The sequence below is a fragment of the Nothobranchius furzeri genome, chromosome 5 (assembly GCF_043380555.1).
Source record: "Nothobranchius furzeri strain GRZ-AD chromosome 5, NfurGRZ-RIMD1, whole genome shotgun sequence".
NCBI classification, from domain to species: domain Eukaryota; kingdom Metazoa; phylum Chordata; class Actinopteri; order Cyprinodontiformes; family Nothobranchiidae; genus Nothobranchius; species Nothobranchius furzeri.
This window is the reverse complement of record NC_091745.1, coordinates 71,826,693-71,946,843: the sequence shown is the minus strand read 5'-3', so window position 1 is coordinate 71,946,843 and position 120,151 is coordinate 71,826,693. Positions and strand designations below refer to the sequence as shown.

At 42.0% G+C, this 120,151-nt stretch overlaps 6 protein-coding genes across 11 annotated transcripts in view; all 6 read right to left on the bottom strand.

The window, feature by feature from the left end:
• Positions 1-2,795: 2,795 nt before the first annotated feature.
• yrdc (yrdC N(6)-threonylcarbamoyltransferase domain containing) lies at positions 2,796-14,983 on the bottom strand. The gene is made up of 6 exons (XM_015950093.3): positions 14,658-14,983; positions 12,693-12,888; positions 6,039-6,153; positions 5,846-5,965; positions 5,631-5,761; positions 2,796-3,096 (listed from the first exon to the last, which is right to left on the bottom strand). The coding sequence occupies exons 1-6, from the start codon at positions 14,938-14,940 to the stop codon at positions 3,027-3,029; spliced, it is 915 nt and encodes a 304-aa protein (XP_015805579.2). The 5' UTR covers positions 14,941-14,983; the 3' UTR covers positions 2,796-3,026.
• Positions 14,984-20,420: 5,437 nt separating this feature from the next.
• mtf1 (metal-regulatory transcription factor 1) lies at positions 20,421-35,898 on the bottom strand. Of its 2 annotated transcripts, none has more exons than XM_015950091.3 (11): positions 35,796-35,898; positions 34,147-34,679; positions 31,248-31,486; positions 26,446-26,577; positions 26,155-26,228; positions 25,916-26,049; positions 23,679-23,756; positions 23,443-23,545; positions 22,717-23,366; positions 22,472-22,541; positions 20,421-21,064 (listed from the first exon to the last, which is right to left on the bottom strand). In XM_015950091.3, exons 2-11 carry the CDS (start codon positions 34,615-34,617, stop codon positions 20,589-20,591), a joined length of 2,427 nt encoding a protein of 808 aa, XP_015805577.1. In that variant the 5' UTR covers positions 34,618-34,679; positions 35,796-35,898; the 3' UTR covers positions 20,421-20,588. The 2 variants fall into 2 exon arrangements, with proteins under 2 accessions (XP_015805577.1, XP_015805578.1); XM_015950092.3 differs by lacking the exon at positions 35,796-35,898 and adding an exon at positions 35,294-35,427.
• A 92-nt stretch (positions 35,899-35,990) lies between these two features.
• On the bottom strand, positions 35,991-70,465 carry inpp5b (inositol polyphosphate-5-phosphatase B). 3 transcript variants are annotated; one of them, XM_015950088.3, is made up of 23 exons: positions 70,216-70,465; positions 66,536-66,615; positions 66,229-66,326; positions 66,059-66,088; positions 65,857-65,967; positions 64,253-64,393; positions 57,800-57,872; positions 57,273-57,443; positions 52,452-52,553; positions 52,076-52,190; positions 50,823-50,939; positions 48,696-48,883; positions 43,628-43,739; positions 43,428-43,537; positions 42,967-43,102; positions 42,717-42,827; positions 41,213-41,378; positions 40,812-41,047; positions 40,599-40,706; positions 37,251-37,335; positions 36,915-37,042; positions 36,701-36,812; positions 35,991-36,404 (listed from the first exon to the last, which is right to left on the bottom strand). In XM_015950088.3, the coding sequence occupies exons 1-23, from the start codon at positions 70,270-70,272 to the stop codon at positions 36,295-36,297; spliced, it is 2,697 nt and encodes an 898-aa protein (XP_015805574.2). In that variant the 5' UTR covers positions 70,273-70,465; the 3' UTR covers positions 35,991-36,294. The 3 variants fall into 3 exon arrangements, with proteins under 3 accessions (XP_015805574.2, XP_015805575.2, XP_015805576.1); XM_015950089.3 differs by lacking the exon at positions 64,253-64,393; XM_015950090.3 differs by lacking the exons at positions 64,253-64,393; positions 65,857-65,967; positions 66,059-66,088; ... (1 more) ...; positions 66,536-66,615; positions 70,216-70,465 and adding an exon at positions 63,572-63,719.
• Positions 70,466-72,100: 1,635 nt separating this feature from the next.
• Positions 72,101-80,033, bottom strand: LOC107379366 (uncharacterized protein DDB_G0271670). 2 transcript variants are annotated; one of them, XM_015950086.3, is made up of 10 exons: positions 79,880-80,033; positions 78,681-78,747; positions 77,596-78,003; positions 76,426-76,473; positions 76,234-76,268; positions 75,385-75,483; positions 75,119-75,278; positions 74,706-74,779; positions 74,467-74,565; positions 72,101-73,383 (listed from the first exon to the last, which is right to left on the bottom strand). In XM_015950086.3, the coding sequence occupies exons 2-10, from the start codon at positions 78,709-78,711 to the stop codon at positions 73,135-73,137; spliced, it is 1,203 nt and encodes a 400-aa protein (XP_015805572.2). In that variant the 5' UTR covers positions 78,712-78,747; positions 79,880-80,033; the 3' UTR covers positions 72,101-73,134. The 2 variants fall into 2 exon arrangements, with proteins under 2 accessions (XP_015805572.2, XP_070407961.1); XM_070551860.1 differs by having other exon boundaries at positions 77,818-78,003; positions 79,880-80,032.
• A 13,937-nt stretch (positions 80,034-93,970) lies between these two features.
• Positions 93,971-96,077, bottom strand: LOC139070195 (tropomyosin-like). Its single transcript, XM_070551938.1, has 4 exons — positions 95,316-96,077; positions 94,707-94,809; positions 94,524-94,545; positions 93,971-94,052 (listed from the first exon to the last, which is right to left on the bottom strand). Exons 1-4 carry the CDS (start codon positions 96,075-96,077, stop codon positions 93,971-93,973), a joined length of 969 nt encoding a protein of 322 aa, XP_070408039.1.
• Positions 96,078-115,290: 19,213 nt separating this feature from the next.
• Positions 115,291-120,151, bottom strand: part of LOC107379365 (ribonuclease ZC3H12A) — an 8,807-nt gene continuing 3,946 nt past the window's right edge. For both annotated transcript variants that reach the window (XM_015950085.3, XM_054741010.1), the window contains exons 4-6: positions 117,161-117,395; positions 116,884-116,990; positions 115,291-116,773 (exon numbers count right to left, since the gene is read on the bottom strand). In XM_015950085.3, coding sequence (XP_015805571.1) covers positions 115,812-116,773; positions 116,884-116,990; positions 117,161-117,395 — 1,304 coding nt within the window. In that variant the 3' untranslated portion in view covers positions 115,291-115,811. The remainder of the gene's footprint in view (positions 116,774-116,883; positions 116,991-117,160; positions 117,396-120,151) is intronic.

Below are 120,151 nucleotides of genomic sequence, written 5' to 3'. Positions count from 1 at the left end.
TGATATGTTCTCTGCTGTTTCTTAGACGCTAAACCCAACGGCGTAAATTTAGCATGGACGGAGGTGACATGTCCCCACTATCATCCAGTGATGATCAAATAGTCTCCACCAATAATTTGACCGCCTCCCCTAAAAAACAACAAACCATTCAATGTCTCGTAACCCTAGAGGTGCAGAAAGGATCAAATGACGTTCTCTGACATCCTACTTCCGTAACGCATATAGCTAATGTGACTGGCTGCACGTGCGGTCACGGGAGATGGACGTCAGACAAACTACAGCACCAAAGCTCGAAGGAAAACGTTACAGTTGTATGCGAGACTCCTGTGTTTGAAATGCGACATGAGTGACACATGGGGCCAAAAGCGAGCGAGTGTAACCAAGTGTCCTGAGAGGATGGTAGACGTGCAAATCCCCACCAATGCCAAGAGCCAATCTACACCAATGCCAAGAGCCAATCTACACCAATGGCTAAGCAGACAACAGTCCTCCCCATCCAGAGTCAAGATGGGTGGGCCCATGAATGCTAACTTGACATTGTGACACGCTAATGACACATGCTTCTCTAATCTGAGCCCTTTTCCATCTATTTTCCATCAGCGGCTAAAGCAGGAAATAGGAGTAGAAGACTGTTGTCACATTCAGTGTTACGTCCCCGACAGGTGTAAAAATGTGAAGGATGGGGTAACATAAGAATGGACAGTGGATATTAAAAAGGGTTTTATTTTAACAAAAAGGTTTTACAAACGTGCAAACAGATGACGACAGTGCATTATAAAAATAATGCTAAACAAACAGAACTCTCTAAAACTCTGAAAAAGGTTAACATTACACAGCAAATTATCAACTATAAAACACCTGGTTAAAACTTGTATTAAAAGCTTAACCAAACAGAAGGTGTTTTAAAATCCTGAAGTTGATAAAAGTTCCAAAACAATCCACTGACTAAAAACACCTGGTAAAAACAGATTTTAACCCTTTGATGCATGAATTATGAAATCTTCAACCATGATTTTTTAAACAATTTTTTTCATTCATTTTTAGGTGCAAATGAAACAAATTTCAACAAATATCTTTTGTAATGTTCTGTTAATTTACAAATAATTTATTACATGTCCACCTCAGTGGACAGCGTGCATTCTGAACATGAAATATGTTGGCTTGGCTTACTGAAGTCCAGATGGAGGGACTCAAATGCAATAAAGTCTTCAACAGCTGTGCTTAATAGCAAAAATAAATAAATAACAATTTTGAATACCTGTCCACTGTAGTGACCATTATGCATCAAAAGGTTAAAAAGCTTTACCACAATGAAGGTGTTTAAAACCGAGGTCAGTAAAATTGCCACAAAGTTAACCTTAAAACCAAACTGCAAAAAAGATCCCACTGGATCATCCAAAACCTTCTTACTAAGAGTTAAAAACCACCCCAAAGTTTAAAACTCATCCACATGAATCTAAACGAAAGAGGTTGAAACCAAACCAAACCAAACCAAACCAAACCAAACCAAACCAAACCAAACCAAAAACCAGGAGGACAGCAGAACCCCTGCACTGCTGCCTCCCAGACTGAAGAAGGCACAGCCTTTTTATGCAGGTGTTGGCAATCAAGGAAGATGCAGCTCAGCTGTGCTCCTCAGCAGCCCGGGAGAGAGGAGGAGGAGGGGCGGTGTCAGGCTGTTTCACCAGAGCTGGGTGATCCTGGCTCCTGCTCTTCCCTGGCCAGACTGGCAACCGTAACATTCAGGCCCTGTCCACACGTAGCCGGGGATCTGCCAAAACGTAGGTATTTTTCTACGTTTTGGCCTGTCATCCACACGAAAACAGAGTTTTTTTCACACAAAAACGGATCTTTTTAACAACTCCGGCCAAAGTGAAGATCTGCGGTTTCTCCGTTTTGGGTGTCTGCGTGTGGACGGACAAAACCGGAGTTTTAAGGTCCGCAACGTCACTTTCCACGACAAAAAATGCTGACATCACGTGTGCGACCTGTGTTTACACTAGCCGACAGCATGGATGCCCTCAGAGCTGCGCTCGCTTTATCAATTGTCCAAGCGCTTTTTGCTTGTTTGTTTTTGCAAGCGGAATTACTGCTCCTTGCGGAAGACCACAGACGAAGGACGAGGTTAAGAACGGGGGAAGTACTGCCGCCTACAGGTCTGGCATGTCCTTAACAACGTATTTATCCAGGTACGTGTGGACAGTTTTTTTTTAAAACGAGGTGGTGTGGATGCAAGTTTTTGGAGGGGCGGATATTCGTTTTTAAAAAAAAACCCCGGCTACGTGTGGACTAGGCCTCAGTCTGCATGTGAAACTCAAAGTGATCGAGCAGATTTCAAATCCAACAAGGAAAACATGGTTTCTGTGTGAACTTGGTCTTTAAAAGCTAAAGACGTTTGTATAAAATGCTCCTAGGAAACTCATTAGTAAGTAAAATCCAATCCTGATTGAATAAAAACAAACATCTCAGACGGATTCATGCAGGATTGAGACAAAAACTTTTATTCCAACTAAATCAGAAACATTACAATCCATTAAACAAGCTGCATCACATGGTAGACAAACATGAGCATAAAAACAATCAAATCATTTAACTTTTAATATATCTGAAAAAAAGATCTGATTAGTCAGAAGATAAAAACAGAAATCTGACTTTTACTGTCTGGCATCAAATAAAACAACTTCTTGATTTGATTCATTACAGCTTGAATCCGTTAAAAAACCAAAAATAAACTCTTATAATTTATAAAACAATACAAGTATAGGCAAAAAAAACTCAAACAGTTCCTGGTACTTACATATATGAATAAATGGAGACACCGTTAAATAAACAACAACAAAATGACCTCTTAAAAAGCACCTGACCCGATGACAGCCACCATCTGTGGCGTCGGACCCGACTTCTTTCCGAGATTGCGCTTTTCCCGGGGTGGGTAGATTCACCGATTCTCGTTCTCCCATCGTGTTCCCGGGTCAAAGCCGGTTGTGCGTCTCAGCGTGTGTGTTAGAGTGTGGAGAGTTTAAAGGTCACTCCTCCCCCGGGTCCTCTGACAGTCCGAATTTACGCTCCAACAAGTCGAGCGTAGAAGCAAGAGCACTGAAACCAGAATTAGGGTCACTTGTTTGTTAAAGCTAGTCCTCTTCGGGTGGGGGGGGGGTAGTGGAGCTCAGAGTCAGAGACAAAAATAAACAATGTGACGGATGACTAGGGGACTGTAACGACCCCGAGCAGCCATTTGGGATAACTGTAATTAGAAATGCCCAGATTCATCACAGTAGGCGCTCCATACACCGATGCTGTCTCAGCAGAACAATAACACCGGCAGGTGTTTAATGCTGATGTGCAGCTGTGGTGGAATTAAAGCTACAGGCTCTAGATGACTTCATCTGAAGCTCGTGTGTTCGCTTCAAGAGCTAAACGTTTGATACGGATGGATTTAGGCCTCAGAGGTCACCTTCCAGAGGAAAGTAAGAAACAAACAATGCAGAGCATCACTTTTAATCCAAGGAGGAGGAAAAAACAAAACCTGATGAGGAAATTTGCAACTTCCTAACTAAGCTGACTGCACTGCGATGTCATGCTTTTGCTTCATGTACACACACACACACACACACACACACACACACACACACACACACACACACACACACACAAATGTTTCTCTTCTGCTCAGTCAGCGGCACAGAGAAGCCGGGGGCAGCACCCGTAAATTAGCCGCTAGCACAAGCTCCGTTGGTCTGACCGAGGCGGTGCAGAGCAGGAAAAAATGTCAGAGCGACTTCAGCTGAAACCACAGCTCAGACTGCATCTGACAAATACTTTATGTTTAACAATAAATATGCCTTAAATAGATTTAAGCCACTGGAGTGAATTTCTGTTAAAGTTACAATTAACAATTTTCCCATCCCGAAGGTGAACAGCCTCTGTTCAGAGAAACAGAGATTACAGGGCTGATGAGCTAACAGCTAGAATGAGTCCAGCTGATATTAAATGAGGCATGAAGTAAAAAGGTCCACACAGTAAAATATTATTATTTACAAGTAGGGCTGCACGATATTAGGAAAACCTGCGATGTTCGATAACAGTGATAAATATTGCGATGATGATATTACTTGCGATAAATAAAAACTTAACTCGGGAACAAAAATAATCAAAAACAAAGACATAAAAATGAGAAATGCAAAAGATGTGAGGAAAGGGAAAAAGAAAATGAACAAGAAAAGCAGAATCAGCAGAAAGAGCCAACGAAGCTAACTCAGGTGTTTGCTAACCATTAAAATTAGGTGCCGTCCGCCTATAGGGGGCGGGCATCTGACCTATGAGAACCCACCCAGTTGGCCAAATGGGTGAAGAGCTCTATTTGATTTGTTAAAAAAACATCATGCTTCCATTTGATTGACAGAATGTATTATATGTAGCAAACATTTGAGCTGACCATTCATTGCGACATTTATCTGTTCTTTTCGATATGCATATTGTGCATGCTGATATCGCGATAACGATATATTTACGATATATTGTACAACCCTACTTACAAGTCAGGGCTATCAAAATTATCGAAATTTCTGACTCTTATCGAGATAATTTTTCCCCATCAACTAATTTGATAATAAAAAAATGAAAAGATGTGTGTAGGTTGGCAACATTCATGTCCCTGTAAGAAGCTGTACCACCTTGAGTCACGTAAAATTGTGACAGCCCCCTCTAGTGGACAACTTTTGTTTCTGCACATACCTGTAGTTATCGTCCACTTATCGTTATCGAGGTAAAATCCTCAATATGTTGTGATATTGATTTGAGGCCATATCGCCCTGCCCTATTACAATTCCAGTAGCAACAAAGCCAGGTCACAATCAGTGTGTGATTTTGTAGCCTTCTTTAGCTCCCTGAAACCAGTGTAGGCCGCGTCCATGTTCACTCTGGTTTTAGCTCTTTGCTTTGCCTACAAATGACTTTTCTTTTTACTTCCCGACTCCACCATGACGCCAACAATAAGCAAAATCTTCCTGTTCTTTTTAATTAAAGTCGGCGAACTGAAAAAGCAAACTGCTGTTCTCTATTAGCTACCGGCACATTGCCATAAAGCAGGTAGAGACCTACTAGTTTCTGCTCAGCATTAGTTTGGAAGCAATAGTGATACGATTTTATATTTATATTTGAATTCATACAGACAGCCATCTTTGGAGTTCCAGCACCTTCCCGCTGCAGACTTTTTCTCCACGCTCCTAAAATCAGCTCTCGCTGACTTTTAGAAGACAAGAGCGGGACTTTGAGAGTTAGAGTGTTTCAGGAAAGAGCAGTGCATGATCTAAACCTGAAAATATAAATTAATGCTCTCAAATCAACAGAAGATGCTCTTGATTAGAATGCCGGATAGGGATGTTTTAAAGTTTGATACAAAAAAAGCTGCATGAATAATTGTTACATTTAGAAAACTGGAGTCATTTTAAGATGGCAGCCATCCACTTGGTCTAGCTCATCAGTCCTGTGGCATTGAATCTCAGTTTCTCTGAAATGAGGCTGTTCAGGAAACCGCCTAGAGCAGTTTTGACGCAATTATACCTCTTACACAGAAACTTACTTCAAAGTGGCCACACTATCCCTTTAATCGGTGCAGAAACAGGACTTACCAGCCGGGTCTGATGATGCGGTATTTTCCAAGGACCGACAAATCGATCACCGTTGATCCGAGGCGGCTCTGGTCCCCTATGGGTCCACCATCCACCACCACAGCCAACTTCGGCCAGAGCTCCTGGAACTCCTTCAGCAGGAAAACAGCTGGTCTGATATTCAGCAGATATCCACTCTACGGTACTCAGACGCGTTGCCTGGTTAGGACACTTACTTGGACTTCCACCGTGCTGGTTTGTGAGCTGATGTTGGCGCTGGTGAGTGCTAGCGGTTCCCCACACATCTGGCAAAGGCGCCTCATGAAGGCGTGATCGGGAATGCGAACACCTACGAGCTGAAGGGTCTTTAGATAAAATAATCCACTCGCTGGCTTTCATGAGAATGTTATTAGAAAGAGAGAGACTTACTGAAGTGAAGGGGTTAAGGTTTGTGTTCAGAGCTTCAGACCTCTCAAACACCAGCGTGACGGGACCGGGCAGCAAGTCATCCAACAGCTCCCCCTTCACCTTCACCTTACAGTACCTGTTCCCGCAAATAAGACCGCGTCAACGGAGAAATAGGAGGGCAGCGAGGTAAGCTGTTGACAGAAATGTGTTCGACTCGAGTAAAATCACAGATGACTGCATCAAAAACAAAGTGGTGTTTTGAATTTATTTTTGTATGTTTTGAAAAAGAAAAACTGAAATGGGTTATAGGCAACATGAGCTGTATGATTTGTTTAAGAATACTGTGCAAAACTCTTGATATTTGACACATTACACATTGATTGCACATGTAGTTTCTGTAAGTACTACCACACAAATCTCCAGTAATTTAGTTCTAACATGAAGGTTCAACAAGCCTCAAAAATTAGAGATGCACCGATACCGATATTCGATATCAACAACACTGTTCTGGCCGATAACCGATATACTGACATTAATGCTTCTAAAAGCATCAGATTTTGTATAGAAGTTGAATGTGCATTATTATGCACACACACACACCACACATATTTACTCTTCTGAGATGATTACAATCACTTTCACATGACTAAACCCAGCCCCCACAATGCGGGTGAGAAATTGAAGCCAACGCGGAAGTGACAAAAATTGCAGTTCCACCCTCATCCGCTGGGGGCTGGTATCAGAAGCGAGCAAATCCTCATTGACTCCCATGTTAAAAATACCATTTTCACAGCAGAAATAAACATGTTTACAGCCTGGTACCAAAACATGTTATTTGTTTAAATTATCTAATTTACACTCATGACAACTCTGAGGGGGGTGAATTTTTTTCTCACTCTTCTGTTTAAGTGTATTAAAAGCTTAAAATTCTGTATAATTAATGAGCATCAGACCCACGTGACCACAGAGCTAGCTCTGTGGAAAGGCCTCAGTAGAGCCTCGGTCTGGCTTGGAAACTGCTCCGGGATTTTGAGTCTCTGTGTTTGTATATTCTTTTTTGGATATTTTCTGTGCAATTGCTGTACAAAATGACTTGCTGTGGCATTAATTGCACTAATAGAGCATCCAATGAGTCTCCACTTCATTTTTTTTTGGTAAGTACAGGGAGTGCAGAATTATTAGGCAAATGAGTATTTTGTCCACATCATCCTCTTCATGCATGTTGTCTTACTCCAAGCTGTATAGGCTCGAAAGCCTACTACCAATTAAGCATATTAGGTGATGTAAATCTCTGTAATGAGAAGGGGTGTGGTCTAATGACATCAACACCCTATATCAGGTGTGCATAATTATTAGGCAACTTCCTTTCCTTTGGCAAAATGGGTCAAAAGAAGGACTTGACAGGCTCAGAAAGGTCAAAAATAGTGAGATATCTTGCAGAGGGATGCAGCAGTCTTAAAATTGCAAAGCTTCTGAAGCGTGATCATCGAACAATCAAGCGTTTCATTCAAAATAGTCAACAGGGTCGCAAGAAGCGTGTGGACAAACCAAGGCGCAAAATAACTGCCCATGAACCAAGAAACGTCGAGCATGCAGCTGCCAAGATCCCACTTGCCACCAGTTTGGCCATATTTCAGAGCTGCAACATCACTGGGGTGCCCAAAAGCACAAGGTGTGCAATATTCAGAGACATGGCAAAGGTAAGAAAGGTTGAAAGACGACCACCGCTGAACAAGACACACGAGCTGAAACGTCAAGACTGGGCCAAGAAATATCTCAAGGCTGATTTTTCTAAGGTTTTATGGACTGATGAAATGAGAGTGAGTCTTGATGGGCAAGATGGATGGGGCCATGGCTGGATTGGTAAAGGGCAGAGAGCTCTAGTCCGACTCAGACGCCAGCAAGGTGGAGGTGGAGTACTGGTTTGGGCTGGTATCATCAAAGATGAGCTTGTGGGGCCTTTTCGGGTTGAGGATGGAGTCAAGCTCAACTTCCAGTCCTACTGCCAGTTTCTGGAAGACACCCTCTTCAAGCAGTGGTACAGGAAGAAGTCTGCATCCTTCAAGAAAAACATGATGTTCATGCAGGACAATGCTCAATCACACGCGTCCAAGTACTCCACAGCGTGGCTGGCAAGAAAGGGTATAAAAGAGGAAAAACTAATGACATGGCCTCCTTGTTCACCTGATCTGAACCCCATTGAGAACCTGTGGTCCATCATCAAATGTGAGATTTACAAGGAGGGAAAACGGTACACCTCTCTGAACAGTGTCTGGGAGGCTGTGGTTGCTGCTGCACGCAATGTTGATGGTGAACAGATCAAAACACTGACAGAATCCATGGATGGCAGGCTTCTGAGTGTCCTTGCAAAGAAAAGCGGCTATAACGGCCACTGATTTGTTTTTGTATTGTTTTTGAATGTCAGAAATGTATATTTGGGAATGTGGAGATGTTATATTGGTTTCACTGGTAAAAATAAATAATTGAAATGGGTATACATTTGTTTTTTGTTAAGTTGCCTAATAATTATGCACAGTAATAGTCACCTGCACATACAGATATCCCCCTAAAATAGCTAAAACTAAAAACTACTTCCAAAAACATTCAGCTTTGATATTAGTGAGTTGTTTGGGTTCATTGAGAACATGGTTGTTGTTCAATAATAAAATTATTCCTCAAAAATACAACTTGCCTAATAATTCTGCACTCCCTGTAAAATTATATTTATGTATTTTAGGTCACTGCCGAGCTGAGCTTAGATTTTAACATGTACTGTTTAACCATGAAACTTAAATGTAATGGGGTAAAACCCAGTGCATTTAACATAATGCTGCACTTTAGAAAATGGGTTGAAATATAACATGTTGGTGGAGCTGGGTTCCGACTATCGGCTTGTGGAGCTCTCGGGAGACCGATGTTTTCCACCCGGTTCTCCCCTCCCCGCAGCTCGGTGCATCTCTGTCTGATCGCGGCTTCTGTCTGCTGCGCGGGCTGTCGGCTTGTGGAGCTCTGGGATGGAAACCTTTCCACCCGGTTCTCCCCAGCAGCAGCTCTGCGCATCTCAGATCGCAGCGGCGCTTGTCTGCTGTGCAGCTGCCGGCTTGTGGAGTTCTCGGGAGACCTCTGTGTTCCACCCGGTTTTACCCAGCGGTCAGCCCGTCGTATCTCTGACTCAGAAGCTCTGGTGTTGTGCACAGTTAACCCCGGTTGTAGCTAGCTAGGTTGCTACCTCCGTTAGCTTAGCTCCCACCCCATTGAGAACCTGAGATGATTACAATCACTGTCACATGACTAAACCAAGCCTCCACAATGCGGGTGAGAAATTGTTAGTAATAGCTAGTTCGACTGGGTGTCGTCAGTTTATCCCAGCCTTACAGCCCCACCTTCAGCTCCACCTCTCTTCCCTTTTGTGGAATTGACTGGGCTTGACGGAACCTGTGACACGGTCAAAATGGCGGTGGTGGCCACCTCCCATTTTTCTTCAAAAACATGTTATTGGAGTCTATGGAAACCCATTTTCCAATATATATATATATATATATATATATATATATATATATATATATATATATATATATATATATGTGTGTATATATATATATATATATATATATTTTTTTTTTATATATATATATATTTATATGTCAATGGACTAAACACACCACCCTTCCCTCTGAAACTGATAAACAAATAGAAACAAGATGGAAAAACTATCAGTTGTTAATATTGGCCCAGTTTTATTTATGGGACCAATATGCAAAAAAATGTCTAACATCTGCTGATACTGATGTTGATGCAGATATATTGTGCGTCCCTATCAAAAATCCAACCAAATTATTAAAGATCAAGGTTAGAAACAGGAATATTTGTCAATAAATGCCCTTCCTCCAACATGCCTCCATCTAAAAGGCTAGGTTATCCAGAGTTATCTCTGTAGTTATGCTGCTATAGGCTTAGACTGCTGGAGGACACACTGACCACTTATCCCCCCCCCACCCCCCGTGTCCTTCTGGCTGTGAAGCAAACAGAATTATACATACTGACCACTTTCCACACTCGGCTGCTTTCTTCTACAATCTGCTCTTTAACTGTATTATTTCCTGCAATTTCAGCTGTTAACTTTATTTTTTCTCTAAGTGTTTTTCTCCCCAGAAGAAGCTACAATGATGTTCTGCTGAGCTGTGGTGGCCTCATGGACGGGGCCATCGTCTAGCACACTGCTGCTGACCACTTAAACATTCTCCTTCTCCTGATAATAACACTTTACTTTCCTTGACGTTGAATGTGCTACTACTAGTTTACCCGTTTAATTAGATCCACTGGTATAAATACAATAGTTTTCCCTCACCAAATAAAATACTAAGAAATCACAATGTAACCATAGAAACACTGTGTATGTGTGTGTGTGTGTGTGTGTGTGTGTGTGTGTGCGTGCGTGCGTGTGTCTGCTCTGTCTTCTCAATCCCCAGTGAGTCGTGGCGGATGGCTGCTTATACTGCGCCAGGATCCTCCGGAGGTTTCTTCCTGTCAAAAGGGAGTTTTCCTCTCTACTGTCGCTGCATGCTTGCTTAGTATGAGGATTGCTGTAAAGTCACTGACTAGTGTCGATGCAATTTGATGGGTTCCTTATACAGGAAACTATTTTTCTGATTGGCTTAATGAACTGGGGTCTCATTTATCAAACACTGTGTAGAATCCTTACTAAAACCGTACTCAATAAACTGTCTGCTTGACCCTTACCAATCTGGGTTCAAAAAGGGCCACTCCACTGAAACTGCTCTGTTAGCAGTGACTGAATCCTTAAAGGAAACTAGAGCGACTGGCAAATCCTCAGTGCTTATCCTGCCCGACTTATCGGCAGCATTTGACACTGTCAACCATGGCTTCCTTTTGTCCACACTCTCTACCATGGGCATCACAGAGAAAGCACATGCCTGGTTTGAATCGTACCTCACAGGACGATCATTCAGTGTATCTTGGCTTGGACAATCCTCTACCGTGCACCATCTTGCCACAGGAGTCCCCCAGGGCTCAGTACTAGGACCTCTTCTCTTTGCCATATACACCACCTCACTGGGTGAGATCATTCGATCACATGGCTTCTCCTACCACTGCTGTGCAGACGACACCCAGCTCTATCTGTCATTTCCACCGGACGACCACATTGTCTCTGCACGAATATCAAAGTGTCTCTCTGATATATCAAAATGGATGAAATCCCACCATCTCCAACTCAACCTCTCTAAAACTGATCTACTTGTCATCCCAGCAAAACCATCCATACAGCACAATATCTCAATCCAAACTGACTTCCTATCTCTGGCTCCTTCAAAGGCAGTTCGAAATCTGGGTGTTGTGATTGATGAACACCTGACCTTTAAAGATCATGTTGCCTCTGCTGCTCGTTCATGCCGCTTTGTGCTGTATAACATACAAAAGATCAGACCATACCTAACACAACATGCCACCCAGCTCCTGGTGCAATCTACTGTCATCTTCCGCCTCGATTACTGCAATGCCCTTCTAACTGGTCTTCCAGCCTGTACTGTGAGACCTCTTCAAATGGTCCAGAACGCAGCGGCGCGGCTGGCCTTCAATCAGCCAAAAAGAGCACACGTCACCCCTCTGTTCATTGAGCTCCACTGGCTACCGCTAGCAGCACGCATCAAATTCAAATTGCTAACACTAGCATACAAAGTCCGAGATGGTATGGCTCCCATCTACCTGAATCCTCTTGCAGAGGCTTACGTCTCGGCCCGGCCGCTCTGGTCATCACAGGATTGTCGGCAAGCAGTGCCTACACCACGCTCAGGACAATCCAGACTCTTCTCATGTATCGTTCCACAAATGTGGGATGACCTTCCAAGCACTACCAGAACAGCAGCTTCCTTTTCAGTTTTCAAGAAACTCCTGAAGACCCTGCTCTTCAGAGAACATCTTCTTAACTGGCACCCTCCCTGCACCCGTCCCCCCTCTCTACTGTCCACTCCTTGTTCCCTACTCTCCATGACTGATGTCAAAGTTGTTGTTGTTGTTATTGTTGTTGTTAGCCTCAAGGGCAACATGCCGATTATCACTTGTAAGTCGCTTTGGACAAAAGCGTCTGCTAAATACATAAACATAAACATACTTAAGGTCAGCAAAAAAAAGTACTTATGCCAAGTAGGTTTGTGATCTATCAAACATGGAGTACGCACAGCTGCACGCAATCTCCGCTTCATAAATCAGAGACTAACGAGAATGTTTCTCAGCCGCATTTTGGTCACATCCCGCCCTCACCACGCCCACTTATTGCCATAAATAGTCTATGCAAAGCGCATTGTGGACCTCATGCATATACATAAGCCGGCTTGTTGTAGCATTTCGATTGCGAACGCAGGTCATGTTTTGTTTTAGCCTGTGCAGCACTTAAGGCAGCTCCCATGCTGCGTTTTAAACATGCTATATAAATAAACTATGGTATGGTATTCTGGCAACAAAGGTCAGTAGGGTCTGAGTGACATCTCATTAAACATATAAAAGGTGATTTTAGCTCATATTGGCTCAAGAAAATGATTTTAAAATATAAAAAAGTTGCATAATGTCCCTTTAAGTGAGCCTCTTCTTTTCGCCTTGAGTCTCTAGAGAATCCCGACATGCATCTAATTGAAAGAGAATAGAAAAACGAGAACTTACTTGTAGATTTCCTGGATTTCTCCAACACAAATAGCCAGCGGTTTCACTCCGTTTCTTTCTTTTAGATTGTAGATTTTCTGGACTGCTTCAGAATTCTGGGCCAGGCATGCCAGGCCGTAGATGGTGTCAGTTGGCACAGCAACAACATGACCATCCTTCAGAGCCTTCACTGTGCAAGACAAGATCTCAGCGCCATCTGCAGTTTAGGGAAGAAAAAAAAATCAAGGGGTCATAAAACGCAGAATATGTAAAATCAGAAGGTGAAGTGCAAATAAGAGATGACCAACACCACCAGGCTTTAAAATAAAGCGCTTATAATTCAGAGTTTCATTAATATAAATAGCTTTTCCTGCATGTGTGTTTGAAGGATTTTGAGAAGGAAAAAAAAAATAGAAGAAAAGCAAAGACGTCAAATGGGATCTTAAATGTTCGGCATCCTTCAGCACTTATACTTAATAAAGTCAGGCACATCCTCGGGCAGCCCGCTGCTGCTGCAGAATTTTATTTAAATGTAGTTTGCTAATAACATCTGCATGATAAACTCTAAAATAACTTTATTTAGGTGCCTGACATAACACTGTGCAGTGCACAAAGTTAAGACTTAACAGTTAAATTCTCAGTCTTCGTCTTCGTCTTCCTCCGCTTATCCGGGTCCGGGTCGCGGGGGCAGCATCCCAATTAGGGAGCTCCAGGCCGTCCTCTCCCCGGCCTTGTCCACCAGCTCCTCCGGCAGGACCCCAAGGCGTTCCCGGACCAGATTGGAGATGTAACCTCTCCAACGTGTCCTGGGTCGACCCGCGGGCCTTCTGCCGGCAGGACATGCCCGAAACACCTCCCCGGGGAGGCGTCCAGGAGGCATCCTGACCAGATGCCCAAACCACCTCAACTGGCTCCTTTCGATCCGGAGGAGCAGCGGTTCTACTCCGAGTCCCTCCCGAATGTCCGAGCTCCTCACCCTATCTCTAAGGCTGAGCCCAGCCACCCTACGGAGGAAACTCATTTCGGCCGCTTGTATTCGCGATCTCGTTCTTTCGGTCATTACCCAAAGCTCATGACCATAGGTGAGGATTGGGACGTAGATCGACCGGTAAATCGAGAGCCTGGCTTTCTGGCTCAGCTCCCTCTTCCCCACGACAGATCGGCTCAGCGTACGCATCACTGCAGACGCCGAACCAATCCGCCTGTCGATCTCCCGATCCCTCCTACCCTCACTCGTGAACAAGACCCCGAGATACTTAAACTCCTCCACTTGAGGTAGGACCTCTCCCCCGACCCGGAGGTGGCAAGCCACCCTTTTCCGGTCGAGACATTTTAGCATGAAAATAAGATTTAAAAAATGTCTAGAAATCCAGTGCTGTGCCCAAACGCATTCATTGAATGATCGTTGGTTTATCATGCAGCTGCCCAGGGATGTGCCTGACTTTATTAGTATAAGTGCTAAAGGATGCGGAACATTTAAGATCCCGTTTGAAGTCTTTGCTTTTCTTCTTCTTTTTTCCTTCTCAAAATCCTTCAATCCTTCACTTAGTTCAGAAAATGTTAATAATGAACTAAAAATTAACTAGTTTGTTTAAAATGTATGAACTGTTCTTTAAACTGGTTCGTTTTAAAACGAACTTCCCCAACACTGTAGAAATCAACCATGAAAATCGGCAGTTCATTTTGGCCATTGACTGACCGTGTCTCCAAGATATCGGAATTGTATCGGCAATAGAAAAAAAAATATCGGTCTTAATATACCGCATTTTCAGTCTTGAGCTCTTTAGTAAACACGTCATTAGACTTTTTTGGGGGGGGTGAAACTAAACTTGTTAAATTTGTGTCTATAGATATCAACATACGGTAGGTTTAAAACTGGCTCATCCTTTGGTGTCTTTAACTTTTCTCAGTTTAAATTTAAACATTTAGTTTTACGAAAAAGGGATATTTCTGGTTGTGAAATGACACGAGGAAACATAACTGTACCTGTTTGGAGCTCCTGGTGAGTCGTCGACCCGTTGGAGGTCGACGGCAACAAATGAAATAATTTGGTTTTGAGTTCTTTACACATTTTGGCTCCGAGTCGACAGACCACGGCAGAACCGTTAGCTCGTCTGAAACTCGTTGATTTAACAACGAAAAAGCGAGCAGGATTCATAAAACACAATTTACAGACAGAGAAACTGTTCCCCACAGAGCAGAAGCATGTTTTTGTTGGACGTAATGACAGAGTTCTTCCGGGTTTACGCTCACAAAAGTGACGCAACATTTCTTAAAGGGGCAGCAGCTCAAAAAGAGGGCAGACAACCTGCTCGTGAATAACTGGTACTTATTAGATTCGGGACAAAAAAAAAAAACATAATGTTTGGTCTTAATTTTAAATCAGGGGTGTCCAAACATTATGAGTTTCAAACATGCTAAAGTTAATTGTTATTCATTCATGGTATTTTTTTATTTGTTAGGCTAAACCATCAACATTAATATTAACCAATAATAAATGACCTGCACTTGTATAGCACTTTGCTGAGTCAGAGTTCTCCAAAGTGTCTTACACAACACTACTTGGGGCAGCAGTAGCTCAGGAGGTAGAGTGGGTTGTCCAGTAAGTGGAAGGTTGCTGGTTTGATCCTGCCTTGGACAGGATACTCAACCCTGGCTGCTGGTGGCGGTCGGAGGGACTGGTGGTGCCTGTGCCTGGAGGCCTCGCCTATGTTGGTGAGCCCCAGGGCAGCTATGGCTACATTGTAGCTCATGTGTTAGTGAATGGATGATTGATACACCGCAGTGTAAAGTGTTTTGGAGTCCTCTGAATAGCACTATACAAGTGTGGGTATATTTCACTCGTTCACACACACATTCACACACTGGTGGTGGTGATGAGCTACATCGTAACCACAGCCACCCTGGGGCACAGACAGACGCTAGGCTTCCGAACAGTGCCACCAGTCCCTCTGACCAGCACCATCAGGTAAGAAGGGAAAAGTGTCTTGCTCAATGACCCATCGGTTACGGGGCGGGCACTTAACTCTTCAGCCACCTTCGCCCAATCGACCTAAAATATTGGTAAAAATCTAACCATAAAAATGTTACAAAACCTACACCAGCTGTCAACTGAAGGAACAAAATTTCACCATTCTGTAAATGCAAGTGGGGGCCACACAAATTCACTCCATGGAACACACATTGGCCCCCTGCCCCCACATTGGACTTGTTTGAAAGAATATTCATGGAAAGATGATGTGGCTTGCAGTCTTTTGTTTAGCTTTAAGCATTTTCAGGTCCAAGCAACTAAAGAATAAGAAGATAGTCAATTAAAATGCAAAAAAAAAAAAAACAAAATAATAATAATAATAAATAAATAAATAACTGCTAAGTTTCATTAAAATAAATCAAAAAATTTTCAAAAGCGAGATATTTGCTTGACTTTTTAACATAAAAAGTACAATTGTCTACACTTAGCTATTAGCTAATTAATTCATGCTTTGGTTTCTTCTGTTGCAGCAGCCTAAATAGGAGCATGTCATTCCCCTGTGATCACTTCAAAATGAAAACTGGACACACATATCTTCATGTTTTAGATATTTCCTTCCTCAAACACATCTTACCTGTTAATCACCCCGATTCAAATCAGGTGTGCTGGAGGAGAAGAACATCTCAAACAAGCATAAAGGTCCTTGAGGAGCAAGACACAAGTGACCTACAGCTATGGCTTCTGAGACAGGTAAGAACCTAAATTATACTTTTATACAATCATTTTAGTTTATTGTGTCTTTGAAACAGCTACAGGTGAAACAGAGACACCGCAGACCCAAGAAGCCACATTTTCCTTGGAACAGGTGAGCTGACATAACAATGAGTCTAACAGAAGCTGTTTTGTTGGTAGTAACGTGACCCAACTCCATCAGAAGGTAGACCAAATCGAAGACCGACTTGTCACCCTTTCTCAGAACATAACTCTGTGCAAATCAGTCCTCAGTGACTTAGAAGCTCTGAGTGATGTTTTAGTGGTGAGTGCTCTTATCCACTAAATCCTTTTTATTGGAATATTTTCATTTCTCACTTTTTTTCCTGTTTTGCTCTGCAGAGAAAATCCATTCAAGATGTGTCCATAATGCCACAGGACCAAACTGAGGAGCCACCATCACAAACCCTACTGTGATTTATCCGAATAAACTGTATTATGGCAAATAATTCAATGTAAGAAGTCCAAATACTCAGGAAAGTTTAGTGACAATGTTTTATTGGTATTATATTGCTCTCAATTCATAAAGTTATTCATCACATTGTACAAAACAAGCATAAACATTTCACATTACACATTCTTTTAAAAAGATCCTCAACATTTTCTCACTTTTTAGATGTTTGACATTTCTTTGGAAGTATTTCTTTGCTTCCAAAGAAATGTTGCCATCTGTGATTTTACCATCGTTGCCATTTTCGGGTTCAACTTGGACCACGAGTTAAAGACCAATGATTAAATACTGGCAGCAGAGAGTTTCACTTCCATTGAAGACAGAAGTTGACAAATGATCCACAATTAAGCGATAGGCTGCAACGTTAATGTCAGTTGCGATTAAACACGCTTGCCTGCAAAGTCTAGAACGAGGAAAATCTGTGTACATTTGACCCAGAAAAAAAATCTTCGAACCATTAGCAAACTACTTCCTCACAACTTCAGTTTGTTACCTCAAACAAGACTACGTATGAAAAAGCTTCGGATTCTGGACTGGAAACTCATCGGAGCTCAGTGTGTGAGTCTGGATCAAAGGGAAAGGCGGGAATAACTGGTCTTGGGGTTGAACTTTAAATTGCATAGATGTATACAACATTACATATGAGTGTGTTGAGGATGCAGCTTACAGTAAATTCTGGAGTGTTTAAATAGTCCAATTTATTACTGATCAACATTTCTGCTTCGGCAGTGAAGGTTTTGAAACGTGGAGCCTTAAACTGCGCTAAAGTCTTAAGCCATCTATTTCTTCTGCTTTTAAGAACTAGTACCTTTTTAAAGGTGGTCTAAGTTCTTCAGGCTTTCTGGTGGTGGTTCATAGGAATTCTTCAGCTGCGGGTTACGTATTTTCTTGTACCTGGCCATTTTAAGAGAAATAATTGATCTATGGTGCATTCAAGAGCAGAAAAGGCACAAACACAAGGAATGATGCAGTGTTGTCTACGTGAGCGATTAGATCTACAGGCACTTGGTTACAAGTAAAATGTTGCAAAGAAAAAAGCTTAATAGCTGCCTCCATGAAATAAAATCAGTCAACGATTACTATTAAGTGCAGATTTTAATGAAAAATAAGTCAAAATGTAGGCATTGGGTGAATGTTTAACTTGGTGAAAACGTGAACAAATTTAATAAGCTTTATAAGGTCTTTAGCACTTGTAAGATGCCCACAGGTTTGCTTTTTAACTCCATGAAGATGTGTCAAGTGGTCAGGTCTGAACTGGAACTGATCTGGAAAACTCAAATCTTCAGAAAGCCTGAAGAACTCAATCTCAAAGCCACAAGAAAAACCATTTAAAGAGCAAGTCACTCCAAATCTACATTTTTTTGCTGATCAACTGTTGAGTGTCTGATCGTGCTGTTGGCAAATGTATTCAATAATTCAGCATTTTAGTTCTTCTTGGTTAAAATTTAAATATTCTGCCTAAAACTGTCAGTGTTGTGCCGTTGTCAAGTAAAAACTCTGCACAGCATTTGAATTTAGGTCTGCCATCGCTATTGGCCAAGAGGTACACTATGATGTTAGAGGGTACATTATGTCACAATGTCGTGTGTGTGTGTATTTGTTAGTGGCTCCGCCCTCTTGGTCTGCTAGGCAACAGCATTTGTTGCATTTTTCAAACAGGAAGTGGGAGTTGAGTAAGAATCTGGTAGGGGGTGACTTGCTCTTTAAAAAGGAGGCGTGGCTCCAGACTGCGTCGTACGCTCATCTTGATTCAAACGCCTCAACTGGACAACAAACCAAACCTGGCGAATCAGAAGGAAATTTAAGCCTTTCTGCCTCCGATTTATTTGTTGCTGGAGATGAGTGAAAATGCGAACGGACACGCTGATGTCTGAGGGAGAGACGGTCAAGGTGAAAGTCGTAAGGCCAAGAAGCTTCAGGAAATAATTTACTCTGTCATTGCATCGTGTCCCATGTGAAACAATACTGCTAAATTACACTGACCAGGAAGCGACGTGTTAAATAAACCTTCCTACAACTGGGACTGTACAGGAGCCCAGCTGCTTAGAAAACTGTAATAAAGCAATAGCGCTGACTCTTCTACACAAACATGACAGAAGGGAGAATACCAGGGGGAGATTTATCAACTCTAAACTCTGAGTTAGTAATTCAAAATTCTATACAAAAATACAAATCCTCAAATCTACAAGTTTACACTAAAATGTATTTACACCGTCTCCTGGACACCAGCTTTAAATGCTACTTTACAGCAGTCGTGTACAAAAGGCTTGCAGTGGCGCCCCACCTCAAACGGTCTGACGACTCTTTACAGGGTAAGTGTGCAAAAACTAGGGGAGAGTGCAGCAAAACGTAGGGCTACTGCAAATGAGGGCCTTCTGAGAGGGGGAATAAATGACTGGGATCAGTTTAGTGACTTGATGAATTCCTGAGTGGGTCATGACCCTAAAGGTTATGGGATGTTGGCGGTAGCCGTTTACTGCTCTTGTGGATCTTGCAAACAAATGATTTAAAAATAAAAACGCAGTAACCCCCCCAAAAAACAAAAAACTTTAAAATACAAGTGACTGGAATAAATTATTATATTACTTTTCTGCTATCCTAAAAGAATAACAATAAAATCAAACATTTAAATAAATGAACACTTAAGTTAGTTTAAATTAAAGGCAACACACACACACACACACACACACACACACACACACACACACACACACACACACACACACACACACACACACACACACACACACACACACACACACACACACACATGCACACGCACACACACAGGTTCTTTTCTCAATTCTCCGGTAGAAAACGTCACATTTTTGACTAAATCAGTCTTCCAGAAAAACCCCAAAATAAAGGTAAAGAAATAATTTCCTACTACAGAAGAGCCGAACGAGGGCTTGCGTGGCCAACCGTGTTACACTTCCTCTGGGAGCTAAAAGGGAATTTAGAGCAGATTTCTCCAACATACGCTGTGGTATTAGCGGCATGCACTATGAAACCAGTTAAAAGGCTCAGTTGGAGTAGAAAACAGGTTGTTAGCATCATGTAGGAGGCCGTTTTAACCAGGCTAGATCACCATGGTAACAAACACTCAACTTCTAACTCCGTCTAAACCACTTGATATACAAATAAACTGTTTTGTTCGCTGATTCTTTTGATGGATTGAAACCTGTCATTAAGATCAATGTTTGGATTAAAACAAAGTTTGTGCTGAGCCAACTTAAACCAATAATGTTTAACCAGCTTCATAGTACCCCCCCCCTTATCTACAGTACAACGATATACAGACATGTTTTTGTTTCTCCTGCTCTGGTGCCTAACCCCAAAGACAGGAAATCATACAATATCAGTGCTTGGACAACACACTCGCTTCACTCAGTTATTGAGAATGTATATGAATAGATTTAATATATACAGACTTGTTTTCCACTGCAGTCGTTTGCATTAAAGCTGCCAAATCTCATCACGATAACAAATCCTGTTTCTACAAACCGTTACTCTGATGAGACTCGACTCAAGAGTTACTGATCTTTCCGATGTGTGTGCCTTTATATATATATATATATATATATATACACATACATATATATGTGAATTTGACAGGATGCACTGCAGGAAGAGAGGGACCTGTGCACGTCGCGAGAAAAGGCATCGCTTTGGTGAGTGATGCATGGTGTGAGTGAAACATGAACAGAAGGTGGTTGCTATTACTTTAAGGATCGCCGTCGGACGCCATGTTGAAGTCGTCTGCAACCAGCAGCAGCGCCTCGATGTTGGCGGCTGTTTCGGGGCTCTGTATGGAGAGGAAGTCCGAGACGTCCATGCTGGCTAACCCGTCGGGCGTGGGCAGGTTGGAGGCGGAGCTGCTCACTATCGCAGAGAACGGCTGAGCTGCGGTGGAGGAGGAAGAAGGAGGGGGGGTTTCTGGCCTCACCTCACCCACCTTTGAGGAAGACTTAGGGAGGCAGCATGAGGAAGATGAAGGAGCAGCCGGATGTTGTGGGGGCTCGGACGAGGGTGCAGGAGGGGGCTCCGAAGGTAGCTGCTGTGTTGGGGCTGAAATAACGGAGGTACTCGTTGCTTTCTTGTCTTTAGCGGAGTCTCTGCAGGCACACTGGCACTGGCAGGATTCCTCCTGTTTGATGATGATGACGGGAAGGCTGAGGCCGATCTGCTGGACGGAGTTTCCTGAAACACAAACAACCCGATCTCAGCTCCGATACGTCGTTCATAGGACTAGAAGATGTTGGCAGTCCTAAATGTTGCAGTGCCGTGTATCAATTCACCAATTTACTATGGATTTGATCCCGTTAAAGCGATAAAAACTCCACTAAAATGGCTTATTAATGATTTATGTAAATCAGTTTTTAAATAAATACAAAGTATGAAGAACACAGTGTGCCATTTTGTTCTGTTTCTTTGCTAAAAATTAGCTTATTTTGTCTCTTAGGCAAAATAAAGTTTGTGTGGTTTGTTTTGTTTGCCTTTTGTTCGTTATTTTTCATTCTGTTCTTTTTCTGGTTTACTTTTGAGAAAACACAGACAGAGCGCTTGCACACCAACAAAAACTAATTATTAGAAACAAAATTCAAACTTTTACGTTCAGGTATTCATGACTCACTGTGCTCAAGTAACATTATCTCAAACTGCTTTTTACTATTAGATGTTTTTGTGTCAAAGCGTTCATGTCTGAACGCTGCTTAGCTGAGATGATTAGCTGAACCCCTTCGTTTACACCGCTTCTTCCTGGGTATCTACAGCTGACAAACATACAGATTGGATACATTTTATACCTTCTGTCCTGCTTAAAGTAACAGAATTGTGGAGCAGGTAGGTGCCCTATAGAGGGTGATCCAAAATCAAGTGAGAACCTTCATCAGCACCTGTAGGGGGCACTCTTAAACTGCTTTATGGCTGTTAGTTGTAATGCTAGCAGTTAGCATTTTCAGTTTTCCGATAGTAAAAAAACACAAGAAGAAGAAAAGGAAGTTTGCTTTTTTGTTGGCATCATGGCGGAGCCCGTAAGTAAAAGTAAGAGAGTGATGTCTTTGGAGGTGAAGCAAAGAGCTAAAACAAGGGTGAACATCATCGCGGCCTACACTAGTTTGAGGGAGCTAAAGGAGGCTACAAAATCATGGACTGATAGTGACCTGGCTTTGTTGCTACTGGACTTGTAAGTAATATATTTTTGTCCAACAGTGTGGATCTTTTTACTTTGTGGATAATTTTAGTATTAGTTGGCTCCTGTTATTGTTAGCGCTAGCTACAGCGGGTTTGTTTACGACAGTTGTAATTCTACTTCCAACCAGTAGTGCAGAGGAGCAGGAAACTGCTGTGTTACTTTGAAGAAACAATGGTGTTACGCTGGTTCTATTTGTTTCTAATGTGTGTAGTTTTTATTGTGAACTGAAAAAATGTTTTCTTTCTAGCTAGGGACATATTAAATCAGTTAAGTTACTTAAGTGAATCGGTTTAAAAGTAAATTACTACTAAGTGACAATATTCTATAATTTATTAGCTGTTTCTGGAAAGATTTTCACAGTTTGAAAAGAAATGCAAAAACTAAATAAAACTGGTTCCTAAACTCTGGCTTACCAGCATTCCCTCCAACTGGTATGGCTGTAGTAAAAAAAACCTTTTCTACTTTTGGAGCTCCTTGGTGCATCTGCCAACAAACAAGCAATAATCAGATGAATGACAACAACATTTCCACGACAATTCTAGAATTATATTTGCTAAACACACACATATTTTCATTTTTGCCTGATTTTACTAACGGACTAAAATTGTAACAAACGTAAAAATTCTTGTCAGAAACGGCGAATGTAGGCACGACTCACTGCTTGCTCGGAGTTCTGCTGGCCGTTTGCACTGCTCAGGATCCACTGGAGGTTCTGGTCGGACATTACCAAGCTAGGCTGCAGCACGTTTGGGGTCGATGCGATGGTGACGGTGGCAGGGGGTGTAGCCAGACCAGGGCCGGTGTTAGTGACAGGATTGTTGGCCAAAGGCACAGGCTGTGCCACTGCTGCTACACCATCAGTTGAGATGACTGCAGCAGGAGCAGCAGGGTTCGGTGCTGCGGGCGTCGGTGCAGGCGCCACTGATGGATGAACAGGGATGGGTGGTGGTAGAGGAGTGTTCTGTGTTGCACTTTCTGACTGCAGGAATGGGGGTGGTAGTGCCACATAGTGCTGCTGGCTGACATGGTTTGGTGCTTGGACAGGAGCCTGAGGCACATCTGAGATCTGCTGAGACCCACTTAGCGGTATGAAAGGGGGAGTCTGCGTGGAGCTGGCGGTAACGGTAACAGGAGCAGAAGTGGGAGCCTGTGAGGAAGAGTTCTCGCCGTGCTCGGCTGAAGGCTCCATGACAGCAGCGTTGTGGGAGGATGAGGAGGTAGGATTGACAGAGAAAGAGATGACAGGCGAGGCATCGGTCACTCCGGGCTGACTGGAGGTTTCCAAGTTGAAGGTTTCTGAAAGGCTCTCTGAGGGAAAAATAAACACATAAAAGCTCCATCGGGACAAAAACGTCCAGTAACAGCAAAAACGAGGTTTTCTCACGGTTAGGATGGGCATCGTCCTGGCTGATGCTATTTTCAGGACTCTGGAACATGAGTTCGAAGATTTTCACAGGGGTCACGTTGTTGAGGTCCAAGTTTTGAGTCTGTAATTAAGTCAAATTTAAGAACAAGGATTAGTTAAATGTGTCCCTGTTAAAGAACTAAAATGTACCATCATGCTTTTACCACTTTAATGCATAAGACATTAAATATTAATGAGTCAAAAACGATGCTAACGTTATGGATGTTCTCTCGTAGCTCTGAGTCGGTCGAGATGAGACTCAGGTCACTGAGGCACAGCGAGTGATTAGCATCCTGTAAATAAACAAATCACAGTCAAAACAACAACGCCAGATCAGTAGTTGAGCCAACTAAAGAGGGAAAAGATGTGTAATATAAGTTAATGCTACATTTTACTCAGTAAACTTTACAAGAATACTGCAGTAATAACAGATCAGAACCGTAGGATGTCTACTGAGAACAGAAAATCATAATTTTTATAAACATTGTGGTATCAAAGAGTCTTAGACACCATGTGCTTCAAATCAGAAATGTTATATTTCAGTGGTGCCTAGTCCTTGTCATGGAAGTGTGCTACCCAGCATGTTTGAGTTGTTTCCCTGCTACAAAACACCTGATTCAATGGTTGAATCATCTTTTCTGCAGCTCATAAAGCCCGTTAATCACCTGCTGATTAAAACCAGGTGTGTTGGAGCAGAAAAACCTCTAAAACATGCTGCACAGAGGTCCTCCAGGACCAGGATTGGGCAGAATTTAATTACTAGAACCCGTTTTCAAAGTTTAGCACTCTTATTTACAACTACAACAGATCACACGACAGGAAGAAGACAGAGTTAGAAGATGATACGATATGGAGCTTTATAGCATTGTATTAAAAAAATAATATAAAATAACTTGAACCATTTAATGATTGGAATCATAAATGGGGATTTTCCCCAAGAACAGGGGTCGGCAACCTGTTCCCATCAAACAGCCATTATTACCCGTTTCCCACAGTAAAGAAAACACTGGGAGCCACAGCAGCTGCGGCGTTGTGGGCGGGGCCTACCCTCAGACAGCAGAGAGCTGCTTTAACCAATCACAACAGGTGACAGCAGCCAGTACCGGTCGCTCGTGTACGTCAAAGTTATCTTTCATAAGACGATAATCAATAAAACGATTTATATAAAGATGATCCAGAAGTTGTAGCCCGTCTCTGCCTACAATATTTTGATATTTTTCACCCTGTTGGTGGTTTTACTGAGCAGGTGCCACTTTTGTCATACGTTTCTTTTTAAAACATGTTTAGACTGTTCAGAATACAAATCCAGGCTCTGTCACGTTTGATTGTTGGAATTAAACTTTGTAGGTGGGGAAGGTCAGAAAAGGATCCGATCATTTTGTTTTTCCCTCATTTACAGCGACGGATATAAAGGCGCAGTGCGCCTGGCTCTGGTGTTAACCAAGTTAAATTATATCTCTTTGCAACTATTTTCACAAGAAAACAGAACAGTTAAAAGCAGGGCTTGCGTTGACCGGATAGTTCCCGTATGTGACTATTTATTTTGACGGAGAAAGAATAGAAAGAATTACCCCGACGCAAGCAGACGAACTGACATTTTATTCTACGCACATCGCAGATGTAGCTAAATCACTCAAGAAAAGATTCCCATCTGAACATCTGAGCTGGACACTGCTCAGCGCAGCTCACTGTGAGCGCGTATGTACGGTGCACAGCGAGCTGAAGATGTGGAGAGGGGCTTGGAGCGCGTCGCAGAACCAGAGCGCATGCGGGAAGCTTCATCCGACTGAAGAGAGACTTGTCACTTAGAAAATGTTCCCTGATTATGAAACTTTGGCTGAATAGCGCTTGTTCCTGTCTCCAATGTGGTGACGCATCCATGAGCCTGTCTGAGGAGAGTCCCAGAATCTCACATCCTCTTCAGCTCAGAAAGCGCCTATATGATTACGCACAAGCGTGACCCGTCAACCCGGTCTCACAGTTAGACCGGGTTGGAACTGTTCAGGTTTACGCAGACAATCTTTACATATAGAATCGGCTTACAGATGTAAAATTAATGCAGTAAAATATAAAGCATTTTATTTAAATATCCATTCATTATTTTACAAGCACAGAGAGCCGCATCAGATGGATGGAAGAGCCGCAGGTTGCCGACCCCCGCCCAAGAAGAATAAGATGCACCTATATTTAGTAAAAACTATAAATACAATATCTGACTCTTAATATCGCGGCCGTTTCCACATAGGCCCAGATACGTTCCATCTAGTCGTAAAGCAGGATGCGTGTGTGTCAAACATAAACACACATTGTGTCTAAAAACCTGCAAGTGGATTAACTCAATAACAGCTGGTGGATAATAGGAAGAACACACTCTTGCTGCTTCGAAAACAATTAAACCATCTGTGGGAAGCAAATGTCCCACATTCTTAGACGCTGCTGCGCCATGACTCACTTCGGAGTGTGGATGGGTGAGGGTGATGGTGAAGGGCTGATCCTTGTCGTGGCCTCGGATGTGACTCTTCAGACTGTACTGGCTGCTGAACGTCTTCTCACAGCCGTCGCTGGGACAGTTGAACGGCTTCTCCCCTGAGAAGGAGAAGAACGTCACAGGAAAACAGCTAAATACCTCAAGTTCTATCCTCCGCGTTCTCGCTAACACTGATCTGAGCTAAACGGGCCAAAACGACATACCCGTGTGTGTCCGCACGTGCGTTTTGAGATGATGACTAGCAGCAAAGGCCTTCCCACAGCCATCGTGGTCACAACTGAAAGAAAAAGAAGAGTCAGAATAACTTAGCACGAACTCCATCCACACAGTGGGTTTGATCATTATTCTGGAGAAGGGTGAAGGATTTCACGACCACGTGTGCACACACTGGAGAACAGGCCGTTTCCACTGCCTTTGAGCATCTATTAGTATTCCATTCCTTTCTACTTTAGTCAGGAGGGCGTTAAAGCAGGTGTTATAATGGAAATGCTCACCGAAATGGCTTCTCCCCAGTGTGAGTGCGAATGTGCTTCCTCAAGTCGCTGAGTGTGGTAAAGTACTTTGTGCATCCCTCTGATTCGCAGTTGAATGTCTTGCCTGTGTGAAGTCTCTGGTGTGCCTTTAGCCTGCAGAGGCAATCAAGTGTGTTTCATTACCCTCGCCCCAAAGACTTGAAGGAAACAAAGTAAACGCAGCAAACGTGTTTAGTATTTTGTTTTTTTAAATGTTCATCACTCAGATAGAAAAAAAAACAGCCTCTAAAAATATGATAAACAGAAATAACAGCTGATCAGAGACTAACAACACAGTTAAGAGGTAGTGTGAGAGCACAATCGTTGCAACGATCCTCCACCCCAGCATGGCATTAGACGGCTACCTGGAGTTACAGAGCAGTGATGCTACTGGTGCAACGCCATTATACATGCGACATGTCGTGTCATAGCAACTAGACCAATACAGCGCTGGTCTGGTACGATTCCCGCCGAAACCTAAATGTGTTTTGGGTAAGGGGCTTGGGAACTCCATCAGAGCTGTCATGGTCGTAGTATTTAACTTTATTTATCACTGAACTCATCTTTGAGTAGACGAAGAAAAAAAATACAAGATACAACTCCCTGAAGTAATAACGTTCAACTCTTCCTTGACAAATCCTTTAAAAAAAACAAAGTGTTTGTGCTATTTTAATATTCAAAATGAAAGGTTCCTCTTTTTAATTATGCTGAGTGACTAAAATAACAGACTAGAATACTAGAAAAACTAATTACTAACTTAAGTCAGTGACAGGATTAAGAACTTACAAGCCAACATCAGAATATTCCCTCAAAATATAAAAGCAATTCTAGACACTTAATATTTCCTTAATTTAGGTTTCAGAATCATTTCCTTTAAATCTACAGAGGAAGATACAATGACATGAAGATGTTTTAGAATAAGAATGACGCCCAGTGTTCTCCTTTCTGATCACAGACCTCAAGTCCAGAACAAACCCCTCTACTAGAGCCCTGCACTGGAGCCCTAGGCCCTCGGGTCGGCCCGGCCCCGACGGCCCGAGGGCCGGGCTTCGGGCCAACGACTGTGTAATTACCTCGGACACGGGCAGGGCGCCTTTATTTTTAATCGAATTCATAAAAAATAACTGAAACACGAACGCAGCAGCACCTGCCTGCTTCTCACGCTCTGGCACCCGTTAGCTCAGTTGAGGTCTGTGTGGTTTATAAACGCGCCTATATAAACAAATTCTCTAACTGCTGATTGGAACATGTGCCCCTATTCTAATACGCCATTTTATGTCCACTTTGATGTGTCAGAAACATTCGTTTATTCTCATGAAAACGACAGCATTCTGTTTTTCTGAGAATAAATTTGCTCTGCAGTTAAAAAAAATGCAGCATTCACTGCTGTTTTTTTTTCTAACTGGAGAGCGCATTTTCAGAGCGGCAGGTTAAATATACAAACGCTATATTAATTGGGGGCGTTTATTTATTAATCTGCCGCTCTGAAAATGCGCTCTGCAGTTAGAAAATTAGAATGCTGCTTGTTTTTCTAATTACACAAGAGAGCATTTTCAGAGCAGATTAAATTTACAAACGCATCCAATTAATATGGTGCTCGTAAATTTCATCTGCCGCTCAGAAAAATATGCTCCGTTAGAAAAAAAAGCTGCATTGATGCCGTTTTTCTTTCTTTTTTTTTTTTTACCGCAGAACGCTTCCCACAGATAATTAGAATGCTGAGCATTCTATCACGCTAAAACATAATGAAAGGTTAAAAAAAAAAAGTCGTCTCGGGTCGGGCCAGAGAACCCCGAAAACCTTTTCGGACCGGGTCGGGCTGGGGCTCCACCCCCTCGGGCCAGGCCGGACACAGGCTCAGATTTTAGGCCCGTGCAGGGCTACACCCTCTACCTTTTTATTTTAACGCATGAACAAAGCTGCAGTTAAGAGCCAGAGAGATTATGCAGCAACTGGTAGGTCTAAACTCTAACCACATCTACCCAAACAACTTCAGATGAGTTCTGAAGTTCTGGATCACGACGGTCCTGGAGAGGCTGTTATTGGTCTACTTAAGTAGATAAGTGGGCACCTTTCGGGATCTGACAGAGCCCGAGTTAATGGTGCCATCATCTACAATTTTCAGAAAGCCCATTCTGAGGAGCACCAAGCAGGTAAGACGTGAAACGCTCCAGAAAATAAAGTGAATGCCTCCACTACTGATAGGATTGTTGCCCATCAACCAGACAGACAGACCAGTTACTGAAACTAAAAGGCATTGCATTACTTTGGGACTATAATATAAATAACAGGTAAAGCACAAGTACAAGAAAATAACATTGTAAGGACAAAGAATGGTCGTGTTTAGGAGCATACAGAATCTTGGTCTTCCATAGAAAAACACCCACTGTGACACGGGGACAGGGATTCTCTAGGAGACGTTAGAATCATACCTGTGCTCAGAAGAGAGGAAGAAAAGGGAAACAAAAAGAAATGGAGTACAGTTAAAGGCATGGCAGAGGATGTTTCTGAATTTCAGGAAAGAACCGCCCTCTCCACGTTTTGAAAAAACGCACAAGAGAGAGAACGCCCAGTTATCCTCGTGCACGCTGTTTACAAGTAGCTGCCAGCCTTGCAGACAACTTCTTCTAGCGGTAATCTGAAATTAATCCCTCCAAATAGCGTGCTGAACTTTAGCTTACACGTCGAGCAGAAAACCGGTGATGGGTGCGTTTGTGGGGAGCCCAACCTTCGCTTTGCGCAGGAAGTGAAAACTACCCAGCAACAAGCACGTACCACGATGGCCTTGCGTGAATGGTTCACCAGAATGATTGACAGTTATGTGGACTAATGGTACAGATGATCCACCCAAAAGAAAAAGATCCTTTGCTAAGTTCAAAAGAGCAAAACTAGCTAAACTTGCTAATTGTTTTCATCATCTGTAACGTCTGAAACCAGCTTAAAGCCACTCATGAATTTTCATCCAAAGTCAATTATGCTTAACTTTTTTTTTAAATCCAGATGGTTACACTCCAGACAGTCTAATCCTCTGGCTGAACAACAGCCGCTGCTGGATGGTTTAAAACGTTTGGACCAGTTTATCTTAACTCATCAGTCTGACAAACTTCTCTAAAATCTGGACGACTGAGGTCTCAGCTCCCATCCACCCATATCCACTAATAGTTTAGCTGAGACAACCCACCTTCTGGTAGAAGATATTCTTTACTTGTAATTCCTCCTTCAATTAATTTCAATTTGTCCCCAATTCTGAATTTAATTATTTTTAGTTAACACTAAAAATCTTAAATTCATCCTCTGTTCTCACGTCCAAAAACCTCTAATTCAGATCTCAGCAATTCTACCCGTTTAAAATCACAAGACAACATGGCGGTCATAACCACAACTGGGTGTTTTTTTAACAGATTACACTTTAATCCTGAGATTATTTACAAAAAGTGACAGAGCAAACTGGACATCCTGCAGGGTTTCCCTTACATAGGCGTAGCCGTGGCGGCCCGCCGCGGCTGAAATCTTACCGCCACGCCTACAAGATCCCAAGTTTTATTTTTTTTTTTTTTTGCGCTGTTTCCCGAAGAAGCAGCGGGAACTACTATGTTGTCGCTTGTGATCACAGCCGGCGGGCAGCAAGGAGGAGCAGGCAGAGCAAGGTGCAGTTACAGCATAAGTTACTGAGTTTAAAATTAGAAAGGTAGCAGTGGATATACATAATGCTTGTTGGTTTACTTGTTTCAATAGCATTAAGATAAACGAGTGTTGACGATCTTGACAAGGTTTCCTCCAGTGCTTATTAGGCCAGATTTTCCTCCCCCCACCAGGCTAAGCATCACTTATTCATGTAAAATTTATTTATTTTTTCATGTCTGACTTTAACCTCATCTAATACTGTATTACGGCGAGAGCGCAACTGCGACAACTTAAGATCGATGTGTGAGCAGCCTGAGAGGTCGGGTGTTTTTATCTGAACCCTTAAAACCTCCAGCAGGCTACGCTGCACTATTGACGTGTTAGCGCTCGGCGCTAACAACTTAGCGACGTGACATGTCTCGGAGAAAGCGTAAAAACACGTTGGACACTTCTTCTGAAGCGGGAAAATAACGCTTCTCTTAAGCAGAGCACAACGTTGCCCCGGCTCGTTCACGGCCGAGCGGGTACCGGACTGAGCTCGATAACATTAACCCAGCACAGCCACTGGGTCGTTGGAGCTGCCCCGTGACTGCCTGATGGAAAACCAGCGGGTTTCATCAGACTCGTAAAGTTTCTTGTTTTTGCTGGGGACCCCCTGTATTTTACCGCTCCCTCCTGCAGTCTTCCCCTATTACAATTTAAAATGATTCTGTAAACTCCGTGTATCAATAGAAAAAATCTCTGCCTCTGCCAGCTGCAGTAAATGTAGTCTCCAAATAATAAATAAGAGGTGCATTCATCCGTGTATCTCCTTTGATCCGCATTAGTGATATTTTCAGCACCAAAACAGTGAAGCAAAGAAAGATTCCTGAGTTTGTTAGTAATTTTATTAATTAGGTGCATCTGACCTGTTCTATTTTTCTCTGAAATGAGATCAAATCAGTGCTTCTATGGGTTGTCTCCAATCTGCACTGGAAATTTTTACTTTATTTAGAGACTTGTCATAATCCCCCCCCCCCCCGCCACAGCTGGAAAAATTCCTAGGGGAAACACTGTCCTGAGAAAGGGGGCTTCCAGAACAATGTTGAAAACCAGAACCACAGCTGCACCTGCCACATTACTGTTAAACAGAAACACTACGAGGGGATTAGAAAGCTCACCTGTATAGAGTGTTAAAGGCCTTTTCACAGCCTTGCACGTCGCACTCGAAAGGCTTCTCCTTGGTGTGAACCCGAACGTGGATTTTCAGACTATATGAGGTGAGAAAGGCCTTTCCGCAGCCTTGTTGATTACACACAAATGTGTACTCGCCACGGTGCGTCTTCTGGTGCGTACGCAGATTTCCTGCTGTGCTGTACGTCCTTGTGCAGCCTTCAAATGTGCACTGATAGCGCTTTACCTAAAGAAAAAACACAACAAAACAGAAAATAGGTCAAATTTAAAACAACCCCATCAAATAAAAATAAATCATGGGCTAAACAGGTTGTTGGTGGAGCTCAGAGGTAATCAGCCTTGATGTATGATGAGACAAAAGGCGTCAGTGCGACCTTTCGGAGGGGACTCGGTGACTCAGCCACATGTCAGCATTCGAAGTTGTTGAGCATAAACGACAGCAAAGATGACTACCCCCCCCCCCCCCACACACACACACACACACACAAACACACACTGCAATTCACTCTATTCAATTCTGTTTCACAGCACTGATGTCCGGCGCTCTGTGGCAGTTTCCCCGCTCGCCTCTCGCACAAACACCCCAGGGCAGTGAGAATAATGGCAGCCTATTCACCTCTTAGACAAAAGCTATCGCTCAGTGAAAACACAAAGCCAGGAGGAAGCTCGTGGATGGTCTTCTTCTCTTTCAGCTGACATGACCCTAACTTATTCTTCTTAATACTGTCTGAGCAGCCAAAACACAACACCACATGAAAGCAAGAAAAATGAGATTACAACACGCTTAATGAATCAGTGAAGAACATCCTACAATGCTAATGCAACCAGTGTTCTCACAAAATCCCCAAGAGCCTTCTGGTAGTGCATCGTAGCTCTTACACTGACATAATATCACAGCTGTTCAAGCTTTTATTCCTACAAACTCTGAGTGATGGGCAGTCGAAAGCCTTTTATTTTTGTTATTAGTATGTGGGAAGGGCATTTGTTAAGCAAATATCCTCGCGGGATGCCAGTTTAAGCGGGCAGCTCAGACTTGTTCTCATCTCCCACAAAATAGAGTCTTTTACACCATCAGTTTGATCAGCGTGACAGCGTTGCAAGCTCTTGCCTCCCACGTGCAAAAAGGATAACCATGCTGTTATGCAATAATTAGGTAAATCAGCATGACTGCATTAATAACACTGTGCTCAATGTTGAACTTTCAGAGAGGTGTCTGGTGTTTCTATCCTCTTTTGTACCTGTAGAAAAGGAGGCTGAACTTTTTTGTTAATTCGACAGGAGCCCTATTGACCCTTCGCACCGACGTCACCTAATCATGTGGGTCCACCATGGTGGACGGCAAAAGCATGTAAACAGTGAGCGACACGAGTACTAAACAGAGGAAAAAGTAGAGCCTGAAATTGTGTCTGCGATCAAAACAAAAACAAAACTCCTCCAGCGTTCCTTCAACTAGTTCATGCCCAGTTCAGTTATCAGAAAAAGTAGCTCATCTAGCGGGGGCGCACAGAGAGCGGTATGTTAACTAACTTACCAACGTTAGCTTACGTTCTCTCTGCAGCTGTTCACCGATGTAAACATGTTGCTGACTTTGCCTAAATTCACCCCTCTGGATTTATAACTTTATGTTATAAACAGCGTTTCACTTTACACCAAAGCTGATTTTTAAAAAGCCCGGATCCCTACCAGCTTCTGTTGCTGGTGGTGTTACCGGGTTCAGCTGCTGCTCTCACACCGCAATGAGAAGATCTCTGAGCGCCGACGCGCATATAAATAAATAACGTAATTTTAACACACGTAATCATACATCGGAGCTTTAATATTGTTAATAATTATCTCACTTTACACAACAGTGGACGGAGCGCAGCCTCCGTGGTGAAATACCCATCCATCAGGATTATCAATAACTTGTATAAACACATCACATCTATCCCTGTCCCCGTCTTCCTCGTGAAATAAATTAATGTTAATCTTACCCGATAAAAACACGTTCGCTGCAAATCTGAGGGCTGCTAGTCCGCTTGATTGATTGATCGCTGCAGTTCATCTCCGTCCTCAGTCTCCATCAAAGTTATTAATAAAACAAAACGAGTTGAGTTTGCATCCTTGTCTCTTAGTGCAGCCGACCACGCAGCAAGCTAAAACCATTTTACTGTCAAATCAACTAAATAAAAGCGATAAAAGGCTACAAACTGGCTTGTTTTGACTACCTTCACTGGAATTTCTATGGGTGTAAACTGTCTTTTTGCCATCCATCATGGCGAAGGGGGCGGGCACATGAGTGGCGTGACGTCACCTGCAAAGGGTCAATACAGCTTTATTTTTGTTCTGCTATTAAAAAAAATAGCAGCTTAATCTCCAAAGGTTTAAGGCAATGGTTGAGACTGCATTCAGAGTCTGATGGTCTGAAGCCAAGAGACTTAAAACTGATATGGTTTTGGGCCAAATATCAGGGCACCTGCTTAGCCCAATGTTACTAAGTAATTTGAGATCTATATGTGCAGGCTAATTGGACATTTGTACGTCTTTGACCCTTGCACAGTGACATCTGTGCATAGACCCGAGGGACGTGGACAAAACAGACAATCAATTGGCTTTTCTACTTAATGAGCAAACAAAACAATAAAGCACCTTATTCAACAAGTAGAAGGTAATTCTGTTGGAAACGCTTTTGCTACAATATGCATCACAACCTGTATGGAAATTTGAATTGTCAGGAAAATCTATAAAGTTTGCCCTTTTGTTGATCCATTAGCTTTAGTGACTGGGAGAGCTTGCACAAACCAACTACTGCTACATAGACTCACAACAATCCAGGACTCTGTAACCCAACAACCATATTATACGTTTCATCAGTACCTTTGAATTAAAGGATACGCACAAGCTTACCTCTCTCTGTTTGGTCTCTGGACACTCCGAGTGCAACGTGAGTGTAGCCCCCTCGATGTTACGTGGCATTGGCGTGGAGCCTGGATTTATCGTGAACTGGATCTGATCCGGAGAAATTGTATGGTGCACATAACCCTGCAACATCCCATCAGGATCAGCCATAAAGGCCAGAGGCCCCTCCTCCTCATCAGCATCCCCCTCCCCTTCTGTCAGAAAGGTGACTCCATCTTCATCCCCACCACAGTGACCCTCCTCTTCTCCTTCCTCATCCAGTCGAATGGGGTCACGCTCAATCAGCACCGTGGTGCGGTCGTACACTCGACCGGACGAGGAAGAAGGTTCAGCAATCAGATCTCCATCCTTGTCAAAGTGGTTCTTGTCATCTTCTTCTTCTTCGTCTTCTCGCTCCAGGTGATCCACCGCCACCTCAAAGTACATGGACGCCTCCGTTTGAGGGCCATTCTCACTCATGGTCCCCCGGTGCCTACCCTTCTTTTGCAAGGACTGCACACCCTCACTTTAAAAATCACAACCTGCAAAGTAAATTGGCCCAAGTTAGTTTTGGGAAGAGAGTTGGCTTAAATAACTTAAACTACGATTTAGAAACGCCAAAAGTTTAAATTCAACTGGACAAACACTGAAGTCAGACTTCGAACCTGTTCACCGCGACGATATTTGCTGATCTAATGAATGCCATTCACTCAGAACAAAAGTTATTTACATAAAATCCCTGCTCGAATACACAAAGTATGTTTGTCTATCCTTGCTTCCTAAAACGCACTTTTGACAGCCAAATATACCTGTAGGAAAACGAACTAAAATGAATTGTCAGTTTAATAATAAGAAGAAAATGCATACAGTGATCCCTTACTTTTAAAGGACAACGTAGCCTCGTTTAGAGAAACTAATGCAACTTTATCTGGAACTTTCCAAAGTCAATGAAGTAACGAATCAAGAAGGTTGGACTCAAACCCAATCTCAGACGCCTGATCCGACAACAAAACTCGTCCTGTTAGCTCTCACACGTCATTTGTGTCTGAATAAAAGATGCTACACTTTTGACAGTAATGTCACCCAACTTTTCCATTTAACCATCATCGACACACGGCTAGCATTTCACTATAGCTCAATAACACGAAGGTCTCACCAGAAAGTCAAGCGCTGCCAAGGCTTTAAGTCCAGGCTGGAAAGTTACTAAAGATTAATTGAAAATATAGAAACTTTTAACTAAATGTCACAGACTGTATACAGAGCACAAACACCGTATTAGTAGACTCTGACAGAAGCTAAAACTAATCTGATATTTCAGATTACTATAACGTCCCTCGGTTAACCGTTTAGCGTCTTTCGAATTATTTAGCCTTCTTGGCTATATTGAGAAACAAGTCATATTTTTGTGTTTAACTAGTTAGTTAAAATGACCAAAATAAACGTTAGCTTGTTAGAATTGCGCAACCTGCGAACTACCACACATTTCCCTACATGTTAGCAACAATTTCGCTCGTTGCTAAGCTAACTGCTAGCAGCGCTAATGTCGACAGTTGACATCCGCCGTGCAGCAGGACAGCAGTTTTCACGCTTAAAAATAATAAAAACACGCACGGAAACCAAAGTAAACAGGCTAAAAGAAAATGACATTAAATATTTACCTTTGTTTAAATGTATGTTTCCTAAGCTCTTGTAAGCAATTTCTTATCTCCTCCCAACAGTGGGATACCATACGTCACAGATTATAGCTATTCGTGATGAATTATGGGAAATTAAAAATACCAATATTTATAATAGGACTAAAACAATATTAAACACCAAAGGCATTACATTGTTAAAATTATTCATGAGACTGAGGGGTTTAAACGTTTAATATGAGTAAATTTATAAAAAAAATATTGACAAATCTTTTTCTGACAGATTTTCTATAAAAACATTCTAATAGAATTTATTCTTTAAATAAAATTCACAAACATTTAAATGTTCAGCTTCTACATGTGCTCAATAACATACAACACTCTGTGCATGATCAAGTAAATAAAAATGTTTGTGAACTAATATCAAATTATCTCACAATTAAGACATTACACAATTACATGGTTACAGTTCTCGTCAAATACTGGGCTTTGTGGATTTTAGTGTTCGTCTTCATTACTCCATCTACGAAGAGCCGTGGTTCAGGAAATGCTGAAAGAACTCTTGAGTCTTCCTCTTTTCTGCAAGATCCTGTTTCGAAGGTGACCTCAGAATCAAGGAGGCAAAAATGGTGGCTGTGCACGGACAGACATTTAATATTAATACTGTAGAGGTTTAGAAATGTGCCGAAATATTTGGCCAAATATGCATAACTTATATATTTTTATTTCTACTTTCATGTTTGTCAGTTTCACTACTCTTGCTCAACATGCTTAGCCTAGTGAACTAGATCAAATTCTTGCTTTGCAAAGTTTAAATAATACATTTATTTAGTCTGGCTTGCCAGGCTACAACATGCTGACACAAGTCTAAAACTGGGAAACGAACAGGAAATAAGCCAGAGCAACCTTTTTTTTTTCAATCATCTTACCCAGAATGCTGACATCTAATCGATTGCTAGCTGAATTCTTCAACAATTCACGAAGAAAGGCAGCTAAATAGTTGAACACGTTTTTATGGCACTGAGGTAGCATGGAAATAATCTGAAGAAAAAACACAACCATATTCACAAAACAGTTATTTGAAATGATAATTTCTTGTGTTGCAAAAAATTCCAGTAAATCCATCCAGGCTGATTTCCTTACTTTCTCACACTGGCTGGGGTTGGAGCAGCATTCGAGGCACTGCGGGTAAATGGAGAATGGAACCACGGGCTCGGGGAGGGCGTCGAGGAAGAGCAGCAAGGCTTCTGCTACTGAGTGGTTACTGCCCGCTGCAGGTTTGCACAAAGTCAAGGCAGACACAGTCTGGCGGTTTCAAAACATCAGCTGCTGCTCTGTTTTCATTCAAAGTTAAAACAGAAAAATTGGGAGTCTGAACAACAACTGAACAATGCAAGAACCAATTGTTGCAACTTCCTGAAATATTGCTAAGTGATCCGTTTTCATTGTTTGTTATAATGGAGAAGTGTTGAAGGATACGGAGGGAATCTGGCATCCCTGAATCAAGACAATTCCTTATTTCAGCAAATTCACTTCGAAGACCTGGCTGTTGAAATAAGTCTTCCTGTAAACACAAAACAAAAAATCACAACTTTTTATTCCTTAAAAGCAGCTTTCCGGACTTTTTCCTCTTTCAGAAATGATGCATCATGTCTTAGAAATCTGTAAAAGTGATAGTCTTACCCTGTACTGTGATAATGGAGGAAATATCTCACTTTTTTTTTTTGTTAAGCCCACCCCAGTCCCGTAGAGTCCCATACAATTTGAACTGAGCACCATTTAGCATTGGCCAATTGCGTTAGACATTCGAAAGTACCTAGACTGGTGCAGTTGGCGACATTTGTTGTGGACGAGTAAGTCTTCATAATATATATTTATAAGAATAAACAACATATATAATTGTAAAACAATGTGTTTTGGTTCTGTTGGCCGGCTAACCCCGGGTCCACGTTGGCAGCATGTTTTTCTTCATAGACGTGATCTCCTTTTTCTTCTTTTTGTTTTAATGGTGGATAAAGTCTCGAGGGATTTGGTGATTTTGTGAGTCCAGCGAGGATGTCAGAAATGCCGTGTGGAGTGAAGCGCCTTGAAAAACGTCCCGCTATCGTTCTACGCTGCTGATGCCCCCAGTGTGAACATGGGGTAAGAGTGTAAGCTCACATAAGAGACGTTGCCATAATCACGGAAGAAAAAAAGTGGCAAAAAGTGCAAAAAATCTTTCCACCTTTAGATGGTGCCATCTGAGTAAAAAAATCTTGATTTCTGCTTTAAAGAGAAAAGCCATAAGAAAATAATACAAGTGCAGCCTAGTGAACTACACCAAATTCTTGCTTTGCAAAGTTTGGTGTAGGAACGATCCACTGGAACCTCCGCAGCCCCTAGCAGCATTCTGGCTGGCCAATCACAGCTCTCTATAGTGATTTCAAACTGATACAGTGCTGTGACAGGTCAACAATGGTGGGCCAATCACAGTGCTCTATCGGCTTTGTGGGCCAATCAGGGCCTTCTATTCGTCTGGTGGGCGGGATGATGCGACAAAGTGAAACAATATGGCAACAGCTCGTTTGAAATGGCTTTTATATCAGTTTTGAACTATTGGACTTGGGCTTTGATAGAATCAAGAGCAGATAGCTGCATTTAAGTCCTTTATTTAGAAAAAGGATGTTTTTTCCCCTTCTTCAACAGCAGACTGCCTTGTTTACTGACATCCTTCGCAGTGAGCACGTCACGTTGTTCATTGTCCAGTAGCATGTGGACATCGTTTGAAAAACAATGGTAGAACACCCCCCCCCCCCCCCCAACAACGAGAACCGTCAATGAAGCGTTGCCAGACTAAATTACAGATCCTGCTAAAAAAATTAGCATATTGTGATAAAGTTAATTATTTCCTGTAATGTACTGATAAACATTAGACTTTCATATATATTAGATTCATTACACACAACTGAAGTAGTTCAAGCCTTTTATTGTTTCTAATATTGATGATTTTGGCATACAGCTCATGAAAACCCAAGATTCCTATCTCAAAAAATTAGCATATCATGAAAAGGTTCTCTAAACGAGTTATTAACCTAATCATCTGAATCAACTAATTAACGCTAAACACCTGCAAAAGATTCCTGAGGCTTTTAAAAACTCCCAGCCTGGTTCATTACTCAAAACCGCAATCATGGGTAGGACTGCCGACCTGACTGCTGTCCAGAAGGCCATCATTGACACCCTCAAGCAAGAGGGTAAGACACAGAAAGAAATTTCTTAATGAATAGGCTGTTCCCAAAGTGCTGTAGCAAGGCACCTCAGTGGGAAGTCTGTGGGAAGGAAAAAGTGTGGCAGAAAACGCTGCACAACGAGAAGAGGTGACCGGACTCTGAGGACGATTATGGAGAAGGACCGATTCCAGACCTTGGGCGACCTGCGGAAGCAGTGGACTGAGTCTGGAGCAGAAACATCCAGAGCCACCGTGTACAGGCGTGTGCAGGAAATGGGCTACAGGTGCCACATTCCCCAGGTCAAGCCACTTTTGAACCAGAAACAGCGGCAGAAGCGCCTGACCTGGGCTACAGAGAAGCAGCACTGGACTGTTGCTCAGTGGTCCAAAGTACTTTTTTCGGATGAAAGCAAATTTTGCATGTCATTCAGAAATCAAGGTGCCAGAGTCTGGAGGAAGACTTGGCAGAGGGGAATGCCAAAATGCCTGAAGTCCTGTGTCAATTACCCCACAGTCAGTGATGGTCTGGGGTGCCATGTCAGCTGCTGGTGTTGGTCTACCGTGTTTTATCAAGGGCAGGGTCAATGCAGCTAGCTATCATGAGATTTTGGAGCACTTCATGCTTCCATCTGCTGAAAAGCTTTATGGAGATGAAGATTTCATTTTTCAGCACGACCTGGCACCTGCTCACAGTGCCAAAACCACTGGTAAATGGTTTACTGACCATGGTATTACTGTGCTCAATTGGCCTGCCAACTCTCCTGACCTGAACCCCATAGAGAATCTGTGGGATACTGTGAAGAGAAAGTTGAGAGACGCAAGAACCAACACTCTGGAGGAGCTTAAGGCTGCTATCGAAGCATCCTGGGCCTCCATGACACCTCAGCACTGCCACAGGCTGATCGCCTCCATGCCACGCCGCACTGAAGCAGTCATTCCTGCAACAGGATTCCCGACCAAGTATTGAGTGCATAACTGAACATAATTATTTGAAGGTTGACTTCTTTTGTATTAAAAACACATTTCTTTTATTGGTCTGATGAAATATGCAAAATTTTTTTAGATAAGAAATTTGGGTTTTCATGAGCTGTACGCCAAAATCATCAATATTAGAAACAATAAAAGGCTTGAACTACTTCAGTTGTGTGTAATGGATCTAATATTATATGAAAGTCTAATGTTTATCAGTACATTACAAACAATAATGAACTTTATCATAATGTGCAAATTTTTTGAGAAGGACCTGTATATATATTTGTTTAGTCTGGCTTGCCAGGCTAATACAAGCAACGTTTTCAATAAAAAAAACATTTAATGCTCAAGCTGTTAAGTTTTTAAATAAAAATATCTAAATAAAGTAGAACAGTAACATTTAAATTTGGCAACTTTTTACATTAAAGTTTTATTTAAAAAAAATATTGTTATATATTTTAAAAGTATTTTTTTCCTCTGTTTCTTTATTATTCTAACATACAAAAAATATGCTCAACAATAAACGCCGTAATTCACTACAGCTTTGTATTGCCAGCAAATATTCAGTATTAATTCACTGAAATGGCAGAAGGACTGGTTTTATTGATCCGGAACCACTGATGGAGCATCATCACCACATTTCTTACTTGTTTGACTGCATTGCGAAACAAATGATCCACCATCATCCAAAGTTCTTTAGGAATGTCAAGAGGCTTTTCAGTAGATTCTGCAAAGTCAGCTGCAGACTTCTCAGCCTGATGTTGAGCACAAATATGGCAAAAAGAGACAGTTTAATTAAAACACACAACACTCAAAAAATGCTATTTGAGACGGCAACAAATGGAGAAAACCGCACTCACAAGCTGAAGTAGAGTTTCTTGTGGCATGTCTCGAATGGGTTCCCTCATGTGACACAAAGAATAAATAGAGGAACCGTAACAGCTTGGCAGATAGTTCCCAGTTACGGAGATGAAATAGTCTTTGCCCCGCTCTAGATGGAGCACCAGGATGTCTTCAATCACTTGCTTGCCACAGTTGAGATCTGGTGCTGTTGTGCGGTTTACAAAAACCTCCAGATCAATGTCGGCAGAACCACCTGGACAATTCAAACGCTCAGAATTAGGGGGTGATGGCTGTTTAAACTCACCGTCATGAAGCTGTTGGAACAAAATTTCTGTTTTTAAGACAAGAAAAGTCGAACTGAAATCTTGGTTAAACAATCACAGTCAGCTCAGAGCTGAGGACTGTTCACGTTTCTCACGCTGAGCGATGAAGCCTTTGGGGGGGTTGGCTGTGAGCCAAGGTTTGGAGTACGTGGCCTCATTTGGCTTCCGGATAAACTCGAATTGACACGGGACCTGCCCATCGTTAAACAGCTTTAACGTCTCTGCCTGGTGTTCCATGAACTTCACGTCCTTGAAATGGAACTGAGAGGAAACAGAATCAGGAAAAAGGATTAAAAGGTGATCTTATTGTATCCTCTAAATATCGGTATTATCAATACAACATTTGAGACAGTTTGAACAAATTATATTAAAAGGGCCCAATGGGAAGGTAGATAGCCGCGTTTCCACTATAAGAGTTCCAGGACATTTCTGGACGAGGGGAAGGTGACGGGAAAATATGAGAGCTCAGTCCTCTCGTCGTGCCTTCATACCAAATGGGCTCTTTCAGGACTTTGCTAAGACGTCAGTATATTGCGACTGTCTCGGCTGCGAGTGACGTCATAGATCAGGGCCAAAGGGCGTCCACAGACATTAAAGCCCAGACCGCACTGCGAGTTTGTCAGCTGTCGCAGAGGATTGCTCACATCACACTGTACGGTCGAAGATTTCAACGACCCAATCTGCACAATGTCTCGCTCCAGCAGGACACGTTACGTCACAAGTGCACCCCCCAGAAAGCATACGTCACTGAAAGCCAACAGCTAACCCAAACCACAATGCTGAAAACAGGAAAATGTGCTGCCGTTAACATTTTTTTTATTAGTCTCCAAACCTGACCTCCAAAAAAAAAAAAAAAAGAGTGGTTAGCTTGTTCTTGCGTGTAGCTTCCACTGGTGCTAATTCTACTCTCGTATTGTACTCCTGTCACTAGCGATTTGCGTCAATCCCTGGGTGTATTTCCATTGGTCGATTGCAGACGGGAGTTGTAGGTTTTCAAGCAGTGCTTGAAGACCGTTTGAGGCCGACTTTGGTCATGAGCGTGTTCAATAAGCTGTCGCAGAGCCGGTGACAATGGATGGCCAGAGACTTCATAATCATCCTCATAGTCAGTTGCTTTGTCACGATTCTGGTCACGATGAGGCATTTGTGTAGGACGGTAGAAAAACGCAGTGTGGTCCGAGTTTAAAAGAGTTCATTTTGGTCCAGGTACGCCGCAATTTAATCTATTGAGGAGACGGGGAGGGCGATTTAAAAAACAGCGTTCAATGACCAAAGAAAAGCAAGTGTTTACGACTCTCTGTAGATCACAAGTCACCAAACATTTGTGTTGTGGGAACTTTTCTGCCACATTTTTCTGCACTAGAGTGCAACAATTTTTAAGCCACATTAATGCTTCTTTTTTATTTTATTTCAATAAGTTGCTTCAACAGCAACTCTTCCAATTTTACAAATTCCAGATGTTTGGCGACCCCTGTACAACCAATCACCATGAGTCCCGCCCAGCGTCTCTGCTGAGCCTTCTCTAAGTACATGCCCCAGTGAAAACAGGCCTACACACGCTTCCTGTTACGCTCCAGACTACGAGATGGGGAACCATACCTCTCGCTTTGATAAGGTTACAGATGGAATACACTCATTTTCCATTTTGTCTATATTCCGAACAATCTCTTCAAAGGTCTTCTTATAGGTTACATTGTTTATCCTCTTGATCTGAAGCAACACAAACAAAAGACGTCAGCAGAAAGTAAACAGAAATCTGTTATGTGATGAGAAATAAATCATTTTCAGGTAAGAGAATCAACAAAAACGTAGTTAAACACGGAACAAGTGAAGAAAATAAAGGATTTACCCCAATGACGAGCAAAGAGCTGACAGGTTTGTGGTCACTGGTCCTCAGATCCATGTGACTCCGGTAATGTCGCTGCTTTATGTTCTTCCCTTTCCACAGGATGCGGTCGCACCACGCAGGGATGCGACATTTTTCACTAAACGCAGAAGAACCAATAAACAATCATCTCAAACGGTTTTTGTTACTGAATTCAAAGTTTGAATTGTTAATTTGTGACCGCTCAGCTGATACAGATTAGAGCCCGTCTGAGTAGAATGAAAAACCTTTGACTGAAAACTCGGATGAATATTTTATATAAGATGGAATGAAATGCTTTTAAAAGAGAAACATTTCTGGGGTGAATTTAATAGTCCCCCCCCCAAATGCCACTTTTATCCCTCAATCAAATAAACATTGATTTTAAACCCCACAACAAATATTTTTAGTAAAAATAAAATTGCTGCATTTGCAGGCGGCGTTACCTCGTGTCCCAGTCGTCAGAGTTGGTGTCGTATTTGTAGGTGGGCTGAAAATCAATCGCTCCTTCCTCAAAGCCGTTGAACACAGCCTCTTCATCGATCTGTCTCTTGAGCTGAGGATCACACGTGGCTCATGAACATCACCACTCACAAGGACAAATAAACACACACGACTATTAAACCAGAATGAAAAGGGAAACCACCTGATCATTTTTGTGCAACGTCTTAAAATCCTTTTTGATGATCAGCTCTTTCACGCTGTCCACCTCAAGGTCACTAATTCTGTAGTTCAGGTCCCCGATCCATAAAACCACACTGATCAAGGAAGTAGAAGTGAGAGCATAAACAGATTAAATAACGCCTCCGGTAACTAAACGAGTGTTGCAGCATCTCTGTAACACTTCATCTCAAACAGAAATCTCATAATATGAATAAATTATAACAGCCAACTGTTTTACAAGGAATACACAACAAAATCTTAGGCACGGGTAACAAATACAGTTTAAGTATTGCAACCTTTTTTAACAATTGAGTAGTGATGTAAAAAATATCAGTATACTGAAATTTAGATATATTTTGTTAAAATACTGAATCAATATTTAAAACATAATAATACACTTTCTATAGCGCCTTCAAACAAAGCTCTGAAAAACATTCATACCTAAAATGACAACACAAGGCAGGGGATAAGAATAAACATAAGCATGTAAAGAACAAATTAAAATCAACAACAGACATGAGTAAAAATACTAAGATGTATAACCTAGGCAAACATTTTACTGCATTTGTTTTTTGTGGTGCAATTCAAACTCCTACCACTAGGTGGCAGCAGGTTTACCGCCTTAATTCTGACGGAACTACGAAATCTCACAATAACACTGGATCTTGGTCTTGGAAGTGTTTTGTCTGAGTTTCCTATTCAATTAAGTTTTGAAAACCGCAAATATTGTCTGCAGTTTAGTATCTCGTATCGTCTCTCCTGTATTATATTTATCGTTCCACCAAATTCTTGCAAGTACACATGCCTACTGTTGAGTTTGAATCTTTACTGCCACGTTTGACCCATGTGTATCTAATTTACTGGGAGTTTAGCTTCCCAGACGCTCTTCTTCTGATGACCTCCTACAGTGGACGGCACTGGAACGATGCCGGAAGTAAATAAGCCGATGGGTCACACGTAAGCTTCTTATAGTTGAAATTGCATCGCTGCAGTACTTTTACTTTGAAAATTACTGGTGATTTTACACTGAAACAGTGTGTGACTTCCTGTCTAGCCCTGTGTTAACTGCGGAAATTGACACATCCCAGAAGCGGCTCGCGGCAAAATAGTACCCGATCCTATTTTTTGCGGAAGCAATGTGACAATTCTGGAACGCCCCTGGAAACTGCTGTGTCGCTGCTGGTTTTGAAACAGTCCACAGAATATAACAGATTCTATTTGAAGCAGTGCCGTTCTGCACCACTGATGCCTTCAGTGAGAAACCAGGGTACAACGTAAAATGGTGAAAAATGCTAAAAAGATCAAGAAAGTTACACGATTACATGGGTATGCAGGAGGTTTTTCAGGTCAAGTCACTGGGTGTTTCTCAATGCCAAGGAACCTTGCCTTGATGTCTTGGCCCCGCCCCGGTTGCCTAGGAGATACGTCTTCGGGAGCCGCCAAGACGTGTTCCAATCGGTTCCAATGTCCATGTTCTACCGAGGCGTGTGTTCTCCGTTTGTTAGCCGTTTAGCTAGCTGAGCAAGAGGTGTCTTGTAGCCTAGCCTTGGTCAAAAATTACCCACAATACACCTCAGTATTTTCAAAATGATGGCGGATCAGAAGCCGGCAGCTACTTTGGGGACAGTTTTCAAGTTTTTAAGTAAGTCAGCTAATTTAAAATGTTTCTTTTAGATCCAAAGAAGTTATCAATGGTTGGTTAGTTGCTTAGTAGTTGCAGCTTTGGTGGCTAGCGGGTAGTAACTCGCTTATATTTTTTATTTAATAAACAAATATGCAATTTAAAAAGTAAAAGCTCGTTATACATTTATATTGAAACTAATACGTATAAAATATAACATTATCTCCCATGTCACGTGATGTTACGTGACTGCTGTGGAAGCCGCGGTCACGTAATTCAAGTCTGTTCCATTTAACCGTTTTCTCTGACCAAGGAAGAACAGTGTCCTTGCAAGCAAGGCGCCTGGCCTCGCAAGACATCGCCTCGCAAGGCAAGGCGCCTTGACTAGGGATGTCCCGATCCGATCACATGATCGGAAATCGGCCCCGATCACGTGGTTTCAGACGATCGGGACTTGGGCTTTACTTCCCGATCCGGACTCGGAGACTAGGTTCAAATTACAGGAGAGCAACTTGGTTCTCCTTAAAGGTTGTCAGGCTCCCCTGATGTCCTTAACTTACACACCCAGAAGGAGCACAAAAGGGATCCAGCTTCTAACTTTATTATATTATCTACATGGACTCAAGAGTAGAGGGGATTCTTTAGAGCAGAGATGCAGAGTGCAGCAGGCAGACCTCTGATTATTCATCAACTCCAGCTGCGTTCTGCACACGGCCACAGTAACATTTTCTAAGTTTCGAAGTGGCGTCACCCAAAAATATATAATTAACACACAGTCATTCGTGTCCGTTAATTTTCTCTCTGGTAAGTTCCGTCTGTATTTGAGCATGACGTGCGGACGCGCTGCAGCGCGTCACTGGCGCAGTCGGGCAGCGCGGCGCACACTCCGCTTTTTTTGCGGTCAATAGATAAATTTGATCTGCTAGTTAAAACGTTACTTGTGAGGTGAAAAAGAAGGAAGCAGGCAGGAGTGTTTCCGGAGGACTGGGAGATGCAGGAAGATCAGAGACAGACAGGACAAGAAGACAGGAAAATAAAAACCAAGAAAACAAAACAAAGTTCTTAAAAAAATAAAATGTAGGTAGATTGATCCCACTACACGTTTGTACCTGTATAAAGCAATAATTTAACAGCATGTAGTATTTATATAGTTGATACAATTCAGATCATCTTCAAAACTCCGTCCCAGGGACGTATCTAAGCCTTTTGGGGGCCGAGGCAAATTAGACCCCTGCCAGGTATTTTAAGTTGAAGTGCCATCTGGTTTTATATTTGACTTTTTATATTTGCAATAAAGTCCAAAATTGAAGAATTTATGTTATTTATTACTTGATTGTTCAAGCTACCTCACAGAAGTGATCTGTTGTTAAAAATTAAAATAAAACTGTAATTAAATAAAAAATAAGGAACATTCTGGAACTGTTTCTTCCTTTTCTTATTTTTTTATGTATCAAAAGTATCGGATCGGGACTCGGTATCAGCAGATTCTCAAAAACAAATGACTGACTCGAGGGCAAATAAACCTGATTGGGACATCCCCCCTAGCCTTGACATTGAGAAACACCCACTGAAAGCACTATAATATACATGAGTTACTCTATTAAAACATTAATAAAATCTCATTGGCACTTGTGTGTAGTACTTAGCTCCTCCACTAGAAGATTCAAATAAGATTAGATTCAGCAAGTTTCTGGGAAAGAACCATGTTCATTTAAGATGTCTTAGAAAGTTAGAAATCGGTGCATCAATTATATAATTGGTTCTTTAGGCATGTTGTGGGTATTTTTCCTCTCCACTATCGCTACATGCTTGTTTTGTAAAGGACTGCTGACACAAGTCAGTGACTAGATGCAATCTGCTGGGTTTCCTGAGATAGGAAACTTAACTGATATAATAAACTGAATTCAATGCAGTGATAAGTGAGTTTAATGGGAATGTTTACATTGTAAAGTGTCTTGAGGTGACTCTTGTTGTGAATTGGTGCTATAAACTGAATTTAACTGCATAAGAGGGTTGAATCATATCCCAAGCAAACTTTATTTATAAAGCCTTTAATAAAAACCACACTGGAACAAACTGCTTTCATACACTCAATGATTCAAATAGGGCTGAAACGATTCCTCGAGTACCTCGAATAATTCGAGTACAAAAAATCCTCGAGTCAAATTCTCTGCCTCGAGGATTCGTTTAATTCATATTTAATTAATTCATGGCTTTGCAATCGCCCGGGGTCATGTTTCACCCGGACTGAAATAAGTGACGCACATGCCCACTGGACTGAATGCACACGCGAGTAGAATGTAACTTAACTTTCTCTTAAGCCATGGCGGACAACTTGGACCCTGGTGGAGTGTGAAAAAGACACAAAATGTCAAAGTTGTGGAACCATTTTTCACGTCGTAAGGTGTTAAACGTAGTCCAGTGAAAATACTGTAAAATGGATTTAGCCTACCACAACACCACATTCCTCGATGCTGCAGCACCTGTAAATGTCACTTCTGCAAGCGGACTCGGAGCCTCTACAAGATAATGCATTTTAGCCTGTATTTCTATATATTCTGCGGACACTGTGCAACTTTTTCGTTTGTAGCACTCAAGTTTCAGCTCACACCGTACGTCTGGTAGCAACACGTCGGACTTAAAATGTGCTAAAAAATAGCAGTTTTTACACAATATGTCGGACTTTTTATTGTGTTGTTATTGATATTTGTTGTCCCTCAGGATTGCTGCAGGAGGACACGGGTATTTATGAGAGTGGTGGAGGAAAACGAAAGAAAGTAAATAAATGTTTTGTGATCAGTATAATTTGACATAACCACGGCAAACATGCTTTCTCGACAATCCTTATTGTGTGAGAAAAAAAGTGTAGAAATTAAAACGGACGTGTGTTAATAGGGAAACAGCCGGCGAGCTGTTTGCACATGCGCCGTGAGCGGTTCTGGTTCTGTTTGGGCCGCAGCTGCTCGCAGCGCTACTTCAACAGTTATCCTCCTAGTTTTTGTCTGGCTTGTAGGCTAGCAGATTCTCGCACGAGGGGAAAATCGGCTCAGGTTGTTCACTTATTTTTTGCACAGGCATTTGTTTACTGTGAAGTTGAGGTGCTGAAGTTTTGCAAACTAATTTTGAATAAAACTTGAATAACTGGCAATTGCGTGCTCATTTTAAGAGGTCTTTCATATTTTATAACATGCTATTTGATATAATGGTTTACAAACACAAAAGGGTAATTTATTAGAGTACTCGATTAATCGAAAAAAAGATTCGATAGAGTACTCGATTACAAAAATATTCGATAGCTGCAGCCCTAGACTCAAACCCAATGTTTTATTTGTTAATGCATCACAATACAACCCAAAAACGTTGAATGATAGTTAAGCATCAACCTGCTCAGCCCTAGAGTCAAAAGCAATAAGGATAAAGTGGTACATACTTGTGCTTCATGATAGTGAGTGGTGGCTGGGTAAGGTCGTATGGCCGAAACAACAGACGGCTGCAAATATCCTTGTAGTCCTGATTGCGTCTCTCGTATTCTTCGACGTGGGCGGCAAGGTGGGAGTTGACCACACAGATGGTGGAGTTGTGGAAGCGAAAACGGATCGCAACAGCACCCTTGTTTCCCTGTCAAGGACAGAGAGAAAAATCCTGTCAGTGTTAATCTGATCCTGCAGGCAAAAGGAGAGGATGAAAGGTAGACTTGCAAGAGTAGCAAACTACGGTTTCTCTAAAACTCACATTTCCAGCTGATCCTTAGTATGGATAAAAAAAAAACAGCAAGGAAGTGTAGAGCTGACACTGGTAATCAGGCAGCCATCTAACGAATCTACACTGACGGCTGCTAAGCAAGACAAGCCATCCTATAGATGTACAGTCTGGCCGTGACCCACTGAAGCAACCCAGTCGTGGGTCAGACTATTGTCTTTCAAGCTGTCTTTGTACTAGGGTTGTTATGGTAACCGGTGTAGCAGTAAACCCGGTAAAAATGTTGACAATAATAATAACCGTCTTGTTTTTAAAAAACTATATTATCTCGGTGGGTTTACCGTGGCTGCGGTGTTGGCGCGGTGACCCTTACCAGCCACCGTATCATCTGCTGAAGTTGCCGGCGGCACATGCGCGCTTTGTTGTTTACAACCAAAACTTTCTTGAAGCTAAAGCTGAAATAATGGCCGAAGGAGGAGACGGAAGCGTGCAGGACATTTATTATCCCTCAAAGAAGACAAAGTGGGAAGTACGGGCATATTTTGGATATTTGAAGAATGCCGAGGGACAGTTGATAGAAGACGGCTATCCTGTTTGCAGCACGTGCAGAAAAAGTGTCTGTGAAAGGCAGCAACGCTTCAAATCTCATGACACATCTGCGTGACCATCACCCACAACTCTACAGTCAACGCAAGGCAAGCTAACGTTAGCGTTTTAGCCAAAATGCGTGATCCGAGGATTTGGGTTGAGGGAGAATGCAACGAGTCGCTGTATAAAGCAGCTGCAGCGCCGCTACCTGCATATAAACCGTGTCGCGGACACCCCCATGTTGAAATGACGCTATGCATTACGGGGCTCCCAGGGGCAGATAAGAGTTGGTCTCTCTCCGAGAATAATTATGAATTTAACAATGATTACTGCCTGATGACATTTTCCCAAATCTGCAAAGCTCACTGGAAGGACACAAACCGAGGACAATATTTTCCTGATATAGGGTCTATTACTCAAGTAAGGGTAAAAAAGTATCTGATTAGAAGGCTACTTGAGTACTGAGTATCATCTGATCTAATATTTTTAAAATGATGACATCAAACAGACAAAAAATAAGAAATTATGGGCAAATATTAGTATTTTAAAGACTAAAGGGGAAAATGTAAACAAATAAACAACATATTTACAAAATAACACATTTTAGGCAAAATTTAGACACAAACTGAGGACAATATTTTCCTGACATACAGGGTTTATTTAGTTGTCTGAAAATGTAACACGTTTAAAAAAATACCGCGATAATACCGAAAACCGTGATAATTTTGGTCACAATGACTGTGAGGTTAAATTTTCACACAGTGACAACCCTACTCTGTATGCAACTGGACAGCACCAGGACCAGTCAGAGCAAGGAATCACGAGACATACTTATCCATCAGTCAATGTGGAAGTCCACCAAATACATCCTTTATCCAAATACAGGACTTTAGTACATCTAGCTGCTCAAGTCTCAAAGAAAAGCCAAAGTCTGAATTGTCCAAAGTTGATGCCAAAGCAGTTTCATGCAAGCGCCGCTCTTGAAACGACACCATCTTTGTAGTTTTTCCTCCATCTCTGCTCTGGTTCTAAGCCCGCCCAACGAACAGAGCGCTGTGATTGGTCAGACACAAAAGCTGCTGATGGAGCGCAGCTGGACTGACCTGCTGTCGTTTGTCTAGATTTGAGTTACTAAAAACGCTACAAAACCAGAAAATTACACTCTGATCAACTGTGTGGACCCATTAGTGTTTTAAATGTATCTTACCAGTGAAACATAAACGTACTTGACTGCTATACATAAAAGAAGCCTCGTAAAAACAGTCCTCACCATCCTTCCCATGATGCCCGTGCCCACAGTCTCAGCCTCCAGATCAGAGATGTACTCGGCATGCTCCTCCTTCACATAGAAGATCAGCATGATGCCGACCAGACGCACCAGCTTCACCTGAATCAGCAGCAGAGGGCAGATTTTCACATTTTACTCGATCGGTTTCTTCAACAGACAACCAGATCAGTCACACTGGTATATGTCTAAATAAAACCTGTGTTGAATTGTTTGTCCAGCTTGTGGGAGTAGATTTCCACAAACATTCAGCCTATGAACTGCACTCGGTGTGAACGGCGGTCCAATAGCAGCCGTAAGAAAACCGGGCTGCACCTGTTCTGCGCTCGGTGATCGACGGGTAACACGTAGACATATTTTACAAGCTTGCGTTGACTTACCATTACTCTGCAAAAGTTTGCGCCATGAAGCCTGATTTATACAGCAAGTTTTGCGCTCACACGCAGACGTATTGACGGAGACATTTTTTTCCATGTATGCTTCTCCACTGGTTTGTCAGCGTTGTGTAGCAATTCTCCACCAGAACAGCAGAGGGCGCAGCTCTTTTCTGGGGTCTCCTGCAATCAATGCAGTCACGTCTAGCGTGCTTACATTGTGTTTATTTCAGACACTTAGTGTTTCCCGCTGGCGAATAAGACTCTACATCTCCCAAACGGTGAAGTGTGAGAGACTGAAAATGAGCGACAGTGATAGACGACCGCAGCAATTAATAAAATCGGCCATAGCAGCACCACGAATAAATTCAAGCAAAACTTAAAAAAAAAAAAAACGACTAAAAGCGGGGACCCGTTAGCTCAAGCGTCAAACTCCGCTCCCACAACCCAAACACTTCCCCACAGGCACTTGATGCTACCGCCATAACACTTAAAACCACAGCTTTGATGATCTTGTGAGATTTCAATACGGAAATGATGGCTCGTTCATTTCTATGAAGCAATTTAGTTTTTTGAGTTTGTGAAGTTCAGGCTGTCAACGAAAATACAAATCTTGCCAAAAACAAGCACACAGATAAGGAAGGAAATTGGGGAAGTTGAGCAGAAAGCGTCAGCACTCTGAGAAAAGGGAAGAACAACAAAAACAGAAGAAAAAGCCCGACAGCTGGTCGAACTAGCATGAATAACCAAAGGATTTCATCAGACTGGTTTTCAGGATGAAAATGAGCTCAACTTTCCACGTGAAGACAAGTAAGACGTTATTTATAACATCAAAAGAAAACCTGAAGAAAACAAAAGCCTTACTAAGGCATATTTGGCTCCTTCGTGCAAAGCGTCAGACACGGCCTTCGTCCACTCGGGCTCTTTGGGCGTGTCGCTGAAGAAAAACGCCTCTTTGCTGAGGTCGAGTTCCTGAAAACTACAGGAATAAAAACACAAACATCTTACCATGAGTTTGAATCTAACTCACCAAACTGCAGCTGTGCTAAAAAAAAATGGTTTCACTCCTTCAAACCTAAATAATGAAGGGATGAGTGGGCTTGCATGGCTGAAAGCTGTGGTGGGCAAGCTCTTTGCTTCAACAGTTGCAGACATCCGTCAGGAGTTCGAGCAGCAACAGTATGTCTTTGTAATGGGATTACATGGGAAGCTAGGCCTGAGCAGGGTGAATCGGACTTACCCTACGCAGTATATGTCAGGAGGGCTAGGGTTGCAGCTCAGCCAAGGACGGAGGCTTTCCTTTGGTGGCTGTCCGTTCACGTTGTACGTACCAAGAAAAAAGCTGAACCCAAACAAGGAAACAAACAAAAAAAAATTCAAATTTTAATTAAAGGGGGCATATTATGACTTTTTAAAATTAAGTTATAATAGTTATATGGCTCATATCAAAGATATCCCTCTCACATAAAAAATATCAGCAGTTTTATTCTTGACATTTTTAGTGCCTTCCAGAATAAGTCGTTTCAGGACTCAGGCACTTTCAGAAAACAAGCTGGAGCTGGCAGTGCCCCGCATCCCGCACTCAGGCTGCTATAAGCTAAGAAGCTCTGATATCCAGAAGGAGCTCACGGTAAAGCCGTTGCTCATCAAGCAGCAGTTCTCTCCACATTATAGGTGGTTCTGATCTACTTTCCCCTTTGTGACATCACAAACAGGGACTTTTTGAAACGGTTTGTTCTAGACACATAATTCCTAAACCAAAACACTGACAGAAAACAGATGAAAGGATTTCTTTCCCGTTTGGAATGTTTTAGAGGCAGCAAAGACCTACAATGCAGCATAAAAAGGATGCAAAAGGGGAGTTTTGCATTATACAGTCAGGTCCATAAATATTGGGACATCGACACAATGCTAACATTTTTGGCTCTATACACCACCACAATGGATATCAAATGAAACGAACATGATGTGCTTTAACTGCAGACTGTCAGCTTTTATTTGAGGGTATTTACATCCAAATCAGGTCAACGGTGTAGGAATTACAACAGTTTGCATATGTGTCTCCCACTTGTTAAGGGACCAAAAGTAATGGGACAATTGGCTTCTCAGCTGTTCCATGGCCAGGTGTGTGTTATTCCCTCATTATCCCAATTACAATGAGCAGATAAAAGGTCCAGAGTTCATTTCAAGTGTGCTATTCGCATTTGAAATCTGATGCTGTCAACTGTCAAGATGAGATCCAAAGAGCTGTCACTATCAGTGAAGCAAGCCATCATTAGGCTGAAGAAACAAAAGAAACCTAACAGAGAGATAGCAAAAACATTAGGTGTGGCCAAAACAACAGTTTGGAACATTCTCAAAAAGAAGGAACGCACCGGTGAGCTCAGCAACACCAAAAGACCCGGAAGACCACAGAAAACAACTGTGGTGGATGACCGATGAATCCTTTCCCTGGTGAAGAAAACACCCTTCACACTAGTTGGCCAGATCAAGAACACTCTCCAGGAGGTAGGTGTATCTGTGTCAAAGTCAACAATCAAGAGAAGACTCCACCAGTGTGAATACAGAGGGTTCACCACAAGATGTAAACCATTGGTGAGTCCCAAAAACAAGAAGGCCAGATTAGAGTTTGCCAAACTACATCTAAAAAAGCCTTCACAGTTCTGGAACAACATCCTATGGACAGATGAGACCAAGATCAACTTGTGCCAGAGTGATGGGAAGAGAAGAGTCTGGAGACGGAAGCATACCACCTCATCAGTGAAGCATGGTGCTGGAAGTGTCATGGCGTGGGCATGTATGGCTGCCAGTGGAACTGGTTCTCTTGTATTTATTGATGATGTGACTGCTGACAAAAGCAGCACAATGAATTCTGACGTGTTTCAGGCAATATAATATGCTCATATTCAGCCAAATGCCTCAGAAAACACCCTTCACAACAGTTTGCATGGACGGCGCTTCACAGTGCAGATGGACAATGACCCAAAGCATACTGCAAAAGCAACCAAAGAGTGTTTGAAGGGAAAGAAGTGGACTGTTTTGCAATGGTCAAGTCAATCACCTGACCTGAATCCGATTGAGCGTGCGTTTCACTTGCTGAAGACAAAACTGAAGGGAAAACGCCCCAGGAACAAGCAGGAACTGAAGACTGTTGCAGTAGAGGCCTGGCAGAGCATCACCAGGGATGAAACCCAACATCTGGTGATGTCTATGTGTTCCAGACTTCAGGCTGTCATTGACTGCAAAGGATTTGCAGCCAAGTATTGAAATGTATAAGTTTGATTTATGGTTCTTATTCTGTCCCATTACTTTTGGTCCCTTAACAAGTGGGAGGCACAAATGCAAACTGTTGTAATTCCTACACCTTTCACCTGATTTGGATGTAAATACCCTCAAATAAAAGCTGACAGCCTGCAGTTAAAGCACATCTTGTTGGTTTCATTTGATATCCATTGTGGTGGTGTATAGAGCTCCGGACCCCACGTGACTCTCAGTTAGTAGACGCCATATTGGCAGGTAAAAGAAGCTAAACAAACACGGATCTTAACCGTGAACGTGATCAGCTTGGATTTTACTTCGTCGGAGTTTACTTCACACTTTAAAACCGAAGAAATCGTTTTATATAGTCAGACATTAAATAGACTAAACATCTCCGACCCCTACCGTGTCCCTGGGATACTTTTTAAAAACGCCAGAAGCTGTCGGAGCGGACTTCTTACTGGACCTGGCCGGCGGAGGAGCTGGCTCAGGCGGCTGGGGAGAGGGAAGTCTGGGCCTCTCAACGCTACTGCCCCCGTAACCCGACTCCGGATATGCGGATGAAAATGGATGGACAAATAACAGATTTACATGTAAGTAGTTTAAATAGAGTGCTGTGCTGTTTGAATGTATAAACTGAACGCCAAGAGAAATCACTAGTTTGATTTTTTTCCGTGAATAAAATAAATATGTCAGGCAGGAGCGTCTCAGGATCTGTCTGGGAGCTGTCTCGGCGAGACAGATAATAGCAATCCAAAGTGCTTTTTATGTGTGATCTGACAATTGATCAACCATTGCTTAAAAATTAAATACAGCTTAGCCGGTTAATTGCTGTGATCATAAAACACGTACATGGCAGCACGCAGAAATCACGAGGCAACGTTTTACGTGACGTTTACTTGTTACTGTGAGTAATAAGACAGAAAAAGCCACGCCAAAATAAGTTTAGGAAGCCCACTAAGAATCGTAATAAAAGCATTTAAAATAAATACCATATACAGTTGAGGAAACGTTGGTTTAAGTACCTGATATGAAGCGGTCGCTGCATAAGTGAAAACCTTTACTCTCGGGATCCCACAGCTTCATTTCAGCCCGGTCACTAGCGCGTTTTACTACAATCATCCAACGTTTGCGGCGCTCCGGATCTTGGGGAATCCTGTAGATGGCTCATTCCTTATGTCGTCCGTGTCTGTTCTGCATCCTGGGGCACAACAGGAATCTACCATATTTCCCATTTGATTGAGTTTTCTGACAATAACAAATAGTCCAGCTGCCGGCTTCTGCCTGCCAAGATGGCGCCGTTTCGATTTGAACTGTTGCATGCCGGGAGAAGTGACGTCAACTCCCGGAGCTCTATAGAGCCAAAAATGTTAGCATTGTGTCGATGTCCCAATATTTATGGACCTGACTGTACATCCCTTTTAATGATTTGCTCTTTAGAAAATGAATAAAAATGGCACTCTGCTTAAATATAACATGCAGGCTCATAATTAGAGACGTTCAGTGTGTTCACCTCACTTATTAAATAATTTGATTAATAGAAAAAGCTAATTTTCTATATCATTTATAAATGGGGAACTGGCAATTTAAGTCATTTTCTTTGTTTGCACGGTTTTCTCATGCATGAACGCTACACAGAAATGGTTTGCATTTGTTCTTTTGGTCTCACCACAGCAGGTCAGGTTAGAAACACACGTTGACGTGCTGCACTCTGCAGTATCAGCACTGCATCAAAAACAGACGTGTTAGCTTGAGCTGATTCTCAGTTTTCTGCCACCATTCTGTGACATCTCAATCAAAAGACTGTTTCAGATCCAAAACTGAAGACATCACCACTGAAACTAGAAAAAAAATGAACAAATGTGGAAGAGAAAGAGAAAACGTGACAAACGAAGAACTGTGTGGTTAAGTAACACAATTTAAACAACACAAAGCACAAAGACAAGGTGGGAAAAACCAACATGTTCTCGACCGACCACTCAGCAGACCCACTAAACCTGATCTTATTTGGGATCCAGCAGGAGAGCCGCACCTCTTTCCATTTCCATCTCAGCTGAGACTTGTGCTACAGGCTTCCTTCCATTCAACAACCCACATCTGACTCAAGCAGCCACTGTGTGCATCTGCATGTGCTAACAACCAGCATGAAGTTGGATGTTTTCTGCTGGTTCCACATCTTCTACTCTACTGGCCCTGGCCTCCATTAACCTTTAATCTGCTGCTTTCCTTCAGTGGGATTATTTTATAGTCTCTCACCTTAAAAAATATAAAACAAGACTGACCAGATTTCAAAACATTTTTAGCCCATTTTTTAATCAATTTATTTAATTTAGTAGCACAGATCTACCAGCAGGAGGCAGTGTTAAAAAGGATAAAGATATAAAGAGCCTAAGAGACATCTAAGTCACTTTGCTTCACTGAGAGAGCCCCAACCTGACCGCAGTGTGGTAACAAAGTTAGTCGGTGTGGCTCAGACACATAAGTCCACAAGTGTCGACTCATTCTGCAGTAGCACATTGAAGACCAAAACTGCACTCTGGGTTTTTACTGAAACTATTTTACAGATTTTCATTTTCCAACAGAGCATCACCAAAAGCAACCGGTGAGTACGAACATCCCCGATTCACCCCCACGTTTGGAGTTTTGGGCGGAAACTTTGTGGTGAAAAAAATAAAAAGATGCTTTTGTTTTCATAGTTTAAAATCCTCCCGGCGCATTCTGGGACTGGAAATGTGTTCAGATAAAACTGGACAAAGATCAGGCAACAGTTCTTTAACATATATCATAAACCAAATGATCCAACCTGAAATCCTCCAGATACGTGTAAAGGTCCTCGTTTTTCAGAAGCTCACATCTGATCAGGTTGTCTCGAAGGCCAAACTGAGGCATGGTCAGAATCTGGGCTTTGTTGGATGTGGTGTGACTGGAGGCGCGCACCAGATCATCCCGCTCCTCTCGACTGTAGATGCTCTGACTGTAAGGGAGGGCGGAACGGTTAACCGGGAGAAGAATGTAGATTCGAAAGACAAGCTGAAGTTCCTGCTGGAAAAAAGATTGTCGTCATCCTCCTTTGATTACTCAAACCAAACCTTTAATCTGACTGAGGAGATTGTTGGTTTTGGATTTGGGCTTTTAACGACAGGGTGGAGACACACCTGCTGCAGCTGCACAGAAAAGAGTTTTCTCTCCGTAGAAAACACAAAAGAACACAGCTCTGATTGTTTCTGCATTTACGCAAAGTCAAAGTATAAACATTAGCATTTACTTCACTCTTCCAACGTCAACCATCCCTTTCTACATAAGAGTGAAACAAGAAATAAAAGTCCTTACCTCTCTGGATTGGAATACACTTTAGACTTCTGTGCAGCACTGCTAGAACCTTTTGCCTTTTCTAGAGATTTCTCTAAAAAAGAGATGAGATGGAGATAAAAAGGTTCATTTCAAGACCAAAACTGGTAAATATGTAACAAATTAGCAGAGGTGGAAAGAGTACTAACATTTCCTACTTAAGTACCAATACTTTGATAATTTTTTACTCAAGTACAAGTACTTGCCTAAATTTTTACTCAAGTAAAAGTAAAAAGTATCACACACACACACACACACACACACACACACACACACACACACACACACACACACACACACACACACACACACACACACACACACACACACACACACACACACACAATGACTAATTTAACTACATTGAACTGCTTTTGTAATAATTTAATCTCTTATTCTGGAGTAAAATAAATAAACAAGCTAAATCATCACACATGTGTGGCATCAAGAAGCAACTTCTGAGTTCAAACACAGGGATGGAGCACAATGTTTACACCTGAACAGTATCAGGATGTTTTAACTCAAAGAGGCCTGCAGGTCTTCTGTTTGATGAGCAAACCGCTGAGAATCCGCTTGTTATGAGCGCCAGACGTTATTTTGCCGCTTCCGTGCGGAGCGGCAGGGAAACACATTTCAAACACGGAACCGAGTCTCGCTATCGAACCGAGCAGAATTCTGATGACGTCACACCGGTGCGCGAAGGTGCGGGTTCAACCCACAGGAGAGGAGGGAGAGAGGAGGTGAACAGCGAGTGGATCACGGGGACTGAACAGATGATTTTGAGCAAATGTGAACCCACCCACACGGTTTAGACGCGGCGCTCGTGCAGGCGTCTCTTTCTGTTCCGACGCTGCTACACACAATGTTTTTAATTTATTAAGCCTACAATTTATTTTGACTCAGTAACGGATATGATTTCAAATGTAGCGAATTACAAATCTTTTTTAAAAACGTACTCAAGTAAAAGTAAAAGTACAGATTTTAAAAACGACTTAAAAAGTATAAATATACAAAAAAGCTACTCAATTACAGTAACGTGAGTAAATGTAATTTGTTACTTTCCACCTCTGCAAATTAGTTTCCTCTGTATGTAACAGTATGGTTTCCTCTGACTATTGCAACTCCCTCATGTCCTTCACATCCCAAATCTCAAATATTCACCACCAACTCCACGCTACTAGAGGTCTTCAATCAGAAGTTGATCCCATCCTGACAACTACAAGTCATTTATTCTCAAGTTTCAGTCTCCCCTCTGCAACGGAGATATCAAATTTCATTAGGGAATCTAAATCATCCACCTGTCAGCTTGACCCTCTCCCCACAGTGCTACTTAAAGCTTGTCTTCCATCATTGGTTCCTCTCATATCTACTATCATATACTCTTCCCTCAGTACCGGAGTTGTTCCTACAGCATTAAAAACTGCCATTATCACTCTGATTCTCAAAAAGCCCGATGCGGATCCCACCAACTTCGTCCTATATCTAAATTACCATTTATCTCCAAAACCCTTGAAAAAATTGTTGCTTCTCAGCTTCACTCTTACCTCAATTCTCATAGTCTATAACAATTCCAATCTGGTTTCAGACCCCAACACAGCACGGAGACAGCACTGGTAAAAATCACTAATGATCTTCTAATGGCAGCAACGATTTTGGAAAATAATATAATTGCGAATTTTTTTCTTCAATATTGCAATTGCGATTTAATTCACAATTATTTTCTCAAGGGGCTTTTCTCAAGATGGCCTGAGTAGGGCTGAATGATTAATTGCATATGCAATTAAATTGCAATGTGACAAAAGACAAATCTTGTATTTGTATAAAGACAACATCTTGTATTTGAAGGTGCAATGCTTTGCAGCCAGGAGCACATCCCTTGAAGGAGAATAGGTATTAGCATCAACTGTGAAAATTTATTTGCAGGAAAGAAGTGTGTCCCATTTATTGAAGTCTTTTGTGTTTAGAGTTTTTGACGTCTTGTCCATGCAGAGCTCCCGTAGTTCAGCTACATTCACAGCTGCTAGCCAAAACTCAGTTTTCTAGCTTTACTAAAATATCTGTCTGTACTTATTTGATTAATGGCAGTTTTTACTTTTTATTAGACTCCAAATGTAATAATTTGGCACGTTCTTAATTCGTAATTTGTAAGAATCTATTCAGCGATAATAGCATTAGCATCCCTATGGGTTTTTCAATGTATATTAGCATTGTGCTAACCACTCGCTGCCAGTATTAACGCAGACTTTGTGATTAGAAAATCTTCTTTTGACACATTGCAATTTAATTGCATATGCAATTAATCATTCAGCCCTACTCAGGCCATCTCTCCATTCTAGTTCTACTAGATCTCAGTGTTGCATTTGACACCATTTCTCATGACATACTTCTCAAAAGATTAGCATCTATCGGCATTAGTCACACACCCCTAGCCTGGTTCACCTCATACATATCGGATCGTATTCAGTTCATTCAACTTCAATCTCACTCTTCTAGTCCATCCCCGGTTACAGCAGGGGTTCCCCAAGGCTCGGTTCTAGGCCCTCTCTTAGTCTTATTCATCATCTATTTGCTCCCCCTTGGTTACATTTTCTGCAAATACAATGTCGATTTTCACTGTTATGCTGATGACACCCAGCTGTACATTTCCTCCAATCCAAATGCATCCCTTCCACTAATCTCCCTCTTTAACTGTCTATCTGATATTAGATCTTGGCTCTCTCATAATCTACTTAAACCAAACCGCAATAAAACTGAACTCCTACTCATTGGCACAGCTTCTTTTTTTAAAAATTCTCCCATTTTCTCTATCAATATAGATGATTCCACAGTCCACCCATCTTTACAGGCAAAATGTCTTGGTGTCATACTAGATGGTACACTTTCATTCCAATCTCACATTAACCATGCTATTCAGGTAGCATATTTCCATCTTCGCAATATCAACAGACCTAGACTTTAGAATGTTTCGAATTTTTATGTATCTCATTTGTTCTTATTGTTCTATCAACTTCTGTTGTTTTTATTGTTTTTATCTTTGTTTAATTGTAAGGCGACCTTGGGTTTGAGAAAGGCACCATCAAATAAAATGTGTTATTATTATTATTATTATAAATTGGAATAAAAATTATGCATAATGAAACAAACAAGTCCATGTCAACAATGCAAAGTCAGGACTCTATCTTTGGCTAACTGAGGTCTTTTTTGCACTTGGTAACAGTGAGTACATCTTAAGTAGCTGGACTTTAAAGACCGAGTGTGAGGTTGGAGGCAGCTTGGGGCCTGTGTCCGGCAGCACACACAGATGGCTCCACTGAAAGTGGGAAACAAGCATTTCAGGTGCAAATCTTAAGTTCACAAAGGAATTCACAGACTACCACCTTAATCTGACCCATAAGAACCCAAAAGAAGACGACGCAGTAACTGAACACGATTCTAGCTAACCAACTAAAACCATACCAGCCTCTCAGAAATGTGGCGACAACACACATTTGTGTACTGATTTGACTGTGTGCACATGGCAACAGACACACACCCACACACACAAATGATGCTGTTTAATCAGAAGTTTTTATTGCTATATGTGTGCAAAGTCACAACATTAGGAAATTGCTGCGGTATTTTGGTGCAGAAGGTAAGATGGAAAAGCCAGACTAAATAAATGTATTATTTAGTCTGGCTACGCTCCATTGACGGCTCTCGGTTGTGGGGCGGGTTCTACCGTTGTCTTTCAAATGATCTCCGGATTCCACTGGACAATGAATGTGACATACTCTTGTTTCACTCTGTTGCATCATCCCACCCACCAGGCATATAGAGTGCCCTGATTGGCCCACAAAGCAGATAAAGCTCTGTGATTTGTTCACTAAGCAGATAGAGGTTCCAGCGGAGCGTTGCTAGACCAAACTTTGCAAAGCAAGAATTTGGTCTAGTTCACTAGGCTAGTATATTGGCTCATGTGATACATAAAAATTGATAAATATCAGCTGACACTGGTTTATTCCTGGAATCTATGCAATCACCCATGTCAAAATGGGAGACATGATCCTAAAATATGGTTTAAAAAGAATGAATGTTTCAGTGAAGGCACCAGATGTGCTTTACATAACAGGTTGGCTTGGGGACCTGCGTCTGTTGATTATGTCAGACTACGGCAATTAAACTAGGACAAATTGGTTTAATTGGTTTTGCCATTGAGCAGCAGCAGCTCAGGAGGTAGAATGCGCTGTAAAGCAACTGGAAAGTTGGAGGTTCAATCCTGGCTCCCACCAGAGAATACTGCTGTTGTGTCTTTGGGCAAGACACGTTACCTGCCTTGCATGCTGGTGGTGGTCGGAGGGACCGGTTGAGACAGTGTTCGGCAGTCTCGCTTCCGTCAGCGTGCCCCAGGGCAGCTGTAGCTACATTGTAGCTAATCATCACCAGCGTTTGAATGTGTGTGTGTGTGAAAGGATGGACGACTGATTGTGTTGTGAAGTGCCTCGGGGGGTTGTAGAACTCTAAGAAGGCACTATACAAAATACAGGCCACTTACCATTCTGTGCATTACCAACAAGTGCAATCCAACACTTTTTTGTTTAATGAAGAAACTATGCTTTTCTGAAGCAAAAACCAATTAGAAATAACGAGTAAGACAAAGATCCATTCAACAACCTGACCGAAACTTTGCTCCTGGTGCGGTAAAGTCCAGCCCGTCATCTAAGTGAGAAAACTTTCAGCAAACTGTGAAGTTCACTTATTACTGCTGTAGTTTAAAATTAGACATCACAATGTAGAAACAGACACCCCACAAGGACAACCAAACCGAAAAAAGTACTCCTCAATGGCACATAAGGAAAAAAGCTGATGAAGAACATACCAGCTTTTGGTATAACGGACTACATCCTAGGTTCTATAAAGGTACTATTTATCTGTTATTACATGGATTACTTCACATCTCTGCATTTGAGCAGCTAAACTTATTTTAAACCACAACGGCGGAAAGTTGCATGAAGTCTAGCTGCTGCTTCACACGCCCATGTGACTTTATCAGCGGTTCAATCAGTCAGTCAGCAAAAACTGTCCATTTTATCAGCTCTGCGCGCTCAGTATTAAAACATTCACGTGTATTTTTCACTACAACTGCACAAAGTTCAACGTTACACAACTCCCCACGACTCACAACCTGGCATTTTATTAGCTAAACTGCGCTTTTCCATTGCTGTGGCCGACGGACCTTCAGGGGATGAATAAATAAGACTGGTTTGATTAACCGGTAAAGCAGACAGGAATGAACAGTCAGCTAGAGACGAAGAAGAAAAGTTTGGAGGAGTTTAGCTAAGATTCTAACTTAGCTAAGAGCTCAAATATGAACGCACTGCTATGAAAAAAAAGAAAGGAGATAAAATCGGAAAATGTATGTACGTTTTCTAAATGTTATTAAATAAATATTCCATTAAAATGTGTGCATCAACAGGTGTGTCCCCACTGCGATTTAATAAACATCCATAGCCGCTAGACACGGACGTATGAAACTAAAGCGTCTGTATTATTAAGGAACAATTGTTAAACATAAATGCAGCTCCGAAGACATAAATTAAACGACACGGTTCCGTTTAACTAGTCCAGAAAAGTCCCCAGCTAATTATGCTAAATGTAGCTCTATTTATTAGCTTTAGCCAGAGAAGCTAGCTAATCTCAGCACTCCGCTCCCTCCGCGTTTTCCACTTCCTGCGCCTCTCCCTGACCAGCTAAGCACCGTAGGAATGGATTTCATACCAGAGTCTCTCATCACGCCAGACATCTCCATGCTGCGCTTCCACGTATTCTGTGCAGAAGATCTGCGTCGTTTCAGACCTGCCCATGCTAATGCTACGATAGGGGGAGTTTCACCGCCGAGCCAAGCTTCCTGCTGCAGGAGCACTCTGGAAATACCTCATTACGCCGATGTCACGTTAGGAATCCATGCTGGTGAAGGAAAACGTGTGAGGAGCATAGAAAGCGATGCACCATCTAACCAGCCTACTCAGGTCACGGTACAATGGCGCGCAGCTGTGTGCGGTCATTTGTGTTTGTTTTGCATAAACAACAAACCAGCATGGCTCGTCATGCAAAAACACAGTTTCCTCATGAAAGACACCAGTGAACAGAAAGTACACAAACGCATTGTGCACTTGATTATTCTCACAGTTCACTCAAATAAAAATACAAACAGATGTTAGATTTCAGCAGTGACAGAAAAGCACCCATTAATAACTCAGCTGCAGGTTGAACCTGTTGCACTTACAGGAAGTGCTATTCTGAAATTTCACAGCTTTTATGAAGCAACGCCAAAACAGTATGCCACATCACGCTGCTCTGATGCTAGAAGGCCTGCAGCAGTTTCATATTTTACAGTCCCATTGAGACACCGGCAGTGAGGTTTTTCAAATAATAACAGTAAAGAAAGCGCTGACTGACCTATTTTCTGGTGCTGGTTGTTTTTATTAGGTTTGCCCAGGGGCGCAATGGCTTGTTTTACAGCTTTTTGGCTTGTGGTGGATTTCTTGTACTTGTTGATCCACACAAATCTAGGTACCTGTGTGGGAAACCTGCAAACATCTGAAGAGGAGTTGAAGAAATTAGACTTCAGCCATCGGAGAAAGCTTTCTGCTATGAAGCTAGTGAGCGAGCTTCTGGGGAATGTGACACATCCAGCACAGTTTCTCAACCTTTCAAATACCTTTCTCTTTTGTTCTTATTTATCTTATGTTTACTTGTATGATGTAAACACGTTTACATGTTCAGAACATGTGCACCAACAAAACTTAATGTGTGTGACGTAAGCGTGTGTCTGAGATGTCTACCTCCTTTATGAGAGCTGTCTTTCATGCAAATGCAATGGCAATTTTGTTGTCTACATGTACAATATCAATAAAACAATCTTTCAAATGTCCAATTTGTTAAGAACAGTGGTGCCTCCAAGGATTTGCCAGGAATTTTCCACGGGGTAGCCAGGGGGGCCATGGCCACCCCTTGGAAAATTACTGGCAAGCCCTCTGATCCGCCCCCTAGAGAAGACCCACCCACCTTAATAAACCATTCATATTCACACAAAACATTATTTCTGTATTAGGATACAAAGGCAAAAGCCAAAAAATAAATATGTAACTATGAGCAAATAATCTGAATTTAAATAGATGTAGTTGAGGCTCACCCATCTAAAAAGAAGTATAAATACCAATAGCTTCTGTGCATAATTTGTCAAGACCACAACAGGCTAAATGAACTGTGCTAAAATGCAAAATAATACAATTTGTAACAATAATTAAAACAAAATTTTCTAATGTATTTTTTTCTGAATGTTTCTCAAAGTTGAGGGAAATGTGATGGATGCTTATTGTTTTTTAAAGAGCAAGTAACGTCTAAATTAACTTTTTTTTTTGCTGATGAACTGTATAAATGAGTGTCTAATTGTGTTTTAAATGTGTGTATTCATTATTTTAGCATTTTGGTGTATTTTCTTTAAAAATTCTGCCTAAATACCACAGTATAGCGCCACCTTCAGCTTAAAACATAGAATTTGAGTCATTTTGAATAAATTTTAGCCAATGGCTAAAGAGTAAGATGTAAACCAGTAGAGTACTACGTAGCAGCTCTGTGTCAAAGTTATAAAAGCATCGAGCGTGAAAAAGAGAAGGGAAGTCCGACATGATCGGCCTACCAATAATTACATCGATATTGGAAATTAAGAGTCAGACAATATTGGTATATCAGTTATTGGTTAAAAAAAAAAGCCAATATCGAAAAGCCCTTAAAAAAACTGTAAAGGAGGAACGTAATGCATCACCACAGGTGAAACACTCCCAGCGTTACCGGGACTAAATTGGTGTGCCACCCCAAACATTTGACTGGCCCCCTCATGAAAAGCTTTTGGGGGCACCACTGGTTCAGAATAACCCAAAGCAGAATGTAAACAACCAGTTCAATATAAGTAAGGAGCAGGAAGTCTTCTTGTTTCCTAAACAGCAGCAGTGAGACACTAACAGAATGAAATAGCACAGATTGGCTGCATTTCAACCTACCACTCCACGCTTTGTTGACTTCACCAAGAAAAAGGCGCGAGTGAGACCCAAAAGGAAGTTTGAGCTCTAACTCTTCGTCCTTGTAGCTTATTCTCACTCTGGTGTCTGCACCTACAATCAGATAACGAGTTGGTTTCTCGTGAGGCGGACTAGTTGTGTATCCAATTACGACTGAACTGGGATAGAAAGGAGGTCAGCTCACCCACAACGACAAGCTGCTCTGGTGAGGAAACTGAAAAGAGTGCAGACTGAGGGTTATGTTGCATCAGAGAAGTTATTGTCTTGTTTTAAAGGACAATAACTGCTGTAAATATCTACAAATGCAGAGCTTCATTCACTTAAGTTACAGGAAATTTTCCAAATGCTGTTTACCTTCAACAACAGCAAAATCAAGAGAGATGGGTATAATCTCCTGAAGTGATACGTCATCAGCTGTGATAGCCATTCGTCGGTGGGCATAAATGAAGATTCTGCAATTTAGAGAAACACTTTATAGTCTTTGCTCTGAATTTGTATTTATCTGAAGTGCCTGTGCACATTAAATAATATCTGGGCATAGTAAATAAAAGAGAAAAACATGTAAAACTCCGGACAAGGTTGTTTTCATCTCCCCTTTCCACATTATATGTAAGCAAATGTCAGGAAGCTCTGTTACTTTGCATAAGCAGTCAAAACGTACGCATGTTCCTTTCCAGATTCCACCAATCCCAGCAGCCGGCTCTCCGGGATATCGTCAAAGAAGACGTCACACTGAACAGCATGTTGACAGATCACTTAAGGAAATGATAAAATAGATCTTTGTCATCATAAATGTTGGGAAAACCTAAATTTGCAGTTTTGGCTTGCTTTTAGCACCCCCTAGTGTCCGTTTTAAACCACTGTCGTAAAAACAAAACTGAAACTCTCCTCCTCGCTGTGAACTTGTGTTTTTAACACTTAATCTATTGGCTGAAATGTCTCCTTGGCCTTTATTAGTTTCTGCAGAAATGATTCATCACTAAATCAAACAAATCAGCGGTGTACACGATCTAAAACATGCATGAATCATGTCTCTGAGCTCTCACGATTCAGAAAACTCCCCATGTTGACTCTTGTTTGACTCCCATTGTGGTCAGACTTTTTTATTTTTAAGCTTCCTCAGATAAATGTTTTCTTTGTCTCTTCTGAGGCAAATCGGGATGCCCCAGCGTGCATAGGCGTCATTTTAACCGGGGACGCCGGGGACATGTCCCCGGCAAAATTTGTGATTGGCAGCTGTGTCCCCCCCACTTTCAAAAACGCCTGCAGATGAGGATTTTTGTTTTACCAGCTCAGATCTTATACCAGGGGTCGGCAACCTATTCCCATCAAAGAGCCATTATTACCCGTTTCCCACAGTAATTTTAGACGGACCTTAATAAGCAGTGACTTAAGTGAAGCAGGCAGGTCGCGCTAGAAAATTTAGTTTAAAAAGACGTCATAAATGTGTTCCCCCGTCATTTTTATTTATAAAATATGAAGTAAAAACTCACAATTTAATTTACATTCATTCGTCATTAATATGTAGTCTACACCCGTGCGTTAAGTGGACCATCTTCCAGTAAAAGCAAAGCATCCAGCCCACCTCTCCAAATGCGTAAAATGTGCATCAGCCGCTAGTTAGGCGCGTCGCGCGCACCGTTAGCTGATCGGCCCAGACAAGAGCAGAGCAAATAGAGAAAGAATAGAGGATAATTGTGTCTGGATGTGGATGGAGATTACATTTTACAGCAGCCTGATCATCATTTAAATACGTAAACCATCACCTGTCTTCTAGTCCACGCTATCAGCATTATTTTAATTGGTGTGTGTGTGTGTGTGTGTGTGTGTGTGTGTGTGTGTGTGTGTGTGTGTGTGTGTGTGTGTGTGTGTGTTTGTTTGTTTTCCACTTCAAACACTGGTCTAACCAACCTGACCAGCGTGTCCAGTAACACATTAATGTTAGAATTAAACAGTTTCACTTCATGTAGGCTAGGAACGTTTCACCTGCCGTGGCCCGACCGCTTCTGCTCCACATTAACTTTGTGCGTGATCAAATGTCTCTACGCGTCATGCGTCTCCATATTAGAGACGGAAACAAGCGCTGTTCAGCCAAAGTTTCATAATTTCATAAAAAGAACATTTTTCCAAGTGACACATCCCTCAGAGAGACCGGGTTTCCAGACCGCTTCAGTGGGAGGAAATCTTGTCGCATGTGGTTCTGCACTGCGCTGCGAACCCCAGATCTTCAGCTCACTGTGCACCGTGGGCGCTCCGAGCCGCGCTGAACACATGTCCAGTATAAAGCTCTGATGTTCTGATGGGAATATTTTACCTCCGCGATGTGCATTAACGATTAAAATGTCAGCTCATCCATGCGCATCAGTGTGCGTCGGGGTAATTCTTTCAAACCAAGCAACATCCTTGAGTTCATCTGTCAAAATAAACAGTCGAATGGAAATATCTGTAACCTGCCGTTTAACTGTTTTGCCTTCCTGTGAAGATTGTTGCAAAGAGAAACAATTAAACTTGATTAACCCCAGAGCCACCCAGAGAACCAGAGTGCATGCGGGAAGGTTCCTCCCACTGAAGCGAGTGTTTTCCAAACCCGGTCTCTCAGAGAGACTTGTCACTTAGAAAATGTTCCCTGATGATGAAACTTTGGCTGAATAGTGCTTGTTCCTGTCTCCAATGTGGCGACACATCCAGGAGCCGTCTGAGGAGAATCCCAGAATCTCACATCCTCGTCAGCTCAGAAAGCGCCTATATGATTACGCACAAGCGTGACGCGCCAACCCGGTCTCACAGTAAGACCGGGTTGGACCTGTTCAGGTTTACGCAGACAATCTTTACATTTAGAATTGGCATACAGATGTAAAATTAATGCAGTAAAATATAAAGCATTTTATTTAAATATCCATTCATTATTTTATAAGCACAGAGAGCCGCATCAGATGGATGGAAGAGCCGCATGCGGCTCCAGAGCCGCGGGGTGCCGACCCCTGTGCTAGCCTACTTTATTGTCCCCAGCAATTTTTAAACCCCACTCAAGTGTATAGTTATTGTCCCCAGCAATTCTGAAAACAAACTGACGCCCTTGCCAGCGTGTCAGGAAATGACGATCAGGGACAAACTGCTGACACAGCGTCCCAGAGTGTCGGTATCCGATGCCGGTGGTGAGACGGACATTAGTGAACTACTTAAACTTCCCCTCACCCCAATCTTAACCTTAAGGTCACAGTTTATGGACCTTAAGATTAGGACTGGGGTGAGGGGAAGGTTAAATAGTCAAATAATGTCCGCGTGACCGTGCGCGTCAAACAGTGATGCCAGCGGAGCCACGTAACCCAGCTTGTCCTTGCTCGTCGTCTCCTGACGCGCTGGGGCATCCCAAATCGTCACATATTGAGGTTTGGTCACACGTGTCATATTTTGACGCCTTGGGTGTGAGAATGCCACACACCTGACTTAAATTAATGAGTGATCAACAGGCATCTGCAGCACTTGGTGTCCTACCGAGGATGCAAATCAGGTGTGCTGAAGCAGAGACATGGAAAACATACAGGTCAGTGTGCCGAGGACCAGGGTTGGGAAACAGTGGCTTAGTGAGCCTTTATAATACATTATTTAATTATTGGGGGGCAAATTTAACTTCATTTAAACACTCAGTAGAATTGCTATGCTGCTATTACATTAAGATTCCAAGAAATAATTAGTTTTAAGCTCTGTTGGTGGTTTCTTCCTGTTAGAGGGTGTTTTCCTCTCCACTGTTGCCTCATGCTTGTTTACTACTGCTGAAAAGTCTCTGACTCCGTGTTGGGTTTCCTTACATAGGAAACTTTCATCTAATTGACACAATGAACTGAACTCAATTGAAATGTTTACTTTGTGAAGTGCTATGAGAGGACTTCTGTGATTTGGCGCTGTACATAAACAGAATAAAGTGATGTTTCATAAAATCATTCATATTTTGCAACACCAACACAGTTTTACCACGAAATAAGCATTTATGTTTTTCAAACTAATTTTATTTTATTCTAAATCTTCTGTCTGATTTTTATTCTTTATTCTCACTCCAAAATCTGGAAGTAAGCTGATGAAACTGAGTTGCCACCTTGTGGAGGATATGTGTTACTAGAGCTCTATGAATAGGCTACTTTAGGTGGTGGTTGCTGACCAAACCCGTTTTTTTGCAGTAAATTCTGCAAACTTTGAAAGTTCTTCCTGGACCAAAAAAGTAGGTAAAGGGTTAGGGTTAACCAGCCAGCCAACCAGGCCTCCACCTGGACTCTGCTTCAGCAGAAATGATTATTTATTAGTTTTTTTACTTTGAATCTGGTCATAAACCAAGGCAAAGGATACTACCACGCAGTTTTCTTCCCTCTCCAAAGTTTCTTGGATTGCGACCGACTGATCCATGCTGGAAGCTTGAGACAGTTAGAGCAGACCTCCTCCACCCCTAAAAATAGAATAAATAAATAAAAATAAAAATCCCAGCGGAGGAGTTCCGACTGACCCAGTTGCTTCTCCTTCACTAAGTACGCTGCAGCAGCCGGAGGAGCGGCCCAGCATGCTCTACGCGGATCGACATTTTCCCCTTCGGTCCAGATGTTTTTTCTTGCTTCTTTCCCTGCTGATCCAGCCAGACTCGCGCGCGTGCTGCCACGCACTCATCTGGATCGCTCGTGCTAAACGGAGTGACGTCATAGCGGGCGCCGTCGGTCAGAGACCGGGCAGGGGCGCCTCCAGAAATTTTTGATAGGGGTGGCCAGATGGGGCCAAAGACATTTTTGGGGTGGCACACCAAATTGGTCCTTGTGGTAACTCCGGGAGAGTTTAGCCTGTGGCAATGAGTTGTATTGCTTCTTTATTTGTTTTTATTTAAAAAAAAAACAGTATGTATCCAAAAACTTTAACTTCAATTTTACAAACACAGACATTTCAGGAAAATAAAATTCAGTTATTTAAAATGTTATTTCACATTTTATTTTAAAATGTATTTTTTGAGTTTAATTCACCTGCTGCTGTGTTCACAAAAAACTATGGAGATAAAACCTTTTTTTTTCAGGGATGCATGGATTGCCATAAAGAGTGACCTTGTGATACCGATACCGGTAAAAATTACCGATACCAATGCAGTTGCTTGAAAATGGCTTCACTGTAACTTGTCATTTCTGTTCACCTAATATATTAGTTTTGTGATGATTTCTAATAATATATTTTACTTTTTATCTACCAGTATTTTCCTGTGTAAAGCAGAGAAGAAATCTGTATTCCAAATCACTGCATTTTTTTTGTGTGGTAGAAGTATCGGTTTCGGTAATCGGTATCGGCAAGTACCCAGACCCAAGTATCGGCATGGTATCGGTTTGCAAAAAAGGGTATCGTTGCATCCCTACTTTTTTTTAATGGCGAGCTGCAGAAACATGTGTAATTTTTATTGTCTGATTATTTCTTTACTCAATTGTATTATTTAAATTTTTTTTTTCAATTATGTCTTGAATAAAACAGATCAATTTATGGTTTGACTGAACATTAATATTATTTATTCACACTGGCTTTTCCTGGGGGTGGGGGTGGGGGGGCAATGTAGCTGGGAGTTTGGAATGGATTTGTGACCCAAAAGGACTAGTTTTTTATTCAATGTTGTGTTATTCACATGTAAAATTCTGTTTTTATAACTCAGAAGTTCAATTCTAACTTAATTACATTTGAATGGGTATGAATTCTCACCACTGAGATAAATAATAATAAAAAAGATCTCATAATTATGAGGTGGTATCTCATAATTAAAAAATGTATGTGACTATGGTATAATTATGAGATAGCTAAATTATAATTATGAGATTGTCATGAAGTGGAGTTGGTTGCAATCGGACCCAATTGCAGGTGAGACCAATAAACACTTGAGAGGGAAGACAAGCAGACAGTGACAGAGATTTTATCTAACAATATGAGATAGTATCTCCTAAGCATTACTGAGCTATCTCATAATTATGAGATACTCGCCACTGATTTAAAAAAGATGTAATTATGAGATAGTATCTCATAATAATGAGTTTAAGATTTTTTAATCAAAGTGGTGGGAATGAGCTTCCATAATAATGGGCATTCATAAGTAGCAAAAGATTTTAGATTATGATGCAACTGTTTGGGGCTGAAGGGTAATTCCACCTAAAAAAAATTTTTTTGATCCAGTCTAGGTAATTTTTGAATGGACCAGATCTACTGTGGTCCCGTTCCCATGAAAACATAAAAACAAATAAACAAAACCACTAAAATGTCCCTTTATGGAAGTTTTGATGATATAGGAATAGAATTACATTTAAGTAGAATTAGAGTTTCACAAAATCAGTTCAATTTTTACTTTAGAATAACTGATTACATCTAAATATTGTAGTTTTTTATTTTTTAATAGAGCTGATCCAAAATCGTCCAGGTGGCAACATTTCAGTAGTTAGTATGCATCGTGAAAAAAAAAATCACATTTACACCAATGGAGGAAGGATTGTCCTGCAACAAAAGTGACTTGTGTTGAAAAGCACCTTACCAGTGGTCATAATGTTATGGCTAAATAACCAACAAAAACAAATCTGTAAAATGTATACAACAGGAGATTTCAACAGGTTTATAGGATTTATTTTTTGTACTGTACACAAAGTGAGAATAAATTGACAATTATTTTACTTAATTTATGACTGACATGACACTAATTTACCATAAAATATACCTGGAAAACTACACAGTATAGACAGTAAATTCAGGAAGCCGAGAGTACTGAATTGCATGTTGCACAGAGGCTTCCTGTTGCTGTTTGTGTTACAAATAAGAGTTAAATCTGCACACATTCAATGGTAATTGTGTGGTTGCATCTGCAGAAACTGAACAATTTTACGGTTATTTTATCTGAAACATGAAATAAGACATAACCATTATTTAAATCATGCATTTGAAAACAAACAATGACAAAACCCCTCAAACCCTTTAAGTATATTATTTATAGGTGGCATTCAAAGATGGGAACTGTTAAATGAGGTTGCTTCAGGTGTTTTTCATGTATTTAGAGAAACTTCCTTGAAAGGAAAAAGAATATGCAAATCAAGACAAAACAACACAACCAGCTGTGAAATGAATGTAATTCAGATTTTTTTTCATGCAACCATGACTGCAAATCAGCAGTACATACATGTGGAAATGTGTTGACCTCTCAGTAGCTTCTCTTCTGGAGAGACACAAAGCTCTAATTATAAACATCTTCTGAGCGGGTGCATGCTCCTTCTCTCACAGCAACAAAGCCATTGCAAGCAGGCTGAGGATGGAAACGAGCAACTCCGTGTGCAGGTGGGGTCCTCTGGTGGCGGAGGAGAAGACGTTCACCGAGCCGTCCAGCTTCAGGCAGGAGGTAGTGGAGGCCTTGCAACACTCCTGAACACACGGAGGTTGTGTCGTGCCCTGGCAGGTGGTCAGACCGGTGCAGTTGGTGCAACCTGCTGTCCACGATGCGGCGGCATTCACCAGCTGCTTCTGCAACTAAGAGACATGGGAAGTGAGAAACGTTATTTACAGCATGTTAAAGAAAACAGATGCAGAAGGTGTGAGTTCTGGTGTTTATCCAAAAGAGACAAGGAGAGGAAAGATAATTAATTAACTAAATCCTGATTCATAAATAATCAGCCTAGATGTCTCGGTGAGATTAACGTAAGCTTGTGTTGCTGGTTGTTTTATTTTATGGATTCATTCATGTTTAATTGAGTTAAGCCTAAGCGTCGGGACGGACGCACGCAACGCCATTATCCGCCCTTGCGAGCCTGCTGGAGAGCCCCCGCAAGGACGGACGGAGTCGAGCTCTCTTTTCTAAACATCCGGAGAAGCTTGAAGAATACCTCGCGAAACAACTCTAAAAATATGAATGTTTAATTCCCCCGTGATCGGAGGAGTGAAAAGATACGCAGCAAGCGTTTTATTTGTGGACGGAAATGACAGGAAACGTGGGTTTAGAGGCGGCGAGTGCATAAAGAGGGGGAGGAGAATGAGAGAAACATTTGTATGGTTAAAAAGTTTCTTAAATACAAAAAAATACAATATAAACACACTATCTTGGACCGGATACATGACAGGATACCACAGAACAGCGCTACGCCCTCTGTTGTCCTGGTGGGGAATTGCTTTGCAACACCCCCCAGGAGACGGAGAAGCATGAGGGCGAAATGTCTCCGTCCGTGCGTGTCTCTCCCTTTTGGAGCTGAAGGAGAAGTATAAATTAGGCTTTACTCCAATTGATTTTCTAACACTGGGCTCTAAACTGACACAAAACCAAAGACGTTGTACTTGTTTAGAGGAGATAGCGTCTTTTCATGTCATTTATAGTTTATTTCATAAAATCAAGCAATTATAGAGTCCAGAAAACAATTCACTTTGGTCTAGGCTGCATTCAGACTAGCTGTTAGCTTATCAATCCTGTAGGCAATAAACAAAAACCATCAAGGATGAGATCATACCCATTAACATGTTTCACGTAGAAACACGTAAAAAACAGCCCAAAGCTACAATAATGGCTTTAACGCGAAAGAGTTTGTGACATTTTACTAGAACATTCTTTATGAAGCTTCTTACCTGACAATGAGGCTGTGCAGAGGTGCATGCTTGAAGTGTGGTCTTGAAGGCAGAGTAACAACCATCACCAGTGCAGGTTCCTGTGCTGCACTGGTTTTGCTGAACAAAGAAACAAACGTCTTAATTTTACGAGACTTCAAATCTCAATCTCTGACAAAGTTGAACTCGTTTTTAATTGATTACCATAAATTCTCAGAATATTAGATTTTAAAATGAACATAATAGATTTTGGCCTTTACATTGTCTGCTGGTGCTAAGGTTGTTGTGGAGGAAGACTGGGTGGCTTTTGTTGTTGATGTCGTTGCCGCTGCCGCTGAAAAGATTCAAGCAAAGCATCAAACGTTAGCGAAAGTTGACACAAAAGTGAACTGTGAAGGAGTTTAACCCTCCCACTGTCCTATTGGGTGACCCCGCCAGGAAAGTTCCCATTGAGCAGGACTGATAGTTTATCTTGTGAGGTCTATGGGGGCAGGGGTGAGGAGTGAGCACCACCTTACCCCTGCCACGTGGACCTCAAGGGATGAACCAGTAACCCTGCTCAATGGTCAACTTTCCTGGCGGGGTCACCCAATTGGACAGTGGGAGGATTAAGGAAATAGCTGTAAATGAAACACGCATGTATTAAATGTGAGAATAATGGTTTATTTTTCACTTGTGGTTAGGGTTGCATTCATGGATTCAAAGTTGCTCCTGAGGCACCCGGTAGAGTTGCAGCAGTTCACGGAGCAGTTGGTCTGGGTGGCGTTGGTGCACCTTTCTGCACAAGAGGCGCTGCAGCCTACGCTGTACCACATATCTTTAGTCTTCAACAGCTGATCCGTTGTGCAATGACAACATATTTTGGTAAAAGTCAGTTAATTTAAAAGAAACCCAAGGCATTAAGATGCATTTTGTTCTGAGATTTTTTTTCTCTTTTACCTGACAATACGCAGCAGTACACCTGGTTGCATTCTGATTCATGTACATCCAGTAGCACTCAGAGGAGAAGCACGAGAACGAATGGCAATGAAGATGTGTCTGAGAAAATTTCAAGGCACATAAGAAATGTCACACAATAAAAAATTAAGCAAAAAATATCCAGAAACGTCCCTCCATCTGCTTTTTACACCCGCTTATTTACACAGGGTCACGGGGGGCTGGTGCCTGTCTCCAGCAGTCTCTGGGCAAACAGGTGGGGTACACCCTGGACAGGTTGCAAATCCATTGCAGGACAAAACATAGACACACAGGATAGACATGCATGCACACACACACCTAAGGACGAATTAGAGAGACCAATCAACCTGATGGCTTTATCTTTGGACTGTGGGAGTGCCCAGGGAGAACTCACGCATGCACAGGGAGAACATGCAAACTCCATGCAGAAAAACCCCAGGCCAGGATTTGAACCCGTGACCTTCTTGCTGCAGGGCAACTGTGCTAACCACTGCGCCACTGTGCAGGCCATCAAGAAACATCCATCCATCCATCCAATTGCAGCCGCTTATCCGGAGTCGGTTCGCGAGGACAGCAGCCTAAGCCGAGAGGCCCAGACTTCCCTCTCCCCTGCTACTTGGGCCAGCTCTCCCCCAGGCCAGTTCCCTGGCCAGCCGAGAGATATAGTCCCTCCAGAGTGTCCTGGGTCTTCCCTTGGGTCTCTTACCAGTTGGACGTGCCCAGAACACCTCACCAAGGAGGCGTCCAGGAAGCACCCTGACCAGATGCCCAAGCCACCTCAGCTGGCTGGAAACATATACAACCATGTTGTTCTCTAATTATTAAACTTGCCATGTTCATTGAAGTGCTGTTGGACATAGTTCCATCTGTAAAGAAAAAAAAAGTTATAAGCAGATATTTAATGAAAAATGCAATGAAAATAATAATAATAATACAAAAATGTGTTTAATTTACATGATAAAACAAAGCCAGGTAAGAAAATGAAGTGTTTTACTATAAAATAAAGAAAGAAAAAAATCATACTAGCAGTCGAGTTCATGGTGGGAAAAGTCATCATTGTGTTGGAACTCCCTGAAAAAGAAACAAAAAAGTTTGTTTTGGTTTGTTCTGGAACAAAGGGGAACAATCATCCAGTGAAGCCAATGAGGAAGTGATAAAAATTGCAGTTTCCCATCATCCTCTAGGGCCTGGCTCCAGAAAGGAGCAAGTTCCCATTGACTCCCATGTTAAAAATGTCGACTTCACAGAAGTAAATATATTTACAGCCTGGTTCAAAAAACATTTTAGGTTCAAAAGGTCAAGTTTACCATTGTGACAAGTCTGAGGGGGTGGAGTGTTTTTGTAACTTATCCAGGATTCATATTATGGGGCGCTAGAGGTAGCCCGGCTCGGCTCCCCTAAAAGGGTGATGACTGTAGATAGCCTAGCAAGCCATCCTATACATGTAAATGTATTGCCACGAACTATTGAAACGGCTCACTCGTAGTCGCGGAATTTATTATGTCCATCAAACGGTCTCTGCACACAGTTGGACAGCGCTAGGACCAATCGGAGCAATGAACAGCGTGACATACTTACCTCTACGAGTGGGCACTCCATAAACCACAGAAGTAGAAGCAAATACATGATTTTTTTTTTTTTCAAATAAATGACCCTTAAGCCCTGGGCCTATTTTGAAGCCTATTCTTCAAAAAATGTTAAAAATGGTATTTAATGGTAAAATAGTTTAGCTAGCCTTGTAGTGCTGGGTTTGCTGATGAATTTGATGGGAATTATTACCATTTCTTCTGTAGTGTGAGGGTTGTTTTGGGCCTGTTAAGGAACTAATGTCACAGGGTCCCCCAGGTGGGGGACCCTAGGGCTTAGTACCGCTGTCTGCTCATGTCTCAACGAAAAGCCCAAGTCCAAATAGTCCAAAGCAGATGCCAAAGTAGTTTCGAACTAGCGCTGTTTCTGTGTTGCAGCTCTAGCCTTAAGCCCACTCGACAAACATAGAGCGCTGTGATTGGCCAGACACAAAACATTTCAGGTCGACGGTAGATCTGCTGAGGCTGCAATGGAGCATGGCCGGACCGACCTGCAATGTAGAATCTTATTTCTACGGCTGGTCTAGATTTCTACGCTACCATTCAGATGTAAACAAAGCTTGAAAAAATGAATACCAAGCACTTGTTAGACGGCTGGATACCGTGCCTTTAGAGGTGCTTGTGTGAAACTGGGTGGTGCTGAAGCCTCCGGAGGTGGATGGAGTAGGAAGAAGCGTGCTGTTGGGTGTCATGTTTCCAGACGTGGATTTGAGAGACTGTGTGGTGCTTTGTGTTGAGCCTCCGGAGGTGGATGTGAGTGGCTGAGTGGAGGTGGTGGCGATGGCTGTTACGGTAGCTCCATCACTGCTGATGGTGGACTGACGGGTACCTGGACTGCTGGTGGCAGAAGACGGTGGGGACATGTCAGTAGGCGTTTGCTGGATGGAGGTTACGGAGGTGATGGAGGAAGATGTCAGTGTTGGTGCAACAGTTGAAGTATTCACTGAATCGAGGACTTCCACTGACACTAATACTGAAGGTAGAAGGAGTCCAAACAAGAGGAGGTGCAGGATACCTGCAGAATAAGATGGTTTGGGTGGAAACAGAAAATGTTTAAGCATCTTGCTGAGTTCTCAGCGTGACAAAAACGTGAAAACAAAATATCAAAGCTAATCAGGAGATGTTTCTTCTGTTTTTTGGTATTTCATACAAAACAGTTCCCATAGGCATTAGATCAATATGTTCAGCAAATACCGTGGAGAATGTCTGGATGTTGCACAGTTAGATTTTGGAATTGATTATGCATCCGAACTGTTTTCTCACTGAAATGTTTAAACATTTGCTGATACTCAAATGTTCTGAAGATATTTAGATTTGGTGATGCCATGACTTTGTTAGGACAATATGGGTGACTTACCTGAACAGCAATTGGCCCTGAAGCACACACATTTATGCATCTCGTGGGATTAACTTTAATAATTGATAACATTTGAATAAATAATTCAATAATTACCTGGAAAGAATGACCTATGAATACATCAAAAATGTCCTCTTTATTTTTAAAATAACATCATAATGATTGTGCTATTAGCAAAGAGCTACCGGTAATTAGAAAATATTAAAAATCCCACAATAAGATGGATAAATAATGACAGAATTAGAAAAGGTTGCAGTCGTATTGTAGACAAATGTTGGTATTTTCTGAAACATCTTTAGATAATAAGACAAAATAAAGAGATTTTGAAGAAATACCTGTGTTCTTCACAAAAGCAGAAGCCATCATCCCAGTGGAAGAAAGGGAGGCAGCTCTCTGTCCAGCCTGTGAAAACGTGTGATCTGTTAAATTATTTATTGCTTATCAGCCGGCAAACTTTTGATAGTATTCACAAACGTCTGATCTAATTATGTTAACGATGACACAATGTGGGGACGGTTCACGATGTTTACTCCGTTTCACCGTGATCCGCCCCTGCAGCTCTTCTTTACAGTCCTTTTATGAAACTGATCTAATTGTTTGAGTGAGTCACAAGAAAGGTGTAAATGTGAGCGTTGAGGTGGGAATGCCTCTCGAGGGGGTTAAAACTTTCCACGGAAAAGCAGTTTTCACTACTTTGAACATTTTTAAATCTCCCTTCAAGCACTTTCCTGCCAAACCAGTCCAGTGTTGAGACACACAATAATATGTAAAGTTTCTTGGTTTGAGCACAATTAAATCTGTTTTGTTCTTTGAGCAGTCCCCTTGGGAGAGCTGCTAAGTGAGCACAACTTGTTTTTTTTTTTTCCTTTCTCCCCGGATCCCAGCTTGAGCTCCTTTGGGTGCTGCAACCTGGAAACTGTGTGACAACATGGGTCATTTTGACTTCCATGTCAACAAGGAATCCCGAAATGTTTAGTTTAACAGGGAAAAATCAGATTTCCAGGTTCAGCGCACCGATAACTAACGTTTAATGTTAGAGATTTTTATGTTTCTGAGACCCCGCGTCATTTCAAGGTAGGTCAAATATTTATTTTCAGCTTTTGCGTGTATTTGATTCCAGTTTAAAATTATTTTCATCTCTATTTGCAGGTATCAACAACTAAAACCCCAATTATCTTCAGAAAATACCTTCTGAATCTTTCAGGAAAGAAGAAAACATCTGAAATTAGTGATCACATGCATTTAACATCAAAATTTAAAAGATGGGAGTAAGTTATGTGCAACAATTCTTTTTAAGATGAAACTAGACAGATAAAAACACGTTGAACTCAAAGAGATACAAACACAAACTAAACAATCTTTTGTATTTAGCTTACATATAAAACAATCAATTTCATTAACGCATATTTTAAATAAAAGAAAGACATCTATCTGTTGGATCACTCACTCGGTGATCCAGCTGTTTAGAAATATCCCAACTCTATTTGGTGGAACTGAAACAATCGAGACCCTGAAACGACAAAAGTCCACTCACCTGTTGCCCTCTACGATTAATTTTGTTTTTTTTTTGGTCAACTAAAGTTAAAGTAAATGAGCCTTTTCTCTCTCTGGAGTTCCCTTCCTCTGCTGTGCTCCGTTACCTCCCCCTCTGCTTCCTGCTGACAACAGCAAAGTGGAAACTCACCTGCAGCAGCAGTGAGAGGAGGGCACTACGGGCCTGCTGGGTGGGTCTTAATGATGATGTGGTAATCATTACAGGTAAAATCTCTTCTGTTTTGTTGTTTTCTTGAGAGTGGAGAATTTGACCACTTATTTGACCAAATCAGGGGCATTCTTAAATGTCTTCTCAAGCCTTTTTCAACACGCTGTTTACTACAGCTTCTCTGAGCATATCCGCAAAAAAAGTAAACAAATAAATAAATCAGGATTACCGCTTTCTGTAGTGTTCAGTTACTTTGATATGAGCTGAAACCATGCAATGAAAGATTTGCTAAAATAACTCAGTGGATTAAGGCTTTCCAAGTCTATAAGAGCACAGGTGAGATTTCAGAGCCCTGTGGGGGGATTGTGTAGGGAGCCTCCTGGTTTCTGTTGAGCACAATGTGAAATCAGAGCCACTCTCCCTCTCGGAGAGCCATAAAGCCCCGGAACACAACAAATACCTCTTTGTGGGCCGAAGAACGTAGAATTCTTGGGCTCAACACCAAACGAACGCTCGCAATTCAGATGACAGAGGTTTTTCCTTCTTTCATCCAAGCTGTTTGATGCATAATTAATTGTGGAGTATTTCAGAAATTCCGTGTTCTGCTTTTTTTTTTCTTGTTCTGTGCAGGTTGTGAAGGTAGCCCTTCTTCAAATGCCTTCAGGAATTAAACCCAGCTGTCCAAAACGCCAGACTTCCATGGAAACATTGAAAGCCTAATCCTAATCCTCATAAATAATAATAATAACACAAGAAAAAAAATGCAAATGTTAGATTAAAAGTAAGATTTTTACTTTATGAATGTATTACTTTTGTTTTGTTATTACATTATTATCACCATATACTAAATCATAACTCTTATTCCCACAATTCAAAATAAAAGATGCAAAGATTTTATTGCTTCTTATCGGTGTGGATATTAAAAAGGTTCCTATAATGTTTGGACACGCCTAATCCTCAAATACCATTTTAGAAGTTTAAAATCTTCACATTTACTTAAAGAGCAAGTCACCCCCTACAAGAAACTTACTTCACTCCCACTTCATGTTTGAAAAACGCAACAAATGCTGTTGCTGGCAGACCGAGAGGGCGGAGCCACTAACAAATAGACACACACACAGGCTCACAATGGCATTATTACATCATAATGTACCAGATGACATCATAGCATACCTCTTAGCCAATAGCGGTGTGTTACGTTCCCCGGTAGGTTGTGTGAAGTTTATGGTTGTGTTTTACTTTTCATGTCACACAACATGGATCCTCTGAGCCTCTGGGGACAAGGACTCTTTGACTCTGCCAAGGGCTGCAGAGTTCAGGACCAGCAGCCTTGTGTGAACTTTGCCCCAAATGACATCAACGGACAGCTCCGGAGCAGAAGCTGCAGCTGAGGCGGATTGGGACTGATTGCGGTTGCCACATGAGGAGGATAAAACGTCATTGGAACCATTACACGGGGAGCAACTCCTACCCATGGGTTGACTCCACTCCACGCTCCCTTTTCTCTGTTAAATGGTTTAGTCTGCTAACATCTTGAGAAAGTGCTATTTTAACTGAGAGTAAATCTCTGCACTTTTCTGGTCCAAACTGTGGAGAGGATCTGTTTTAAACTTGGTGGTATTTTTGTTATTAGCTTTAGGATCTTAGTTGTTTTGTTGGTACCAGTTAAAGATAATTTGTGGGTAAAGAAATGCCAAATATTGTGTTTGTTTTGTGTGTAAAACTTCCTGGTCCCAGCTGGGTTTTTGTTATGTTTGTAAATTCTTGTAATTATAATTGAACACAAGGAAAGATAAATTATTATTTTACAACCCGTTTCATTCCCTGATTTTTCCCCTTAACTAGAGTCGAGAACGTAATAGGTGGCAGATTTAAATTCAAATACAGTGCAGAATTTTTCCCTGACGACGGCGCAACACTGACAGTTTTAGGCAGAATATTTGAATTTTAACCAAGATGCACTGAACTGCCAAATTATTGACTACACGTGTCTGTAGCATGATTAGACACTCCTTTATTTAGTTTATCAGCAAAAAAAAAAGTGATTTGGGGGTGACTTGCTCTTTAAAGAGCAAGTCACCCCCTGCCAGATTCTTACTTCCTGTTTTAAAAATGCAACAAATGCTGTTGCCTAGCAGACCGAGGGCAGAGCCACTAACAAATACACACTCACGACATTGTGACATCATAATGTACCATCTAACATCATAGCGTACCTCCTAGCCAATAGTGATGGCAGATTTAAATTAAAATGCAGTGCAGAGTTTTTGCCTGACGACGGTGCAACACTGACAGTTTTAGGCAGATTATTTAAATTTTAACTAAGATTAACGAAAGTGTCAAATTATTGACTGAACGTGTCTACAGAGCAATTAGACACTCATTTATATAGTTTATCAACAGAAAAAGTTGATTTCAGGGTCTCGATTGTTTCAGTTCCACCAAACAGTTTACAGCAAACAGTATTGTTTGAAAAGTCGTGAACACTGAGGAAGTGAACATGAAGGAAGATCGTGCCATGTTTCATCTTTGATGCTCTCAATGATGAAAGTTTTTTTGCCCAAAATCTTAAATACATGACCCCATTTTTCCTTTCCTTAATATGGACCAGTCACCCTGTCCCCTTTGAAGAAAAGCCCCAAAGCATAATGTTTCCTCCCCAATGCTACACAGTGGGTATGGTGTCCTTGGGATGCAACTCAGCAATCCTCTCAGTCCAAACACGGCGAGTGGTGTTTATCCCAAAGAGTTTGATTCTGGTCTCATCTGATGACTTTCTCCCAGATCTCCTCTGGACCATCCAGGAAGCAAACTGTAGACAGGCCTGGCTTAAGCAGGGAGACCTTTTGGTGCTGCAGGATCTCAATCCATAACGACGTAATGTGTTACTAATAGTAACTTTTGTTACTGTGGTCCCAGCTGTCTTCAGGTCATTGACCCTTGTGTAGTTCTGGACTTTTTCCGCACCGTTCTCAAGATCATTTGTACTCCACAAGGTGAGATTTTGCATAGAGCCCCATGTTGAGGGAGATTGTCAGTGATCTTGCTTTTATTGTTAGCTTTTGTTCTTTTTTCTAGTACTTGTTCCAACAGTTGATGTCGTCTCAAAACACTGCTTGTCAAACGTAGATAGGCTCATTCCGGTCTTGTGCAGGTGGACTATCTTGTTCCTAGTGTTCCGACAGCTCTCTGGTCTTGGCCATGGTGGAGGTAGGCGTATGACTGTTTGAAGATGCAGACAGGTGTCTTTTATACTAATGATGAGTTCAAACAGACGCCATTAACACAGACAGTGGAGCATAGAAGAGCTTCTTAAAGAAGTAACAGGTCTGCGAGCGTCAGAAATCTTGATTGTTTGTGGGTTTTAAATAGTTGTTTTTGGAAACATCGTATGCATAGATTCTATAATACCACAAAATCAATCAATCAATCAATCAATCAAAGCTTTATTTATAAAGCGCCTTCCGCAACCCTGTCAGGAAGCCCAAGGCGCTGAACATGGTACAGTACAAAGTTAAATAAAGTGAATAAATCAGAAAATAAAAGCAATTCAAATTACAGATTACAAATTACAAAAAAGGTGAAACATTCTAGTAGAAGACAAATGTGTAAAACAAGGGAAAAAGTGAACCAATGAAAACTGTGAGATAAAATCAACATACAAGAGGGCCAAATTCAAACATGTTCAGGAAACGCCAAGCGGAGGAGGTGGGTTTTTAGGCGACTCTTGAAGACTGGCAGAGATGGGGACAGCCTAACTGAGGGTGGCAACTGGTTCCATAGTGACGGTGCTAGGACTGAGAAAGCCCGGTCCCCGAGAGTACGACACCTAGAACGAGGGACAATGAGCAGGCCTTGGTCAGAGGAGCACAGAGTGCGTGATGGGGAATGTTTGTTCAGGAGCGTGGCCAGATAGGGGGGAGCTCCACCCTGGAAGAAATTAAAAACAAAGACGAGGAGTCTGAATTGTGAACGATAGCAAACCGGAAGCCAGTGCAGGGAGGCCAGAACCGGACTGATGTGGTCCCGTTTCCTGGTCCCAGTCAGGAACCTGGCTGCGCTGTTCTGCACAACCTGTAGGCGACGCAGTGATGACTGACACAACCCTGCATATAGAGAGCTGCAGTAATCAAGCCTAGAAATTACAAAAGCATGGAGTACCTGCTCCAGGTGGGCCCTTGACAGCATATGCTTGATTTTTCCAAGGCGTCTCAGGTGAAAGAAACTGGACCGGATCACAGAGTTGATGTGGGCATCAAATTTAAGTCCATCATCAATTTTCACCCCCAAACTGGTCACAACTGGTTTTGAGTAGGGAGAAAGAGGCCCAAGATCAACATAACGATCCACATTCCTGCTGTTGGGGTGAAAAACAATGAGCTCTGTCTTTCCCTCATTCAGATGCAGAACGTTGGCCATTAGCCAAGACTTCACCTCGTTAACACAGGACACAAAGGACTGGATAGAGTGACCTTTCTCCTGACACAATGGAGAGTAAATCTGGCAATCGTCAGCATAGAGATGGAATGATAATTGATGTTTACGAAAGATTGACCCCAGAGGTAGCAGATAAATGGCAAACAAAAGAGGACCAAGGATCGATCCCTGCGGCACCCCCCAGCGGAGCCCCTCCCAAGAAGAAAAAACATCACCCAGTTTAACACAGAATGTGGAGATACGATCTAAACCAATCCAGAGCTGCCCCTTTGATCCCAACCCATCGTTCCAAGCGATCCAGTAGAATCGCGTGGTCAACTTTGTCGAAGGCTGCTGTCAGGTCTAACAACCAGTGTTGCCAGATGTACGATAATTATCGTATTTGTACCATAATTTTGGGCTCTGTACGATGTACGATCAATAGTTTCAAAAATCCTCAAATGTACGATAATTTCACATTGCACCTAGTAACACTGTCTTTTGCTGTGGCTTTCCCAAGTCAATTACATAATTTTAAACTGTTCTGAAGTCAGATTTCTCCTCAGTGCTTACAGGTTTGGGGTTAGGGTTAGATGTTTATTTAAACAGGGCAATATAAAACACCTTCTTTGTTATATTATATTGGAGTGAGAAGTCGTTTATAGAACGTTATTATCAAATTTATAATGTACGATAATTTGTACTGAAAAACGATAATTTAGGCCTCTCTGTACGATATTGTGGGATTTTGGATCTGGCAACACTGCTAACAACAGAAGCACCACAGATGTACCCTGATCTAGTGATAGATAGATGTCATTTAGGACCCTCAGTAGAGCTGACTCTGTGCTATGGCCAGACCTGAACCCTCATTGAAAAACCTCAAACAGATCAGAGTCAGCTAAATGTGAAACCAGCTGCTGATAAACAACTTTCTCAAGCAGTTTTGATGTAAAAGGCAGGGTAGAGATTGGCCTGTAATTTTCGATCACAGAGACATCAGCACCAGGTTTCTGTGTGATGTTTTTTCATATTATGTATCTCAAGGCTTCTGATGGTAATCGTATGCCTGCATGAGGTCATGACCCACAACTTGAGAGGAGCGCTTTTCTTTGTCGCTGAATGAAAACCTAAAATTCTCAAAGCTTAAAATTATACTCCTACTTACGTTCAACAATTAACCATGTGTTGCACACATGAATGATTAGTCAGTGTGTTTTGTTGCGGGTTTTATTCCATCTTTGGCTGTTAACACAGACGAGAGCGCAATGAGCAGCGTCTTCTCCAACAGTCAAGCAGCACTGAATTAACCGTTGAACCGTTGGATCAGCAGTACACACTGTGTTCGTTGTGCCCCCTTGTGGCGAAATGTTGTTACTACATTGTTTACTCATTAACAGTCCACAGGGAGAAGTCGAGCTATAATGAACTTCTAAAAGGTTAGCAGTGAAATGGAATGAAGTCAAATAAATTAAAGAAAGAGAGGGGGGTGTCATCTCTATTCTCTCACACTCTCCCCTCAAAAATGTAATGTCGTCCCGACATTCAAGTACCGAACACTAACACAGTGTAATAATCAGTTCACATATCCTTCAAATGCTTTACATATATGCAGAGTACATCTAATCAGGAGTCAGAGTTCATTTGTAGAAAGAGATGCCATGCTGTATCCAGTCTTAAAATATGACACATATCTCCCGTTAATGTCATATTTCCGCAGTTGATGTCATTGTGCACGATGACTATCCACCACTTGATTCGCCTGTAGCGTCAATATCTGCAATCTCTTCTGAGAGTAAGGTACTCACATAGAAGTATACTCAACCTTAAAGAAAATGTTTAAACTGACCTCACAAGTACCACTATTCTCTAACCTGTTGACCAGAATCCTAAACAAAACTGTAGCAAAATATTTGAACCCATGACAGGAAAATAGCAAAACTGCATGAGAACTGAGTTTGCTGATCAAACATGTTCTCTATAAGCTCTCTTAACTCATTCACTTGACATAACAGGCTGCCCTAACTTATGGTAAGTAAACCTTAATGTAGGTTTTCTTATTCTGAAAGGATACCTCCTGTAAAGTGATGTGTCAGCATCTTCATCATCATTTGAGCTTGAAATGCAAGGTAGCTCCTCGCTTTCCACGGTCCCTGACTGGACATTGCCATCCAGTAATGCATGTTCGTCTCCTCCCAGCGTTGGTTGTGATCCTGTCCCAACATCATCCTCAGTCCAGTTTCTTTGCATGTCCCCAACATTTGGGCAGAACTCTGGTGCCTCTGCTCTAAGCGGACTCTCAGTATGATGATTGGACTCCATGTCATGATTCTGCTGACATGGGCTGATGATCGCTTCCCAATCTCCCTCATCCTCAGAACTGTCTCCAGGCGTTTCGTTGTCTCTTCTTTTTTTCTTTTTTTTCTTTGGTTGAGTGGGAATTTCTAAGTCTCCAGCTGAAAGGAAATCACACGGCAGCAGTAGGTTTCTGTGGATAACCCTAACTCGCCCCTTCCCGCTTTCTGGTTGGATTTCATATACTGGGCTGTCATGTTTCCTCTCTTTGACAACATACACCTGCTCTTCCCAGAATGCTCTCAACTTCCCTGGTCCTCCTTTTTCATTCAGATTGCGTACCAGTACTCTGCATCCTGGATACAGCTCTGCTCCATGTATCTTTCGGTCATAAAGAGCTTTCCCTCTCATTGCCTGCTTACTGGCTGTGCTGGATGCCAGTTGATAAGCTTCACTCATTCTGACTCTCCATTTTCCTGCATAATCTTGGTGGGATGAGCTCTGGTCCCCCGCGCTGAGGCCGAACATGAGGTCAATAGGGAGTCTGGGTTGGCGACCAAACAAGAGGAAATAGGGAGCATACCCAGTGGCTTCACTACGGGTGCAGTTGTATGCGTGGACCACTTTTGCTAGAGAAGATTTCCAATCTGCTTTTTCAATCTCTGGCAGATTTCTCAGCATAGCCAGCAGTGTCCTATTGAACCTCTCCACCTGGCCATTTCCCTGAGGGTGGTACGGTGTTGTCCGTGACCCCCTGACCCCGCTGTACTTCTCTAGTGTTGAAAATAGCTTATTTTCAAACTCCCTCCCCTGATCATGATGAAGCCTTGTGGGGAAACCAAACCTCAACACAAAATCCCCAAATATCTTTTCTGCTGCTGTTTTGGCAGCTTTGTTTCTGCAGGGGTAAGCCTGGGCGAACCTGGTGAAATGGTCCATCACCACCAGGATGTACTCATACCCTCCACTGCATTTCTCTAAATGTAAGAAGTCAATGGAGACTAACTCGAAAGGGTATGTAGTGATGATGTTGGTGAGGGGAGCTCGAGGTGGTTTGTTAGGCCGCTTCCTTTTCAAACAACTGCAGACACGGTTGACATAGTGTTCAACATCACCCTGCATATGAGGCCAATAGAAACGGTTCCTGATCAGGTTTAACACTCTCTCGACTCCAAGATGACCCATCTCCTCATGGAGTTCCTTAAAAATAAGTGGATGATATTTCTTTGGGAGGAGAAGCTGTGAACAGTTGGCTGTCTTGCGATGAAGTAGTCCATCCTTATCCACATACAGTCTGTGTTTTTGTCTCATCAGAGCGGTTATCCCCCCACTACCCTTGTGTCTCCAACTTTTTGGCATTTCCTTTGTAGTTACCAATTGCAATACATCACCAATCACCGGATCATCTTGTTGTGCCTGTCTCAACGCTTCTTTACTGATCTGACTTACTGATGTCACCACTGCCTTATCTTCTTCTGTAATCAGTTGGTTAATCACTGCTGGGCAAAGCCAGGGCGCAGAATCCTGACACTGAGCAGCAACTGCCTGGATAACACTGTTCATCACCTCGGGTTGCAACGTCTGTGTGCAGGTCTGCATGTACTCCTCCATACTGAGCGACATTCGAGAAAGACCATCTGCATCTCCATTTACTTTGCCGGGTCGGTACTTTATAGAGAACTGGAAATCAGCTAGTTCAGCGACCCATCGATGAGTGGTAGCATTCAGTTTAGCAGTGGAAAGCACATATGTAAGAGGGTTGTTGTCTGTGTAAACTGTAAATGGTGGGGCATAATAGAGGTAATCCCTAAACCTCTCACATATGGCCCATTTCAAGGCCAGGAATTCCAGTTTCCCCGAATGAAGGTGGTAGTTTTTCTCTGGGGCAGTCAGTGTCCTGGATCCATATGCTATCACAGCCAATGTGTCCTGCTGCCTCTGGTAAAGTACAGCACCAAGTCCCTCCTGTGAAGCATCACAGTGTAGGATAAAGGGCTGTTCGAAGTCTGGATATCCTAATATCGGTGGTTTTAACAGAAAATCCAATAACTGGCAGAGCACCTCCTGATGTTTTGCTGACCAATTGATTGGTTGAGATGAGGATAACTGTCCTCCACTCTTCTTATTTTGTTTCAATCCTCCTGTTTTTTTCTTTTTGTATTTCTCTCTTTCCTCAGGGCCTCCCGAGAGAAGGTCGTAAAGGGGCTTAGCAATGCGGGAGAAGTTTGGTATGTAACTGCGATAGTAGGAAACAAATCCCATTAATTTTCTTAGCTCTCCCACCGTGGAGGGATTTCTCTGTCTCAAAGCCTGCACCGGATAAGTGTCTGCAGGATCCATCGTGTAACCATCTTTTGTTACCAGTTTTCCAAGGAATCTTACTTGATTCTTAAAAATGTCACATTTTCCTGGGGTCAGCTTGACTCCTGTTTTCTGGTAACACTGCAATACCTTTCTCAGATGCTTTAAGTGGTCTTCAAATGTTTTGGAGTGCACTAAATTGTCATCCAGGTAAGGCAAGCATACCTCATCCCGCAGTCCTGCCAGACACTCTTCCATGGCTTTCTGGAACTCTGCTGGTGCTGATGATAATCCAAAAGGTATTCTGACCCATTCATAGAGACCCCAGGGCGTAATAAATGCAGTGAGTGGACGGCTTGATTCTTCCAGAAACCCTTGGTGATAGGCTTTTCCCTGGTCCAGAACAGAAAACCAGGAACTTCCCATCAGGCTGTTCAGTATGTCTTGAATGCGGGGAATAGGATGACGGTCGGGAAGAGACTTCTTATTTAACTCTCTGTAATCACAGCACAGTCTGAGGCTACCGTCCCTTTTACGTACACAGACTATAGGGCTTGAATAGTTGGATTTGGACTTTGTTATCCAACCTCTGTTTAACAAGTCTTCCAGATATTCTTTCACCTCATTGTGGAGAGGTCTGGGGACCGATACATATGTCCTTGTGACAGGTGTTGGATCCTGTAGTCTGATTTTGAGCTCCAGTGATGGGATCGTTCCAACATCATAATCATCCCGGGAGAACGCTGCACACTCCTCTCTTAGCAGTCGTTTCACCAGTTGTTGTTGTGCTGGGGACAGGTGACTAATGGGAACGGGTGGATCCCAGCTACCATCATTTTCAACTCCCTCTTGGGTCTCCTCTCCTTTTCCTGTCCTTTCTGATTCTGTTGGATTCCCAGGTTCACAACTGGGAGTGGGCATGTCTTTTTGTGGTATTTGGGCTGACTCTGTCTGTGCGGCATACATGGTCTTAACTAATTGGACTTGCCCTATTATGCTTTTAGAGGGTAAAACAATGTCATGGGCAGTATCATTGTTGACTGGGATTTTGAGACGGGACCAGGGACCCTGCTGAAGACACACTATTCCTTCTTTGACTCTTAACCCCTCTGGGAGTTGTGATGGTAACAGGGGTTCAAACAGGACTCCCTGCTGATCTGCGAGTGGGCCTGCTCGTGCACCACATTTTACCATCTTTGTCTGGCCAGCTGGAATGATGTTCTCCCTACTTGCTTTCACCGTGCCTGTGTTCTGTAAAGCATTGGCATTTCCCATTACTTTCAGAAGTACTTCTGCTTTTTTACATTCAATGGAGAATGCTGCACTGACAGCCTCTGTGATAAGGGGTGGCGGGTCTACACCAATGTTTAACAGGTGTTCTATTACATTAAACCCAATGATCGGTTCTTCACCCACCCCATCCTCTTCAGCAATCAGAACTGGCACCAAGAGCTCAAGATGTGTGTGACTGGCAGATGGCAATTTGAACTTGACCTCAACCCACCCATTAAAAGGAATTGGTGTCTTGTTCACTGCCCTCCCATCTAATATTCTAGGCCCAATAATTTCAGCGAGGCTTTTGATAGCAACATGGGGAATATTTTTTTTTCTCCATTTTTCACTCATAAGACATACTTGTGACCCAGTATCCCACAGAGCCTTGGTCTCCACCCCATCCAGCAGGCAGGTAATGGTACACTTCTTTCCAATCAGATTTAGGAGCTGGTTTCTTCCTGTTGAGGAAAGAAGATTGACACCAACCATTTCATTTACCTGGTATGTGGCTGGTCCAACTTCCCCCATTATCCTTTTCTCCATATACTGTGTGCTGTCTGTTCTTAACTTGTAGCTATTTCCAGTTATCTCATGTTTAGTCTTGTCAACTCTTGGTATTGGCATTGATGTCACACTGCTCACTGACATCCCCACCTCATCCGTCTTCTCTGATGTTTTTTTAACTAGTCTGCATCCCCGTGATAGGTGTCCACTTTGTCCACATTTGAAACAATGATCACACATCTCTCCCCTGTTGTTGTCTTGACAATTTTTACAGCCACGCTTCCTGCTTGGTCTTGACACACATGTATCATTAACAAGTTTTCTGATGTCTTGTATCTCACCCTTAAGTTCTCTGATAACCTGCAGAAGCTCAGTTTCTGTGTGAGAGGCAGATGACTGTGTTTTCATTGCTTTAGTTTTCATCCCAGTGGAAGAAGGCTGTTCTTGTTCCCAAATAGCTCCAACTGTTGTCTTTGGGACTGGTTGTGTTTCTGCTCGTACTTCCCTGACTTTCAGGTCTTTGCTGCTCCTCCTGAACTTCTGTTGCCTTTCCCATTCCATGCTAGCAGCCTCATTTGTCTTGGCTATTAGCACATTATCCGTTACTGTGGGATCATCAAGAAAGTTCTTGAGCTGGTGTTTCACATTATCACTTATGAGCCCTGTTCCCACTGCTCTCAGAAACTTCCTCTGAATCAGTTCTGGGCCATAGTCCTCTTCTGAGCCAGGCTCTCTGGATGCAGCAAGAAGTCTTTCTTTTAACTCTATTGCCCGGAACAGGAAGTTTTGTGGAGACTCACTACTATCTTGTGTAATGTTTATTAGGCGATGGTACAGATCAGTGGAGCTATCTTCTTTGTAATGGCCTCTTAGAATAGTGCGCAAGTGAGCAATGGAGAGATCTGCTTTAATTTCTAGCATATCACGAAGAGGTAAGCCTGGACTGATGGATCTAACCACGGCTTCAATGATCTCCTCTTCACTGTGGTTTCTTTTAAGTCCCATATCAATCTGGTGCATCAGATTTGAATAGGAAAGTTTATCTCTCTGGCCCCTTTCTCCAATTTGGCCATTAATTTTGAACTCTCTTCTTATAGTGACTTCAGGGGTGTTAGCTGCAAAGGGATTTGCAAATTGTGCTGGAAGCTGATATGGTCCCTGAATTTTCACCTTCTTTTCCAACCTTGCCATTTCTTCTTCTAATTTCTTAGTGGAGGCTTGAAAACTTAGCTGTAATGCTGCATATTGTTTTTGCAGGCTTTCAAGGGCAGCAACATCTCTTTCAGCCGTCTCATCAACCACCATCGACTCATTTTTTTGCATTGCTTTTGCTTTTGCTATCAGTCTGTTGAGGAATTCACAAGCCACATCCTCTTCTTCCGTTTCAATAGCAATATCAGCAACTTCACTTATTAAACGGATCAGCGTGTGTTTTTTGGTCTGATTTTCAGTTGGGACTTTCGCATACAAACACACCTCCTGGAGCTGGTCCATTTTCAACTGCACAAGGGTCTCACTTAACTTATCCTGCAGTTGCTCCAACTCCATGGCTGATGTATTAAAGTCTCACTTTGTCTTCCCTGAAGCACAGCTGCATCCCCGTACGGGCCACCAGATTTGTTGCACACATGAATGATTAGTCAGTGTGTTTTGTTGCGGGTTTTATTCCATCTTTGGCTGTTAACACAGACGAGAGCGCAATGAGCAGCGTCTTCTCCAACAGTCAAGCAGCACTGAATTAACCGTTGAACCGTTGGATCAGCAGTACACACTGTGTTCGTTGTGCCCCCTTGTGGCGAAATGTTGTTACTACATTGTTTACTCATTAACAGTCCACAGGGAGAAGTCGAGCTATAATGAACTTCTAAAAGGTTAGCAGTGAAATGGAATGAAGTCAAATAAATTAAAGAAAGAGAGGGGGGTGTCATCTCTATTCTCTCACACTTGGAGCCTTTTGGCTCACATTTCATCTGAAGACTTTACTTAGTGGCACCTGTGATTGTTAATGAGATTCATGCCAGAGTGGTGTAGACAGAACAATTACAACTCAATCATCATTTTTAAAAGAACTGAACCGTCATAATGGAACACATTCCATTTAAACATGGGAAAAAGTTTCAACAAAGATGTATTCTTCTCATTCAAACTATTTTGTTCACTGTCTCTATTCCCAGATTAATAGCAAAGAAGAGCAACAGATGCACCAGAAAAAAGACAAAAAGCACAAGTTTTTTTTATCCAGTTCACTTTACAACTTCTTATCATACAGGTCTTTTGTTAAAATGACTTAGCAAGAAACCGTGTTCTTATACACTGATTTAGAAACATAAAAAAACGAATTAACACAGTATTTCCACTAATAACCAACATTACAAGTGTGTGCTGAAACATAAATCACCTTCAGCTTAATTTTGAGTGTTAACATTTAGACTATTTTCCCTAAATATTTGATGTAAACAAATCAAAATGAAGTCATTAACTTTTTAGATAAATGGGAGCTATACGTTTAGCTGACATTTCCTATAAGTGGATGTTTCATTAGTGTTATTATATTTAGTAATCATTAAGAAACTTCTTCACTCCCTTATTTTCCTTCTTCTTTTCTTTTTCCTTTTCTTCTTCCTTTTTTCTTCTTCTTTGTTTTCCTTCTTTTTTTCATCTTCTTTATCTCTTCTATTGAATTCTTCTTCCATTCTTTTCTTTCTTCTTAATTTTCCTTCTTTTGCTCTTCCTTTTCCCTTTTCGTCTTCCCTTCTTCATTTTCTTCTCCTTCTTCTTCTTCCCTTCTTCACTTTCTTCTCCTTCTTCTTCTTCCCTTCTTCACTTTCTTTTCCTTCTTCTTGCCTTCTCATTTTCCTTCTTCGTCTTCTTCTTCTTCTTCGTCATCTTCGTCTTCTTCTTTATCTTGTTCCTTTTTCTTTTTCTTCTTCTTCTTTGTTGTCCTTCTTTTTTCTTCTTCCTTGTCTTCTTCCTTTTTCATCTTCCTTGTTTTCCTTCTTTTTTCATCTTCTATATCTCTTCTATTGAAATCTTCTTCCCTTCTTTTCTGTCTTCTTCTTCCTTTTCCTTCTTCTTCCCTTCTCATTTTCCTTCTTCTTCTTCTTTATCTCTTCTTCTTTGTCTTCTTCTTCTTTATCTCTTCTTCCTTGTCTTCTTCTTCTTCTTCTTTGTCTTCTTCTTCTTTGTCTTCTTCTTCTTCTTCTTCTTCTTAGGCCTGAGCAGCGAAAGCGCTGCGAAGGCCTCTTGTTTTTGCTCTGGTTATTATTATTATTATTATTTTGGTTCAAAGTCTCAAGTTTTTGTGCTCCATTGGAGTTTTTTCTGTGTCCTGGATCTCGGGATTTTTGGATTTATTGGCTCGCTGCCATTTGGATTTATATTTTGTTTCATCCTACAAATAAACGGATTATTTCTTTATATCAACTACTGCCTTGTGTCATCTGGGGTTCCTGCATTTTGAGTTCTAATCTCCTCCAAACCCTTCACCGTGACAGCGCAGTGTGAACCAATATTAGATACAAGTAAAGAAGCATTTCAAACAGTATGAACCCTAAAACCTACAGCTTAGCTCCCATCATGTTGCGGAAAGCCAAATAACATTAAACCTAAATACCTCCGACAAAGGTTGAAGTCAGGCGTGGGTAACCCTGGTCCCCGAGGACTGCTGTCCTGCATGTGGATTCACCTGTTCAGCAGCTCATCAACCTCTGCAGAAGCCCGTTAATCACGTGCTGATTCAAATCAGGTGTGTTGAGGGTTAAAACAAAAATGGGCTTGATGCGGCCCTCGATGGACCAGGGTTCCTCACCCCTGGTTTAAGCCAAAAAGCAGAAATATGTACCTATAGGGGGAAAGTGTATGATAGCACGTTGTGCATAAACGATGCTGTGTTGGTCTCTCACTAATCTTTGAGACAGGACGTTTGGATTGAGCAAGACTTCGATCAGGGGTGACAGCAGTTTAACTATTTTCTTTTGGACAGTATGAAAAAACCCACACCTACTAATGCAGAGACGGCAAGACCAGCACAGACGTATTTGGTTGCTCTTCTCAGAAAACTAGATGTTTGTGGCGGTGGACTGTCCTGTACACTTCCAGTAACTTTACACAGTATTGAAGTCAGTTTAACTCTGACTTTTTCAATTTCCTCATACTTTGAATGAAGACTTACCTTTAAATGTTCGAGCAGCTGATATTTGTTTTCCAGCTGTAACTTTAATAAAGCCAGTGACGTAGTTAACTCTGATTTCTTCTTGACATCTAAATAATTATTTCGTGAATTTCCACCTGGTATATCTAATATTTCATCTTTTAAATCTATAAAAGTCAGCTCAGTTGCGAGCTTCTGAATTATCCGAGAGACTGAGTTTTTACTTTTCTGTAAATTCTCAATGAGCTGATCATAGTTTTTAAAATTGTCCTTTAATAAACTGAGTTGTTCTGTAAGCTCTTGAATGTCCAGAACATTTGGGGTTACTGTTTCAGACTTACAAAAACTGGGATCTTCCATTCGAGACGTAACATGTTTTAGATGTCGTTCACTTTCGCAGAGCAGAGCCTCCATGAACTCGTGAGTCTGAACACACATTTTAAACTCATCTTCCAGAGAACTGATCATTTCCTTCAGTATTTCTTGTTTCTGGTCACATTTTTCTTCAAAGGTTTCATCAGTTAGGGTTTCAACGTCTTTGTGACTTTGCACCTTTGATTCAAGTTCAGATTCAAGTTGTTTTATGACCTCCCGTTTAGACTCAATACTGGCCTCTAAACGTTCAATCAGCTGATCCTTGCTTTCGATCTGTGAATTTGATAAAGTCAGCTTATCTGTGAGCTCCTGGATTTTCTCAATGTTTAAATCATTCTTTTCTGGTAAATTTCCTATCTGCTCTTCTTGTTTTTTAACTTCTATCTCTGATGACTTCAGTTCAGCTTTCCCAACAAGTGGCATTTTACTTTCCTGTAAATCTTGAAGGAGTGGGTTGACTAATTCCAACGCTTTTTCATTGGCCTCATGTAGGTTTTCACTGAGTTGCTGGTTTTCCATTTGAGCAGAATAATCCATGGGAGTGTCCTCTGTGGTGCTGTTACTCTGGTCAGACATGTCTGATTCTGTTGAATAAGGGAATGCTTTGATGATCTGTGATGATCTGTGGAGATGATCTGTGAAGATCTGAGATGATCTGGGTTCTGGTCGAATGTTGTCAGAACAAGGCGTCACTTTTGTCTTTGATGACGTCATAAAAGAAAACTGCGCTTCAACGTAATGACGCAGGTCACGTGTTTCCGGTTACTGAGGAGCTCCACAGCCAGACCCTTCTCGGAGGCCACGCCCACCCCACGCATGCACGTGAACATAAACATAATAATGTCCGTAATTCCAATATTTATTGGAAATTACGTCACCTACGTAACTCAAACGTTGGGGTGAAAGCGGCGTTGTGCCGACAAGAGCATGCCTTAACAACCGCAAATTGCTGATGGAAACGATGAAAATTAGGCTATTTTAATAGATTCTGAAGTTGAATACGTTTCAAATCCGTGTTCTTACTGCAACAGTTTTGTTTTTGACTAGAAATACAATGAAATGTTGATTAAATAATTTACGTTTTTAAAGACGTTTCGACTATTCTTCTAGTGAGTATTTCTTCTATTATTTTTGTGCTTGCCTAAACTATTTTGCTGTTGGAAAAAAACAGCAATGTCCCTCAAAATTACTAATCTTTTTAAGATGCATTATTCAAATAAAGAATGTTATAAACATTTATTTTCTTTATTTGTTCATGAACTTTCGTTTTGTAAGGACGCACAAGATACCAAACATTGAAAAGCTGCTTCTTTGTGCGCCTTTCTACGGGATGCACTATTTTTGACCTCACACATGGTCTCAGAAGGATAAATAAATATCCGAGATTTCTGCCGCGCGCGCGCGCGCACACACACAGACAGACAACCACACACACGAGCCGCCCTTTCCCGATACGCCGAAAGCGCTCCATGAGGAGTCGCGTTTTGCGCAAAAGGCGCATACTGTCGTGATGCAGTCCGCTCTGCTGCATCATCAGCCCAGGCAGAGGAGTGGAAGCAGCATCTCTCCAACCAGTGGTTAAAGTGCCTGGCTGACAATCCGGCAATCAGGTGGATGGAGCTGGATAGACGTCATCCAAACATAAATATAGCTCGAGTAAGCACAAGAAAGAACATGTTCAAACAAGAGGAGTGTGCCACACTAGAAAGTGGACATATTGTTAACAAGCAAACAAAAAACGTTGGAGAACTTTGAAGAAAAAACACCCTCTGCCTCATTAGACAGAAGACAGGACAATTCTGTCTGGACTGGACATTTTAGCCCTTATTATCATTTGTGAAATTTCTTCTTAAATTCATAAACCATCCCAATATGCGATTACGATTAACTTAAATCATTTTTATACATGACAATTTTATTATTTAAATTTTTATAAATTAATTTTGTTGTTGTGAAGCATCTTGTGATTTTTATCTTGAAAGCTGCTATGTAAAAAAATCATTTCTTCTCTGTCCAGGGCCGGCTTATCATTGCAGGGGCCCCTGGGCACAATGTGCCTAGGGCCCCCCCACCCCCACCCCATCCGGCCTCCCCCAACATTACTATCACTCAGTACTTTTTAGACATTTCATAACATTGTCAATATTAAAAACCTATTTTCGCCGCTTATGTCCGCGATCTTGTTCTTTTGGCTGCTACCCAAAGCTTGTGAGCATATGTGAGGGTTGGAATGTAGACAGACAGATACAACGCATCACTGCAGACGCAGCACCACTCTGCCTATTGACCTCCCGATCCATCTTTTCCTCACTTGTGGACAAGACCCTGAGATACTTAAACTCCTCCACTTGAGGCAGGACCTCATCCCTTACCTGTGCATTTATATATATATGACCTATAATTTTTGGTGCAAAAACATTAGAATAAATCAGTTCTTATTGGGTTTTTTATTTTACCCAAAAGGCTGGTTGCTAAACCATGGACATTTAAAGCCAATTTAAATAAGAAAAATTGAAGTTATTTATATATTTTTAATAAAAAAGCTACAAGAATAACTCAAAATCTTCCAGATTTCAGTTACAAATCAGAGTTGGTTATTGGGGACAAACCCTAAAACTTCAGGCATGTATCTGTGTTTGTAGTGACAGCATCTGTATGCAGCCCCCTCTGAGCCAGCAAGTTTGATTTCATCACCCTTTGACAGACATCCACAGATTTCATCAGGCATCTAATCATCCTACTGCCATTTACAACAAATGGAGACGTGTTCTGTGATCAGCCATGTGCATGTCATCAAAACAAATTAATGGAGTTGGGCAGCAACTTTTGATTTGTAACTATTTTTTTAAACGCCCACTCAACTTCCTTGCACAGCAGTTGGTGGTGAGACCCTCTGAGCATTCTCATCTTCTAGCAGAGAGGAAGGTTGGAAGTATCCACCTGTTATCAGGGAACTGAAGCCACTCTGCATAATTAATGTTCCCTTTTCTAAAAGGCAGACCATAAATGAACCTCTTTAGGGATGGAAGATAAAAATGATAATGGTATCATCTTCAGCAGCAAGGTTTAAATGGTCGTTTTAGCCATAGTTATTAAGCCTGTCTCACGCCAAATGTTCAAAATTTGAGTGGCACAAGAATGAAGCCATGCAGCACTTGCATTCATCCCATTGGCTAATGACAGTTTTGATTAAATAAAATCCTCGTCATCCATTTGTGTGCTGTTGGGACAATACCTTAGGAAATAGGTTCAGGCTGCGCATGGCGTGGTGGTTAGAGCTGTTGCCTTGCAAGAAGGTCCTGGGTTTGCTTCCCGGCCTGGGATCTTTCTGCATGGAGTTTGCATGTTCTCCCTGTGCATGCGTGAGTTCTCTCCGGCTACTCCGGCTTCCTCCCACAGTCCAAAAACATGACTGTTAGGTTGATTGGTCTGTCTAAATTGTCCTTAGGTGTGAGTGTGTGTGCATGATTGTTTGTCCTGTGTGTCTCTGTGTTGCCCTGCGATGGACTGGCTCTCTGTCCAAGGTGTACCCCACCTAATTGCCCGTTGACCCCTGGAGATAGGCACTCCCCCCCACCCCCCGGCGACCCTCCGTGGACAAGCGGGTTCATAAAATGGATGGATGGATTAATTAAGAACAGCCTAGATTGATCTGATGCATGCATATCAATGGCGTTGTCACTTACTTCCTTCTCCGTTTAGCCACAGGCAGCAGAGGGCGACACTGACCATTTGGGCATTCTGCCACGTGGGCACAGAACCATGAACAGAGACGAGGGGGTCTATACATTGGATCACACATTGGAACTGTGTCATCAGTGAGGAGAGCGGGGGCAGCAGAGGGCGCCCTGCTGCTCGCGGATGAACCGAGAAGGAAGCGGCGCCGCCATTAGCGGATAGCTCTGATGAAGACAGCAGGAGTGGTCAAAACTGTCAGCAAGGTAAATAAACTATTCCTGTGTTTGAAAAAGAAACTAAGAATACTGGCAATTAAATTTTGTTACCACCTCAGATTCAAGAGGAGCATTGTGGTTTTCATCCTGGCCGTGGAACACTGGACTAGCTCTAAGGGGTCCTCAAGGGTGTGTGCGAGTTCACCCAACCAATCTACATGTGTTTTCTGGACTCTGCGAAAGTGTGTGTCCCTCAAGGAGCCCTGTGGGGGAACTCCTGAAGTATGGGGTACCAGGCCCTCTGATACGGGCTGTTAAGTCCCTGTATGACCGGTCTCAGAGCTTGGTCTGCATTGCCAGCAGTTACTTGGGCTCATTCCCAGTGAGAGTTGGACTCCACTAAAGCTGCCCTTTGTCACCAATATTTTTCATAACTTTTATGGACAGGATTTCTAGGTGCAGCCAAGGTGGTGAGGGGATCTGATTTGGGTGCCAAAGCATCAAAACTCTGCTTCAGCTCTCGAACTTCACTCTCTTCCTGAGTTTGCATTTGTAAATCTCTAAAGAGAAAACTGCACTTAAGGGAGCAGCAAATGCATATTTAGGGGTTGGGCAGGGATCCAAAGAGATGCAATGGTACCATAATCAGGGCCAGATTAACCATATGGGCAATTGGGCAATTGCCCAGGGCCCACAAACTTTAAAGGGCCCAGGGCAGCAAGGACACAAGCAAAGTACTGTAGGTCTATCTGTAATCTCCCGCTTAAAATTAAACTAGGGTGACCGTACGTTCGGTTTTCCCCGGACATGTCCAATTTTCATTCTCTGTTCGGGGCGTCCGGACTGGGGGTTCTTGTATTGGTGAAAATGTCTGGCTTTTCATCCAGGAGCAGGGATCGAATTATGGGGGAGCTGTATATCCTACACATCCAGGGGAGCAGGAAAAACGTTTTCTACCGATATTACATCATTTATGGACTCTTTTGAGTAGAGAGCACAGAGAGCGGCACAGCGCGTTGTTGCGCAGCGATCCAGGCAGCCGCTTCCAGCGCACGGTCCATTCTCAAAGTGGCGCAACCAAAAATTGCCCCCCCCCCATAACTGGGCTCCCCAGAAGCCTCTGTTCATACCCTCTCCAGGAGTATTAGTTATACAGTGTTTATAAAAGTCCCTCAGACATTACTGACATGTTCTAATATTATCAGATGAAAAACTAAATTATCAGACATGCTGTCTCATCTGCTGCTTTTCTAAACTTGCAAAAAGTAACTAAACCATTTGAAAGCCACTATTTGTGGATTCTCTGAAAGTTTCCATGGAGTGTGTGACAACTTATTTTTTCATTGATCCTATCGTCTAATCTCACAGCTGAAACAAGCATCCTTAATAATCTGTGCACAGGAAGCGTACCGATGCTGTAGTAAAACAAAAGGTATAATAATTTATTATTAATAAAACCTTGTTGCAGCACTAAAGCAGAAAAATGAGATTTTGCAATAAATATGCTAAATATTTACATATGAATTGTTTTAGAGCCCTTTCATTGGCAGAATCTGATCTTAATTTAGTTCTTACCAAAAAATGGGTCCCAACGTGGTTTGTGTGGCGTTGTGACGTCATAGGCAAAGATCCCTTGTCCTCTTGTTTGGAAATGGAAATATGGTCACCCTACATTAAACAAACTGTCCACCCGGGCTTTTGCGCTGCACAGAGACGCTTCGCTGCCAATGACTTTGAACGTCAGTTGAGAGTCAGTCTCATGCAGACTGACCAGTGAAGAGAGGGCCTCAAGTTAAGACCCTCTCCTCATTGGTCAGTGCACACGAGGTGGGTCAAAGGTTACCCTGAGCGGGATACGTGATGTCAGGCATTCAAGTATTGAGTATATTTACTGCATATTACAGTAAAATATTCTGTATGTGACCACATTATGGTGATCCTCGGGTCGTAATAATGGGGCCCTTGAATATTGTTGCCCAGGGTACAACAAAGTGTTAATCTGGCCCTGACCATAATCCAGGAACTATTTCACTGTAGCAACAAGGCTTAGTCCAGGTAGATGGGCTGGTGATGTTTTTTATGTCTGAGGAATAACAAAGAAGCTTGTGACCTCAGTTCGTCCAAGATGTTATACTGGAACAACAAGAATCAACATAATGGACAATACTTAGCTGATGTATCACAGAGCCTATTTGGGAGTCAGAGCCTGATCAGAACCAGCTCTGTCTCTGCTTGGATAAATAAAGCAGTGGGAAAGATCCTCTCAGTCTGTCTGGAGAATATAGAAAAAACAAAACACATGGATATCTAGTCTACTTTTAAAGTTTTTTTACATGTCCGATTGATCGGGTAATAAGTCCAAAGTCAGAGAAGAAATCAGGTTTTTAAGTGTTTTACAGATTTATTAAACAAGCTGAAATAAAAGGTTACGATTTAATATTGGAGGAGGAGTAATATGGCTGAATGACCACGCTGAATGATGGTGGTAGGCTCCAGTTCTTTGTCAGAGGAAAACTGTCGGGAGAGAGCGTCTGGTTTGGTGTTCTTGGCTCCAGGTCTGTAGGAAATAATAAAGTTAAAACGGGAAAAGAACAATGACCAACGATACTGTCTGGGGTTGAGTCTTATTGAATCCTTGAGGTAAGCCAAGTTTTTATGGTCAGTCCAGGTCACCACTGGAAGCTCCGTCCCCTCGAGACTATGCCTCCACTCCTCATCATTTGGGGCTACCTGGGAAAGTACGGCTCCCACTCCAGAGTCAGAGGCATCGACCTCCACGGTAAACTGCCTGGAGGGGTCCGGTCGAATCAACACAGGGGCATGGGTGAACTTGAGCGGGGAAAAGGCGTCCTGGGCCTGGGTGGTCCAAACAAAGGGTCTAGAAACAGGTTAGGTTGGTCAATGGGGCAGCGACCTGGCTGTAGTTCCAGAGGAAGCGGCGGTGAAAATTTGCGAAGCCCAGGAAGCGCTGGAGTTGTTTTCTGGTGGTTGGTGTTGGCCAGTCCAGAATCGCCTGGGTCTTCTCTAGGTCTGCCCTCAACCGCCTGCTCTCCAAGATGAAGCCCAAAAACCTGACAGACGGCACATGAAACTCGCACTTCTCAGCCTTTACGAACAGTCTGTTCTGCAGGAGGAGCTGTAAAAAAAACCTAACATGCTCCTCGTGTTTGGTTGGATCCTTAGAGAAGATTAAAATGTCGTTGAGGTACACAGAAACAAAACAATTTATAAAATCACCCTACACCGAGTTAATGAGAGCCTAGAAAACTGCAGGAGTGTTGGTAAGACCAAACAGCATTACCAGGTACTCGTAGTGTCCAAGAGGGTTCTTGAATGTGGTCTTCCACTCGTCCCCCTGCTTGATCCTGACCAGGTGGTATGCGCTCCGGACATCCAGCTTAGTGAAGACAGTGGCATCCTGTATGGGCTCGAAAGTAGAGGAGAGGCAGCGCATATTTATTCTTTACCGTTAGGAGAATCAGCCCTAGGTAGTCGATACAGGGTTGCAGTGTACCATCCTTCTTGGGGACAAAGAAGAACCCTGCCCCCAAGGGAGAGGCTGAGGTATGAATGATTCCAGCGGCCAAACTCTCAGTTATGTAACTCTCCATACACTCCCTCTCCAGTCTGGAGAGGCTGTAACGGCGGCTGGATGGAAGAGGGGCTCCCGGGAGCAGGTCAATACTACAGTCAAAAGGTCTGTGAGGCGGAAGGGTGACTGCGTGGTCCCTACTGAACACCCTACTAAGGTCATGATAGCATTCGGGTACACCTGAGAGGTCGGGGGAACAGAGGGAATGCAACGGGCCATGGTCAAGACGGAGAGAGTGGATCTGAGGCACGACTCTGAACATCTGGGACTCCAAGACTCTATGCAATTAGACTGCCAGTTGAGTTCTTCGGTGTGGTTGCCAGAAAGTCTAAGGATGAGAGGGGCTGTGTGGTGAGTAATGGTGGTGAGAGAGTTACCATCTAACGAGGATACAGTGAGTGGTGTGGAAAGAGGCACGATGGGGAGTTCAAGCTGTTTGACCAGTTCTGTATCCATAAGGGTCTGCTCACAGCCCGAATCTACCAAGGCGTGACAGTCTAGCGTGTGTTGGCTGGAAACTAAAGTGCAGGGAATGGTGCAACGAGAGGTTTTATGATTAGTTATGCTGCCCATCACAACTCTCATATCTAATGATGGGCTCTGGCTTTTAACGAAGGACACCTTGCTACAAAATGACCCGAAAGACCACAATATAAACAGAGGCCTGACCTGCGGCGTAGCTGTTTCTCCTCAGGGTCCAAATGAGCCCGGTCCAACTCCTTTGGTTCCTCCACCGGGCCCTGGGTTTTTGGCTGTGGCGCAGTGGGGGGCTGTGGAGAGTGATAAGCTGGGTGACGGAGCGTACCTGCATGTCTCTCCCGGTGTCTCTTATCAATCCGAATAGCCAAGTTGATCAGGTCATTGAGTGAGGTGGGTTCCGGACAAAGCACCAACTGGTCCTTAATTGTCACTGATAAGGCTTGGCGAAAGCCCCTTTTAATGCCTCCTCATTCCAGTTGGATGAAGCCGCGATAGTCCTGAAATCGATGGCGAAGTCTGCTACCGACTTCCTTCCCCTGGAGAGGTGAAGAAGTCTTCGTGCCACGTCCGCGGGAGACTCCTGGCACCCAAAGGTAAGCCTAAAATCCTTCACAAACTCAGAAAAAGGTCCACTTAAAAAAGTTTCATCATGGCTTCTAGCCTCTGCCCACCGGAGAGGGCTTCCTCGAAGCAGACGGATAACATAAGAGATCCGGCCTGCTTCAGATTTAAAGGATTCTGGTGAGCGCTCAAACGACAGTTTACACTGCAGCAAAAACTCTGACACTCAGAGGACTCACCCTTGAAGGTAACAGGAGGTGGAGAGGCGGCAATCCGGAAGTGTTGGGAAGCCGGTGGTTCCGGGGCTGGCGGAAGTCTGGAGGAGGTACCAAAGCAAATTAAGATGAGGATGTCTCACTTTGATCGTTGTTGCTGGTTTCATCATCACCCAGTTACCCATCACATTTAGTGAAGTGGATCCAAGCTTTAGCGTGCGTTCTTTCTACCATGCTGCTCTGTTTACAACTCTCTCGCAGCCACCGACAACATAACGCTCTTGCGCATGCGCAGCTGTCTTGGCAAGTTCTCGTTATGAAGGACGGGTACCGAAACGAGGCACCGTTTCAAATGACGTGAATCGGTGCTCAGTCGGTACTATGGAATTCGGTCGGTACCTTAAAAAGTACCGAATTCGGTACCCATCGCTATCCTTTTCCTTTTCCTTCTGCTCTTCCTTTTTCCCTTTTCTTCTTCACTTTCTTTTCCTTCTTCTTTACCATCTTCTTCTTCTTCTCATTTTCCTTCTTCTTCTCCTCATTTTCCTTCTTTTTCTTCTTCTTCTTTGTCCTCTTCCTTTTTCTTCTTGTTCTTTGTTTTCCTTCCTTTTTCATCTTCTTCTTTATCTCTTCTATTGAATTCTTCTTCCCTTTGTTCCTTCTTCTTCTTCTTCCATTTCCTTCTTCTGCTCTTCCTTTTCCCTTTTCTTCTTCCCTTATTCACTTTCTTTTCCTTCTTCTTTACCTTCTTCTTCTTCTCCTCATTTTCCTTCTTCTTCTTCTTCTTTCTTCTTATTCTTTGTCTTTTTGCCTTTTTCCTTTTCTTCTTCTTTTTTCATCTTCTTTATCTCTTCTATTGAATTCTTCTTCTTCCCTTCTTTTCTTTTTCCTTCTGCTCTTCCTTTTCCCTTTTCTTCTTCACTTTCTTTTCCTTCTTCTTCCCTTCTCCTCGTTTTCCCTCTTCTTCTGCCCTTCTCCTCGTTTTTCTTCGTCTTCTCCTCCTCCTTCTTCTTCTCCTTCTTCTTCTCTTCCTTTTTTCATCTTCTCCTGCCTTTTCATTTTCCTTCCTCCTCTTCTTCTATCGAGCATATACCATCTTTTAATTAGAAAAAAAATGAAATAATAAAATATAAATGATATAATATGCTTAAAACAACATGATTTTTTTCCCATTATGTGTTTTTTCATGTCAGTTCTACTTAAAGGCAAAAGCTTGTCCCAGCATGTGTTTGTTCAACGTGCCAAACATAACATATGGACACCACAGTTGCACAGTATCAAGGCTCATCCACATTGTTTATATACTGTTTAAAGCTCAGTAGACCAAATTAAGCAGCCTGGCTGCAACTGGACTGTGTAATTGCATGACTAAGAAGATTAGTGAAGATTTACCTACCCGGCAGTCATCGAGTGCTGCTCATGTAGAGCTGGTGCCTAGCAACAGGTCGCTGTGCCACATTAACATTCATCAGACTGGGACAGAAGCTCAATTGGTCAGAAATGGGAGATGTTACTTGCTTATGACTTCTCATGGGAGTTTTCTTCTGTCTATAGATGAGCTACTGGAAAAGGTGAGTGTCCAGGTAGAAATATATTTATAAGGCTTGAAAATTCCCACCTACAACATGACCTAATAGGTTTACTGCTGTTTATATCCTCATAATTAAATCACAAAAGTCAAACAACATATAATCTAATCTTCTTTCCTTCCATCTATGGTTGCTTGTACTTTTGTCTTGATCAGAAGATCACAATGTGAGTGGAAGATGCACCAACATGTCCACCTGCACGCTACAGACATTTTTCACGTGGACATACAAGGGGGTTCTCTGCACCTGCAGGTTTCTTTGGGTGAGTGCATGCTCTGCGCAAAAGAAAAATGCCTGTTTTATGAATGTTCTTCATGGTGTTTCTCAGCGATGACCTTTTACATTGCAGATTTGCCCATACAACGCCGTTAAATTCTTACCAAGACATAAATACACAACCGAGATGAAAATCAGGCAGGTGAAAAGACCTGCTGTGGGTAAGAATTTCATAAAAACAAGTTAACAAATGTTTCAAAAAAGGAATTTCTTTTCATAATGTAAATGAAATTTTATGTATGCCAAAAAGTTCCCTTTCCATGACAACAGGGTAAAACTTGTAATTAATTTTCTCTTTCCTGACAACATTCTCAAAACTCTGATGTTTTTTTCTTTTCAATTTCTTTTACTAGTTTGTGAAAATAAAGTGACCGCATCCATCCCAGGGAGCCCCGACCGTGTGAATGCACTTCATAAAAGAGTGACAAAAATGGAGAAAGAGATTCTCTCCCTCAAGACCAGGATTGCATGTGAGAGAGCATCATGGGAAATGAGGTTTTTAGAGCTGCAAAGACAACAAGAGGAGCTACGTAACCAGGTGTGCTGTGTGGGTGTTGCTAATGAGGTGCTTCTGACTGATGACTAATGCTCACATTTATTGTCCTCAGTTAGCCTCTGATGCTAAAGTGTTGGTGACGGCGGGTTCTTATGATGGTGAGGGGGAGTCAGGGGGGGACAATGGGGATGTGTCTGATGAAAGCTTAGGTAAATAACAACAAAAAATAAATCAAATAAGACAATTAAAATGAATAATTCATTAACAATGCACTATTTGATGAACAGGTGGTTTTCACAAACACAGGAGGTCTAGAGCGTCATCAAAAAGTGAAACTCAGCTGTTGTCTCCTCTGAACTCAAGACCTACTTCTTCAATATCTTCAGCCTCCAGGTAAAGAAGAAGTTCTGCATTTAGTCTGGAAAAAAGCATCATACAATTCAACCACCTGTATCACAAACCAAGTTATTTAACCCTCCCACTGTCCTAATGGGTGTGACCCCATGAGGAAAGTTGACCATTGAGCAGGGTTGATGGTTCATCCCTTGGGTCCACGTGGCAGGGGTGAGGAGTGAGCACCACCTCACCCCTGCCACGTGGACCTTAAGGGATAAACCATCAGTCCTGCTCAATGGTTAACTTCCCTTGCGGCGTCACCCATAAAGACAGAGGGAGGGTTAACTTAAAAAAATGAAATCTGGTTGCGAGTACTAGCATAATTTCCTATCATTTTTGATGATCTCAAGAGTTGTTTAAATGATGCAAGTCCTGAAAAGCATGATTAAGACGGGTTGAACTGTGTAAAAAGTGACTTCAAGATATTTTTTTATGAGTTATGTTACTTAGTGCATTATTAAACATTAATAAACTATTAAATAAAGAATTAACAACTGCTCAGCCATATTATGTAATGTACCCTCCCCCCCCTTTGCCTATGACATCACACTATGGCAACGCCACACAACGCTGGGACCCATTATTTTATAAGAACTAAATTAATATCAGATTCTGCCAATAAAAGGGCTCTAAAACAATAAATACTTAGCATATTTACTGCAAAATCTCATTTTTCTGCTTTAGTGCTGCAACAAGGTTTTATTAATAATAAATTATTATACCTTTTGTTTTACTACAGCATTGGTAAGCTTCCTGTGCACAGATTATTAAGGATGCTTGTTTCAGCTGTGAGATTAGACGATAGGATCAATGATAAAATAAGTTGTCACACACTCCATGGAAACTTTCAGAGAATCCACAAATAGTGGCTTTCAAATGGTTTTGTTACTTTTTGCAAGTTTAGAAAAGCAGCAGATGAGACAGCATGTCTGATAATTTAGTTCTTCATCTGATAATATTAGAACATGTCAGTAATGTCTGAGGGGCTTTTATAAACACTGTATAACTAACACTGCTGGAGAGGGTATGGATTACACAGAGGCTTCTGGGGAGCCCAGCTATGGGGGTGGGGTGGTGGTGGTGTGTGTGTGTGTGTGTGTGTGTGTGTGTGTGTGTGTGGGGGGGGGGGGTCATTTTGCCTTGGCCCCCAAAATGTCTTGAAACGGCCCTGGGTGTGTGACTGAGTGTTAAAGGTGATCTGAATTGTATCAGATGTATAAATATTGTAACTTATTGTTTTATACAGGTAAAAACGTGTAGTGGAGATAAATCTACCTACATTTTACTTTTCAACACTTTGTTTTGTTTTCTTGTTTTTATTGAACTATTTCCTGTCCTCTGTCTCTCATCTTCCTGCATCTCCTCTAAACTCTTCAGAAAGGCTGCTGCCTGGATTCTTACTTTTTCACCTCATCAGTTACTTTTGAGCAGATCAAAGGGATCTCCTGACCACAAAGCGGAGAGCGCGTTTCGATGCTGCGTCAGTGAGGTGAAATCACCGCAGCACAGGTGATGAGCTCCGCAGCGGCAGAGCGCTTCAGGCACAAATAAGACAGAAAATAGAGAACATGTGCGGACATGAACGATCGTGTGTTAATTATAGATTTTTTGGTTGCGCCACTTTGAGAATGGACCGTGCGCTGGAAGCAGCAGCCTGGAGCGCTGCGCAACAACGATCATCGCTCTGCCGCTCTCTGCTGAAAAGAGTCCATGAATGATAATATAGTAATATAGGTAGAAAACTTTTTTCCGGCTCCCCTGGATGTGTAGGATATACAGCTCCCCCATTCCTGCTCCTGGATGAAAAGCCGGACATTTTCATCAATACAAGAACCCGGACATCCAGGACAGAGTGAAAAGCGGACATGCCCAGGGAAAACAGGACTTACGGTCACACTAGTTTAATATAAAGCGGGAGATTACAGATACAGTAATTTGCTCGTGCCCTTGCTGCCCTGGGCCCTTTAGAGTTTGTGGGCCCTGGGCAATTGCCCAGTTGCCCATATGGTTAATCCGGCCTTGCCATGAGACACCCGCTCCTGCTCGGTGCGCCGTTATTATCACGATGGAGAGAATACACAACAGAGAAGTAGAGAAACTATGAGGTGTAAAAGAACAGCTTTTTAGGAAAATGTCTGTGAGAATGAGGAGAGCAGGAGGTCTGAGTTATATCCTACAACAGAACTGTTTGGATCACCACACCGTATCTGTCCTAATGTCACTTTATTGATACTTTTGGAATTTATTGTACTTATCAAAACAACTTGGGCCATTTTAATCATACTAATTAATAACTTTAACACATAACAGTTTTTATTTTCCTCCCTTTTGCTGTTGAGATATAGATTATATAAATATACATACAAGGCCGGATTAACCATAGGGCAACTGGGCAATTGCCCAGGGCCCACAACTCCATAAAGGGGCCAGGGCAGCAAGGGCACGAGCAAAATCTCCCGCTTCATATTAAACTAGGGTGACCATACGTCCTCTTTCCCCCGGACATGTCCACTTTTCACTCTGATGGAAAAAACGTTTTCTACCTATATTACATCGTTCATGCACAGAACCTTGCGGGACACAACTAGTGAGGGAGGTGGTAAACAGCCACAGAGAAGGAACGCTCAGACCCGCCCCCATGCATTTTTAGAACTGATTTTTATGGGTAAATGTTTCGAATATTTTTCAACAACTTAGCATCATTTAATTCATTCCCAACAACGTTTTGATGGATATTTCCAGAAAATAAAAACTACACATTGCAACTTCAATAAAGGGTTCCTTTCTTTATTAATGCTCAATAATGCACAAAGTAACATTAATTAAAAATACCCTTATTGTGAAGTGTTACTAATGTAGTTTTGCAGGTCAGAGATGAAAGAGTCTCATAGATTTCTATCAGTTTCTAGACTTCAGATTATACGCCCCAGTGGTTCCCAAAGTTGGGGTCATGCTAAGTTTTGGCTTCTGAGACAGGATGATCATCACTTTCTCACCAAAAACGTAAGCATTTGGGCGTTAATAACCCACAGTAGGTTGCTTTAAATCTGGGGTTCCCAAACTTTTAAGCTTTTAACACACAGAATGGCAAATGTCAAGAAATGCTACCCCAGATATCGCTGGTCTGGCAACGCAAACATGCTTAAAAAGCTAAATAATTCAGGGTAAGAAGAAAACCGCTTCAGTCCGTGCTCCCTTATGACCATTTGAGTTTTTGTGACAATTATGTCAGAACTATAGCTTCAGCAATTGTTTTTCAAATTCATTCGGATATTTGCGAATCATCTCAAGACCTTCTGTAGCTGTTGGTGACCCACTTTGGCCCACGACAGTCAATATATACTCAAAAATATCAACCTATCCACCCAATACTGTTAGATAAGTATAAACACACCACATGTATTAAACCTCTGCCTTCTAATTCATCTAATTTAATCATTTCTTTCTCAAGCATTCGATCATGGAAAACGTCCCATGGGCCACACCGGGCTTTCGTTCCTCACTCACCTATGGACTTGCAACTGGGTCACCGGGTCAGGATCATGCTGCCATCTGGCAGGATCAGCACAGGAACTGTTCGCTTCCTGGGCCACCTGCAGGGGGAGGCAGAGTTCCACCTTGGGGTGGAACTGCAGACACCTGGTGCAGCTTTCTGTGATGGCAGCCACAACGGACAGGTCTACTTTGAATGGTAATGGATTTCAGTTCCTGGGACACTGACACACACATGCATGTTGAGGTGATTTATGAAGGTTAGGTTCTGTGGTATGATGGTGTCAGCATGACTCAGCACTTCTATGAAAGTCTTTCACATCCTTAAATCGTATAAACTTTGATATATATTTTAGTGATTATTTATGTAAAGTTGCTGCTTTTTCAGGAGTTTTGAATCACACAATAGTTTATTTATTTATTGGTTCAAGTTCAAGGAAACACCCATTGTCAGACACGGACTGACTTGTTGAACTAAATTTGCATTTAAGCCTGTTGAAAAGACAATTAAAAGCAATGCACAGGCTTGTTCAATCATTGTTTATATATTAGACATCAAATCTGGTTTAGCTAAAAGCACACTTGAGATGAATTTTCTGTCCTGATTCTAACACCAGTTTCTTTTACTTGGCAGTGAACCTGGATATGGTGTTTTTGTGTCATTCCACAAACTACTGATGGCCTGGGAATGACTGGAACAGAACCATCAGGGAGAATTTCTTGGAAAAATACTGAACCAAATGTATTCGAAAGAGTAGCTCATGTCTTGAATAACAGGAATCAAAGAACAAAACACGATTATATGATATATGTACTGTGTGTATCACTAACACGTGTGTCTTGTCAGAGAAAAAAAAGCAAAATCAGTTATTATAAAAACGTATATTTTTAAATAAATATAAATCCCACATGCCAAAGAACAAAAGGCAGTCTGTCTTTTTTTGTGTGGTAACTTCCTTATAGTCAGCTGACAAAGCAAACAAGTCAAGCAAAACCTTTTTTCTGCTGACAGCCTAAAAATGGTTCTTTGATTAAAATACCTCCAAGTATGACAAATATGTTTCATAGAACAAACATGTTTTCTTTTCTTCAGAATTGTTTTTTTAAAGAAAAAAAAAAGAAAGAAAAACAAGTTTTTTATTCACTTTGACATATAGTTAGAATCAGTTAAAAGCAGCAAGTTAGTTTTTTTTTTGGGGGGGGGGATGAGGCACTGATAATTAAAGTGCTTTTAAAAATTGAGTTTTTAAAAGACTTTTGAAATGTGGCAGGCACAATTAGATAATGTTTCTTAAAGGTGCATTGTGTAAGAATGACATCCTGTGGTCAAATGTGGGTACTGCAGCCTGTTTTCCAAACATGAGTGACTTTCCCTTGAGTCCATGTGGCAGGGGTGAGGAGTGAGCACCACATCAATCCTGCTCAATGGTCAACTTTCCTCGCGGGGTCTCCCATTAGGACAGTGGGAGGGATAACTGTACAACACAAGTGAAAGAAAACAGCCACACATTTTCAAGAGATGCTTCAGGTTATGTGGAATGGATTTTTGTTGAACGTTTATAAACTGTTACTATCTTCTTTTGCAGATTGCTCTCTGAACAACTTTCGTTTCAAGAAATAGAGATCATATCTGATCACACAGTCAAGAAAAGGGGATTTCTCTCTTGTAAAACATTTCCGAAGTGTTGTAAAAATTCATGCTAAGGCTTTTCCACACCTTAACAGTGGAAATTGTTGCACATCAGATGATCATTCTGGCTAAAAAAATTAAACTTTGGCCAAAGGTGTTAGAAGAGTTTTCACTAACTTCTGCTGTAAATAACTACAGAATACACAAATAATCATGCATTGTAAAATAAATGTTTACAACATATCAGCATAAATCACTGACATGTTTGGAATGTTTTCAGTTGTAACCGGTTTTAGTGAGGTTGTTATCTAAATCCAGTCAGAACTTCTTTTTTTCCTGCTGCTGCAGTTAAAAGAGTTGTCTACAACATGTAATCCTTCTGAAAATGTGTGAACTGTCACCATTCAGGCTTATGTTACCCCCTCCTTCACATTTTAACACCTCCTGTCGGGGACGTAAAAAGGCTGCTCTTGAGAATGATGGTGAAAATGCACCTCTACGGGTGTTGTACGTGCATTTTTTAAATAGTCAAAACAAATATGAAGTCAAGCAGTGATGTAAGTCCCAGTGTTTTAGCCATGGGAACACAAACAGTGCGACACATTAAACTATTTGCCGAAGCAGTATGAGGTAAAGAACGTATTTGTCTTTGCAAAAGGACTTCCTTGAAGAGAAATGTGGTATGGTGTGTTAAAGTACGAAATGTGCTTTTATGGTCAAGCTGTGGCTGAGATGCGACTTCCTGTTCAGTTTCTTTGGAAAACATACTCCACTTGAGTTCTTTGCCTGAAGCTAATCATATTTTTGTACGTATACAGGATCTTCCGTCTACTATGCATATCTATGTAAGTTTCCCTGGAATTATGCCTGTATTATTTACCAAGCAAAACAAGTTTACTTCCTGTAACTGAAAAGGTGATGTTATGTCACACACATGACGAGAGGCAAAAGAAGCTCCAACCTCAATGGTCTTAAATAATAGCTGTCTCGTTATAAATGGACAGCAAAGTGTCCAGTATCTTAAGCATTTGGGTATATTGTCTGTATTTTTGTGTTTGAGTAAGGCCTTAACAATGGATGGCCATTTGAGTCAAAAATCCCCCGGAGCACAATTTTCAAACGAGTACTTCGTCAGATCGTTCAACTTCCAGCAAAATGACAAGCACATCAAACTCCTTTTCATCAGTGGCAACAAGCAAAGAGGTAAATGTGTAAAACAACAACATTTATGAATGGTGAAAATTTTGTAACCGTTTGTTACAAATCAGTAAATACATTTTGTCCTCACAGACTTTCGTAGAATAAAACATAGTGTGTCCATGGGTGGGCTGGCCATCTGGCATATTGGGCACTCCCGGTGGGCCAAGTAACTGTATACCCATTAGGCGGCCCGGGTCCAGCCAGCAACTAACATTTCAAGATCCTGGTTCTGGTCTGTAGGGCCTTACATGGACAAGCACCATCTTACATTGGTGATCTTCTTAGTCTCTACACCCCCAGCAGGTCCCTGAGGTCCAGTGATCAAAGCCTACTGTTGTGCAGCACCAGGCTAAAGACCAAAGGTGACAGATCATTTGCTGCTGTGGCCCCCAGACTCTGGAACTCTCCCACTGAGCCTGAAATCAGTGGACTCAGTGGTCTCCTTTAAAAAGCATCTGAAGACTCACTTGTTCTAAGTGGCTTTTGCATGACCTTCTTCACCACTCTCTTTATTCTGCTCTATCCACCTATTCCACCTTCCTCAGGATCCACTGATTTCCCTCTTTCCTATTCACTCTCTCTTTTTTAACATTTTTTAATCACAATTGTCTATTTTTTGCTCATTTTAAATATATTTTAACCATTTTCAAAATTATTTTTTATATTTTTACATTCTTTGTTGTTGTGAAGCGCCTCATGATTTTTATCTTGAGAGGCGCTATAGAAATTATATTTTCTTCTTCTTCAGGCCGGCCCTACAAACAATATGCTCCTAGTTACAGGAAATGAGCGCTTGTGTCACTATAGGGGAAACCTCTTTGACCTGGGTGGGACTCGAGTGGGGTGTACCACAGGATTCTGTACTGGGTAACTTCTTTTTGCCATATACCTTTGGGGAACCTTCTTTGGTGATTTGGCGTGCGCTTTCATTTATTTGCCGATGACTGTCAGATCTACCTTCCCCTTCAGCGGGGGGGGGGGGGGGGGGGGGGGTTGATGGCTCTATATCAATATTCATGGACACCTTAGGGGATGTCCACTCCTGGCTATGAATCTTTTATATTTGAATGATGCTAAGACTGAGTTCATTGTTCTTAGACCTGGTACGTCTGTTCGCACCTGTAATGCTGTGGACCTAGGCCCTTTAATGCCTAGTGTGAAGACTACCATCTGAAATTTAGGAGTAAAAATGGATTTGGCCCTTAAGTTTAATGTTCTAATCAACCAAATTGTGCGATTGTGTTATTTTATTTTATTTAATTCTTTTGCGCCAACTGTTCAGATTTAAGCCCCTGTTGTCCAGAGGTCATCTAGTCTGTCGCACATGCTTTTAATTTGTCAAGACTAGACTATTGCAATGCATTGTATGCCGGCCTCAGTCAGGGCACGGTTGCACTCTTGCAGTTGGTCCAAAATTCTGCTACTACGTTTGTGACAGGCACTAGGCGCGGGGGTAATTTCACTCCTGTGTTGGCATTCATTCACTGGCTTCTGGTGCAATAAAGGGCCAAATTTAAGGTCTTATTACTGAAAGAGAGCTTGGAGTAGATCCGCTGCTCCTCCACATCGAGAGGAGCCAGTTGAGGTGGCTCGAGCATCTGGTTAGGATGCATCCTGGATGCCTCCCTAGTGAGATTTTTTGGGCACAGCCAACTGGGAGGAAACCCAAGGGAAGACCCAGGACATGCTAGAAGGACTGTGTCTCTCGGCTGGTCAGGAAATGCCTTGGGACTCCCCTGGAGGAGCTGGCCCAAGTGGCTGGGGAGAGGGAAGTCCGGACCTTTCTGCTTAGGCTACTGTCCCCGCGACCCGACCCCGGATAAGCAGAAAAGAATGGATGGATGGAAATGTATGCATTAACTCATGTCATAATTATTAATAAAAGTGCACCATTGGTTTTGTGCTAAAAATATATGTGTTTGGTTTATAGCAGCCAATTAGATTATGAACCCTTTCTAATTATTTGAGGTTGTGGGCGGTTTACATGTGCCACCCTTGTCCAAATCTGCACCCCTACCTGGCCATCCCCCAAAATTTCTAGATACGCCACTGCCTGGGGAGACCGTTTCCTTTTCCTAATGCTGTACTAAAAACATTAACACTGATCCATGTTAATGAGAACTTACTTCCATGTTTTATTATTTTCAATCATACATTTTACTTAAAGGAACACTCATAATTTGTAGTTTTATTTACAAGAATTTCATGAAAATTATGCACATTAACAGAAAAAGAATAATGACACACAAGGTGAATTCCTTTAGCCTCCTGAAGTGTTTTATCAGTTTCCAAACCAAATTAGGGCTGTGGTTAGATGAAAGATAACACTGAATGAGTAGAGAAACTGATCAGAGTTTAAAATATTTTTTAAAAATTCTCTATTTGAAAAACTAAAATAAAATGTGAAAGGAATCAGATACAATATGCATCAACGATCATACCTCTAGAAACTCGCCTTGTTGGATCTAGAAGCACTTTTCATCCAAAATATGGACGACAAGGTTAAATCTGACTTAAATGTCATACAAATAACTCGGCACTGGTTGCCTTAATAGTTCATAAATAGCGATCACCCTGACTATAAAACCTTAAAACATTTCCAGAGCTCAAACTAAAACATCAAGTTGACTAACCAAAGAATCCCTTAGCTTTCAGCGTTAATATCTCTGCAGCCAGTTTTTCAGCATCCAGTATATTTGGGTACATCTCCATGATCGTGTCTGCTTCCACTGGTGTGAAGATGGCTAGCAGTTTTTTGCGTAGTTCTGAACTTTTTGAAACAAAATCAGCAGGATGGGGTGGGGGCCAGGCTAGGTACTGTTGATCATTGTAGGAGCAGCAGGGGCTGTGGGAATGGGAAGTATGGACCACTTGCGGGAGGGTACAAGATGTCCTGGCCCGAGGGATCCCTTGAAGGGGATCAGACCAGTAATTCTGCTGAAGATGGGAGTGTCCATTATTAGGGAACTGGCTGGGTAAGCTGTGTTGATGGGGCACATAGGGTGGGAACATTGGAGGAAAATACGATTGACTGTTGAGGTCAATGTTTTTATGATGTTGTTGCCGACGATGAGTACTGTTCCTGTAGGACCGATTGGTGTTTTCTTCTGAATGCACGGAGGCAACCTGAGCTTTGGCGATAGCACTCTGGTGCTGTGGCCTGACTCTGTGGTTGTTAGTGAGGGACACATCAGAGTACTGGCTGTCAAAAGAGCTAAAGCCAGAATCCTGGTACTCAAGAGGCATAGTGTAGAAAGGATTTTGACCGAGGTGCATCCCAGAATATTCTGACTGAACTTGACCTGACATCGTATGGTTTGGGCTTTGTCTACAGTCCTCTTGGTCTGGCAAGTTTTCGATAAAATGACCTGTAAGTGGGGAACTTTGTCGATCTCGAGGATGAAGACAGGCGTTATGGGCAGGCCGAAGTTCAGACTGAGGCTGCCTGACTGATGATTTAGCCTTTCTGTCTTCTTTCACCAAAGAAATCTGGGCTTTCTCTCTCAGCTCATCGGCCAACGACAGATAGGACTGGTTTGCTCGTTCAGGGTGGTAATACTTACATTTGATGCCGTAAGTGCACTTTTTGTCTGGATAAAAAAAAAACACACATAATGGAATCATTCACTTTAAACCAGTCAGCCTTCTTCAGTAGGAAAACAATTCAAAGCGCCTAATTAGTACAGTGGTAACTTCTCACCATATGGGCAAAGGGGTTTCTTCGGCTCCACATGCAGAGGTGTTTTTCTAAGAAAGTTGTCGAGGTTAGGGCCATGTCGACCCAGGGGGTCATCTGGGGGCATAAACCTGGACAGACAAGCAAGAAAATAAATGAATAAATAATGAAGAAAAGAAGAACAAATTTGCCACGATTCTTTTCCTTGTTCCTACAACTCTGGTATGCAATGGGCTGAGGTTGCAGCACTTCCTTGGTAAGCCAAATCTACTGGAAATGAAAGTTGGCAAATAATGCTTACTTGTCATTCACAAATGAGAACATGAGGAGTCGCTCCTCGATGCAATTCTTCCACTCCGGTTTTTCCCCTTGCAGATCCCGGTATGTGTCGTTGGACACAATCACGCCATCCACGTCGTGCGCCAACTTGACGATGAAGCGGTCATCGTAACAAACCACTCGCTTGCCCTTGACTTGCCGTGAAGGAGTGAAGGCCAATATTTTACGTCTTTCAAGCTCCAGTAGAATGTGCCGATCTGAAGATATAAACAGTCACGAGTCAGAAACTTTTAAAGAAATACCTTTACGAGACATTTTACTCTGTCTTCTTTATAACTGATTGTAAAATGTACAACCTTGTCAGGAAACGGTGTGTACATTTTTACGACTGACATCACAACATTCAGATAAAAGAAAAGCATAATGATCTCTCGAATATCCAAAGATTGTTGACAGAAAACAAACGCTATCAAATATGTTTTCTGTCAGCAAAAAATACGTATCCCGTTTACCTTCAAGACGAGCAAATTAAAAGACAACACACTTCTATAAGAAGCGAGAATGTAAATTTAATGAACCATAAACTTTGTAAATGAATGCTCAACTGGGTTATGTAATGTTTGCCAAGAGGCTCTTAATGTTTTTAAGCAAGGACGTGCTTTTGTTATTTTCAGAGACTATTTTCACTTGACCTTTTGGTGCAAATGGCTGTCAGACCTTTTGGTGCAAATGGTTGTCAGCCCTCTGCAAACAAGACACTGTAGATGCATTTGAAAAAAAAAAAACATCAGAAGTTCCTGGTGGGAATTTCCCGGAGGTGATTGTGGGTTCATTTTTACTTCCCTATTCACGACTGAAAATAGAACCTTTGGATTGCTCCACCCAGGCTGTTCTGATACTAAAAAGGTGCTGCAGTTTCAGAAGACACTGTCCTCCTCTAGTTCCAAGACCGGAAGACATGGGATCGATTTAAATTTTGAATCTTATTCTTAGCTGTTATATTCAATTAAATGGTCCAAAAACTTCCTCCTTCCTGTTACACCTACATACTGATTCAAGTTACGTTTACTGTTTTTTATTTTTTACATAAATATCCTAGATTTTTGCCAGCTTTGAGTGTGAATCACTAACCGATTAAAGAATAGTATAATTCTCATTATGACGGGGAGGTGGTGGAAGAAGTACTTGGATTTTTACTTCAGTAAAAAATGAGTAAAAATTATTTAGGTAAAAGTGGAAGTATTCTGGGATTTTTTTACTTGAAGAGACGATGTGTAGTTTTTTTTAATTAATCTCTGGAAATATCATCGAAATGTTGTTGAAAATGAATGAAATGATGCCCAGTTGTTGAAAAATATTGGTGGGTTTGTAACATATAACTATAAAAGTTGGGTCTAAAATACATGAGAGCGAGTTTAAGTTTCTGGGCGGAACTATACTAGACACAGTGTTTCCTTCTACGGGAGCCTGTGAGGACAAAACACATTTACTGATATACCTCTTCACTTGTTGCCATTGATGAGAGTCTGATGTGCGTGTTACTTTGCTGGAGGTTTTTGAGATTTTTGACTCTAATGGCCACTGGTAAGGTCTTACTCAAACACAAAAATATTGCTTACTTGCAATGATTCAGGTATGTACCGCCCCCTATTGCCAGGGAAAATACACATCATCACTTTAAGTAAGAGTATGTATTTTCAAGTCAACTTAAAAGTAAAAAAAGTTAAAGTACTCAACTAATATTTAAATATGCCTTGTGTGTGTAGAAGTGAGCTGTCAGACCGAAAGGAGATTAGCAGAAAAAAATTGTTAAAAATATTTTTTCATACCTCTTAACAACGTTCTATCATAGTCTATAAATACACTGTGGACATAAATAATCTCTGGAATAAAGCGGTTCTCTTTTTTTGTCAAAAAATGTATTTGGGACTGAAAGCAACTACTGGACCATCTGGTTGTTGGTCTTGGTGAACCTCAGTGCTTCCGCACTTCCCTGCGCCCTCCACTCATAACAAACTGGTGTATTTAGGAACAGAACACCACTGGTGAGAGAGGTTCTCCGCTCAATAATATCAGAGGAGAAACAGTCGGCTGCTACCACTTCAAGTTTAGGACAAACTACCAGAGTCCCAAAAAGAAAAACACCATTTGATGGCACGGACAACAGGACACATTTGGACATAGAAAACAGTGACCGGTATTTACTGCCATCTTGTTTCCTCTTGCAGGTGTCCAGTTCCGGCAGAAGCATCTCAGGAAAGATACCCGAGGGCAGGGATCAGCGTTCCGTGCATGTGTGTGGTCAAAACCTAGCTTGTTCTTTAAATTTGCTAAAGCAGCTTTAAAGTACAATTAGCTTAACTGCAGTCCGACGCGGATAATGGACTGCGCTGCCAGTCTTTAACAGAGCGGTGGTGGAGTGGGGGTCGGACAGAAAGCTAATTAAAGTACTTTTGAAAACTTTCAGAAAATGTAGTGGAGCAGAAAGTACAGATAACGGCTTTAAAATGTAGTGGAGTAAAAGTAAAAAGTAGGTCCCAGAAAATTACTTAAAGGTATGCTGAATGATCTTTTTCTTCCGAGTGGATCATCTGAACCATTGGTCCGCATAACAGTTAAGTCATTCTGATGAACCGTTCACGCAAGGCCTTCATCGTAAGTGCTCATTGATGGGTAGTTTCACTTCCTGTGTATGTGGAAAGCGACGCCTCTGTCACCGGTTTTCTGCTCAACGGGTAAGCTAAAGTTCAGCATGCTGTTTGGAGAAATTCATTTCAGATTACTGCTAGAAGAAGTTAGCTGCAAGGATGGCAGCTACTTGTAAACAGAGTGCGCACAAGGATTACTGGGCGTTCTCTCTTGTGCGTATTATTTTCAAAACGTGGAGAGGGCGGTTCTTTGCTGAAATTCAGAAACAGACTCCACCATACCTTTAAGTAAAGTACAGATACATAAAAGTTGTACTTAACAAAGCACGTAGTTACATGGCTAATGCTGAGCAGCGATTAATTCC

Coding starts and splice junctions, on each gene's coding strand:
- LOC107379366 (XM_015950086.3), bottom strand. CDS start 78,711: ATGATGGCTTCTGCTTTTGTGAAGAACACAG. Junction 76,474..77,595: donor TCACACAAGCACCTCTAAAG/GCACGGTATCCA, acceptor TTTCTTTTTCAG/GGAGTTCCAACACAATGATG. Junction 74,566..74,705: donor CCTTAGCACCAGCAGACAAT/GTAAAGGCCAAA, acceptor TTCTTTGTTCAG/CAAAACCAGTGCAGCACAGG.
- LOC139070195 (XM_070551938.1), bottom strand. CDS start 96,077: ATGACGTCATCAAAGACAAAAGTGACGCCTTGTTCTGACAACATTCGA. Junction 94,810..95,315: donor GTTTTTGTAAGTCTGAAACA/GTAACCCCAAAT, acceptor ACTGTCCAAAAG/AAAATAGTTAAACTGCTGTC. Junction 94,053..94,523: donor GTTGATGAGCTGCTGAACAG/GTGAATCCACAT, acceptor TTCGCTGCTCAG/GCCTAAGAAGAAGAAGAAGA.
- mtf1 (XM_015950091.3), bottom strand. CDS start 34,617: ATGAGTGAGAATGGCCCTCAAACGGAGGCGTCCATGTACTTTGAGGTG. Junction 26,229..26,445: donor ACTGGGGAGAAGCCATTTCG/GTGAGCATTTCC, acceptor TTTTTCTTTCAG/TTGTGACCACGATGGCTGTG. Junction 23,546..23,678: donor TACGAGAGAACATCCATAAC/GTTAGCATCGTT, acceptor ACTTAATTACAG/ACTCAAAACTTGGACCTCAA.
- inpp5b (XM_015950088.3), bottom strand. CDS start 70,272: ATGGATCAGTCGGTCGCAATCCAAGAAACTTTGGAGAGGGAAGAAAAC. Junction 43,538..43,627: donor CGTTGCACAAAAATGATCAG/GTGGTTTCCCTT, acceptor TGTGATCCTCAG/CTCAAGAGACAGATCGATGA. Junction 41,048..41,212: donor CAAAGGCTTCATCGCTCAGC/GTGAGAAACGTG, acceptor TGAATTGTCCAG/GTGGTTCTGCCGACATTGAT.
- yrdc (XM_015950093.3), bottom strand. CDS start 14,940: ATGTTGCGTCACTTTTGTGAGCGTAAACCCGGAAGAACTCTGTCATTA. Junction 12,889..14,657: donor TCACCAGGAGCTCCAAACAG/GTACAGTTATGT, acceptor CCTAAACTGCAG/ATGGCGCTGAGATCTTGTCT. Junction 5,966..6,038: donor ACCTTAACCCCTTCACTTCA/GTAAGTCTCTCT, acceptor AAGACCCTTCAG/CTCGTAGGTGTTCGCATTCC.